This window comes from Ostrinia furnacalis, unplaced genomic scaffold (assembly GCF_004193835.3).
Source record: "Ostrinia furnacalis isolate ACB-3 unplaced genomic scaffold, ASM419383v2 OfSCF1340, whole genome shotgun sequence".
NCBI classification, from domain to species: Eukaryota; Metazoa; Arthropoda; class Insecta; order Lepidoptera; family Crambidae; genus Ostrinia; species Ostrinia furnacalis.
Window position 1 is genome coordinate 15,478 of NW_021131579.1, and position 144,179 is coordinate 159,656.

Here is a 144,179-nt window from a genome sequence, read left to right on the forward strand (position 1 = left end):
ATCTACCTCTAACTGCCGGTACATAATAATACTATTTCCATAGTTGTTATGGCGGAGAATTTAGGTAAGATATTGGTGGTAGCCACCACACCAGAGGGCCTAGTGTGAGTTTACATCAAACGTACAGCGCCTCTAGCGAGAAACGTTCAAAAACTACAATTTTCATACATTTGCTCACTAGTGAGCGCGTTTGATGTAAACTGACACTCAGCCCACAGATAACTTCAAACAAGACCTACCACAAGCCATTTGCTAATCAGAGCTGATCAAAATCCAGTCTGTATAGTCGCAGGTGTTCTGCCTACGTTCTATAAATCCTCGGCACTCCCAGTTTATCTCCAGCCGCGTAAATTGAAACAATGATGTGTCGTTTTCATTCATAAGCCCGGGCCCTGGAGTAACGGTGCGCAGCCGCCGCGCCGCCTGCGCGCGCGCCGAAAAACGCTGCCTCTATCGACACGACAGTGACGGATAAGCCCGCTCTGGTAGGGGTGCCGACAATTAAATCTCATATTCTAAAACCACACTTAAAAATATAGAAATACAGCGATATATCTCCCAGAACCTAGAAGACTAGCCTAGGAATCGTTGAATCCGTATACTTATTTAGACAAATCATAAGCATGAATCTGTCTTTTAGTGTAGGTAGTTTATATTTGAAGACTTAGCCTGAAAATACGCTTAATACTTAACGCAAGCCTTTAGTTTTCAGCTTACATCAAGGAAACTGTTGACAGATTCTGAAATAAGCTATTTCCCGATACGAATCCTGAGGAATATACGTTATAATGACAAAGAAGGATTAAATAAACACTTATCGTGTATTAGTGAGACAATAGTTTTCATATTATCTAGCCCAATGGGTTCATTATGAACTTTAACTTTTCAGTTTTCAGTGAAAATGACGACGAATTTTCTTTAATGATTTAATTACCAATTGAATAGACATTGCTGTATTTCAAAGAAGAATCATTTGCTTTAGTGACTCTGTAAAAGCTCTAGTTTGAAAGAAGATTTTATATTTAAAAGCACTCTAGAATTTCCATTGCAAACCCGTCGGCAAGCCACTAAATAAAATACAGTGTGCACGAGACACATAAAACCTTACCTTTCATGCGTTTCCATTTCAATTCTATCCGAATAAAGTATTTACGAAGCGTCGTATAAAGTCAGTGGCAGCCCTGTTGTAATATACATGGCAGAGACGCCGCCCTGACATGTTTACGGACCAATTATTTGTATGGATTTCGTCCCAGTAATGATTTCTTGCGATCGTCTGATGGATCCGGCGGTTTCCCATAAATTTGTGAATTTTGCCTCCAACAGCGCCCCGCGTTAGATTTATCGGTCACTCCGCAAGATGACGGGTTCATTGTTTCAATTGTTTTTGTGAAAGCTCTTGAGTCATGCATATCCACTGAAATTCTGATTAAATGGGCAAGGTTTGGGTTTAGTGACTTAAGTTTTTCAAATCAGTCTTTCTTTCACCAGCTAATTTTAAGAAGCAAACTAGGTACTTCATTTCTTCTTCTTCTTTAAGATCCTCACTGGTAGAAGGTTAGTCATCAAGCATGGCATTATTAGGAACTAATAGTTTTTAAATGACAAAATAAATGTAAGCATGGGCATCGCTAACGTCTATAAATGCTACGACAAGACATCGAGTCCTCCATACTAGCTCAGCAGTATCTCTATATCGGGAGGGAATAAAATTTCTTTGCAACCAAAGACTACAGAGACATTTCACCATCATCATCATCATCATCATTTCAGCCATAGGACGTCCACTGCTGAACATAGGCCTCCCCCAATGCTTTCCACGTTGATCGATTGGTAGCGGTCTGCATCCAGCGCTTCCCTGCTACCTTTACGATGTCGTCGGTCCACCTTGTAGGTGGACGTCCCACGCTGCGTTTTCCGGTACGCAGAAGGTAGAGACATTTACGAAGTTGTTATTATAATAGTAAAGGCTCAAAAGTAATTTCGTCTTAAAATTATTATCATCATTCCCTAAAGCATCGCAACAAAATTATAACCATCAAAACAATACAAACTTTTTGTCGCAAACAAATGCCCGGGATGGCTAAACCTTCGCTGCGCGCGCGCACATTTCATACGCATCGATCAATCGATCGGCGGTCGTTAGTTCGGCATTCCGCCGACAGGTGGCGTCATTGTCCGCCGTAATTATAATGTAATTAATGTACAGTCTAATTAAACCCATCAGATAAGTCGCATCACGGCTTATTGATGCACCAATTAATGGAATTAAATGCTCCTGCGTCGATTGCGGGCGGTTACTGAAAATATAATTAACTTCGTACTAACTCGCAAGATATTCTGGTGTGAACTAATAGTTCTTTATAGCTTATTACATGAAAAAGGGGGCGATAAATAGTTTTTGATTATAAATAGTCAAGTAAGAAAAAATAAGATGTAGAGTTTCTGTAAAAGCTTAAAAAAATGCGAATGTATTAATAAGCTAAGTGGTTATTTATTTGATTCTATTGATAAAGATCTACCAACAACACATCTTTACACAAACAAGTAATGCATGCAATGATGACAAGACCAAAAAATGTTTGTCTTTACAGGTAAAGTACAGCTAAAAACTTGATGACCGAAAGAACAATACTAAAATATAACCTAAACTGCTTATACAAACCCATTGTACTCGTATTTACCTACCATATGGGTGTGTAATCAAGATTAAATCCTTGCATTTTAAAATAAAATTTAACGCAAGCAATATCGACAAAATAAGTTTTTACAGAATTTTTAATGCCCAAGAACAATGTTGCGAGTTCATTTTAAACTTGTTTTATTTAGAGCATTTATTCAAAAGATGGAAGATAAAATAATCATTTAACAAGCCGATAACGATATTCTTATAATGTGATGTGAACCATAATATTATCATATTAATTTACATTGAAATTAGAATTTTCTAATTCAATGCAAATTTTATTATGGATGGCCAATGAATACTTACTACAGTCGTAGTCAATTGAACGTAGTCTAGTGCTAAGAAAGCTGGAATCTTCGGAGGTCATTGGTTCGATTCCCAGGGTCTCAAAATTTGTGATAAATCACTTGTCAAAAAGAGGACACGAGTAGATGGAGAATAATACTCAGTCATTAAAAATAATGTTACGTAAAACTTTCAAATAATAACATCTAACATACCTAACACTCTGTCTGTTATACGAGGCAAGGTGATATGTAACTACAGAGGCAAGGTGTTGGTACCTAACCAACGATTATAAAGCAAAATTTGGTCGTGGGTTTTTATGACCTAAACCATTAATGCTTCTAATCAAACACCCCATAACTTACAATCCATGCATCTCACAATTTAACTCTACCTTAGAGTTGAACTTTTCAACAAATGTCACCCAATTACTTGCAAGTCGCATCCTCAGATAATTTATTTCCTAACATTATGCATTTGATTTAAATTCCACGGAAAAGAGGCTCATTAGACTAAATAGTGTTCAATAGGTATTGATCAGAGTTTACGCGACGCAGCGAAATTCAAAGGCCCATTAAAGGGCTAACGGTGCCGGTGTGTACAGTCTACAACTGTAAATTTTAAAGCAAAATCGCCTCTATTACGAGTACACAAAGTGCCAGGGAGCTTGCCTTGATGGTCGTGGGTACATGCGCGCGCACCGAGAGCTATAAATTATAAAATGAATATACGAAGCCGTTTACGTCTCGTGCGCATAACAGATCCGCAGGGTTGCCACTCAGTCTATGCAATTCTTTGAGATAGTTTTAATAACTGTAAATTCTTCTTCTTCTGCTGTACATTTTTCTATTTCATTTGGACTCGGCCCGCGTCGTTCAAGGCACCAAGACAACCCGTCTCTAAATAGCTGTAAATAAATAAAATCAATTCTGTACTCAATACTTGTACTTGTGTGTAATAACCACATTTGAATAATCTACAAGGATTTAATCTATACTCCCCACACTAGCCGGACGGAGTATTGCAGGGGAGGCTAAAGGAAAGGACATGATAATGATGATAAAGAGGAAGATGATGAAAAAACGTTTAGTGTTAAATAAACTAGGAATCTACTCAATGCCCCACTTACCTAACGAAATAAATAAGGAAAACGAAGAATAATTTGTCATCTGATGTTTAGTCGCCAAGCATAATCTAAAGCGTTTATTTGCAGTATAGTCTTTTACTATACCTACTTTCTCTTTTCCTTTGAAGCCTACTTTAATCTAAACACAACCAGCCGAAGTGTCAACCCTAAGATGCAGTGCGCGCGCATTTAATCTCACGAATCTCAAGATAAGGGGTGTATTAAATCAAACGATGGGACTTTTTCAAACACTATTCTTATTCATTAAAGCTTTAAATAAAAAGGAAAAAGCCCTCGCGAGTGGGGGGTTGACATAAACCGTCCGGGCAAAAACTGGAAGCGGTGGATTTAACATAGGACAATAAAAACGGAATTGCGCTTCAGATTGAGCGACGCTGTGCATCTTAGGCTTGCCAGCTGTGAGAGTACTCTAGGACATGCCATCATAAGTTTCATGATAATCACACTTTTAATACAATTGTGTTACTAACACTGTAAGCTTAGAGCATTAATAAAATTGCGACACACCCTTTATGAAAAATGTTTTTAGAAGCTGTAACTATCAGCTGACAAAACCATACGTATGTTCATCATCATCAGTCATCATTTCAGCCACAGGAGGTCCACTACTGAACTACTTATTGTTAAGTTAAGTTCACTTATTGAAGATCATAGTGTTTCTTTGTCATATTGAATGATTAACTAGGTACTTAATTTATTCACTCGTTGTCTTGGCTGTCATCTAAGCTCTAAGTGCCACACCTAAGTAGGCATATCAGATGAAAGATGCACATCACGCTGAAAATTATATGAAAGCACTTGCGCCATTCACATCGCGGTTCGAATCCGTGGTTCTAAAAGACTAAAGAATAGAAATATATAAATAGATAGCTACCTAACTAACTCAAAAAGACTTCAACAAATCCCATAAAGCAAGGACGCGGAGCGACCCTAGCACGATGAAACTGACGTGCGGGTGACCATCTGTGCACATCTTAATTACAATACATGTAAAAACAGCCTACTATCTTGGGGTCCTCCAACAGCCAACAAGATACAAATATTCCAGTTTTTACTGGATATTTTATATGTAGAAAATTACTGTTGTTTTCTTATTAATTCCTATTGATATTGTTTACACTACATTGGCATTTAAGAATTCAATATTATCCCACAATATAATCATCAACATAATTCTTACCCACAAACAAATGATATGATTGCGATCAGCAAGTAATTGACATTTGTGAAATTTCAATAAAACTCACATTAGCTCAAATTGCAAAGCATTCGTTATACATTTTTTGCGAGATAATCGTTAGTTTAGCATTTTTATTAGCACATTGTGTTTTGTCCCCGAACTATAAGGTAATTTCCATTAATGTAATTTTATTATGATGCGAAAATTATTTAAAAACATGCGCACGATGTTCCTTCTGGCTTTTATTCATTAATACACTAGTTGTTCCACCTGGTATATCGAATCATATCAATACATCACTAGTCTTAATAAATATGGACACTCTGAAGCTAAAAACTCCCTTTTCTTGGAAATGCACCATTCAGCAAATGATATTTATTTTTATAGATAAACCACTGCATAAGTTTCACCGCGACCTTTTAATATTTAATTGCATCGATTTCGCCTCCATATTCGATAATTTCCTCATGCCACTCGACAAAAATCGATACTTGAAGAACAAACCGCAATAAAATCGAGTCGAACAATCGCCGAGCACGGCGCGGTCAAAGCGTTCTGCTGTGCAAAAACTACCATAATTATTTCACTCAAACAGTAATTTCGTGTCATTGTTCTTAAGAAATACCAATTATATACAATTACTTGTATATGACATTGTGTTGTGCCATTCCGTGGATCGATAGTGGATCGATGCCATTTGGGCTGGCGCGCGGGACGGGACAAAAAGCGGGACAATCGGGTCGTGGTTATGCAAGAACGCGCGTTATGACGCGAGGTGTGAACAATGTGCTGCTCTGGTCGGGACACCGCGACCCTGAAAAAATAGCAGACGAATCACGTAAGGCAAACGCCACTAAAACCTCTGTCATACATTCGGCCTGACCATAGTGATAGAAATTAGCGACATTTTTAATGGTCTAATAACGTTCGTGACGCGGCATTTATGGCAGACTTGTTGCCATGATTAAGTTCCGTCTCGTTATCTCGTAAATCTTATAAATAGGGCATTTCTCGCTGAAAATTAATTATCTAAACTAATGCATCTCCACCTCTCACTTTCAGCTTTCTTGCCTTTCTTCAATCTATCTTGAGTTAATGCAGTAAGTAAAATAATGTGATTCTAAAGATGTAAAGCTCAATCGCAACGTCGTTACGTAATACCACCTTATAAGAATTTGCTTTCAACGCAGAATAAATGTCATCTGTTGAATTAACATTAAGTTAGGTTTTTGACTGTTTTTATTTATCAAATCTTTGACTGCATTTCATTGTTTTCGTGAAGTTACGTGGATATAGTTTTTTCTTGACCACAAGTCATTAGTTTACCGCCATTTGTCATTGCTGAGCAAAAATCCCCCACACCAACTCTACAACAGTCAGTGGCGAAAGGCGCTGACAATAACGAATTACTTAAGGTGTTTTTTCACAAAAATCTTGTTGACTTTGAACTTTTGATTTGAATAAAAACTTAGAAATGTAATTCGTAAATTGTTTTACTCATGATTTGATTCGATAATATCCAAATGGATAGGCATTGAAGTGCTGAATCTAGAGGTTGCAAGACTTGCAAGTTCTACTGCCCTCGACCTCTGGACTAGGGATGTTATGGACTTATGGATATGTAGTTTCGGTTATGGATACGGTTACGGATATTAGAATAATATTATACCGGTTTCGGTTACGGTTACGGATATCTATAATATCCCTGCTCTGGACTAAGTATCTTGAACTCACACTAACCAGCATTAGGTCCTGCCTCCCAGGATCAAATAATTTGTGAAAATTTTAATTCTGAAATCGCTTCACTCATGTCAACTGCACGTACTCTAAACAATTCGCTCCGTAAAGCGATCCTGAAATTAAATCTGTCACGAAAATTTCTAGGGGGGGCTGGAAAGATTTGTGGGAAAATTAGTCATTTTTATACCCCAAATTACTAGATTTTTCTAATAATAAAGGAAGACAGTCTTCAGTTAACATTAAAAAACTACCTATTATTATTTGAATCCATCAAACCAATCACAAATGAAAAACGTCACATTATTAAAGCGTCACCGATGACCACTAACAGCGTGCGACAAAATAGAGAGTAAAATTTAATCACCATGCCAACACCATAGAGGGTGGTGATGATGATGCAAAAACTCGGGATTTATCACCACAACCATGTGATGTGCCCGGACGACTGGCGGACACGGCGATTACGAATTTAATTATTGTTTGAAAACATAATATCTGTACGCAGTTTCTTGTTCTTGAAACAGCTTGTTTTACTGGTATAAATTTTAATTATGAAAATTCAAATAGATAATACTACATACATTTCAATATTCAAAGTAAATAAATCTATCTAGCTTCTGCATGGATATTGTTCTGTCATAGATTAATTTTTATCTACATAAGTACAGATTTTTTCATCAAAAGCGTAAATCACTCGTGATCGATCTCAAATTCTCTCGGATTTGAATTTTCATTGGCCTAATTACTAGGTAAAGCCTTAAAAAAGTAATCACGCGGTGACTCTATATTTGAAAATCTTGGCAAATATAGGTATTCTTTTATGGAGATAGCTTAATTCGTTTATTTTCCTTTTCCTTTCCTATTAATTTAAGTAACTTAAGTAATTCTTTTTTTACATATTTGCTTCTTTCTCCCAAGCTGGTAGAGCTGTGACTTTTGTGTGTTTTAAAGAATTCTTTCTCCGCCACTTCCTTAGAGTTCGTACCTACGTCCGATGGCGACTCGTAAATAACTCAGCTGCCACCCAGCAAAGTGGTGTAAGTGAGAAAATGATAAATATTTTAATTGAACCCTCGCTTCTTGCGCTTTTGCACATAACACCTTTTACGGGAACGACGATACGTCTTTCCATCGAAGATTTTAAAAAATGTTGCTTTTTTTCATATAACATTGAAACGTTAGTACATAGTTCTGTTGAATTCTGTTGAGCTGGCATTTGAAGAATTTAATGTGTTTATGTTGTACCTATCCTGCTGTGTATGCATGCTTCATGGTTAGCCAGCATTTGATCTGAGTAAATGAATAGACTCCTAGCAATTTTTAATGCTAAACCACCCCGTGATGCGTCTCAATCTCAAGACAAATCTCAAAACAAAGCTCAAGACTTGAAAATTTTAAACATAAATTGAGGTTTTTCACAAAATCTATGACTGAGATTGAATCTCAAGATTTGAGCATCGTTTCGTAAAATGGACCTAAGATTCAAACCCGTAACCACATCTGCAGGCCGCCACCAACTGGCCATTGTGGAAATCATTGGGGGAGGCCTATGTTCAGCAGTGGACGTCCTATGACTGAAATGATGATGATGATGATGAACCACATCTGGCATGGTAAGCGAACTGCCAAGTCACCAGGCAAAATAATTACAACATTGACTTGAGCTCAATACTTAATTCCAACATCTTTACACCCTTATTCGGTCATAAGAGCACATTTATTTAGCTGTTATTAATAAAGATGTAATAGTTCGGTGACAGTTTGACAGACTGACAGTCGCTTGATAAACAATCGACAGCACATCCAACTATTCTTGTTGCACAATCGTACTTATTCCCTACTACATAAGGTGCTAGAGTTTACCTCGATGCGCAGTTGTCTGACAGCTCGGTGCGCCCGCGCAACACAATAGAAACGCCATGAACCACTTCAATTAACTCACACTGTGACTCTTCAGGAGGGTAGGGCTGTCAAAAAATATTAAATGTACCTACCTATGATTTAAATGTATGACCTTATGAGCTGAAAGACGTAGTGTGGGCAGGCCTCTCACTAGGTGGACTGATGATCTGGTGAAGTTCAGAAGTATCTGGATGCGGGTCAGAAGTATCAGGGCCGGTCATTGTGGAAATCCTCAGACCAGCAGTGGACGTCATTTGATTGAAACGAATGAACTATACCCTACATACTTTGGGGTTCTTTTTTTATCAAGAAATACGATGATTTTATAGTGAAAATTTTTAGTTAATGTTTTTCAAAACTTTTTTGCTCTACCAAGACTAAAAGATAAACAACTGGAAAGTGTGGAGATGAAACGGCACAACAAAGTAGCATTACTATACTGTAGTATATATATATATGAACTGTTTACTGATGACCTTACACGACTGTAGTGGAAATTATTTGAAGAGCAAGTTACTGAACCAATTACGGACACAAGTATTTTAAGAATGATTAATTTCGTTTCCAGTCCATTCCGGTGTCCAAAAATTTGATACAAAAATTATTCACCCGTTCAGCCAAGACCACATAGCAAGAAGTGAATGAAAGAGCCCACAAAAAGGCACTCGCAATGCGATAATTATTGTTATAATATAATAATCTGGTATGGACAGCCCTGCGCGCATAGCGGGGTTTTTACACCGCGCGCGAATTCGCCGCATACATTGTCTTAGTATGGACAAAATAAGTGAGCCCGAACTACTCGTAAGAAGCCGTCTCTCCACTTGTCTCTTAAGCCTTTGATCTATACCTTTCACAGACGAAATTCAACTCTAACATCTGAAGTTAAACCTGAAAATCCAACGATTGTTTCTGGTGAGGTTTTCAGGGGTGAGGATAAAGGAAAATTGACTTAAAATTGTAGATGTTAAGGTAAGTTTTTGATTGGGAAGATGTCGCCTTTTGACAACATGTGGACTCCATAAAAACTGTGTGATGATGGAGCAGTAAGCAGAAACTTATTAAGCGGCTTTGACGAAGATGCGAATTGTCGATCGTTTTCTTATTGTGCCCATTTTATTTATAGTATTTTCGTCTGGATCTCGGATTTGGACGATTTACGGAATTTGCTCGATGGCGGAATTTTTTATCGATTCGCGGAGATCATCCGAAAGGTTTCGTTTTTAGGAGCCACAAGTTTAAGACTTCTGTAGGCCTAAGATGCGCGCAGCGATAAGCGGTTATCACGCCATTCTATCGATTTTGCCTATACATTTTGACGTCGATAAAAGTTATCACGGCGCGCATCTTAGGCCTACAGGTTACATTAAAGCATAAATGCTCTGGACAATAATTTTACATTAAACTATTTCTTTTACTACATTTTTTTCTTACCTTTATGAGTTGTTGTCCGTACTTATCTCATGGTAAAAATAGTTTTTAGCAGCTCTGAAATTTGTCTAAATCCAATAAGTTCAATACAGACATCTCATTACGTTAACAACGCAAATTGTGTAGGTTTGAAAGCCCATAAATTATGTCGATTCATCTCACACCAAAATCAGTCTTAACTCTTATCTAATGAATAACTCTTATCTAATAAATCTTATCTTATCTTCGTCGGCCGTTTGGTGTAGTGGTTCAGAACGGACTACTATGCCGAGAGGTCCCGGGTTCGATTCCCGGCCGGGCAGAAATTGAAATGATGAATTTTAATTTCTGTGACGGGTCTGGGTGTGACTATGTATAATATTTATGTATTTAAAAAAAAAGTATATAAGTAGTATATCCGTTAAGCTAGCACCCATAACACAAGCATTAAGTTGCTTACTTTGGGGCTAGCTGGCGCTGTGTGAAATTGTCCAAAGATTTATTATTTATTATTATAATGGCTTTTTATTTTTCTTCCTGCTACAATGCTTTGCTTTACTCTTCTATTCGCCATTTTTCTATAACCATTTGTTATTTGTAAAAAATCGAATTGATTTAATAACTCGGCTCTTTATGAAAATAAGACTAATCACACATGTTTCTCATACAAGCAATATTAATGCCAGAAGTCCGTCTCAGAGAAGACACCGGCAGCAGTGGAGAGGATTAGCGATGATTTACGATGTCCACTCGGACTGCGATGTACCATTACTTCCCTTATGGCATTATGTGGGCCACTAAACTAGCGGGGTGAAACACTGCCCCGGATCTAGAGGGCGAAAAATCTAGAGGGCGAAAAATCCACAGGCGTGCGCCCCGGCAGATACAAGTGCCAAAAAATTCTAAAATTTTAATGTGTTAATTGTTTAATTGTTTCTTAGGTCACGCGGACAAATTAATAGAATAAATTATAACAATTAAAGCTTATTTTTACTCATAGAATGGGAAGTACATACGTTACCTTTTAAGTTACACAATTTATTTATTTATTTATTAAGGTACAGCAACAGATTGCAAATCATGGCTTAAAAATAAAGTACATTGAACAAAGATTAACAATTAATTTGCACTCCGATTGATTATTAGGAAAAGCTTCCATACATTCCTTACGTAGGTACAATACCAACTTCTAGTAACCAACTCACTAGCATTTTGCCAATATTTGGCGAGGATGAAATCTAAGATACATTAAAATATTTTTAATGTATGTCCATAATGCAACACTGTCTAAATGCTGAATATTCTAAGCCAAGGCAACAAAAAGCTGTACAAAAGTTGTAGTGATAGAAACTAACAGACCACAAAAGCTCAAAGATACACTACCAAAGGTTCGGCCAAACCAACGCGGGCTGCACGCGTTGATCTGGTTAAATCTTAACTCAGTTTTCCTGGCCCCACCGCGGCTACGCACAAATGTCGCAGCGCAATCGGATCGCACTTAGCCGTCGCTTTTTTAATAATACCCGCAAAAAGCGGTGACCGCAGAAACAATTGTTGTGTTGTCCACCACAATGTTGCCTCTCCCACTTTTTGGGGAAATCGCAACTGCTTTTTTCGACAAAAAGTCATTAATCTTTTTTTTTGTCATAAGAGTTGCAAAAAGTATTGGGTCTTTTTATGAAACAAATTAACTTTTTTATTGAGAATTTACTTGTTACAAATATTTTATTGATTTTTGTACAAGAAACTTTAATAAAGCTTATAAAAAGTAACGATAACGAATAAGTAGGTAATAAGCTCGAACTTAAAATACCTTTACTTTAAATGCAGGAATAAAATACATAGTGATTAGTTTTCATAAAATACTTTGGGCAACAAACCACTCAATTGAAATAAATTTTAAATAAAGTTAATCACAAGGCTGGCTGAAAAAAAACTTTCGTACCTACTTTGGCGATTCTTTTTATATAAAATAAAAACATTATGATTATTAAACTGTTTTTTAATGTTCTGATGATTTTAATAAGGACTGATTAAAGTGTTCTTTAATGTTATCGTTTGATGAATTTAATAATCTAAAATCGCCTCGAACATCTAAATTGCATTTTTTATACCAATTTCCTCTATCTAGGTTACAGCTTCGTTCCCATGCGGGTCACGTGCTCAGGTGGGGTGGCAGGGGTAGGGGGTAAGGGGCAGGGGGTGGGGGGTTGTTTTTTATTTCATTACCACCCCCGGTGATAGTGCGCGGTAATGTTTAAATGATGCGCTTAAAAATGCTTTGAAGTTCGCACTTTAGTGGAGTGGATGAGGTTCGTTAGATCTAAAGATTGTAAAGTTAACTACAAATATGTTTTTGATTCGTTTTTAAAACAGGTCTTGGGGAACTTTCTTGGAAAACCTTAAAATGTTCGTAATAATTTACAAGATCTATTATAAGGCTTTAATAAACCTATTCTATTTTATTAATTATGTAAAATAGGTAACTGTAGTGTTTTACACGGTATTTTTTGATTTACAACCTTTAATTATCTAATTTAGTGACGAAGCGAAATTCTGTAATAAATGTACAGTCAAGGTAATCACTGTGATATCGCACTTTAGTTGAAATAGGAGTGATTTTCAACAAAAATGGATATGGTTAGTCTAAATTTCTGTACGATTGTACTTATTCTTCTACAACAAAAAAACAATGTTTCTTTAACAATGTTTTTCATAATTTCAATTCAGCAACTGTTACATTTTTCACCAGTCACGTGGCGTGGCATCACCAGTCTCCATCACTCGCCGCCGGTCACGTCGCGGGATCGATGCCGGCGCGTGCCAGCAGCCGGTTTGTCTGAAACGGAATTATTAGTATTGCTGTAACTATCGTTGATGTAACAAATCAATAAATAAATATGTCATGCCTTCTGACCTTAAGCCGCCAAAGTGGCAAAGGCATCACCATCCTCCGCCAGGGTGCCCGGTCATGTCGCGGGATCGATGCCAGCGCGTGCCAGCAGCCGGTTTGTCGCTGAAACCACAACTGAAACGGAATCATTCTCACCCTAACGATTTGCTAAATACGTAGTTACGTTAATACTTAATTTTAAATTTTATTTCTGCTTAGAATCCTACAAGTCGGTTAAATTGAGTAGGATAAAAAATGTTAACAAAAATCACTTTAGTTAGACACCAAATTATTCTACATTAGAACGTTAGAAAGGTTAGCTACATTCGTTCGTTCATTTGTTTAAGCCAAATGACGTCCACTGCTGGACAAAGGCCTCCTCCAAGGTTTTCCACAATGAACGGTCCTGCGCTGCCCGCATCCAGGCTCCTCTCGCGACCTTCACCAGATCGTCGGTCCACTAATAGGAGGCTTACGGTATTAAATATTTACTGAGTAAGTAAAACGCCTTTTTACAGTTACTTACCTATGTAAAAAAGTCGGTCCTTCGTTAGCTCAGTGAAAAAATCCCCTTATCCCTGTCAATTTACGATCAGCTGTTACATTTTGTAATGAGTCATTACAAAATGTAACAGCTGATCGTAAATTCATTACTAATGACCACCCGAAATGTTGTTCAGATTTGCAGGTTTTTTACATGCTATAGTATTTTTTTGTGTGAAGTGTGAAGAAAGCTTGAAAGTTACTCACACTTTGAAGGGTTTTCAACTCGGAAGTACCTATGCTTGAAATCACTATTAAACTTAAGTTTTTGCCAATTCATCTCTTAGTCTGAGTTGCACCATCTTACTTTAACTGTAACAAACGTCAAGTCTGTCAAACACCGTACAAAAACACCGATTAACGTTAAAGTTACGGTTAATGTTAGGTGGCGCAACAGCCTAAGATTAACTCCGACTATTAAAACATGTTTTATTTAGCTCTAGCTCCACATGGAACCTTTATAGTAGTCAATTAAATGAACGTATTTCGAAGTTCTTTAGACGAACGTATTTCGAATTTTCGAAGTTCTCCTTTCCTCTTCGCGAGACGGCTTCCGCCACTCATCGTGCATGTCACGTCCCCGGATCGATGCCCGTGCGTGCCAGGCTCGTTCCAAGCTGTTGCAGAAATATTTGCTTCCCGACAGTTGATTTGAAGGTTTTCATCTCCAGGTTTACTGAAATGATAGTCTAATTTAACTTTACTTATTGATAGTAAACTATAGTTTCAGGACGTTTCAGTACCTCTAGTACGAAAAACTTTCGAGTTCGTTTCGTTTGCGTATTCAAAGTGTCATCGAAAAATTTTGTATGAAATATTAAACAGCGCCCCCTATATTATAGCCGCCCTAGGGGGCCTTGTTTAATTTTTCATACAAAATTTTTCGATGACACTTTGAATACGCAACGAAACGAACTCGAAAGTTTTTCGTACTAGAGGTACAGGTTGTTAGCAGTAAAGCCCCATCGACTAGCGACTTTCCTTGGCTTCACACGCATGAAAGCTCGCGAAAGTGATGATTTTTCAGATTAACGCCCGTATTCTCAATTATTAATATGAGGTCTCACAGTGCGCGTGGACGCACAGGGTGACACACGAACCAATCACTTAGCTCTATTCAACGCTGTGCGTTCGATTTGCTGCTTCACTTAAGCAAGCATCGTTTGTGAATACGGGCGTTAGTAACAAAGTTATAATCATACTTATTTTATTAGATAACTTTGCCAAAAGCTTTATAATCTTATTAGTGAAAACAAAATCCGCAGTAAAACTTCATATATTATCCCATTAAGTATCTGGAGAAATTTTATCATTGATAGACCTTAAGGTAATTATCTAATTAGTTAGACTAAGTTATCAAAATTCTTACCTCAGCTCATCTTGAATTAATTCACCTACTTTACTTAGTATGCCTAACTTATTTAAATACAGACAGCTGCAAAGAAAACTGATTAAAACCTTCCCAGTTCCCTCAAACCTAAAGGTGCCTATAGCAAGGTAGGTCCATAAAATATAAGCCGGCGGTGCCGAAGCTCGTCGCCGTGCCGGTCACGTGCCGCCGCCGGATCGATGCGGCGCGTGCGGCGGGCCGGGTTATTGCCGGCGGCGAGCGCTCGTTTATTTAGAGAATTTTCTGCTTGGAAGATACATGGTTGGTGTCAATTTTTGAGGCAGCATGTGCATCTGATAAAGACTTGTAAGGTAGAGACTTAATTAAACGCACAGTTTGACCTCCGGAGCGTACCTATCTTATAGCACAAGCTTAGTGCAACTTTTTCAGCCACTACGTTGATAGAATTTCATATCATCGCCAGGTCTTTTGATCTCTGTGATAAGACTACGTTTTAATGTAAATCAATATGAGAAAGTGATAAAAAAATGTTATTTTAGTGATGTCACCTGAAAAAGGTATTTTCTATACGTTTGTCGCTATTTAGAGCCAATAGAACTTCGAAAGTGATTTGGTACATTTTTCTAAATTCTAAAAATCGAAGATGACACGCTACCAGAGCCCAGACACGCCCTGTTCAACAATGATGAGTTATTATCATGAACATATGCCGAGCACTTTAAAACTTTTAAATACTACCTATAGTCCCTTTATAGTCCCCCAAAAATATCCGCAAGTTTGGCTCGTCACGTCCGGCCGCGCCGGTCACGTCGCCGGATCGATGCCGGCCCGGTTTATTGCCGTCTAAATATCGTATAAACACTATAAACCGGCATCTTCAGAGTTAATGGCCGACCTACGTGGACCAACAATAGTTTTAGCAAGGTAAACTTTGGGATAGTACAGTAATTTCTAAGTTACCTACACCTTATAAACTTTTTTTATTGATTGTATAATTTTCAGTATAAAAATAACTGTAGATTGAATATTGAATAAAACCACCACGCTTGATAGCCTTATAAGATTACACTTTCTAAGACTGGGCGGGCGGATTTTACCTATAGGGCGGGTCTCACATTTATAATTTAAAGAAAGTCATTTAATTGTATTGTAATGTAATTACTGCATATCCTACAACATCTGTAAGCTTTTTGCACCAAAAACTTTATAATGAGTTCTCTCTCATAAAGCTTCGTAGAGTTCTTAACCTCGGAAGCGAGGAGGCATAGGTACCCTTTAAAAACTTACATTTCCTCCGATTCCGGACTTTGGCAATTTTTCAAACCATTAAGGCTAAAGCACATTATTTAGATTAACTTACCTTAAATGTTCGCAAGAAACATTAAATTTTTAGTCTGCGCACAAAATTGCCAAAATCTGTGACAAAGCTTCGTTCACTTTAGAGCGTACTTTACCAAGTACGAGTCTTAACTAATAGCTACTATTCGTTTATTATCATTCTCTAATTACAACTTCAGTCAATTTTCAGGCCGAATCCAGTTTTCGTCAGTCACCGGGGCGGGTATACATGACGGTATTCGAGTCACGCACGCGTACGTGCCCGCGCCAGTATTGCCCGATCCTACTCGCACTAGGCTGCTACCCTACGCCTGCTTATTTTCACGCGGCAAGGTGGGCTGAAATGTAAAATGAAAATGAGTTTCAGAAGGTTTTATGATTTTATCTACTGTTATTGGATTTCTGAACATTGTTTTTGATTATCACTTATTTTTCAGCCAATTTCATTAAAATTTAGGTCATATATCCAGCAATTAATTTCATTCAATTCACCGTGATAATTTTGGGACATCCTGTATAAAGGTAGAGCTACATTCTACTTGCTCTCTTTGACCTTTGTCTATGAACCTTTTTACTCAGTCTCTCCTGCAGTATAAAGCATGCCAATAATTTAATCCAGATCTCAAGTTTCCCAGACAGTGCTCGCCTCGCACAATGCATACGGGAACAGATAATGGACTGAAAACCCCCATAGAGCGCGTGCAAGTATTTTTATGGGGCATGGGAATGTCCCCGGACTATGGGAAGTGCAGCCCCTGACGTAATCATGATTTAATGCCTTGTTTATGGAGTAATTAAATAAGTCATATCGATAACCGTGCCGTGTCATCTTTAGATAAATGGGATTAATATTTTAAATTATTTAAGAGTACCTATTTGAATGATTTACGAGTAGGTAGTTCTTTGAATGTTTTGAAGAAGTTAAATATTGAGGCAGACATCGGCTATCCATTACCAACTACAAATTAGTTGCACTTGACTAATTTTATGAACATAATTATTTTTTCTGTAAAACCAATTTTAATACTACTAAAACTTGAAAGAATTTGAATATCACATAAATTTTGAAATTTAAAACCTCATAAATAAACCTACATCCTACTAATATTATAAATGCGAAAGTTTGGATGTCTGGATGTCTGTTACTCTTTCACGCAAAAACTACTGAACGGATATTAACCCAGAATAACATTATAGGCTATAAATTATGACGATATGTGACAAACTAAATTTAATCGTCTAGAATTCTAGGTAACCAAATGCTCGTGTCGTAGGAACTCCTGCGAATACTCTACTCCAAAAAAACCTTTAAACTCATCATTTGCAATTACAGAAGTTAATATAAACACCCCAATAGGGAAACAACGGGGTTCATTTACAAGCAGATTGTCAGTTGCCGGCAGTAAACCGCGAAACGCAGCGATGGCCGGTTGGGAATTAGCAGTAAAAACTTTTTTACAATCGACAGGGGCGAAGGTAAATCTAGTGATGGACTTTATATTATTAGAGGAGTCTGTGGGAAGCAAAAAACGCTTTCTGCGAGTAGAATTAAAATACAATCACCCCTGGAAAATAAATGCAATGTTGTCGCATCAATGCAATGATACGACTGTAATTACTATTGATAGCAATTCGTAAATACATCTTCAAACTTCATTTATCAGAATTCATGACTATCACTGCCATCTGTTGGAAACATCCAAAATCACCACTTTTCCTGCACCCTTTTCAGTCCCGGAAAACTCAAGAAATGTGAAAATCTGACTTACCATAAACACAGTCAGTCGTTGTTACATGAAGGCTGTAAAATCTCTTACTTTCTGCTGAATAAATGAAAACCTTGATAGTTTTCATGAATTCGTACCTACACAAAAACGTTTTCAGCTGTTTCCTAATAAAAATAAGTGTCTCATTTATTATTTTTTATAATCGTTAATGCCGACTACTTCTATTATAGTTGTACCTACGTCTGTCTGTACTTGAATTATGTAAAAAACCAAACCTAATAATTATCCCTAGTGGTTTGTGATTTGCATGCCATCTTTGGAGGGAAATTTTAAGCACATTTTCCCGCGCCCAACTGCTTTTGGGATAAGCGAACCAGACGGCTTGCAAACATTTTTGTGGATTGAAGAATTACTTTTAATTTAGTTATTTTAGCCACCTCCACCTATAAAACAAATAAAATTAATATTTTCAGTTAGGTAATTCAAACTTAGTTAAGTTTTCAGGCCTGAGAGTTTTTATACAGAAGTTGCCTTGTGGTTAATTTTGTCAACTACCCGTTAAACCTTCTATTTTTAGCACTGATCCTTACTAAATATTTATATGGCACCTGGAAATCGCAATCGGAAGATTGGCGATACATCAGCCCAGCGCCATAGATCGCCATAATAGCGCCATGCCTCGTGTTGAATCTTTTATGTAGATGTGCAAACGTACTCGAGCGACTACGAATGGACGGATTCTAGTAATTTTGTACTTGGCAATAAGTTGCTGCTAGTTTACGAGCTGTGGCGGGATTTAGTGCCCTTTTAGGAAGAACTTGGACGCGAAATAGAGGCCACTTGTTGTCTTTTTGTTAGTAAAAAAAGTGTTGTTAGGTACCTAAACAGGAGCGTAGCCAGGTGTCGTTAATAATAATTATTATGATGGTGAGGTGACATTCATGAAGTTTAACTTAACACATTTTATGGTTTCTAGTAAAATTATTTAGCTTAAACTTTATTTCTATCTTTACCCTACATAATATGAACACTTAGGCCCAGAACAGACGGTGAAACGCAACTGCAACGAAACTGCAACTGCTAGTTACTTTTGAGTTGCATCTAAGTTTCTGCCATAGCGTCCGTTGAGAGACCACACATGACGCGACCAGTTTGAAACTTTCAGTTTCAGTTTCATTCATCAGAATCATCAGAAAGTTGCAGTTTCGTTGCAGTTGCGTTTCAGCGTCTGTTCTGGGCCTTAGGTAGCGAAATATTTCAAACTAAATATAAACTAGACCATTTTTCAAGTCTACAAAATTTATGTGCGCGCAATTGAATTTCACAGTTGATTTGAGCGGGCGTTTGAAAAATACTTCCGATTTTCAAATGCGGAAGGACGCATCTATCAAATAGTGGCGGGAAAACATAGACCATCGCCACGGTTAAGGCTCGGAGCACACTGAAAACACTTGAATTAAATCTCTCTTTGTAAAAATTGTATTATTGGATCATATGCATCTAGATGCATGTCATACTAGTATGACACTAAATTATGCTCATAAACCCACCATCAGAAGTTATTTCCCTCTATTCTACTAATCGTAACAAAATAGAAAGACAGAAAGGACATCAATCTTTATTACAGGCGATAACAAAAAAGTTATTCAAAAATAAAGTTTACAGTTTCATTGGACTGTTCGATAAAGAACGGCGAGCTTACAGCCGAAAATCCTTTTTTCCAAGCCAGTATCTTTAATTGGCATAATGAAAAACTTTATTTGTATCCCTAATTTTCTCTCAGTGTGTGCACGCACCCTAAGGCTTAGGGTCGCCGGTGTCAAACATATAGTTATTTATGGGCACCATTCACAAATTGCATTCGTGGCCAAACTGATATATTGGAATGTTTTATATGTAAATGCGGCCATAAGACGAATGGCTGCCCCAGAAACTGATATCAAATGATTTAGATCGACGGTGGGATTCTATTAGACGCAATATATTTGGTAACCCTTGGTCATACCAGCCTCTAAATGCAATTATTGGACATACATAATATTTATGACAATTCAATGGGTTAAATTCCTAGGTAGATTTTACATTTGCATAGTGGTTCTCTAAAAAAATAAGATTCCGTGATTCAGGGCTCATCAACCACGATCCTACAGAGGCTCTGATAGGTTCTATATTAGATAGAACTATATCAAACGAATGTTATAAGATAGGTATCCATATATGGATAGACCTAGAGTATCTACGCTTGGAAGATGGCTTGAACCTCAATCTCCTTAAAAAGCTGGATACCTAATTGTCTAAGTTTATTAACCTACTTCATCAGCTGTTGTCAGACACGCATTAGTACAATCCTCCTCCCGGAAAATTCAAAGACATTTTGAACAATTCCTACTGCACACTGCCCTGAATCTAAAGCGCACCTCTGCATACGATTCCGGCTTTGTAGTGAATGTTGATATAACTGAATTATATTGAGTAAATAATCCTTAAACCGCATTCCTATTGTCAAACCGTGAATAACGGTCCCAAGTTGTCCCGGTCCCCACGACGCGACCTCCGATGATTTATGCCCCGCCGACCGCGCTCGTGACTGGTCTACTACGAGAACAATATTAATGTAAACTATGACAATTGATTAACGTTGCGAAATAGATCATACGTCAGAATAATGAGAAATAAAATTTACTACAGGTAATAGCGTTTATTGATATAATTATAGCGCTCTGCCATTGCCGTTAGCCTCTCACTGCCGACTAAGTAGGTACTGGACATGAACCGACTCAGCTAAGACACCACAGAGCACGTCCTGTAGCCAAGACAATTTAAGTATATCCTGTAGTAGAAAATTAATGAAAATTGAGTCCGCTACTTAACGCTATTAGATAGTCTACAACCTACTGTGTAAACCTAGCTTTAAATTTTTATTAACGGCAATCAACATAGACTTTAAAATTATTGCTCTTACTATCTAACTAGGCGTCGTCTACATGCCCTTTGAGTTCCAGCAGACTTTCGACCGGTGTTATATCGCGTGCTTGGAATATTTACATTTTTTGTCACGTGCTTCTGGGTGCCGCTTTGACGTAACCACGCCGATGTTGCTAGATGTGAAATATAGTACTGCTGTAGTAATTTCTTTCAAATATAGGCGTACCTACAAACTTATTTACTTAGGAAGCAATAAACTTCGAGTACCTACATATTGAAATTATTACTTAATCATTTGAACCACTTAGATTCGGAATAAAGAGGAACATCAAATTACACCCATTACAAACATTGATTTTGTTATTGTCTTTTGTATTTTTGCATCGGGTTTTGTACTTACTTAGTTTTTAACTCTGGACTTCAGTTCAGATCTTTCTAGCAGCTATTGAAACGAGCTTTAAGCAATTTGAGCTCTAAACATGCGCTAATGTTTGAAAAGTAGAAAATTATTAGGAGTAACAGTATAGCAACATCGACTTCGACACTTCAAGAAGTCTTTACGCAAGCGCGATTAAGAGTCAACAATCTGTCTCACTCCCGGTTTGATAAAACAGCTGTTTTACTTACTCCGAGATAATCTCAAGTGTTTGATTTTGTTTGTAAATAGCCCGCAAACATGGACTTTAACGAGAAAGTTGTGTTAATAACTGGCGCAAGTTCAGGCATTGGAGCAGCTACAGCGATTCATTTGTCAAAACAATCTGCGAAACTAGCACTGGTTGGTCGCAAAGAAAAAAACTTGAAGAGGATCGCTTTATATTGCGAAAAAAATAAAGGCCTCAGCCCTTTGTGTATCATTGCTGACGTCACAGAAGATGCAGATACAGAGAGAATAGTAAAAGAAGCAGTGGAACATTACGGAAGGATCGACGTGCTTATAAACAATGCTGGTGTAATCGGGATGGGTGGTATCAAGAACTCCAGCATGGAAATCTACGATAAGGTCATGACGACGAACATGAGATCTGTGTATCACTTGACGATGTTGGCTGTCCCACATTTAATTGAAAGCAAAGGTTGTATTGTGAACACTTCTTGCATCGCCGGCATGAAGCCGACGGTTATGGCGCTGGCTTATAATTTGTCGAAGGCAGCCCTGGATCATTTCACCAAATGCGTTGCTTTGGAATTGGCTCCTGACGGCGTCAGAGTCAATTCTGTCAACCCAGGGTTCGTGAAGACCAACCTGTTAAAGGATACAGGGTTAACTGAAGACCAGTTGGAAATGTTCGTGAAGAATGTCGTGGGACACACTCCTTTGAAGAAGCCGGTCGAAGGCGATGAGGTGGCGGCGCTGATCGCCTATCTTGCGAGCGAGAAAGCTAAAAGCACTACAGGCTGTAACTATGTTATAGATGGCGGTAGTTTATTGCGCTAAATAAAACGGTTACAATACCTAAATCCTGGTACGTGAGCACGTAGAATCCCGTCCAATGACCCCAAGCTACCATTACTACATTGGACGGGATTCTACGTGCTCACGTACCAGGCTTTAGAATATGAAATGTGTAAACTTTGTTTAGATTTAGAGAAAAATGTATTTTGAAAGTATTAGTATTTGTCTGCTACTTAAATAAGAATGTCTTTTAAGAAAATGTTATTGGATTTTTAGTTAAAAATGTACAAAACTACTTAAAATGTTTATAGTGTAGGAGATTGGTTTAAAAAAATCTAGTCATAATGAACACATCATGTTGATTACTAAAGTTAAGAATAAAGATATATTTATTAATTTAAATTATTTTTTTTACAATGAAATGCACAAGGCTTTATTGTTTTGATCCAAATCGCCATAAAATAATCTCTCATTGTTGAACAAAATTATTTTAATGAGGTCATCAAGGTAACACAAATACGTAAAACTACGACAGTATTTTTAAGAAATGACCTTTAAAATCCTAAACTATTAACCCTTTGACCGTCAAACAAGAAAATCGTTACCATATTTACCCACTTACAGTAAACAAAACAAAAACAGATATGCAATGAATCCAGATTAAAATCTTTCTAAACCCGAATCGGAAAGATAGCAAGCTAGATAAAAACATTCCAAGCTTGCACATACATGGCAATATCTACAGTGGCTATCTTCATCCTTTTTTGCCGTGCGCAAATGAAATCCTATTCAACAAGCCGCAAAACCTGTGCGATTTTCTCGTCAATCCGATCTCAGATTGAGTGCGTACACTCAAATGTCACGTGCCATTGCCAACTTGACGGCTAGGCTTTATTTTGTGGCTAGGCTGAAAGATGAGACTGTATATTTTTGCTGAAAACTCGCCCCTACTACAACTACTTAAGACTGCAGTTTAGCTTGATATCTCACCGTGTGTAAAAATACGCTGCATAATAATCATAATAAAGACTGGGTTCAAAACAACGCACTTGAATGGTAAACAATATTTAATTGATTGCTGAAGGACAGTAACTTATGTTGTTCAATAGTCCCAAAGTCATGAGTATTTTTCCGCACATTCTGTTCTTCTGAATCTAACTTATTAGGTGACCTTAGTCGCATAGGAATGACATAGTAGGAAGGTAACATTCATTATAGAAAAAATATAGGTGGAAATAACAAACTAATATATTCAGTAAAACAGATGTAGAGGCTGTGAATCACTGTGAAAAATAGAACCAAATAATACAACTTAATTTTTCTGAAGACTTTTCTAAACTAAAAATAAAAGGCTGGAGTTCAAATAACATTGAGAAGATGATGATAACACATTATTTCAAGTCGGTAATTTTTTGTCGGAAAATTTAACTTGGTCGCAATTACGCCGGTTCCTTTATAGGGGATGTAGCTCAGTGGTAGAGCGTTCGCTTTGCATGTGAAAGGCCCCGGGTTCGATCCCCGGCATCTCCAATTTTTATACTCCTTAGTAGACGACTTTTATGTTATGGAGTTCTACAAATACTGTACAAACTCTACGAATTTCTATTTTTATAACTAGGTATAAATGTAACTGTGTGTGCTTTAGTGACTGTTATAATTTATTTAAGATATTAGCTGTCACGCTTATAAGCCGCTATTCATGCTATTGAATGTTTCTTTGTGTTCCATTATTAATGACAAGCCTACCTATTTATTAATAAATTTCCGTCTTATCAATAACCTAAATGGAATCAAGACAAGTCAAAGAATCAGATAATAAAAACAAAATATAAGTTTTTCCCTTTTTAATAATTCCTTAGGATCAGGTCAAAACTATCCAGGTGATACACTCTGCAGTGTGTTGGAACAATTATTTAAATGCATACACAAATGGACTTCAATACAAGAATTATCGTGACTTTTCTTTGGAGATCACTTTTACTAGTTAAATATTAGCGTCTTTTAGATCCCAGTTAAACAACAAACTACAAAACATGTCACATCCAGCTATGAAAATACAAAGATCAAAATTGAAACAGCTGTTACTAAAACAACTTTATCATAATAAAATAATTAAAAAATATATCTACAGCCTACAGGGATACCATTACATTCAATCATAAACTAAAACATGACATGTCAAACAATTTATTTATTTACGATTACAAATAATTTACTTTTCAAATTATAATAGGTACAATAATAAATTATTTAAAATCATATTAATCAATGTACCGAAAGACAGGAAACAAATATCATAATTTGTAATTCTTATAGAGGAATGACAATCGAAATACGTTAAAGTCGATACGTTTATTGAATTAAAATATTTACATCGAATTTTAATCGATTCCTGAACACGATTCTGAAGTTTACGATGATCACTCGCTTATTCACAAACTGTTACTCTAGCAACACTAGGTATACGATGAACACATTGTAAAATTCCAAAAATCTAAATTATTTTTTAACATTTCCTTTTAGAATCTCAAGATTTATCGTAATCTAGGGAAACTGGAGTCAAAAACATTGGTTTGTTACAACCCGCTATATGAAGGTGAAGCTAATTAAATTAATTATACATAATTCATATGTATACAATACATACACATTAAAGATTTATTTAAATGAAATGAGAAGAGAGAATCCCCCGATACATAATGTACTAATATTATATTTTGTACAGGAGATCAAAATGAGTTGTCCTTACAATCCGTGTAACGGCAAGGTTTGTTCTACAATAAGGTTACAATATTTAGTACATCATATCAGTCAATAGTAATTTAAAAGCTTTGAACAAGTTCCTTCTGAAAAAGTGACCTAATACTATGAAGGTAGTTTGGATTACTAATGTTTGGCCAAAAAACGTTTCCCAAATTATCACATCGCAAACAACGTTTCGCAAATTTTCATTTGGCAAATTCTCATTTGGCAAAACAACTTATTGCAAACTTTTAATTCGCAAATGTCGTTTTTGGCATATTATTGTTTAGCAAATTATTGTTTGGCAAAGTATGTTTTGCCAAATGTTTCATTTGGCAAAAATATTTCACGATAAACTATTTACAAAATAATTTGATAGGTGCATAGAATGGAATACAAATTAGCTTGTGGTTATTATTTTGTTTAGTGGGTAGTTAATATGAAATTTGTTCTAAATTAATTTTCATATTTCACTCTTTTTATTGAAATTTCCAAATGATTCATTAACAATAGAGGTGATTCTAGCGCTCGGCGGCCGCTGCCGCGGCACGCTCACTTCGCTCGCTTCGCTCGCTCCGTTCGCTCGCCTTCGCGCGTTAAGGGTCACTGTTCTAACCTAACCTAACCTAGTATTTTGGGCAATACCTACTTTCTGCAACCATACTATTTTCTGCAATCTCTTTGTTTTACATACAATTCTTGTGAAAACCATGATCATGTGCCATAAGCTTTGATTTGTGGGTAACAGTGGGTAAGTATGTAAAAGTGTCAATTTGACCAAACAAATTATTTGGGATATAATGTTTGGCAAAATAAAACATTTGCTATATAAACATTTGCCAAGTAAAATTTTGCCAAATGATAATTTGACCAAATGAATTAGTTGCGAAAAGTACAGTTGCTAAAAGTTCATTTGGGAAATGAAACTTTGGCGATAAGTTGTTTGCGAAGTGAAATTTGGCGAAAAGTAATTTGGCCAAACGGAAGGATACCAGGTAGTTTATTTGTTAGTTTTTTGCAACGATTTAGAGCATACTGCCAGTCAAATGGACGTTATAAATTTTAAACACCTGATAAACGATCTCATTGAGACTACCTCAAAGGCGAACGATACATCGCCTTTATATTTATTTCTAGGCAGCATTTAGCAGGTTTAATACATTGCAATTCAATATACATTATGTCTAATACTCAATATAACGTTTCAGTAATGTGTCGATGAATTACATTTCGCAACAGTCGACTAATGTTAAAATTGGGGGCGTTTGGCGAAAAATAGCGCTAGCAAGTAAAATAGCGTCCTTTTAACGGTAAGTGCTGTCAGTGTCAGAAAAATTTATGGGAAACGTCACTTTGCTAGCAAATTCTAACAATGCTAATTATCGGCTGAACGCAGCCTTTGTCAATTGACTGGAAGTTTACCCTAGATGAAATAGGATTAGGTCAGTTCTTCAGGTCAAATGTACTCATTTTTGATATTTACACATTAACCGCCAACATGTTTTGTAGACAAACTTACAACCACAAATTATACGAAGAGAAAATGTGTTACTTAAAGTAGACTGGAATTTTTACTTTTTATTTATAAAGTAAAGCGACGATTTTTTTGTATTAGGTACTTATTGTAGCCTAGTAAGTTAAAATTCGGTTTATAAAGATAATCTTAACATGCTGACGATTGAAAACGGTATGTTTGCTTATTGTCGCCAGTCAGAAAAATGCTCAAATGTTTAGCCGCTTAATAGCAACATGGCAGAACTCAAAAGTAATTATGTGATTCTGACTCGACTTCAATCTGCAAAAGAACTACACTAAAACATTGACTGAAAAATACAATTAACTGCGCAGAAGTTATAACTAAAGTCTATTTAATAAAATAGTTAAGGCTACAACAATTTCATAGAAATATATCTTAAACGGTATAATCACATTGAACACCGAAACCAGATTCCATAATGGTACAGTACCTAATAAAATTTTATATTTTTCAATTTTTTTCATACAGTTTACATCATAATTATTATCCTTGCTTGTAGAAGTGAAATTTGAGCAGCGGGGTTACTCCAATACGCGACTGAAAAATTATCGATTTGAATTGATTTGAATGAACTGAAAAGTAAAGTCTTTATATCAGAGTAGCCCCAAGGAATGTCGAGAGCGATGACAGTACAACACTTCGATTTGGCCGCCCAACACGTCACTGTGAATTTACATTACACTAGAGTCGATTCACTTTGAATTTGGGCGTCGCTGTCGCTGACGCTACGCGCGGGGTTCGATCGCGGGCGGCGGCGGCGGGCGGGGCAGCGCGTCGCCGCACAGGCGGGGAGCGGGCGCGGGCGCGGTAGCGGGAGCGGGCGCGGGAGCGGGCGCGGCGCACTCGCGCTCCAGCGAGCCCGCAGAAGGGACCGAGGGCACGGAGGCGCGCTCCGAGGCGGCCGGCGACGGCGCATCCACATCATTCTGCAACGATCCAACGCGCTCAGCTGAGGCGCCGCCCGCTACAACACAGGCCGGGCCGGGACGGGAGGGGGAAGGGAGGGGCGCACCGTTACTCACGAGCCGAGGACACCGTCGCGTCGCAACGGACGCTTTCTGTCTCGCTTACACGCGATACAACTGACTATTAACTGTCTGTTTCCTTCTCACTCTTAAACACAAGAATGTTTTTTTTTTATTAATGGCAACCAAACCTCTCTGGGAGGTTTCTTTCTGCCAATTTCGAGTGAAAATTGACATAGTTATCAATAGAACGTGGGTGTTTCAGTTCTATTGATTTTTTATGGATTCCGTGGAGTTAAGTTAAGTACATATACAGTCGTGGTCAACTAATTAGGGACGTTATATGACTAAAACACAAGACCGTCTCTCCAGTCCCAAAAAAAAATCTTCACGAGGTTTTGTAGCTTGTGCCTATTGATAACAAGTAATTTAGCTAGTATTCTAAATATTTAAAGGCCAGAAAAGAAACTAGCTAGTTGCGATCAATATTTTTCAAATAAATAAATCATTGCCACCTACACATTTATTGACCTAGGGATGGACAACTAATTAGGGACACGTAACACTTTCACTGTGAATGTAAATAAATTGGAAATTATTTAAGTGTTTATTACATAAAAAGTTTTCATTAATAAATATAGAATACAAAACAAAATCATCAAACGTATTTTTAGAACCAATATGGTTGCTTTTGTTGGTTATAACCATTTGACATCGGCGCGGCATGGATGCAATCAAATCATTACAGGTTTCTAAAGAAATATTATTCCAAATACCATTAAATGGTACGAAATGCTGATTTTTAGTGCCAGTACGTTGAGCTGCAACTTTTTCCTTCGTTTCATACCATAAGCTCTATAGGGCTTAAGTCTGAGTTGTTTTCGGGCCAATCTAGTACCGTCACTGACTGTTGCGCTAGGAATTATTAAACAGAGTACGCGGTATGTTTTGGGTCGTTATCGTGTTGAAATGTTCATGAGACTGGTAAGACTTCTTCAGCATACGATAGCATCGTTTTCTCCAATATTTATTTGTATTGGAATTGCTCAAGTTTAACTTCAGTTCTTTTTATAGGTTACACTCTATGTCCAGAAAAACAGTCCCAGATTTTTATTTTGCCGCCTGTATGTTTCACCTGCTTCTTCGTTTACTTTGGTATCATTTCGGACTTTACAGGTCGTCGCACGTATTGTCTGTCATCGGATGAAATAAGATTTATCTTGATTTCATCAGAAAACAGCACATTTATCCATTGAGCAAAAGCCTAATGTCCATACTTTCTTGCAAACGCCAATCTTGCTTCTTTGTGTTCCATCTTCAGTAGTGGAACTTTTCGAGGAACTCTTCCTACAAGCTTTGCCTCCACCAGTCGCCTTCCGACGGTCCTCGCAGATACTCCAGCAGTCGGTTCTGGTCCAAAAATCTCGCTCTTGATCAGAACGAAACCCTTAAAGGGGTCTCTCTTTGCGAGAGTGACCATTCTGCGATCCATCTTGTGGGGTTGTTTTTATTGGCCTCTTCCTTCTAGGCATACTTTCTGTGGTTTCATGATTTTGAAATAAGCCACTGCATCGTAGATTCATGTTTTTGGAACATTTCAGATGATCTGCAATTTACCGGTATAGCCATCCACACTGATAAAGATTGATTATAACTTAGCGCAATAATTTGATGGGTTTTTAACTCGCAAGATAAGAATATCGCTTTTCAAATTGACGCCGAAATTACAAATGAACAGAATAAAAGTTATTACTTTTTATTTTTTTTATTTAGAAGGAAAAACTTAACCGTCCCTAATTAGGTGGCCAGACCGTCCGTACCATAATTACCAATTCATGTGATTTGATTAAGATTTTTTATTAAGTTAGTAAGTTTTTTTGTTGACATTGTATTCTGTTAAATAGAGTACTTGATAGTTAATATGTTTACAAAGTAACAGCCAGTAATGTTGAATGAAGCTCACAATAATAGAATATGAACACTTAGTATTGCTTAGTATTCTATCTGTCCCTAATTAGTTGACCACGACTGTAAGTAAGCAGGTTTCAAGACCCCACCGGGTCCAAAGCGGGTTGTTCATACGACAACCCACTCGACACTCGATGCGCGCTCAAATTCGAAGTATTTCGATGTTTTTTATAATTTATCACTTCACTGCACTTTAGAACACAAAATAACACCAAATTTGTACACTAAAGTCCATTAAATAATAAATTGAAACCATTAAAACAGATCGACCATGCTTCCCGTTCCACTAGGTACCCTCCACGGAATCCACAAGAATGTTAACATCCCGGTCTTTACTTGACAGACGTCAATACACACGGAAAAATATGCAACTTCATTATAATATAAACGATCTCTCAATATACCCGTCGAGACAGATAGCGGGACGTTGCGAGGCGACACGTTCGGGCTAAATGTTCTGTGCTGATGATAGTACGGATGATGTGTTTCGAAAACTATGAAAACAAAATTTCAACGAGTAAAATTATATTTGAACTAAGTTTTAATGACAAAACAAAACAAGATGTACTACTAAAACTAAATTTAGATGATATTAGATTAGAGTTTAGTTGCAGAAGCGTTTTCGCCAAATGAGACACATAAAGCTCAGATCGATTGTTACGAAAGCAAAAATGATGATGGTTGATACTATGACAATATAAAATAAAACTTAAATGAACGGTGCAATATCAAATGTTTCAATCCGCTTACGTATGGCCACGGATTTCACATGTCAAACTACCATAGAGAAAACATTTTCCTTTTTAGTCTATGCTCCCATGAAAACTAGTTCTGTAATCTATGGTGAGCGTTCTAATGACTGTCAGCACATCGCGAGTTTTACTGGTGCAATAGGTAAGCTCATTTAGTGATGAGTAACTGATATTGCATGCAAAAGGTCACTGAAAATGGTTTGTAAAATAATCTTTGTGCATCATGCTTCTTTCACAACTAAAATATGAATTAATTTACTTTAAAAACATAATATAGCATGCATTCTTAAAATTGTACTAGTTTCCAACACTGGATTCACTTTATCATGTCTGTGCTCATAACTTATTCTTAAATAAGCTACCATTTAGTAGCTCTTAACAAATATTTGACTAGCTACAGTGCAATGAGTATTTTTCAATAACACATTTAAAATACATAAATAAAACCCGTAAAAAAACACTTTGGCTTGTAGAGATTCGACTAAAATCGCTTGGCTTCTGATTTGTCGAACATCATCTCTGACATTTCATGACTTGAAATGAGACTACATTTAGAGAGCAAGCTAAGACCGTTATCACAGCAATTGCAACGGTATTATGATTAAATTAAGATTTATTACTGTTTGTCATATAAAAATCGTTTGCCCTTCATACCTTCCCGATATGGTGTGACTATTAACCATAAGTGTCACGTTATTTAATAACAAATGACGGTATAAAAAAGCTATAAAGGACCATTCAGCAGCGAAATATCTAACTCAAATAAAACTAAATTAGCATTTTTCTAACTAACATTAATAGGAACCTGAGATATTAAAAGCTAACACTTCTATTATATGCTAGCATAAAAGCATAAGAATACTGGTATTGTGAAATGAAGGCAAATGTTTGAAGCAGTGTGGGAGTCAAATGCGGCTTTAGTAAGCTGTAAGTATATCATAAATATAACAAGATATAAGAAAGAAATACATAATATAAATATATGTATAACTAAATAAATACGCAATTAAATTGAATTTGTAAACTATTTACAATTCTTACTGCCTTGTACCTACTATCTATTTTACGCTGATGACTATTCGTGAATACAATATACTTTATTGGGTTATCTACCTAACAAAAGCGATGACTTACAATATAAATATTCAAATAGCTATGTATTACATAATATAATCAAAATACGCATTATTATCTGTATCTAGACTAGTATAAGGTGTAAATTTCTACAGCGAATACCTTTGGTACCATTATCACATTATATTTACCTGCCACAATGTTGTTAGCACCTAAATAATAAAATTGGTATATGATTAATATCTATTTCAATAGATACAATTGACTACAAAATTTACCTATTACCATAAACACTAAACATGAATAAAGTTCAAAAAAGCCTAGACGCTAAACGTACAATAACAATTTTCCTATAAACATTGGTAAAAAATTCAAAAATAGCTTTTTTACGCACAAAGGATCTATGTAAAAATTGGCCTCATGCTTTATTTACATTGGAGTCGACGTCATACGCATTTAAAACTCTATGATCCTCCAACCGGTTACAATACAAAACCACATTACGACATACACATCGAGAAAACATTTTAACAGAACAGTTTCAATTCTATGACCTCTAATTTTGTCGGTAATCTTCAATATTTTCTAAGTAACATTTCTAGCTCTAGCACATAGCACAATAGTCTAGCCGGTTCGGGATGCTATGTCCGTAGTCTATGGTTCTATGGGTCATAGACAACTGCTAATGCAACGTCCGGTAGCCACAAGGGTCCCGCCTACGTCCGAGTTGACTTACTGTGAGCGACTTGCTTACAACCCAAGTAGGCGCGCCTCAGCGCACTAGTCACTTTGCCCTGACAATCAGCCACAATCCAACATTTTAGTAACAAAAATTTATGTAAAGAGAATGCAATAGTAAATGTTTCTAACTGATATAAATGTAAAAAACGTTCGTGACATCTTTAGAAATTCGAAATCGATTGATTCACAGGACTTTCCCAGAGTATTTCGCTTTTGATTTGATAGACTATTTTGAAAACATTTAAATAATGTAATTATTACTTACATCTGTTTACTTTAGGATATAGATTCTCAGTTTTTCTTTTAAAGAAATGGATATCTTTTGTCAACAAGTATGACGTCACATGCAAGTATCTGGCATTGTTTACTATTTAACTCACGATTTTGACGTCATATTAAGTCATAAGATTGGAAATGTTTTTCACATAGAAATACAACTTTAAACTACCTGTCGAATAGTTTATTGTAATCCTGTAAGTTGTATACTTCTACCTGATATCATGGGTTTGATTGAGCTCACCATCTATCTAACCAAATTGTTATTTCATGAAGTACATTTACAAACTGGGAATGACCGTGACTTCAAAGCTTAACTTATTCGATAAATGTTCAAAACTGCATTATATCCGACGAAAAGAAAACAATGATTAAATTAGAATAGAAAAAAACATGCTGGATTAACGAAAAAGGTTCTCACCACGCTAACTCCAGACTTGCCCTGCAATTCACAACACCGTTTCATTCCGATTCCTATTATTTTTATCCTATAAAACCCTACTTAAAATGGCAGTGATAATATCAATTCCTATCATATAAACTCTTATTACATAAATAAACTTGAATCAAAATATACATAATGACAAAACATATAAATATAATAAGAAGGGATAGGTACATACATAATAACCACGTTTGTTTGCGACCTTCGAACCTTTATAATAATTTTGAACTTCAGTTTTTCAAGGAACATCTTAAATGATTTTGCTTTGCCCATGAAAATTTGTTTAAAATATAATTGGTTTTGTTCATCCACTCATACGGTGTAACGGGTGTTATCAGTGGGTAATAATAACCTAAGTGAATAAATTAGCTACCCAGCTTTAATTATTTTGAAAAACTAAACCAAAACTCTGAATATTGTTCAATGAGTTTAGGCTATATTCTTCCCTTTTGCCTCTGGTAAACTATACACAAATTATGGTTAAGCTGCAGTGGAGTCCAAGATGATGAAAAGGGTTTATCTACATATCTGATGCTTACATACTCCACAATGGGCGTCAAAGCTGCAGAATCACACAAATCCCTACATAATGTGTAAATCCACAATATCCGATGGGCAAAGCTTAAAAATTTGGGCAAAGCTAAAAATCCTGTTCGCTCACAACCGGCGAACGCGAGCATTCGCCCGCGAGCGTTCGTTCGAAGGTCGCGAACAAGCGTTCACCAGCGGGCCGCGGCGAGCGCGAGAGCCAGCAAAGCGAGTAGCGCGTGCAGCCAGCGCCGTGGCGCGGTTACCTTCAGGGGCACCGGCGGGACCTCCAAGTGGTAGCCGATCTCGCACAGGTTGCGGAGCAGCTCTAGGCCTGGAAAGCAGAACAAATAAAATTAAAAAACAAATAAAACCCTCATTCAAAACCCGTTTAAAAGCTACGATGCCATAGACAGACCCTCCCTTTTTGCGTCGGGGGTTAAAAAGGAACATACAGGGTGGAAACGATAAGTGATCTCACTCGATTATTTCTAAACTATACAAGATATCAATAAACTAGTTACTGATCCTGAAAGTGCTTCATGAGCTCTATTAATCCGGTCCAACATGGCAAAAATCGGAACCAGCGATTCGGTATTGACGGTGGCGCCCCACTGTCAATGTCATGGATAGGACAGTTCAGTATTTTGGAACTTTACACATAAAAACTTTTGACACATAATGACAAAACTGCCAATTAAAACCAATGGGTGCAGATACAGAGTAAAGACCAGTGTAAAAAGCATGTATGCTGAACTTATTGAATATAAACATTTAAAAAACGTACGTAACGTGTAACAAAATGCTAACGATAAAAGTTTCTTGATACTTGAAGGAATCCTGAAAATCGTACATCTATTATGAATTTTAAAAAAAATTGTACAGGGTGTTACTTTGCATTCTTGCCATATTTACAGAGGTAACTATATTACTGATACTGAACACAAATCCGTTAAAAAATAATGCCCGAAAATTTTGATTTTTAATTTTGAATATTTTATTTTATCGACAATCTGTTAAACACATCACTAACTATCGTAACGCATGCACATCACTTGTTAGCGATGGCGATGGAGACTTTTTTACTTTTTATTGTATTTTTAAATATCTATTGCAATCTATTGTCTTTAAAATGTCTTTTTGACACTTGTAAAAAACTGAGAAATCCATCAATCACAAAATATCATGTTATAAATAATACAAAAANATCCTCGGACCTTACACCAATGGACTATTATTTTTGGAGTGACTTGAAACGACTTGGTATGCGCAGAAGAGATAAAAAGTGTAAACGTGTTACGTGAAAGGATTGTTTCAGCGAAACTGTGAGACAAAACGTTTATGTGTTGCGAAAACTAAATCGAAATACCCACGTTTCGTCGTGCTAGACTGTGCCTTCATCAGAACGGAGGACACTTTGAACACTTGCTTCGCAGTACGTCAACTTTGTAAGTAGGAACTCATAAATAAATGATTAATTGTGAATAAGGTGATTTCATTTCATACTTAATTTATTAATTTGTAAAAATAGGGAACAATGTTATAAATTAATTAAAAGCCTAATAATTATTACGTATTTTTGACGGTCCTAAGCCCGTAAAGTAGAATCTGAGAGTAGAAAGGAAAATCTAAAATCAACTGAAGAGTATTTTAAAATAATTATTATGACTGGATAAAAAGGCTGGTACCCAGAGCCATAAAACATCACAGATTAATAAGAACTAGGCCACGCCCACTAGGTTTATTCCACTTGCACCTGTAGAAAGTGCGACACAAAATTGGTTTATTCCAATTTGTACTGCAAAACCAAATTTACTAAAAACTCAGTGTACTTTATTTATGGGAGTCCCTTGTTTATCTTAAATAATAGGTATTGGTCCCTACTTTTATCTCTGTGAATATGGCAAGAATGCAAAGTAACACGGTGTATATGATGTAAACAACCAAAATATAAGTTACATAAAACAGATATGTAAAACATAATAAAAAAAACATAAATGGAAAAAAAAAAAAAAGCAAAAATTTGGAGATGCCGGGGATCGAACCCGGGGCCTTTCACATGCAAAGCGAACGCTCTACCACTGAGCTACATCCCCGATGACGGAGTCGGCGAAAAACGTGAGCATTTTAAGAAGCTATTCAATAAAAGGTATTTTGCATGATATTTTTACACATTTTTATGTATTTGATGCACAGTAGATGCTCAAAGAAAATATACAGCAGTTCCAGCTACCCATTTCCATTTTTTCTCTCGCCCTTATCAAACGGCTATTCTTTGCGATAGAACGAGACGACATGACCGGAAATGAGTACGGATTTCTGTGCACAAGATTTTAAAGGCTCATCAGTCTGACCTATTTTCGTGTCCAAGCGTGCATACTGATCAGAGGCGTCCTGTGCGATGCATGTAGGCCATATTAATGGTTTGATTGAATTTCACAATAATTAAATGCTACCTACCTGGATTCTGTCAATGTGTGAACTAGTTGGAAGTATTTATGTATTTATAAATGTAAACTTATGGGTGTCGTTCTTCGAACTCCTCCTATATTCTTCTGATTAATTTCGTTAATGACAGTGACAGTTTTACTTTCCCCCGGGACAAACTTGACCTTCTCTGGTTGGCGGTCAAGCTGGAGATCCTGGCTACACACAATTTGCAGAGGTCGGAACGAGAGGTGGGAATTTCTTGTGTGGGCTCCTCAGTCTCGCCCGGGTCACAGTGACTCACCCGGCGTGCGGTTGGCGGCGTAGCGCGCCTCCCAGGCGTCGAACAGGCGGTTGTATAGTCTGGTCCGTGAGCACGTAGAATTTTGTCCAATGACCCCAATCTACCCATCCTTATCGCCCGCACGTAATTATGTTGCTGACGCGCTTGCACACTCATTGCGGGCGCGCGTCGCACAGTCGCGACGGAAATATAATTACGCGCGAGCGATAAGGATGGGTAGCTAGGGGTCATTGGACGGGATTCTACGTTCTCACGGACCAGGCTTTACACACGAGTTGCAGAGGTGGGAATCTTTCTGTGACAGTGACTCACCCGGCGTGCGGTTGGCGGCGTAGCGCGCCTCCCAGGCGTCGAACAGGCGGTTGTAGTAGCGCGGCCCGGCCAGGGACAGCAGGGCTTGTGGTGCAAGCTAAGGGGCCGCGTCTCGCCCGGGGCACAGCGACTCACCCGGCGTGCGGTTGGCGGCGTAGCGCGCCTCCCAGGCGTCGAACAGGCGGTTGTAGTAGCGCGGGCCGGCCAGGGACAGCAGGGCTTGTGGTGCAAGCTAAGGGGCCGCGTCTCGCCCGGGGCAGTGACTCACCCGGCGTGCGGTTGGCGGCGTAGCGCGCCTCCCAGACGTCGAACAGGCGGTTGTATAGTCTGGTCCGTGAGCACGTAGAATTTTGTCCAATGATCCCAAGCTACCCATCCTTATCGCTCGCGCGTAATTATGTTGCTATCGCGCTCGCACTCACTGTGGGCACCCATCGCACAGTCGCGACGGCAATGTAATTACGCGCGAGCGATAAGGATGGGTAGCTTGGGGTCATTGGACAGGATTCTACGTGCTCACGGACCAGGCTTTACACACGAGTTGCAGAGGTGGGAATCTTTCTGTGACAGTGTCTCACCGGGCGTGCGGTTGGCGGCGTAGCGCGCCTCCCAGGCGTCGAACAGGCGGTTGTAGTAGCGCGGGCCGGCCAGGAACAGCAGGTATTTGTGCGTGTCGTGCGTCGGAAACACCCGCTCCATGTCGCCGGCCTGCGTAAGCTCGTCTTCGGCCTGGATGAGGTGCCGCACGTCGTCCGGCGTCAGCGTCGACAGGATGTCGCGAAGATACTACGAAGTAATTTATAGTTCAGATGATGCCACTTCAAGTTAAGCAATGTGTGGTTGGAGTAAGAGCGATTTTGCAAAACATTAGACACATCCAACAATAATTCGAAACGACTTCTCGGTGTGCAATCTGTATTTTATCATAATTAAATGAAAAAAAAAACACATTAGTACACAACTTACCATATCTCTTTCCTCCATGTTTGTATAAATAATATGTTTATCTCTTTCTTCTTTTGACAGGTACACAGTGTATAATCTGCTATCGTAAGGCAACCCCGCCTGGAAAAGTATATTGTAATTGAACATACATCATACATTTACCGCTACTGCACATGTTTTATCACTAATGAACTTAGCATTATAAAATAGACGTAAACTGACCCAATATGGCATGCTAACATTAGGCCTCCCCAACAAAAGACAATGCCGGAAATAGGCATCTTTTTTGACGCCACCTTCCATACAAAATCTGGCATTGCCAATTGACCAGGGCGTCCCTCACCCTTGCCAAAGTTGGGGAGGCCTTTCCCTCCATTTTCCTCTGCTAAATTAGAGTGGGTCGTGCTCCTTCACTTTATGACCTGACGATGATAAAATATAAAGATTCTTGGACAACTTTTGACTTACCAGCTTGTGTGGCTTCTCCTTGGAGAGCATCTCCAAGTTGGTCTTGATGGGTACCTGGAACTGCGCGATGTTGAGCACCGTGGACACCAGAGGACCCTTCACGTGGATGTCCAGCGGCGACGCGCTGTGCAGACTTGGTGAGATGTTCACCTGCAAACAGATTGCAAAACTGTGAGCCAAGAGACCCCGCAGAGTACAGACGTTTTATCAACCGATATTATACGAGCCGGCACTCATTTAAGGAGACGGTCAAGATAGGTGTTGTCAACAAACCACATTCAGATACTGGCTAGCTGAGCGTTGTTTTCATCTGTCGTAATAATATCACAGTGACGCCTACTGGTGACCGTATAAGGTAGCGTCGGTCTATAGCCGTAATGGCTAGAATGCTAGATAAAGTATAAGGACTATTTATTATTATCTAGCATTCTAGCCATTACGGCTAGAATGCTAGATAATAATAAATAGTCGCTACCTTAGGACGCTACCTTATTTACGGTCACCAGTAGGCAACTTTCATACTTAATGCAATGAGTCAAGATAAAGTCCGGTCGCCGAGTAGATAGAATTTCGTACAATGACCTCAAGTTCTTATCGCTCACGCGTAATTATATTACCGTCGCGCTCGCACACTCACTGTGCGAAGGGCGGCCGCAGTGAGTGTGCGGTGCGAGCATTCGAATTCTATCTGCTCGGTGACCGGACTTTAGAGAGAAAAATATGTCTGAATGAAGATTGTAGGCTCTTGGTCAAAGTTTTACCCAGTAGCATTAAGTCCGCTATCCACTAACCTCCAACAGCCAAGGCTTGAGATCCTCGTCTAACAGCACGTCAATGCCAAACAGCTCATAGCAGTTGTACCGCGACGTGACGTTGGCTTTGGTCAGGGAACTGATGCTAGCCTCGCCGGAGATTATGGTCTTGATGACCAGGTCCTTCATGGAGTCCCATAGCGCGTCTGTGTCGACGTTCTTCTCAGTCTTTAGGTAGTGGAACAGGGTTTGTAACGTCCTGGAAATGTATAAGTAATGTTAATTATGTACATGCTCATTGCTATCTTAGTTTTTTGTTTAGGTTGGATAAAATGCCAAAGAAGAAGTATATTAGATACAGCAAATTATGTATAGAAATGAAATAGACCAAATATTATTCATATAAAAAACTCTTTCAGTATTTTAAAACTGCAAAAATCATCACATAAACAATGTGAGCCCTAGCCCAGGGCTAATGCTCTGGGACTGTTTTATTTTATTTTGAATACATGCCTTGTTTGTACCACTAAACATAAAGATATTATGATTATGATCTTCTTTAGTTACTTAGACCCTGAACAGACGGTGAAACGCAACTGCAACGAAACTGCAACTGCTAGTTACTTTTGAGGTGCATCTAAGTTTCTGTCATAGCGTCCGTTGAGAGACCACACATGACGCGACGAGTTTGGAACTTTCAGTTTCAGTTTCATTCATCAGATCATCACAAAGTTGCAGTATCGTTGCAGTTGCGTTTCACCGTCTGTTCTGGGCCTTAGGCAATCATGTTCAAATTCAAATTATTTATTGCAAGTCACATGGGTAATATTATGATGACATTATTGAAATCCAACATTTTCAATAGTCCAAAGCTTAAACGGCTTAGCTTTTAACACTCCTACCCTGAGCTTATTTAAAAGAAAACAATTAGAAATAAACAAAGCAATATCTCACCACTTATGGCCCTCGCAAGCCGCGAAGTCTTCATTTGGCGTGTAGTTTTTCGACAGTCTATTAATTGAGTAGTTTGTCAAGTGCATATACCGGTCGTTGAGTGACGTCAGCTCGTCGTTGTACTTAACTGCAAAAGAACAATAATCCTTTGTTACGTGATAATGAACGTTACATTAATTTGATAAGATACCGTGGGAAGCTAATATTTACAAGATATTATGTAAATCTGTAACTGAAGAGATTAAATTCTTGTGTAAAGCTGTAATTTTTCAAGATAGATAAGTTTAATCCGTGCTTATGTTAATTTAGTGATAAACGCCGTGATAGCTACGACTAATTCATCGCGTTCAGCCTTCTTTCGCATTAGTATATGCACGGTTACGATTGCTAGAAATGTCGAGATGCTTTCACGCCAAGGTCTCAGCCATGACTACGATCGTCAGCGAATCGAAGGTGGGTTACTCGCCGTTGATATTTATCCGCTCCAGTCCAGAAGCTAGAAGACATTTTCCAGGGCGGTGGTGAACAGTTTCGGAGATATGACGTCTCCCTGTCTTACCCCTCGCTGCGACTGGATAGGTTTCGAGTCCCGATCCTGAAAGCGGACCGACATAGTGGCGTTTTTGTACTACTTTGGCACCGTTGGAGAGACTGTAGCACTTCCCAGGTCTCCATCGAATCGAAGGCTGATACGTTACCTGAAGCGAATCTGGCCAGTCCGTCCTTGTAGAGGTAGATCCGGAGCGGACGAACGAGGTAATGGTCATTGATAGCTATTATCCTGCTTTCGCCTCCGAGATTTATTTTACCATGTAGTACCCCTGTACGACAAGCCAATCCGCACACAATATTCAGCGCAGTAGTAGTAAAAAACAAAAGAGCGGGCAACCCCACCCCTACCACGCTGTGGGCTCGGTGTCCGAGCGGTCTCATTCCTTTGTGCGCACGCGCAACGACCGCACGCAGTATAAGAAAAATGCTTAAGTGACGTCACCAGGACGTTTTTACCGACAAAAAACGTAATTATTTTAAGTTGTGCAGTGTAGTGACGAGAATTAGACCCAACACAAGGTTGGTTGTAACAACTATTTTGTGCAAGTGCTCGTACATTTTTATTATAAGCGTTGTGACACGACGCGTAACTTTGACCCATTTTTAGCTCCAAGTTAACGCGCGATGTTAACCAGTAGCCATTTTTTATTGAATGATCAAACGAACTTACCAAGTGAAGTTCGATCTAAATTATCCTGTTTTCGCCGAAGAGATTTAAGGTCCCTCCCAACCCGAAGATTTCTATATCTTCTTCCCTGGAGGTAAACGTCAATGTCATCTCTTCTCTAAATATAATGAGACCGCTCGGACACCGAGCCCACAGCGTGGTAGGGGTGGGTTTGCCCGCTCTTTTGTTTTTTACTACTACTGCGTTGAATATTGTGTGCGGATTGGCTTGTCGTACAGGGGTACTACATGGTAAAATAAATCTCTTCGGCGAAAACAGGATAATTTAGATCGAACTTCACTTGGTAAGTTCGTTTGATCATTTAATAGTTGATGAAACACGTTCCTTAGGTTACCTGAAGCGAATCTGGCCAGCCCGTCCTTGTACAGGTAGACCCGCAGCGGGTGCACGGAGGTGACGAGCACATACAGTCGCATGTCGAACTTGTTCCCGTTGATGAGGTACGGCTTGGCCACGTAGCGTTGCACCACCACCGGCCGCTTCTTGGGTATTTGCGTCCAGCGGGAAACCACTTTGATGCCTGTACCGCGCGCGGACGCCGGCTGAAAAAGAACATAAGATATTTGTTGAATGATGGAAAATATGCTGAGACAGAAAAAGTATAAGCTAGTTTCACCCGGAATCATCATCAAAGGAACTATTTTACTTCTTGCCGAAAAACAATTACTTTTAAAACTTATTATTAAACAACAATTACGTAAAACGATTGGTGATATAGGTTAGGCGGACTTAGAACTTCTTAGCCATTACACTAAAACCAAATCGAGCAGTAAATTTTGCCGCAATCGAACAAAGGTCACCAACAGAGTTTGAGACAGGAGACCTCTCTAACTAGATCACAGATGATGACAATAAAATTTATTTGTAAACATTCTGGTAGTTTTTTTTACATTTTTATTTGTAATTCATATACCGGGCGATTAAAGCTACTTTTTTCTGTAATAAATAAACTATTGAATGCAAATTACATTGAATGAAACACTTACCGGCTTGATGATCCACTTCTCATTGTTAGCAGCGTACTTTTCCCAGTCGTGCTTGAGCAGCCTCAGATCATGCGGCAGGACATACGTCTTCGGCATGATACCAAACTCGTTAACACCAAACTTGATGGCCAGCTTCTGAAGGTTTCTCCAGAGGCGGTCCTTGCGGCCTATTTGGAAAGTCCCGGGGAAGTGGTTCATCTTCTGACCGTCTTTTATGGCCCGGAACATGAGAGACTTCATGTGCTTGCCCCATATGCCTATCCATTCCACTGTCTCTGTAAAGAGGAAAAGATATCATAGGTAAACTTTTACTTATTTACCTCAATATCAGTTCGTCGGCAGTGAATGAATCAAAATGGAGTCTATAACTCTGTCTTAAAATTATCAATGAAGTAGGTAATGGCAGGCCTGTTCATCTCCGCGCGTTTACATCGAAAACAAAACACTCACGATGGCCCACCTACAGGATACTATTCGACAAGGCCTCACATACGAGCGAACATTGACTCACGCACGCGTATTCTTGTGTATGATAGAAAAAAATAAAGAAAATGGTGTACTAAATACTGTGCAGTATTTAACTGCCTAAATAATAATAAAAACACAGAATGTCATGTACTTTTTTAAGTTGCCTCAAGACACTGAGAGGTAAATAATTAGTTAATATTATTCATGATAATTCATGCTAAATCATGTATTTCCTCCGCCATTTTCCGCAGTTTGGCACCTCACGTCACATCATTTTACCGAAGTCAGCCCTATAGCTTCGGCGCAGTGCCGATCACTGACGTTTGTCAACAAAATGGTGCTTGACTCTTGAGACAGGCTAAATTACACCATATTGTTAATGACATTGAGCACACATTTTTTTAAATACCTTCGCGAAGTAAAACTTCTGTATGTAGTACATATTATTATTCTGTGGTAATGGTGTCATAATCTCGGTTACAACTATGTATGTATTAAACAAGTTTATCATCCACGAGCATTTGTTTTGGCCCATCCGGCTCGAAGGACCAAGAAAATCATGAACAGTTCAACGAAAAAAGAATAGAGACTCAAAGCGGTACAGAATATATAAAAAAATCAACCAACCTTCTTGCGGACACTCCGCCGTATCACATTCGCTCTTCACCAGTCTAAAGCCAGAGTTGGTGAGTGTTTTCTTAACAACTATCGGAGTGATCGTGGTCAGTTTCCACTTGAGGTGCTTCTGTATGGGCACTGGTATCTTGAGAGGTACCGTGTCCTCGTGGCCGACGAATTTCAGGTACGGAGGCACGCGGGGAAAGAGGGACGGTCGGAGGCAGCTGCTGATTGCGTCTGGTAGACTGAGGGGAGATTCTGCAAAGAATATTAAGGTTATGAAGAGAACATATTGGTGTGATGGGCGAAGCTACACTAAGGAAAGAAAATTGCGCATTACAAACCTGACCATAGGCAACCGTCAGCCTATCAACTGTAGATAATAATTAAAGCCTATGAAATAACTAGGCACTTGAAATGTAACAGTCAGACGACTTCAGTCAATGTTTTAAAAGTGTTACGAAAAATATAAAATCGTCTAGTGAATAAGGCTTTACATTAAATTATATCGAAGTATCTCCGTCTAATCTACCATGATAGTAAAAAAATATAACTTTATAACTAACACAAGCTACAGAATATACATATACAAAATACTAGTGGATGAATATACTTTGATGATAATCGTTTAGCAGGTATGAGAATAAAAATGAGGATATTAAAAACAACATCAAGATTCAAGACTTCAAAAAGTAAACTTAAATGCACCCGGATCTAAGAAATACTCGTACAATTCATTCTTTCTTCGATTTTTATGATAAAGTTCAAAATATCGATAACAATCTTTGAAGTTCATGACCGAAACCATGAAATTCAAATAGCATGGTGGTTAACCCTCATAATATCAATTAATTCATTCAAAATAATGCTAAGAGGTACCCGGTTGCGTTTTACTAAGGGAGGTATCAAATAATTCATGAGACTTTTGCGCGATAAGTATCCGACCTGTGGTTATTACAAAATTGATTTTTAAGCAAATATTTTTAGAACAAAGGCAGACAAACTTTATTATAGTTAGACTCAACTGTCCTCTAACTCGCACATTATACTGTAAAAGCGTGGTAATTACTTTTGTTCTAATCTAGTTTTTGGCTCTATTTCTACTGATAAAAAATTATAATTTTGCACGAACTTCTATCACTGGCGTTTATTAGGCCGGATACTCATCGGACAGGATAATGGGTACAAATTACAAAAGTACGAAGTTAGTAACATTAACCTTTGCGTGTCGGCAGGGCTTTAAACGGATTTGTCGTGTGTAATGCCGTTATGAACAGTTGTTCCTTGTTTATCTTCTCTGTAAACAATAATCAAAGTTTACATGGCAGTTTGTTTGACAATTTGTCGCACGCAGGGAGCATTATAAGTGATTTTTGATGGCGGCTGTGGATCTCGATTATTGATTTTATAGTTATGGAAATCGAATAAAAAAGAAAGGACGATAAAAAAGGCTAATCCGTAAATATGCGTAAACTTTTTGAGTGGAACAGTCATCGCTTTATTACAAAACGTATTTTGGAAACATTTCTAGCAGAATAGTCATCGCTTTGACAAAACGTGTTACCAGTAACTGTCAAATTGTCAATGCTTAAATAAATCACTCGATAAATATTTTTTGAGTGAGTCCACTTGTAATATCTGGACGTTTGCAGTGATTTTATCAATGGCTTAACATGTGTAGATACGGCGAAAAATGTGTTTTTATTAAGTTTATAATGTTAACAGCTGATCTTATTGGTAGATAAGTACGCCATCGATCATCATGTATCAGTACGCAAACATAAGCGGTTCATGTAAAAGTAGGCTATGTAATGATGTCAGATTTAAATGACAGTCAAAATTGCATGACATGTTTTTGACTCGTTTCGTTTTCGTTTCGTTTCAGCCAAATGACGTCCACTGCTGGACAAAGGTTTTTGACTATTCATACCTAATCAACAAATGGATATGTTTCTGTTAGTCTTGTTTCCTTAATTTTGTAAAATTAATCAATATTTTACATTTGGTAAGTGTGGTAATAAAAAAAACATCTGACTCAGTAAGCCGTCAACTGCTCTGACCGCTGAGCTTTTGTTTTCCAATCAAATAGGTCTTTTTTTTTATGCATAACAAGGCAGGTATTTGACCATATTCACTCTCGCCTTGAAAAGGCCCGGATTATAGTTTTCGGGAAAGACAGCAGCAGGCAACGAATTCCAGTCCCTAGCTGTTCGCATTATAAAAGAGTCATCGAAATGCTTAGTGAGAGCTGGTGGAATGTCAACAATATAGGGATGGTACGCTAACCTGCGTCTGGTTCCCCGATGATGGAAGGGGGCTCAGATTTTTATGCTCTGTCACGTCATACTATGTAATTGTCACCCCTCCCGTGAAACAGGGCGATGTGGAAATCTTTGGGGAGACCTATTTTCAGTAGTGGACGTCCTGTGGCTGAAATGATGATGATAATGATAATGACCCCTCCTATTCCGTTCCCATACCTCAGGCACTCAGTTAAGCGGTTATACCTATAGTCGCGTTTAGTTTCCAAATGCCACCTGAGAATTGTGTTTCGAGCATATTTTTCCAACTCACCTTTAGAAGGCACCTTCTTGGGCGAGACGACGGTCCCGTTCAGTTTGGTGGACAATTTGTTTATGGAATTAGGGTCGGGGTGGTCTTCCCTCTTGAAGGTCCGCTCTACCCTGTCTATGATGTCGGCGGGCACTGTATCCGTGTCCATCTGCCACGCGGAGTCAGTCGTGTCTGGGGACGGTGATCTGCTGTGAGCACTGAAAAAAAAAATTAAATTAACCTTTAGTTAGTATATTTATTTTAAACACATAACACGCTACAATTTTTAAAAAAGATTCCAAAAATACGTTGCTTAGATCGCTTTTTGTTTATATTGAACCTTACTTCATTTCGAAAAACCAAAATTAACCAGGTTAATTGTGAAGAAGATATGAATCAAGGTTGCCTTGATTCTAAAGCGCTATGACGCTTCTTAGCCAAATCCTTTATTTGTCTGGTGTGGTGGCAACAACAACCAACCTAATGGGTATGAGAATTTGTCATTATATCCGATAGCCAGAGACATAGTTAGCCAGAGCACAGAATAATAATAAGTACTACGTACAGAAGTTTTACTTCGCGGAGGTATTTGAAAAAATGTATGCTCAATGTCATTAACAATATGGTGTAATTTAGCCTGTCTCAAGAGTCAAGCACCATTTTGTTGACAAACGTCAGTGATCGGCACTGCGCCGAAGCTATAGGGCTGACTTCGGTAATATGATGTGACGTGAGGTGCCAAACTGCGGAAAATGGCGGAGGAAATACATGATTTAGCATGAATTATCATGAATAATATTAACTACTTATATACCTCTCAGTGTCTTGAGGCAACTTAAAAAAGTAGGTACGTTCTGTGTTTTTATTATTATTTAGGCAGTTAAATACTGCACAGTATTTAGTACACCATTTTCTTTATTTTCTTTCATCATATACAAGAATACGCGTGCGTGAGTCAATGTTCGCTCGTATGTGAGGCCTTGTCGAATAGTATCCTGTAGGTGGGCCATCGTGCGTGTTTTGTTTTCGATGTAAACTCGCGGAGATGAACAGGCCTGGCCAGAGCCAGAGACACAGTTAGCTCTATCCCGAAATTTCGAATCAACTGCTTTATAAAATGTTATAAGGACAGAAGCATATACCCAGTTCTATTTAAATTATCACAAGAAGTACCGCGCATTATCACTTACTTGCATTTATTGGCATTTATGCAACACATTTCTAAAAGAAAGTACATAATCCACCAATAAGAACTCGTAAGCTAATTTTTTCTAGGTCTAGATGGATAATTTGTAAATATTATTGCAGAAGTGGAATCTCACCTTTATAATAATCATGTATCTCATAATATACACAAACAGTAAAGATAACAGAATCTTTATGCATTATTTAAGAAATATTTAAATAATTAAGTAACAGGCTTTATAATTTGTAGTGTCATTGTAGAATATTAATTGACGTAAGTAGTAAATGTATTTGACATCACAAGAACTATCTATTACGACACAGGAGAATAGTAAGTGTTAGTACCATTTATTTATTTAACAATGATTGTCTGATAAAATCGATTCATTAGATCAACATTAAAATTTAATGTAACTTTTCCTATATGTAACGACACATTGTAACTAATTAATTAATTATGTGTCATGCATGATGATGATTCATAATATTTACTTTCAAAACATGCATGTCTCGTATTTTCCATTATCCTTCACTCTAATCACAATAAGTAAAATTTTCGCACAATATTATGATTCCATTTATTTTGCGATTTTCTTTTGTCTTGTAGGGTCATGTTGCCTGTTCGCGTCTAAACGACGGACCAGTGTTTAAAAAAAGATTTGTAAAAGCGACAGTAGTAGTGTATGATAATAAGTAGTGTCTTATGTGAAATAAATACAGGGTGTCCCAAAAATAGCAGAGCACGACTACCCGAATCACACCCATGTATATTCCGCAATTTTTGATGGTTTTCGAGTCATAATTTTTTTAAAAGAAGTTTTAAAGAGAAAAAAAATCGTAATATAACTCGAAAACTATTAATTCTTCTTCTTGTCGTTTCAACAACAAATCTACAGTCGGCCCAAAACTGCGTTACAAGAGTGGCGTTGTCAGCAGCATTCATTAAATCCTCCTGCGGGCACTCAGGCCAACTATCAATTAATATCGCGGAACATACATGTGGGTGATTCGGGTAGCTGGTGATACTCTCTACCTCTGGGCTTCAGTTTGACATTATTTTTGGGAGTGACACATTTTTTTATTTCTCTCTCTTTCTCTTTTCTACTCACTCGTCAGCTTCCCCATCCACCGCGCTGCACTCGGTCTTGCTGCTCGACTTCATCTTGGCGACCTTGATCTTGGACTTGGCCTTCTTTTTGACGCTCTTGCCTTTCTTTCCCACGATGGCGGTCACCGAGCTCACGGGGAGCGCGGGGCTCACCGCTGGGCACGTGGGCGTGGGCGTGTCTTGGCGGGGCTGTGGGCAAGAGTTACTTTTGTTAAAAAAAAATATGCGTGACAAGGCAGGTATTTGACCGCTATTTGGGATGGATTTTCAAAACATGTGAATGGGAGATTGTTTATGGGAGTCACACTTATTTACTTAGAAACTATTTCACGATTAAAACATATTTACCAGACTGTGCCAGTAGGCCTAAGATGCGCGCCGTGTTAATTTTTATCGACGTCAAAATGTATGGGCAAAATAGATAAAATGGCGTGACAACCGCTTATCGCGGCGCGCATCTTAGGCCTACGGGAGGATTATGTTTTTGAAGATAGATTTTTGTACAAAGCAAACATACTTTTTTTTGCTTTTTTACTTTATAAATAAAGTAAACATTTTTAAGTCTTAGGGGAAATCCTCAAAGCCGATATACGGTTCCGTCTTTTGTCTTTACGAGACAAAAATGGAAAGATTTTATAGAATAGCTTTTTCGAAATTTTCTTTCCAAAGACCCATAATTTGGACTTCCACAGACAAGTAACTAAAACAGAAAACGTTCCAGCTGTCCTCAAATGATGCACTTTCCAACGAACAGCATTTCAATATTATTTATACATAAATTTGTTTACAGTTATTATTCAGTGCCTATTTTTGTTTCTTCATAGATATGAGTTAGCTCATCCGGTATGAGCTGTCTCATCAGTGTGACAAATGAACAACTTACTTTCACAATAATTAACAAACAAAAACGATTTTTATAAACAATATTAAATTTTTACATTAATTATTACACAGCAATATTTTTTAATATCTCCTAATTATGTAGGTATATTATTTAAGTTATCTTTTTGTATCATTAGTTCAATTAATTTAGTTGAAATATGAAGAATTGTAACGTAAGCACAATTACAGTAGAATAGCACACGTAAATCCACCAAAGCAAACTCGCCTTAGTGATTTATAAGATATCTGATAGATAGTTAAAGAGTTGTTTTTTATATGCATAACAAGGCAGGTATTTGACCACAATCGCACCTGATGTTAAGTGGGATGCAGTCTAGGATGGTACATATCTGCCCTGTAAGTGCCTATTCACTCTCGCCTTGAAAAGGCCCGGATTATAGTTTTCGGGAAAGACAGCAGCAGTTTAGTTTCTTTATCAAGCCAAAATAGTAATAAGTGTTTTTTTTATCATTTGGTGGCAAATCTTTCGTTATACTTTTTCTGTAGAGTGATCGTTCGATAGTTGGATCGAAAGTGCAATCAATCATACGTCAGCACCAAAGGTCAACTCTTGAACCGTGTGACTAAGATACAGACCGAAAGATGGCCTAGTATTTAATATCTGTCACCATTCGCGTTCTAATCTCATAGTTCTATGTATAGTCGAGATTATAATAAGTCGACCGCGCCGTATTACTTCGGGTAATCTATTCGGATTAGGTTATACGAACAACGGCACGTGGTGACGTGGCTCACAGATGCTTCTGCACCCGTAACCCTGGTATAAATGTGTATTTTCGTTGCATTTACTGAAACATTTATTCTATTCTAAATCTCCAGCGCCCACGCTCATTGAATAGCCGTGGACAAACTCCGAAAACAATACAGTTTGCTCCAAGTTGAGCTTTATTATCACCACATAAAGTATAGAAAGCTGACGTTTATAGCTGATAAACAGTTTCAAATTAATTATGTATTTGAAAACGGATGGCAGCAACGGACACTGAATAAATTGAAATTTATAAGTTTTCGTCTCGAAGAATAAAGGTAGTTTTCAAGCATGCCTAAAGTGAAGGGTCAGTGATTCTATGAAGCAAAGATCTTTGGACACTCAGCTCACATACCTACATTATTTTAAAAATAGTTGTGAGTACTCCAATCCCCGGTTTACCGTCTTACTGGAATTACTCCGCGAACAGATTTTGGCAGCTGTCGCTGCAAATTGTTCCTCACATTCTTGCTGTTTCTTTGCACCTCAGACACATGAACACTCGAGTGCTTTCAAATATAACCGCACAAAGATGTCAAGGCTATACCAACAGGGGTCAACTTTCCAACTGGAACACCTATTTATTGAACCGAACCGCGTTAATTATTCACTTGCTTTCGCGCAGAATTGGACCAGAACGTCTTGGTGCTTCTTGAAATATAATAGCAACAGATACTTTAATATGCACTAAAATCGATAGGAGATCGATGTCGGGCGGTAGAAACAGTGATAATGCATCGTATTGACATTTTGTACAGTTTGGCAAGGTGCCCGGAGCGTTGAATTGAAGACACAATAAAATCTAAGGAGCACCGAATTAAACAGACAATAAAACAAGGTTGGACGAGATGCGACCAGTAGCAGGCAGCCGACGCCGCCTACTTAGTTTCAGGTTCATCTCGGCTGAACGCGCGAAACCGAAAAGTAGGAACAGTTAATTAACTTGGATTGGATTGTCATTACCTCAATAGCAGGAAATCACAAGAACACTTTCTAAATATGTAGAAACAATTGATTTCTAGGAAATATTTTGCGCACTTTTCATCCCTAATCATGCCTCAAGATTGAGACGATGTCAGAAGATAACAGAAATAAGGAAACTTTTACCCATCGACAGATATTGAGTTTTCAGTGCCATTAAAGTTCGAATCTTTTTAGTATTTTAGACTCAGAACTTTGATACCCAGTAGAAGTGAACTAAAGAAGAACTAACTACTAAAGACACTAGACAAGGGGTTTTTAAATTGCAGACATAGAATCTTCCATGGAACGCATTTTTATACCAAGGTATACATACTGTTAAACATTATAAATCAACGGAAACGACAAATAATAGTGTACAAAACGATGCTCACACAAAAACTATCATAACATTATCAAGGCCTGCTCACAATATAAATACATAATTTATGAAAACTTACACATCGACAGATCTTCCACAGAACTCTTTTCAACTTGCGCATATTGAGCATAAACACTTCCGAATCACTCACTGGCACATTTCGCCACTCATTGCCACTTGCACAACTCTTTTGGTAGGGTCGCGTCATCGTAGACCAAACACACCGTCATACCATGAGTTTATACCATCAATCGTAAGTCTTAAAAATAACTCCAGTATTCCATAGCAGTCTGAATATACGCGACGCGGGTGTTCTACCGTCCAGCGCGCAGTATGAAGCTGTACAAACGAGCTATAAGCACATAAAAGGATTTGAACTTCTTTATCAGCTACAGTTCAATGCCAGATACTGGTCACTGGCATAATATAAGACACGCGACCAGAAATTTTAAATCCAATTGCCTAGGTGGCTTTGTAATTGAGATGCGACTTAACGCTAGAAAATTTTAATAACGCGACCAAGAATATCCAATGAAGACCGCGCCACACACTGAACGTCTCACTACACTGGTCTAAATTAAAAAAACCGTATGAACGAGTAATATTTTAATCGCCCTTAAATTTGATAAGCAGTGATTACAGTTGCGAAACTTGAATATTATTCGCGCTGTAGTCTACGCGTCTTCGTCGACTATCAGATTTTATCGACACCAACAATACGGATACGATGTACGCAATATTAGAAGCTACTGACTGATTAAAAACATACGAGGGCTCTTCTATCTCCTTATCTTAGGCAAATATTATAAAAAGGTACCCACAACCACATGTTTGCGAAAGGTAATCTTGGAACTATAGTATACTTGCATGTATATTAGTTAAGAAAATGCTTTTGTTCGTAATCTTTCGTTTTATAAAACATAAACATTGCAGATATAATAAAAAAACATTGAATGATATTAGGGCGCTTACACACTTTCGCGCCGAAATCAGCCACAAGCAGCCGCTATAAAATGCAACCGCAAGCATATTAACAAGCCGCTAAACGCAGCCACCAGATGCAATCCCTATTACGCAGTTAGCGACATAGCAACAATAGAGTATAAATTTTAACCAATAAGTGGGGCATGGACCAAAAAGGTGTTCCTCACCCTTCTGAATTAGAAAGTTACATAATGCTTTGTCTGGAAAAGATAGCTTCCTAGCGATAAGACCGCCTAAATGCAGTTTTGTTCAATATGAATATCTGTTTCATTTGTCAGTTTTGGGTTGTGCAATCTATGTACAAACTACCTTATCTTTTAGGGTTTTTGAATTTTAATTCGTTTTCGTATGTGGTAAACTTTATATTGGCAAAATATCAGAATTAATTTGACAAAATTACGACTGAAAAAAGTTCACTCACCATTTCAACTACAGGAGAATCTCCAACGGTGTCATTATTGATAGCTGTGGTCCTCAAAATGTGTATGTTGTGAACTTCATCCTTATTCGTCACTATGACCTGATCCTTGCAAGTGCATCGTTGACTTTTGGAATAGTTTGATGAGCTCTTGGTCGGTGTGTTGCTGAGTGAAGCAATTGCCGTACCGTACGAGTAGCCAGTGCCGGAGTTGTCTTTAGCTCTTTTCATACTGCTTGATAGATATGACAAACGACTGGAACAAAGTTTAATGTTATTAGCTTAAAAATGTTACAAGTGCATAATAATTTAGAAACAACAATAGCTTTTAATTTTATGTATTACATAGTAATTTAATAAAATAAATAAGACTTTGATCTTGTTTTTAATAGGATACATCTAACAATGTTCAGGGCGCATTTTGCGCCTTATCGGCTGATAATTTTTAAATAAACACAAGTCATAACAAAATCTGATCTAATCTGTTTAAAATTTTAAACAGAACTTGGATTTAAAAGAATATTATTCTGAAATTATTATTATCTCACATGACTCAAGCATGGTATAACCTTAAAGCTTACTTGTCATATCCAGGTATTGGTGATCCAATGTGGAAATTGCAGTAAAGATTGTCAGATTCACTCGCTGCCCTCTGCCTTCTACGGCCTTCGTTCAGCTTGCATTCCTGATACGACCTATTTTTGGGTTTCTTGAGTATGCTCTGTGGAGGTGACTTTGGTAGCGGGTTGTTGAGTATTGATTTCAGAGGTTGTTTGGCCACTTGTACTTCCATCATTTCTTGATCAACTTTTTCTAATAATTCTTCTACTTTTGGTAGCCTGTCGTCGACTTTAGTGTTTGATAATGTTGTAACGAGTAAAGGTCTAGTGGGGCTTGTTCTGTGGAATTTTGATCTTCCTGGCTGGTATCTACAGAATTAACATTAAAAAATATGAATTATATTATTTTTGTCAATTACTTATGTTTTTATTTTCATATTCAAAATAAACCCATAGCCAACACGATTTACATAATCAACACACATTTCATTCATATGATTGTAGTTCAAGAGACACATGGGAAATAGAATTCAAGTTCATTGCCAATTGCCATGTTATGAAATCAAAACAAACAAAGGACTCTAAAATAATTAAAAAAAAACCGTTTGAAGAGGAGTCTTGACAGATATTTCATAGCAAAACAATGTCGATAAGACTTGCTAAATTATCATAACAACCATATGGGAAATGAGGTTATATTTTGGTTCTACTGACCCATGGTGTCTGTGCGGTTCGTGAGCCATGATGTAGTCGCCGTTGACGGCCGCGGGCAGCGAGCACTCGTGCTGGAAGCGCTCGTACGGGGTCTCGGCGCTGTTCAGTGTGAAGTGGCTCTTGTTCGGCAACGCGCGGTAGCGAGGGTAACCGTCCGCCGAGCGGTGCGCCTCGCGACTAACATCCTCGTACGGACTCCGGTCCACGCCTTCGCTGCGGCACCTCCGCCGCAACACGCGGGCTGGCGCGCGACCCGACCCTGACCACTCCAACACTGACCCCAAAGGATCGCAAACGTCGAACCCGGCTTCGTAACTTGGGCACGCTCGCCTGCTATCCATATCCGACGCGCCTATTCGTGACGCATCTTCGAATGTCCACATCGATCGCACAACACCAATTTCACTATTGCACTGCTAATTTTACAGGTAAAAACCACTGAAACATGAACTCTAACGGCGTCGACGAGGCCAGAGGCGACAGATGACAGATGGCTTTACGACAGCCACACAACGTGCCAGGTCTCCCGCCAAAATTGAAAGAAAACTGGGTTCTTTTTATAAATAAATAGGCATCAAACCTACATCGAGAACTTAGGTCAACCTCGTATTCGGATAGTAGGAGTAATTTATCAAAACTCCAAAGAACACGATGAGGCAGGTTTAGGTATCTTGCTTGTAATGGCGATTGATAGGATCTCAATGAAAAATGTATTTTGATGTCCTAAAAGATTTTTAAAAGAATTATTCAACATCACTAATTCTGTTTACAACTGGTATTGTTATAATATTGTACAACAGAGAAAAGAAATACCACAAAATTAATAAAATACGTAAATCACTCGGTGGAGTATATTTTTACTTCCTACTTTTTACATTTTATGTTATGATATGACAATTTTCAAAAATGCTCTGCGAATTTGTTGTTTCTTTCTATCATCCTTGGGTGGATACACAAGTTAGAGCGAGAAAACAAATTAGTTCTATTTTTTTCCGCCGGCAACGTAACTTAGTAGAATTATAATACTAGCATTCATTGAAGATTTAATGGGGGCGTTTGGCGGAAAATAGCGCTAGCTACCGCTAGTAAATAAATGGCATCCTTTTAGCGGTAAGTGCGGTCAATGTCAAAAACATTTATGGGAAAACCGGTAAAAAACGTCATTTTTTAAATTTAGCAAACTTGTCCTCGCCAAAAACATACTTACTAAAGTTTCGGCGGTTGCCATTTTGCTAACAATTTCTAACAAGCGGTATTTTCCGCCAAACTCAGCTGTTGTAAAATATTACTACCACAGATAATTTTACTACCAACAGCACATGAGTAAAGAAACGGAACACTGTCCCTGTCTCATCTGTGCACTGAGCACTCGACCATTCTGGGGTGGGCTTTCTAAACCATTCTGAGATGAGCACTACACCATTCTGTCTGATGTGGGCACTAGACCATTCTAAGGTGGGCACTAGACCATTCTGAGGTAGGCTCTAGACCAGTGATGGCCAAGGTGGTTATCAAATTTCAGTTACGAACGTGGACTAAAGGAAGAGATCGACCGCGGAACGTGGTACTTATTTGCTGCTAAAATGTTTTATTTCACTCTTCTAAACTCTACCTTGCAGTCGACCGCAAGAAATATGTAGACCTCACAGGTCAAAAGTTTGGCCACCCCTGCTCTAGACCAGTATTTGAATTCGATATTTGAAATAGAAATAAAAAATGTGTAATGTGTATTTATGTATATATTTTGTATAAATATATATTATAATATTTTATGTATTATATTGTGTACATTTTTGTAGCTTTTTAGCACCGCCTACTAAATATCTCTGTTTTGCTCAAGGTCAGCTGGTAGAGAATGACGTATGGCATTAAGCTCGCCTTTTTGTACAGAACATTGTTGTGTGTGCAATAAAGTCTTTAAATAAATAAATAAATAAATAAATGTGTTGTGTTCTGTAGTTTTTAGCATACAAATTGAGTATGGGGTCCAAAAGGAAAAACTGTGGATTTATTCTGAAAAATAAAAATCTAAGGCTGAGTTGCACCATCTAATTTTAACTGTAACTATAACCACCGACGATAATCGCCCTTTTTTGTAGTCTGACAGATTTTTGACGTTTGTTAAAGTTAAAGTAAGATTGTGCAACCCAGCCTAAGTGATGGAATGTATTGTAAAATAAAACACAGTTTAGAGAATCAGTATTCTTTTTTACACATCAGTAACCTAGAACTTACAGACGTTATTATTCTTAAAATATAATACGAATCTGACTCTTTTACTAAGCTATATTATTTTTAATAAAAACTTCTATTTGTTGAGAATATTATAAACTGCTTCCCCGATTTATAAAATGAATAATGCTACTATAACAAAAAAGTGCGCCTTCCACTAAAAACCTGGAATTTCTTCGCTTACATTCTAGCCTATGTATTATTAACCCATTATAGACTAGCGGTCCCATATGGTACCACTTTTATGTGTGTTTTAATTTGGCTCTATACATTAACACGTGAAAAGATGCAGTGCTCTGATTGATGCAAATCGTAGCCAATAGATATGGTCTATGCTTCTAGGAATAAAAATTTACAGTTATTCTTTTCAGTTGTGTGTAATTAATGATTGAAGTGAGCGCATCAAAATTTTCTCTTAAAAATTGACGCGCCATTCAAGTAAGTGATCATATTTTTTTGTGTGATAGTGAAATACTGATTTTGTTACAATCTTGTATTCTCCATAAGTGCTCTTATTGTGAAATGGTGTAAAATTACGTCGATAAATAATAATAATGGGAAATATTGTATGTCAAAATTACTGGTACCGTACGGTACCGCTAGCCGCTTACCGTGTCTTTTTAATTATTTTATTATTTTTAGTTTTTACTGTATTTATTGGGAAGTATGTGATATATTCAATGGTATATAAGGTATGCAGGAAGATAAAGTAAAATAGTTTCCTATACTTTACAAAACCATGGGTTTTTATTTATTTTAGATGTAACTTATACGAAACATTGGCAGTTTTGGAGGACGATGAAGGTCCCAAAACGAAGCAGATATTTATAGAACGAACTTGAGATAATTGCAACTCTCGAACAATATTAGAGTATAGGAAATGTTACATGGAGCTAAGAGCAGTGTGCAATGCCAAGCTCCATTCCAAATTTTTGAATATTCAAAGATAAAAATGAATATTCCTTACCCAATATACAGTTTTTTACATTTAATATCACTTCTGTTATTTGCTTGTATATTAATACATATAATAATAATAATAAAATATATAATTAACCCTATTTTTATAAAGCCCATGATAAAGTTATGTTTTAACAGACTGACACGGTAAGAGGCTAGCGGTACCATATGGTACCAGCATTTTTTTTCTAGATTACAGGTCGGATCATTTTTTTAATGCTTGTATAGCATTATGTAGACCATAATTATGAACATATTTCAAAAAAACAAAAATCTGACACTTTAAGAAAACTCAGTCTATAATGGGTTAATATTTAAGTATTACACGAGTGTAATATTATACATTATAATCCTTTCGAGCTGGCACTGAGGAAAGTTATGTCACAAACATCCTTCAATGACAAAATATGTACTATGCATTATGAAAAATAAAAAATTCTATATGCGTGCAAGTCGCTTGGCGTATATACAATCTGATCGAAAATAATGTAGCAAACTGCTAATTTGAAACAATTTAAATAAATTCATTATATTTCTCTAAATATGCCGATAAAATTTGACATAGCATGATAAATTAGATAAAACATCAGTTTTCTTAAATGAAAGTACTAGAACCATATAAACTGTACATACATAAACGGTCCCGCACAGAAATCTTAGTCTAAAACATTGCAACATTATAAAAAAAGACATCTATTATAGACTATGTATTAAAATTAGGTAATGTTCGACCGTCCGTACGCAGACCGATATACAAAGTAGAAAAAATATACACTGTTACCATCTTTACAACAATAAGGTGACTGCGGTATGCGTTTACTGGTAAAGGACCGCAGGCCGGCGGGCGCTGCTGCCAGTAACTCAACTTCGGCGGAAAATATATTATTATTGTGATCTTGCGTCGAATTGTTGCGCTGTCTTCAATACCAAATGGCGGTCAAGTGGAATCTGAAAGGAAAATAGGGTGTCAGTATCTGCAAACACTTTATAATGACTCCCATCTCCGCTACGCAAAGCTCAGATCTCTCTGCTGCACATCATCTCTCCGCTTTGGAAGATCGCAAACTTACTGTTGGTATAATTTGTCACTTTTATTTCAACATAGTTGTGGTATAATTTTCCATGTATGCTCCCGCAAACGACTGACGCCTGGCTTATAATGTCAAAAGGTGCGTCTACACCGGGCGCATGACTCGGGAGTCACGTTTGACATCCTGCTCACTCAAGAGCAGGATGGATAAGGGATGACGTCGATGTCGAGCGTGCCTAGCGAGATATAAGTTATACTTTTAGCCGTTAGTAGGACGTCCACGCACAAGGTGGATCGACGACCTCATAAAGGTAGCAGCTACCAACAACAACCGGTCATGGTCATTATGGAAATCACTGGGGGAGGCCTATGATCAGCAGTTGACGTCCTGTGTAGTGTTGAAAATGACTTAAGCGGATGAATTTGACTGACCGTCATTTACGGTCAAATTGGTCAAAAACCGGTCCTATGGCTGAAATGAAAATGATGTAGGTACCTTAGCTGGTGAGCAGCGCGATGTTGATCTCCTTGACCATCTTGACGTGGTGCAGCATCTTGGCGAGCGCGGTGCAGCTAAAAGTAGCACACGTGTTGCGCAACCTCAATGTAACAGAGCCCTACACCAGCGTACTGACTCACCTTAGCTGGTGAGCAGCGCGATGTTGATCTCCTTGACCATCTTGACGTGGTGCAGCAGGTAGCACACGTGTTGCGCAACCTCAATGTAACAGAGCCCTACACCAGCGTACTGACTCACCTTAGCTGGTGAGCAGCGCGATGTTGATCTCCTTGACCATCTTGGCGAGTTCGGACAGCTGAGCGAGGCCTATGTTCAGCAGTGGACGTCTTATGGCTGAAATGATGATGAAGATGATGATATACCTTAGCTGGTGAGCAGCGCGATGTTGATCTCCTTGACCATCTTGACGCGGTACAGCATCTTGGCGAGCGCAGTGCGGCTGCAGGTAGCACACGTGTTGCGCAACCTCAATGTAACAGCGTCCTACACCAGCGTACTAACTCACCTTAGCTGGTGAGCAGCGCGATGTTGATCTCCTTGACCATCTTGGCGAGTTCGGACAGCTGAGCGAGGCCTATGTTCAGCAGTGACGTCCTATGGTTGAAATGATGATGATGATGATGATGATGATGATATACCTTAGCTGGTGAGCAGCGTGATGTTGATCTCCTTGACCATCTTGACGCGGTACAGTTACAGTTGCGCAACCTCACTGTAACAGAGTCCTACACCAGCTTAGGCGGTTATCACACTGCGCCGCGCTCCGCCGCGGAGCGCGTGATTTTCATAAAAAAAAACACGCGCGCGGACGCGTTGTCAGTGTGAAGTGCCGCTCGTGTTTTCTATACAAGCTGAGGTACTTGTATACAATGATTAAATCTGTCGCCCCGCGCTCCGTGGCGGAGCGCGGCGCAGTGTGATAACCGCCTTACTGATATACCTTAGCTGGTGAGCAGCGCGATGTTGATCTTCTTGACCATCTTGACGCGGTACAGCATATTGCGAACGCGGGCGGCTGCAGGTAGCACACGTGTTGCGCAACCTCAATGTAACAGAGCCCTACACCAGCGTACTGACTCACCTTAGCTGGTGAGCAGCGCGATGTTAATCTCCTTGACCATCTTGGCGAGTTCGGACAGCTGAGCGAGGCCTATGTTCAGCAGTGGACGTCTTATGGCTGAAATGATGATGATGATGATGATATACCTTAGCTGGTGAGCAGCGTGATGTTGATCTCCTTGACCATCTTGACGCGGTACAGTTACAGTTGCGCAACCTCAATGTAACAGAGTCCTACACCAGCTTAGGCGGTTATCACACTGCGCCGCGCTCCGCCGCGGAGCGCGGACGCGTTGTCAGTGTGAAGTGCCGCGCGTGTTTTCTATACAAGCTGAGGTACTTGTATACAATGATTAAATCTGTCGCCCCGCGCTTCGCGGCGGAGCGCGGCGCAGTGTGATAACCGCCTTACTGATATACCTTAGCTGGTGAGCAGCGCGATGTTGATCTCCTTGACCATCTTGACGCGGTACAGCATATTGCGAACGCGGGCGGCTGCAGGTAGCACACGTGTTGCGCAACCTCTATGTAACAGAGCCCTACACCAGCGTACTGACTCACCTTAGCTGGTGAGCAGCGCGATGTTGATCTCCTTGACCATCTTGACGTGGTGCAGCAGGTAGCACACGTGTTGCGCAACCTCTATATAACAGAGCCCGTTCGGACAGCTGAGCGAGGCCTATGTTCAGCAGTGGACGTCTTATGGCTGAAATGATGATGAAGATGATGATATACCTTAGCTGGTGAGCAGCGCGATGTTGATCTCCTTGACCATCTTGACGCGGTGCAGCATCTTGGCGAGCGCGGTGCGGCTGAGCGGCTGCGTGGAGTACCACACGGGCGAGTCGGGCACGCACGAGCGCTCCGGTTGTAGGTAGAACACGTCGTTGCGCGTGCGCACTGACTCTGGACTGTTAAAAAAATACATGTTTAAAATACAGGTTCACTAGCGTGAGGATTGTGCGACATTTGTGCTGCTGATAAATAATTTCGTACGGCAGAAGCGGGCGCTAAATTTTGTTTTTATGTAAGACAAGGCAGGTATTTGACCGCAATCGCTGATGTTAAGTGAGATTCAGTCTAGGATGCCCTGTAAGTGCCTATTTAGTCTCGCCTTGAAAAGGCCCGGATTATAGTGTTCGGGACAGCAGCAGGCAGCGAATTCCATTTAGTCGGCGCCGAGCGTGAGTGTTGCAAACGCACTTGATTGTAGACATCGCAATGAACGCGTTCGATACCGAACCAGACAAAGATATTGAAATCCAATCGCGTCCTGCATCGTGGAAAATCTGTATTACACATTGTGTGCGCTAGATGGCGTCATCTGGCCACAATGATTACACCAAACAAAAGAGAAACGGACGTGGTTTACATACCATTTTGAAATGTAAAATTCATATAATTTAACTGGACATCTTAGGGGATTCTCTTCATTTTCTTGCTGCTCATAAACTTTCTTTTTTCTTGAGTTTGCTTCTGCAAATAAAACATAACAAGTCAGTCAGAATGAGCACATACAAGTCACCAAACCCATACAAAAAAATAAAAATATTTTAAGATATGCATAAAAAGATCCAAATCCATTGATGACGAATATGACAGCTTGCAGCGTTGCCATTTCTTTTTGGATTTTGATAGATAAATTCGTCGATGTTTTATTGGTTTCTACAAGAACTACTCAAGGTCAAGTCCTCTGACCGAGTTTGACAAAATAATACATTTTGGACTATACACCTTTTTGATAGGGTATACTTTAAAATATACGTACCTAGCGCCGACTGCGGCGGGTAGAACCTTAACAGTACATTTCTAGAGCCGGGCACCTTCGTCTGGCCCGGCTGGTTGGGGTTCCTCTTCCAATGCTTCATTATGTGCGAGAAGGATAGCTGCATGTGTTCTTCTACTGTCTGTTGAAAGAGAAACAGTTTAGTGGCTACGTCTAAAAGATTGGCGAGACATTGATAGTTGAGCAATTGGGGTGGCAACTTTGTTACTTGATTCACTAAATTAATTTAATACTATTGAATTTGAATCTGATCGTGAATATCCACCAAATTAAATGTTTGTTTGTCTTAACATTTTTGGTAACCCAGAAAAAAAGTGGTTTAGTTCAAAAAGTAACATACAACCGAATCGCCACCCGTGAGTTCTAAATTGGATGAGCAATAGGCTATTTGATAACAATTATGTATGGATTACTGTCCGAATAGGTTAGAAAAAATGATACGAAATCTGCCAGTAGCGACATGCTATCGATTCTCATGAACGAGTATGATGGCATATTGATCTTTCCTACTAAACATAGAATTTATTCACTTGTTTTCAATAACCAATTTATAAATTCCCTCATTTACTTTATAAGTACCTTTTAATGGGGTTTACAAACACCCCTCACAATCAAAGTTTTTAGAAATCTGTCAAATAACCTATTACAGGGTTGTAGCTGCCTCAGCGATGGGGAATTTAACCTTGGAACCTTGGGTCAATGCTGTTTGGGCCTACAGAGCTCTCAGTCCTGACTCATCACTTTATGGGACTCAATACAAAAGCGGAGTGCACTTATTAAAGCAAGCATATACATACTATTTGAGTCCCAGTGTTGCCTGCCAGGCGGAATGGATACTGCCAATCGAAGCAAATATAAAACTGAACTGATTATTGGGAAATTGTTTCAAGTCTCAAAATATCGGTCGATATTTACCACTAAATTCTGTTTTTTTTAGAAGTATATTAGGGCTGTCAAAGAGTGGTTAATAGATATTGATGGACCTCTGATACATATAAGGGTGTTTCTCTGCTATTTGGAAAATCGTCCATACAAGACTGTCCCGAACAAATTTTATTAAATGTTGAGAAATTTTGTGAACGAAATTCAGGGCAATAGTAATTTAAATACATATCTAAAAAAAGCCCACACATTTTCCCCTTAGTTTTTTAGTTATTGGCGATTTTTCGCAAAATTGCGACAGGGGACTGTTGCAACCACCCAGGGGAATGTATTATGGACAAAAACAATTAATATTTTTCTTTGAGTAAACAAACTCTTTATTTTTCTTTGCCATTATAAAAATATGCAAGTTTTTGTAACAAAAAATATTATTATTAAAACAAATATTACTAATTTATAATGACTTTTCTTAAGCCTAATAACAGTAGCATTAAACTTAACGAACAATTAAGTTTTAAGACTTAAATTGTATGACACTAAAGTCAGTCTTTATAATAATCAAAAATGTAGTATCCTGCCTTTTAAAACAGAACCAAAAAAATACAAAAAGTAATAAACAAAAAACATTATTACTGCTAATTTTTGTTTTTTGACCCCGTTTCTGGTGAACGTAATATTGAAACGCTATTCTTGTAATTTCGTGTTGGGTCAGATGATCTTAAAGGCGCCTGATGATCTTCTGCGAAATCTTCTGAATCATCATCATCATCCTTCCGAAATTATTTGTTCATTATCATCATCATCATTTCAGCCATAGGACGTCCACTGCTGAACATAGGCTTCCCTCAAAGACTTCCATGTTGATCGATTCGTAGCGGCCTGCGTCCAGCGCCTTCCTACTACCTTTATAATGTCGTCGGTCCACCTTGTGTACCGTAAAACGCAGCGTGCGTGGTTCACCAGATGACGCAGTAGTAGCATTAAACAAAATAGCGGCTGCCCACTAGCTACACAACTGAACAACCTTAACACCTATTGCGTTCCGTTTCGCGATCTAAGTGCTTTGCGCCAAAACTAAATATGACTTTAAACCGGTTTTAAAATTTTAACAGGGGAATGTTTTAATAATTTGAGGACAGCATTCTCAGAAGGATATTTTGATTAAAATTATATTGTAAACATTGTTTGTGATGTATTAAGATGCTAACTGTTATTGTTAATGTATTTGGATATTTTTTATTCAAATATCAACAGCAATATAATAAACATTTGTAACAATATGTGTAATTCTGGAAAAGGGACGTACCAGGGGACTGTGATTTGAGACGTTTGAGGTTATTTATTCGAATATTCCATGATTAAATTACTAAATATGCTATGTCATGCTAAGAATACCTAATTCTATGTCGGTATTGATACAAAAACCTGAGAAATTTTAAGGTTTACTACATAAATTTAGCTTGGGACAGCGATTTTCCATTTAGTGGAGAAATGCCCATAAAATAACTGGTTAAAGATATGCGCTATAAACTCATTTTCGTTCTGCAAAACAAGCAGAAGGATATTACCTATCTAGGTGGATAATATTAATGATTTGTCAGGGGTTTCAATTTTATAGACCACCAACGTGATGCAATAAATAGTTACGATCGATTAATTGATTTAAAGCTTAATTTAGACTTGATGCACAGCCTATAATAGAATGACACGGACGATCGGGGTAGGGGCTCATGACTCACCACTAAGTTAAAGTGTTTCGTGTTGAAGAACATTAGCGTCGATAGCAGCACGTGCGGCGAATGCGCTCCTAATTGCTTGCTTTCCCATAAGTGCTCCTCTTCTACTCGCGTGACTATGTATTCTGTAAAACACATGGCACAATCGTTTATAAAAAACTCTATAAACATAATGACTAGATTTACTAAATTATTTACTTTGAACTTCAGTCTTTAAATGCCGAGAAATTAGATACAATAGAAAATCTATCGTTTGGGGCTCACCAGTGATCCCCACGGCGTTTAAGTGTTTATTTATTATTAGAAACCAACAGCGATACATAGAAAATATTAGTTTTAAGATTTGAGACTGATAGATAGCCAATAACAGGTTTCCCTCATTACAAAGTGTCAAGGAAGTTTTAATTTTACCATCGCTGTTGTATATTGTGTGTTCTAAAAGGTCTATGTCTGTATTAAAAAACAACTGTGAAGATAGATAATGAAAATGTATGATACAAATACTTACGTGAATCGTTATATAAAACTGAGAACTTTCTTGCTACTTCGTCCAAACAATCCGTAAACTTTTCGTAATATGGATCCGTAAATATGTTGTCTATCCTACCATTTTCAAAGAGATATTGTTGAATTCCTGTAAGAAAAATAATCACGTCAGAATAAAATTGGTACCTGCTTGAGTTATAATAGAACTAGATTTGCCCAGCTTCCTCGCAAAAAGCGGGCGTTAGGCTGGCTTTAGAATCGCACTGACCGCTCGCTGATCGTCGGCGCTGACAAATCAAAATGTATGTAATTAAAGGGAACGTTCCTGAGTGACGCTGATCGCTCGGTGCCGGCGCTTCATACATTTCGGCTGTCAGCACTGACGGTCAGCGTGGGTCAGCGTCAGCGTGATTCTAAAACCAGCCTAATAAATTAGTTCGATGCGTTTATCTGTTCTGCCATAGCTCTAACCGGTGAATTGATTTGGATTCAGTTTTTTGAAAGCAAGTATTTATATTCTTTAGGAAACTCACCTAATACCAAGTAATAAATAGTGTCGGGCGCGTACTCGCTTCCGTTAGGCTTGCGCACCTCCTTGACAAACAGGCAGAGCGAGTAATTTAACTCGTCTGCCGTGAGCTGAAGGATCTCCGATTTGAAAGGTTTCCGTCGAATCGAGCTCTTTTCTATTTCAGCGTTTTTAGTCATCACCCACTGCTTCCACGCGTTGACGCCGAATGTGTACTGTGGGAGATGATTTGTGAATAAGTTACTGTTTGCGTGTTGTTGGATTAATTTAGATTTGGTATGCTCAAGATATTTTGATCGAATGAAGAGCGGATAAGGCCGCCGATCAAAGCCAGTGTGACATAAACGTGCATAAGGCATAACTAAGCAGTAGTGGGCAGGTTCCTACGGTAGCTGTATAGCTATCTCGATACACGATACACGATACTCGATACACCATACGGTGTAATTTCTCTAATGAGGGCTATCGTGTGGCGAAGATAGTGGCGCCAACTGGTAAGCGCTGAAGCGGTAAGAGGACTATCGCATTTTCAGTCACCATGATGGCGCCACTGTAGAGTAGGGTCATATCAATCGCCAGTGGTGCCAACTGTTAAGTGTAGTGGTATAAAAACGATAGCCCTCATTTGGAAGTAGGGTTTCTGCTCGAGCTTTCTCGAACTCGAGAAAACTCGAGAAATTTGGCTTCATTCGAGACGAGAAAAAAATTACCGGAGCTCGAGAATTCTCGAGTTTCGATTTTGAAGCTTTAATATTCTTGAAAGCCTATTTTCTTAGACAAAAGTAAGTTTTTAATTATTTAATAGGTTAACGTTGCGTTTAGACTGGCCTAGTCTTTGCTTTTTTTAACTAATTTGATTTGCAAGTAATGATCTTAACCGAAACTAATAATGTTCACCTACGAGTATGCTATATTTTATTATGTTTGTATAACTGACTGATTTAAAGACTGAAAATGTTTTGTTAACTATCTGTTAGTTTAGGTACTCGTAAATACGTTTATTCAAGTCGTTATCTTTAAGTTTAAAAATGTATTAAAAAGTTTTTTTTTTGTTTGTAAATGTAGGTTTATTATCGTAATTTTTCAATTAATTTGGACTTGTGTTCTTTGGAAAATAAGTGATTCAATTGGAGCTCCAGATATTTATGGTTATTAATCCTTAAAGTACACGCGACTTTATGACTTTTGTTCCTTTAGTTAATTACTAAGTTATAATTATCCTACTAATATTATAAATGCGAAAGTTTGTGTGGATGTCTGGATATTTGTTACTCTTTCACGCAAAAACTACTGAACGGATTTTGTTGAAACTTTACAGTTTTATTGATTATAACCCAGACACATTATAACATTAATAAAAACCAGTGTTTTTATTAAATTTCAACCGATTTCAACAGTTTTAATTAAAAGACTCGAGACCCGAGAAAACTCGAGACTTTGGCCTCGAGAATTCCCGAAACTCGAGAAAAAAAATAAGTCGAGAAATCAGAAACCCTATTTGGAAGACTCGCTCGGGACATCTCTCCGCCTTCTAAGGGCGTTATGCCACAATGCGTGGAATTACTTCTGCCTTGGAAAGGATGATGAACTCCACTGCGCCACACTTAGCTCCCTAAGAATTCATTACTCAGCTTTCTGACTCCCCTGGGTCACACACATCGCGATAACTCTCGATGTGTATAAACAAGACGTATTCGCGTATACTTCGGTTTTTTGTAGTCACAAGACTTCGCTCCGCTTATGTCCAAATGTTATTTTTAAGACGTATTCGCGTATACTTCGGTTTTTTGTAGTCACAAGACTTCGCTCCGCTTAAGTCCAAATGTTTTTTTTTTATGTCCAGAAGCAAACGAGCAGACGGATCACCTGATGGTAAGTGATTACCGTCGTCCATAGACACCCGCAGTCCCAGGGGCGTTACAGGTGCGTTGCCGGCCTTTAAGGTGAAGATACGCTCTCTTCTTGAAAGCTTGCAGGTCCGTCGGTATCCGTCCGGAAACACCGCAGACGACAGTTCATTTCGCAGTTTGGTTGTACGCGGCAGGAAGTTTCTAGGGAAAAGTACTGTTGTGGACTGCCAACAATGTTATCGCGATTTGTTACCCAGGGGTCAGAACAGTGAAGACACTTGCCTTGAGACACATATTAGCGTCGGGCTTCTCCGATAATTCCGACAAGTTTAACCGCCTTATTTATTTATTTATTTATTTATTGTTGAAGATTTACCAACAACATATCAATTTACATGCATCGTTACATTATTAGCTAGAATCCAAAAGATATGCCTTTACAGGTAAATACAGCATTCAAAGAAAATAAGCTTGCCGACAGAAAAAAAAGAACAGATTTTAACCAATTAATCTAGGTAGTTACACATAAAGAAAAAAAAAAAACAATTCCTAACAAAACAATCCAAATAGTTAAATTAATAATAACTCAGCCTTTTTGGTGATTCGAAAACGAGAGCGACACGACGGCAGAATCCAAATTTTGCAACTAACTTTATTTGACAGTTCAACCGAATGTTGCTATACAAAAAATATTAAATAATGCTACGACTATGGTTTCACATTTATGTCAAAAGTGAACATTGGTATTGAGGTGACACTGACCTTGAGACACATATTAGCGTCGGGCTTCTCAGCGGGCTCGCGCGGCGGGTCAGGCGGCGGCGGCGCGGGCTCGGCGCGGCGGCGCTTGGACGAGCGCGCGGGCCGCGCGGGCGCGGGCGGCGGCGGCCTCTTGCGAGCGGCGCCCGCGCAGCCCGAGCGGAGCGCCGCTACCGCGCGTTGCTGCTCTAGTACCATCATGTGGTGGTGGTGCATGCTCTCGCCTTCCAGACCTGTGGTTAAAATCATACTTAATCACACACACACATACTTAGACACAAAAACTAAAAGCTAATGCCTGTAGCATTTTAGAACTGTTAGGTAACACATGATATAGTCTGGTCCGTGAGCACGTAGAATTTTGTCCAATGACCCCAAGCTACCCATCCTTATTGCTCGCGCGTAATTATGTTGCTATCGCGCTCGCACACTCACTGCGGGCGCCCGTCGCACGGTCGCGACAGCAATATAATTACGCGCGAGCGATAAGGATGGGTAGCTAGGGGTCATTGGACAAAATTCTACGTGCTCACGGACCGGGCTTTAATATGTAACAGCACTTACCAGGCATGCCGGGATGCGAGCTGGGCGTGATGGTGTTGGCCGTCATGGCGGACTCCAGGTCGACGGGCTGCTCCTCGTACTCGGTGGCCATCTTCAGGGCCATCTGCAGCATGTCCTCGCCGAACGCGTTGTTGCCGTCCATGCCCGCTACTGGGCTGAAGGTTTCCTCGGCTGCGGGGAAAATTATACATGAATACATGTAAACACTAATCAATCGACATAAGATGGATTTACAACGAACGATACACCGTAAAAAACTCAGTAAGACTCATTTATTTCAGTAAGTAGGCTTTAAAAAAGCACTTTTACACGTCCCAGTATTAACCCTACCACTGCTTCAGGACAATAAATGGGCCAGTGCTGAGAAGAAGCAGCGCAAGAAACTCAGACACTATTGTCAGCGTGCTTTGATCGCCCAAGGCAGTCAACTGGACGATCCAATTTTGATCTTTTGCGTGTGATGGTAGCACGGTGGACCGGCTGGTGTTAACCCAGCTATTACAAAAATAAGACCCGGTATTTTCAGGGCTAGAAGTATGTAATTCCCTAAGAAAAATTATGTTTGAAATTATTATTTAACGGCGTCAACTACCCACCCGATAATGAATACGAAAACACGTTTTTTATCCTTGTCAAACTCAAACTAATTTAAAGTTTTGCTTTCACTTCAACGTTTTTAGTAGCTGTCGTACAGCTAGGCGATGGACGGTGTGGTTAGTTGAGGTTAGAGGCTAGACCTAAATATATCAAATATTATAGTTTCTGCAATACAAGAAAAAGTTACTTTTAGTGGCAGAACCTTCTGAAAATTAAGACAAGGGACTTACCGTTATCGTCGTCCGTGTCCGAATCACTTTGATCCTTCTTCTTGTCTCCAGCCACCATCTCAGCCATCATCAGCAGCTCAGCCTCGAACGGATCCGTCGGCATCTTATCGTGGATCTTGTTGATCTCCTTCATGATGCCTTTAGCGGAGTTCCGCGTGGTCGGAATAAACACCGGCGTTGGAATTGGAATGGGGATCGGAACGGGAACGGGGAACGGAAGCGACCACATCGCGCAAGGCACGGGGACGTATATAGGAACTGGCACCGGGATCAGAACTCGCCGTTCTAGGCTGGGGTCCGTTTGACACTCTTTTGTGCACGGATGCGGCCGGCAGGAGATGCCTTTGGATACCATCATCGGTTTCGACATGGTTCCTTTGTTCGCCACTTCTTTAGGGGGGAGCGTTTTGACGATGACGTGGTTGTAGACTTTGGGGGGTGGAGGTGGCGGGGGGGTTGGGGGTTTGGGAGGGGGAGGCGGGGTTTTGGGGGCAGCGGGGGGCTCCGGTTCGGGCGGGGGCTGGGCCACGGCGAGGCGCTTGGACTTGCCGCGGGTAACGGAGGGCATTAGAGGCGGCGGCGCGGCGAGAGATTGGACATTTGAGATCACTGGCATACCGCCACTTGCTCGCTGTTGACCTTTTGTTGCTAGGGGAGGAAACAAATTGCATATTTAGTAAAGATTCGTTAGATTCACAATACTGAATTAAAAACACCTTGTTATTTGACAGAAGTGTATGCGACAGTTATATGTATAAAACAATCTACAGAAATCTTCTCTCCAGTAGATTCTTAACAAACGACGGATAGGCATGATGGATGTTTTTACGATTACAGTTCCTGACAAATCTAGTAATATTAAATCCACTTTTTGAACTATAACAAATACACGTTTTGACGTAGTGGTAAAAAATCAAAATACGTTAGATATGGTCAAACAGGTGGTCAAATGATCACTGTAAATGTGAGCTATAAAGTACACTCACCATTAGTCTTATTGTTAGCGGGAGCGGTGTAGGTGCGGCGCGGGACTCCCGTAGGCACCGCCTTTTGCTGGTCGATGGATTCGCCGGGCATCAACGGCGGCGTGTGCTTTGAGTATTGACCCTGAAAGATGGTAACAAACTATAGTAATTAATAAGTACTACCATATAGCACTTATGTATCTTCTTACGAACTCTCTTAGTAACATAATATGTTATGGTCCATTGTGTATACAGAGGGATAACGAAACTATGGAACAGATAGCTTCAACTATTGGAACGCTGCCACGAAATTCCGATCGACCAGCAGATCAAGCGCCGCAAGTGGAACTGGATTGGCCACACTCTCCGAAGGGACCCCGATCACATCCCCAAGCAGGCTCTGGATTGGAACCCCCAAGGAAAACGCAAACGTGGTCGCCCCAAGCAAACTTGGCGGCGCACTGTGGCAGACGAGGCGAAGAAGATCGGCAAGACTTGGAGTGAGATCAAACACATAGCTCAAGACCGAACGCGATGGAGGACTGTTGTGGACGCCCTCTGCCCCATCTAGGGGACATAGGACCATAAGTCAAGTAAGTCAAATGGAGGATTTGGTACGCTCCCCACGCTGGTCATATGGGTTTGGGATACATTTAAACAGTCAAGCCTGGTAACAAAGTGCAAACTAATTCGCAGCTGTGCTAGCAGCATACACATCAACTGGAATAGGTGGCCAGAAGATTTTAAAATTACAAGAAGAAATAATCAAATGTTGGCCTTTGACTGAGATAGCTTGAGTTTACGATCTTTGCCCATCAGTGGGTCACACAGTATAAGTATAAAAAATATAGTTTAAAAATACCTGGAAGCCCATGACACACTGGTACGTGCAGAAATTCCGCACCGTCGCGTCCGACATCGTCAAGTGGTATTGCGCGAGAGCAGTCCGCTTGCACATGTCGCACTTAGTTCTGAAAATAAAGGTTTTTATTCATTGACCGTCTTTTCAATCGCCAATCAATGACAAGTTTCTAAAACCATCATAGGTCTGACACAATGGTCTATGTCTATTCCACATTGATCACCTGGATTTGATCACATAGTTCTTATCCATGAGTTATCAAAGGACACCAAAGTGTCGCCTGGAGTCCATTTTGATCACTTGGGTAATCATATCCAGGTGATCAAAGTGGAATAGACTGACATAATATTTTACAAATGCAGTTCAAAAGACACTAAGAAATACAGAAATCATAATTTTCCATAAGGTGTAAGCTTAGGCCAGGACAAGATAAAAAAACTTCAGAAAATCGATGTTAGTCTTACCTTTTCGAGGAGACTGCATTGACGGAAACCTGATACAGGTTGAGACAATTCAGCGAGCACATCATCACAGGCTGCGCATTGGCCTGTTGTTTCCTGATCATGTCGAAGTTGTATTTCTTTACTTTACACCAGTTGCATGGGACTATGTGCCTGGAGTTGCTGATGTAGACGTTCATACAAGACTTGGAGCAGAAACAGTTGGGAGTGTTGTTGTCGTATATCGTGAAACATTTGTTGGCTTTGCGCTCGAAGTACTTTTTGCACCATCTGCATTGATCTGAAATGGTAACATAGGTTTAATCCTTCTTGTATCATCTAGGTCAAATAACTAGTGTCCCAACTTCATCATGCCCTCAGCATGTGACTACAAAATTTATTTTACTAAGTGTATAAAATTGCATTGTGCATATGTTACTAGTGCAACGAACCCGGAACTTTCGTCGAGATAGTCTCAACTCTATTTACCTTAGAAGAGGTAACTATTATCAGGTTCCATGACTGGCAAAATAATAATAAACGGTATAACTATAAACTTCAGAATGAACAATGAAATGATTCTTACCTGGGAATATATTATTGACGAATTTAAAAGCTGCAAAACATGGATCGGAACATAACCGCTGATTGACTTGCTCACTCACTTCCACCTCGATCGACGTCGCCTTCTCTATCGAACAGACCGCGCACTTCGCCCAAATCGGCTGCGGAATCGGATTTTTGCTCATCTGATCAAACTTCTCCATACAAGTCTGCGAGCAAAAGTCTTTGAACTGTCCCTTGTCGCCCACCGGCGCCAAGAACCCTTGCAGACCCGCCGAAATATCCCTCTGGCAGTAGCAGCATATCTTCAACCCTTTCTTGAACTCTTCCAAACAGCCCGAGTTACAAAACTGCCGTATATCGTATCCGAACCTAACACAGTACTTCCCTAAACTTGTATGCTGAACCGGGTTTTTGCAGTTAGCGCATCTAGACCCAATTTTATTCTGGTACTGGCCAAGGCAAACTTCGTCGCAGAAATCCATGGTCTCCCACGTCAAGAGTTTCTCTTCGCTGGTGAGCAGCATGACACATTGAGTGCACTTTCGCGTGAAGCTGCGTTCTCTCTCGTCGCGCGCGGCTTGCACCATCGCCGGGGTTTTCGCTTGAATTTTATATGCTTCATCCAAATATTTATCTGTTGCGTTACTTATAACTTTCAATTTGAGCAGTGGCGGGTTAGTTGGCGCTGCCGGGGTTGCTCTCCTGCAACTCCTCTTCCTCTTTATCACGTACCTTCCGCTTTCGCTCAAATTGAGTTGTTTTATGCAGCCATGATCACATATTAAACTAAACTCTCCATACCTCGTCATGCAATAATTACAATTCTTTGTTTCCTTACAAACTAAGCACTCTCCCTCCTTGGGCGCAGTTTCTTCCACGATGATCTTTCTCCTTTTGAAAATATACTTATCCTTCTCATCTGCCATCATGCCGTGTAAGCACTGTAGAGAACAGTAATTCGTGTCTTCTCCATCAAAATTATAGTAGAAATAACAAGTTTTCTTTTCTTCACACTCGGAACATGTCAAGAATCTTGGTAATATTTCTTCGATGAGATATTTTTTAGTCGTCACAGTGTATTGAAGTGGGTTATTTTCCACGAATTTGCTAGTACAGGTTGCAGTGCACAAGTATCTGTAATCCCCATCTTTAGTTGTAAACCGAAAATAGCAATTGAGGTCCAAGTAACACTGCTCACATTTGCTTGGATATGGATTCACTTCTTGAATCACATTTGTTGTTACAGCCACTTCTGTTTCGACTATTTCCTCATGCTCGTTTTCAATTTCATTTTCATTATCTTTGTCTGAAAAAATTAAATCATGTATAAAATGATTAGATAGATCATGTTGTATAAATGCTATGCTAAAAGAGTGCTGTAAAAGATCCATCACAATATTCGTGTTGTGTCCGCTTACGAAAACAGCTACGACGCGTTGTTGTGGCAGTGAAGGCCAATGACAAGTCGCGCGACCCATGACAGTACCCGCGACCTGTCATTGGCCTATGATCGCGCCTGCAATAGCGATCTGTGGGTCTAGACAAAGTGCAAATTATAATCGCAAACTGGTCGAAAAGTGGTCGAAAAGCCCCTTTTTTGTATGGAGTTTTGACGGATTCGATTTTCGATTCGATCAAAAAGTGCGTTTTGTCTAGGGGGGCTGCACGCGTTGGTGTGGTTGAAGCTTGAAGAAAAGCAATGATGTGTTCTGAATTTGAACACTGGTGCAACCATATTACTGGTACTGTGATTGTAACTTGACTGCAAGATTTTCTTACCAGCGCCATTTTCCTGGGAAGGATCCTCGGTGGCGGTGGATGCGTCTTCCGTGTGGCTCTCGTTGACGCCGTCTTCTTTGCTCGCCGAGTCTCCATCCATCGCTTCATTCTCCTCTTTGGGGACGGTCGCTTCTACTGCTAAAGCGGCGGCTAAAAAGAAACATATCTATTACTTGAAAATATTGGGTATCTTTTGAAATCCTCACTAAAATTATTTTGCCTACAAAAAAAAGGAAACATAAATACGCATTCACACTGAGATCCGTTTTACAAGTCCGTATGAACGAGCCCACACACCTGACCTGACTGTATTGCCGATTCAGTAAATTACAGTCATGTATAAAGGTTGTTGTGTGCACACTAAGTTGTAGTAGCTATAGTCTGGTCTGCGAGCACGTAGAATTTTGTCCAATGACCCCAAGCTACCCATCCTTATCGCTCGCGCGTAATTATGTTGCTGTCGCGCTCGCATACTCACTGCGGGCACCCGTCGCACAGTTGCGCGCGTACGCGCGAGCGATAAGGACGGGTAGCTGGTGGTCATCATTGGACAAAATTCTACGTGCTCGCAGACCAGGCTTTAAGTTATTTAAAAAATACTGGTTGGGCTAAAAACAAAACAGTGATACAGCAGTAACTTTACATACAAACTTCATTGGGCATTCGTACCTTCTTCAGCCTGTTTACGTTTCTCAGCCAGTACTTTCTCGGCTTCAGCCTTATCAGCCTCAGAGATCTCCCGCTCAGTGTCCGGCAGCAGGCACACCTCTTCATCTGCTCCGGGCTCATCGATCAGCTCCGGTTGCTCTTCTAAAACAATACAACAGTCAAGCTGGTAGCAGGTAAATCAAAAATAACCTGGAAGCAAATCCAAGAAATTGAAATCTGTGGATTTTTTAAATAGGTTTCACATAAATAATATAAGTTGTGAGAGATTGGCATGTATTACAAGCACTTTCTCTTTCTTGATTTAGCACATAGTGGATACAAAACTAAAAAAATAATTCCCTACTACTGAGGTTCCGTAGACAAATGGCTAAAAACGAAACCCTTAAGGATTTTTATTACTATGTGTAATGATTATTTTATACTGGATGAATCAATTCATTCTATAAAAAATATTTTATATATATTTTTATTTTTAAGTTAATAACATGATATTGAACTGAACAGGTTAATAATTAAAATAAGTCCCTGTTAAAATACCTGTGTTTGTAGTGTCTTCATCCTCCACTTCACCGTCAACTTGGTCTGTGTTATGATCATCATCATCATCGTCAATTGCGTTAATTGTCTCTGCTTGTGACGTTGTTGGTGTTGCTGTGTCCGATACGGATGCATCGGTTTTGTCTTTCAATAGAGCGTCAAATGGATCTAGGGCCTGGAAGAAGGTAATCACATTATTGCTAAAATTTTTAAATGTTATTTCTTTAAAAATATTCAGCTTTCAGCTTCATGTTACATAGTTCAATTTGTGTTTTACTTACTTTAGGTAAGAGAAAGGGATAATCACACTATACATAGATTAATGGCTGTGTTACATTTATCATTCAAAAACTTTAGCTTAACACATTAAAGTTTAATAGAAAATAAATATGTTGTGTATAAATCAAGATATAATTCAAGTTCTGCACTATGTGTACTGAATAATATTTAAAATCTAATTTTCTACCTGTGAATGATCCTCCTGCGGTTCATCCATTGAAATATTAGGAGCAGTTTCGAACTCCGGCTTCCCAACTTCATCGTCTCTCTTTTCTTCCTTCTCCGTTTCTTCATCACCACCGTCTGCTTTCTCAGCTTGTTCTTGTGTGTCTACACTCTCCGAGTCTTGACTTGCATCCTGACTATTATCTTCATCTTTTAATTTGTCTCCTAAATTACTTTCAGATTCATCTTGTTGTGTTTCGTCTTGATTCACATCTGTAATTTATAGTTTTGAAGTACAATGAACACAAAACATTTTTATTTGTAAAGATGAACTTATTACGCTGATTTATGCTTATTTATTTATTTATTTATTTATTTATATTAGGGAAACAAACAATTTTCATATACAGACAAATAATCACACAAAAAATAGGACAGAAATCAGCAAAGTTTCCACAGTTAAAATTAATACAGATTGCAGACTAAAAATTAATTGAATAGTAATAAATTATACATTAATTTCTAAATGTCAAATAAATACAATGTCAATTTTATAAAATTTTATAAATTTTATGAGATACTACAAATATTAGTTCGATCAGCTTATAGTTTTCAGAACCCTATGCTATTTTAATATCTTACAGTTTTGTCAGCAAGTATCTCTGCTAGCTAGGTCTATTCTACACTGATAGTTTCTCTTTTATATTGAGACCCAAGAATTTATTATAACAAAAAATATGAATGAGAAAATACAGCGAGGAAATGCAGCCAGCATCTTTGCCTCGCGGACACACTTTTATTTTTGAGGAATAAAAAGTATATTTTTTGTTTGTTTAGAGTTAAGTTTGTGTTAGTTGTAAAAATATCTGTTTATTGTAGATAAAAGATCTTCTACTAAGGTTATTCTCTAAATATTTACATACAAAAGTCAGTACAAATATGAATTACTAGCTTTCCGCCCGCGGCTTCGCCCGCGTGGAATTTTATCTGTCACAGAAAAACTTTATCGCGCGCGTCCCTGTTTCAAAAACCGGGATAAAAACTATCCTATGTTCTTTCCCGGGACTCAAACTATCTCTATGCCAAATTTCATCAAAATCGGTTGCGAGGTTTAAGCGGGAAAGCGTAACAGACTTGTTGAGTTGGGATTTCTACCATAAGAACAATTAATCTCAATATCAAATAAAAACAGAAATAAAATTTACCATCTTTGTTAGTATCCTGGGTGTCTGTCTCCATAGATGCTGTTTCATCTTCATTAGTCTTTTCACTCTCCTCCTTCTCACAGTCATTTTCAGTATCTGTAACACTCATATCATCCACATGGTTTTGAAGTTCACTCACACTTTCTTTAGGCTCAGATTCACTATTTTCCACATCATCACTGTCAGGTTTGTCACAGGAAACATTATCACTAGGTTCTGGTGCTGGCTCCAGAGAATCTTGAGACTCAACGGGCTCCGTGTCATCAGATTTCACCACGTCTGACCCGTCCCCCGAACCTTGACTGGTCTCCTCACCAGGAGTTTCGGGAACAGATTCTTTTTCATCCATTATTTAAGTTTATACCACACATACACGATCTCCTACGTTAATAAACATCTGAAAGAACACGCACAAGGTTAAAATACAGGCTCTGTTTACGCCAACGTAGTAAACCCGGCGGAATAGTTTTTAGGTTATAATATTGCTAGTGGGACCCACTACTTTTCAATTAGAATGTTTTATGCAATAAATCTGATTCCGTTTACGTGAGATGTCTAATTTATGTTGAGATAATTGATAATTAGCATACAGGCTTTGAGAAAGCACACGATTGCAACAATTTATAATGACGCCAAAGTCGTAAGCATAGGTCCCGCGCTAATTCCAGTTCTAAGTCTACAAGTTTGTCAAGCGATAAGTATACAATAAAATCACTGGATACCGTGTTAACGAACAAACTGGGCGTGATTAACAGTTTATATAAAACAATTAAACAATTAATTGAAGAAATAATGAAGAAGGGAAGTTCCTTTGTAAGCAGCTCAAAATGCTCAGCCGAATACGAGCTGTCATTTCATATATTCGTAACATAACAGTTTGAGTAAATTTAGCGTAAGTTACATTATGTATGATAATAGATTCATTGGATATTTATCGTTTCCCTACTTACTTATTGAAATAAGTTTCACAAATCACTGAAAGCACAACAAACGGCAACCATTTTGGATCAACCAACCTCTGGCAATTTGTTGCGGAAGTCCGTAGTAATCAATATAACCAAATATTATTAATAAAGAATTTTCACTACAGTAATTATATTTTTGTTTCGTTAGTTATAACTAAAATGAGATTTTTATAATTTAGAAAATATGTTAACGTTTAATAAAAAAGTATTAATTAAAATAGAATAAAAAAGTACTTGATGCGGCTACAATTTTTTTTCGTTATGTTGGCACTAGGTGACGCTTTCATTTTTAGTGATGTATGTGACGAGATAAATCGGTTTCAATCGGTAATCGGTCAGATTTCGTTTCACCTACCCGACATGCAAATTAAGTTTTCAGTGTTAATTTTTTTGCTCTCGCTCTCATCAAATGGTGATTCTTTGCGATAGAACGGGGCATGACCAGCAATGGGCAGTTAACACTGTTGCTGATAGTATATAAGCGATGAGATATTGTTACTTTAAAAATACGGTAAAAGACGTCAGCGCAGAAAACACACAGATACTACTGTCCACCGTGTCTCATTAAACACTTGATATTGGCGAAACCAGAGACCCGATTACGGTAACTTTTAACGTCAACAATCCAGACACGCTTCTCGATTCTGCGATACGATTGGTCAAAACAGCTGACGTACGCTGTTGAACGACCAATCGTATCGCAGAATCGAGAAGCGTGTCTGGATTGTTGACGTTAAAAGTTACCGTAATCGGGGTCCTGGGCCCCGAATACGCTAAAAATTTTCATGTTCAACATGCCCGGACGTCAGCTGTTTTGACAAACCCGTATCGCAGAATCTTAGAAATCGAAGAAGCGCGTCTGTATTGGAAACGTTAAAAATTAGCGTAATCGGGGCACAGTGTCTGTGTTTTAAATACGCATCACTGAAGTTATTAAATAGAATAATAATAATAAATCTTTGCTTGTGTTTAACAGTGTTTATGGCCTCAACTCCCGATGTGCGACCTAATATTTTACTTATAATAAGTACGCTCTACGCTTATATTTGTCAAATTCTTACAATCTGAAACTGAACTCAATTTACTCCCGCTTCCCATAATTAATCATGTTGTTGTTGTTTCAGCCAAATGACGTCCACTGCTGGACAAATTAATCATGATCATGGGTCAATTTCAATCCACATTAGGATTGATTGATGGGGAGCGAAAGGTTAAGAATAATGTTGTACCCATTTAGTACATAAGATACCGGTAAATGATACCATATCTTTTATAGCAATAAAATGGAATCAGCTCATTAATTATTATCAGTTAACTTAATAATTTTTTAGTCTGGCATTAGCGAATTTCTCAGGATGGCTTATAAATATGATTTTTTCTTTGTATTAAAATTTAATTATTAAAATTTATTGCAATGAACGCATTATGTTTTCATAGTAAGTTTGTTTCCAATTACGTTTTGTCTGATTGAGGTAGTGTTGATTGGTTGTTTATTCGCGACTCTACATTGATTGGTCTTTTCTACGTCCCATTGCCGATCTACCAATGAATGACGGCCTAAGTTGTAATCGAATGTGTCAAATCTCCACAATAATTATGGCGGGTTCGTGTTTTTTCAAGCTCAAATATGAAATGAGTAGTAATGTGCGCTGCTCGGGCGGCGACATTGACAGCGATTTGTCGAATATTCTCATGCGCCATTTTGTGAAGGCAATGGAATTTTGTGTTAAGTAATCACTCTGCGAAAAACACATTTGTGTATGTCCAACTTCGCGGTAAGTGCCCTCTTCGAGGAAATGATATTCGGATTATTTGCGTTTCGTATGTGATAGCAAAGGTGCGACCGCGTTTATCGATGACTCGTTGGTGTTTTGTTTTATTTTTGCCTGCGAATAAGTGGTAGTTTGCCTTGGAAAAGGTTATTTTCTGTTTGCGTGATTGAGTATCATTAGAGATCATTTTCTTTTAGACTCGTCCACAATGAATGAGAAGGCTGTTGTGGGTAAAACGGTGCTCAAACGTCATGAGGTGGCTCGGCCAGTGCACATGCAACGGCTGGAGGCAGCCCTGGATGTGGTCCCGTTTGTGAGCCAGGTAGAAAGGATCCTGAACTCTGATGACGATTCCGACAGCGAAGATGACCCTGAGTTTAGGTATATTACCAGTGAGATGTCCAAAGGAGACCGCCTGGTGCATGGTGTAGTGACCACTAAGCAAGGTCAGTATGTTGTTTTGAGTTTTCTTATCAGCCTGATTAAGTGCACTTTGTAAACCAGCTGCAATCACTGTTTTTATTTGAATGTACATGGTTTTATGTCAGAAACTAGTATAATTTTCAAGCCTTTTGCTTTGATTTCTTATCATAACAACACAGGTGTTTAAAACTTACCTAAATAATAAGTTGACTGATTGAAACCATCTTTTTTTCTGTTTACAAGACCTATGGCTATTTATTTAAAACTAGCTTTCCGCCCACGGCTTCGCCCGCGTGGAATTTTGTCTGTCACAGAAAAACTTTATCGCGCGCATCCCTGTTTCAAAAACCGGGATAAAAACTATCCTATGTTCTTTCCCGGGACTCTAACTATCTCTATGCCAAATTTCATCAAAATCGGTTGCGAGGTTTAAGCGGGAAAGCGTAACAGACAGACAGACAGACAGAGTTACTTTCGCATTTATAATATTCGTTGGGATTAGTTGGGATTCACAAATTTTATTCATTCATAGGGTAAACCGTATAGCTATTGCCCACTTAAAGATTTCAAACACATTGAGATGAAAAATTAAAGAAAGTATTTTAATTATCGACCATTTATGACTTTTTTCTTATAACTCAATAAACTGTTAAACAGAATATTAACAGTTCTTAGTTAAAACTTAAGTAACTTAGAAAATATTGAAATAAATTTAAAATCGCCCAAAAAGTACAGTCATTGCCCATTACTTACACTAATTGCCCACATCAAAGCACAGTAATTGCCCAGTATCTTAAAACAAAATAATCAATTTTAAAATGACAAAATAGGCTTTAACCTCGTAAGCCCGGATGTGCCTCAGAAGGAACTGAAACTTTGTAGTCAGTAACGCCGAGACATTTTCGGAGGTGATTTCGAAGTATCGCCGGATGTGCCTTCAGAGGAACTAAAACTTTAGCGATAAATTTAAGTTAAAAAATTCGCGCCTATCGAAAAAAAAGAGTGATAGTCTATGGCTTAAAGTATTCAAAATCAGGTATCCGAACTTATTAATATAAAAAAAACAAAATGTCACTGTCAAATTATCATTTTTCTTTGACAAGGTGGTTCGTCCGAGAAGCCGTGATGTACGATTAATTTTTTTTCTTCACGTAAACGTAGTTTAATTGCAATACTGACCAGTATAATTTAAGTTAAAATACTGCTAAACAAGCAAAAAAATTATTTTTCCCAATTTGAAGTAGTTTTGTTAGATTTTCTTTCGTTTGAAAATAATAGTTCTTTGCAAGGAACATTCGGTCTTGATGGTGAAAGTTTTATTTTTGTATATTTTTTCTATTGAGATGGGATTGAGTATTGGACTATTAAAATTATGATATGATTGAGAAAATTTACCATGAGAACGTTCTGATTTTTAGTTTAGTAAATATTATAATTAACATGAATATTCACTTTACTTCTTATACATTTTAACCTATCATTAGTGTATGTTATAAAACCGATAGTACTTTTAAAAGTACTAATTATGAAACATTAAATAAAATTAAAACCGTTGTACCTTTTCAGTTACATTTATTAATATAATTATTGTATCTTTATGTAGTATTAATTTATTAAGAAGGTTATATTTATGTTTCACTTTAAAGTATAAAATACAATTTATTTACTTTTCCTATTTAAAGTTTGTAATACCGAATGTTCTTTTAAGAGAAATCATTTTTTTATTATTTTTCACCTAAAATAAGCTCTATGCACTATTATATAGGGCCCCTGAAAATATGAATGCAAAATAAAATCTCTAACATAGAAATTTTTTTACTCGAAGTGCTCGGCGTTTACTACTTCAAAATATTCGTTCTTCTGAAAGCACATTCGGCGATACTTAGAAGTCGACAAAATTTACTCTTCGGTCTTACGAGGTTAAATAAACAAAACAAAACATTAAACTTAAATTCTAGTAGTACAGTCTTCAAAATTTCAAAATAAATTGCGTTTGGCCTTATTAATATAAATATTGTCAAATATTTCTTGAGCTGATGTTGATGAGTCAGAATCGGTAGAGACAGAATCATCTACTTCAAAACATAGATGACGCAAAAATTTGAATTTTATATGTAAATTTTATATGTATNACATACATCATATAACATTTGTAATGTATTTTTGTAGAACGTCAGAGTGACCGTCTCCGCTTATATAACTTGGCGTCTGTGGGGGAGGAGAGAGAGTGGATACGAGATGTCTTACTGTCATCTGGGCCTGACACAAGCAGTGATGATGAGGAGACACCTGAAGGGAAAGAGCTAAGGCTACAGAGAATACTAAAAGAAAGGAGATTCCAAAATAAATATGCCAGGAAATACTATAAAGACCCTGGGGTAAGTGATATAAACTTCTAATAAGAGTAAGATATCATAATCTACCATCATAATAAATAAATACAGTATACAACATAATAAAGAAAGACATACATTGATTCCAAATTAAATTAAGTTACAAATTATTGGTACAATTGTTATAGATGATGATGATTGTCTGATTTTTTTTGCACTCCATTTATTTACTGGTTTCTTTACTCTAAAAGTTTGTTTCCTTTGAAAATTAATTTTTTAAATCATAACAAGTCCATGGATATCATTTTGGAAATAAGATGAAATAAATCTAATTAGATTCCAAACTTCTAGAACTCCCGCTACATGTACTACGGAGCTGGTATCATGTCAACCATCGACCGATACCCAGAGCGGAGGATGAGTAGGTCCGTGCCGCCTCCTCCGGCCACGAGGGGGCGGCGCGGGCGCCCGTCTGAGCGCGGGTCCACCAGAGGCATGGCCAAGTCTAGGAGAGGCCGAGCTAGGGAGACGCGGCCCTGTACTGATGTTGGTGACAATATGGTAAACTACACTCGCGAGCAAAAGTATGGAATCACTTACATGAAGTTGTTTCCACGCGAACTTGTGTACTAACGAATTTGTCACGAACAAAAAAAGTGGCACCATTTTAAAGATTAAACTTTAATCTTTAAATTGATACCAAATTCATTTAAATCACACCAGTATTTAAAAAGATATCCCGGCTGATGTGAAGAAGTAACGAAAAAGACATCTATGAACTGTTTGATACGTCGCGAGTTGCGGCCTATTTACCCCTTATAAAAGCACGCGTTTTCGGATTTTTGCTTTCACACGTTGATTCATACACATCTCCGCTTCTTTTGACACTTTACCTGGGATTCTACACCTTCAGAAGCAGCACAAATCGTTGCACTATTGCAAGAAGGGCTCAGCCAGCGAGCTGTCGCACGTCAGCGCCACATAAGCCAGTCCTGGGTTTCGAAAGTTTTAAGACGCTTTCGGGAGACTGGTGACTTTATCCCGAGACCAAGTTCTGAACAGCGCCGGCGCACATCGCAGAGGGAAGACCGTTTTTTCATGTCAACCTCTCTATGAAATCGTCATTTGACTGGAATCGACGTCCAGTAAGAGCTCAGAAATGTTCGTAGGATAGCTGTTAGCGAGTAGACAGTTTGTCTAAGACATAAGCAATAGAATTTAACTCCAAAAAGGCCTGCCACAGGCTCGAAACTGACGGCAGGTCACCGATAAGCACGCTTTCAATTTGCTCGTACACATCTCGATGTTAAGTCGAGCAAGCCACCCCCATAAGCCACTGTTTCAGCGAACCAGCACTGCACAAATCGCTCCTCAGGCCGCCTATAAACCCGACCTCTTCGACTGCTGCCCTGCAAACACAGTTTGCATTCATCGGAGAACAGAACTCGCCTCCATTACTCGCCTTCCCATCGAGATGTGTACGAGCAAATTGAAAGGGTCCTTATCGGTGACCTGCCGTCAGTTTCGAGCCTGTGGCAGGCCTTTTTGGAGTCAAATTCTATTGCTTATATCTTAGACGAACTGACCACTCGCTAACAGCTATCTTACGAACATTTCTGAGCTCTTGATGGACATCGATTCCAGTCAAATGACGATTTCATAGAGAGGTTGACATGAAAAAACGGTCTTCCCTCTGCGATGTGCGCCGGCGCTGTTCAGAACTTGGTCTCGGGATAAAGCCACTAGTCTCCCGAAAGCGTCTTGAAACTTTCGAAACCCAGGACTGGCTTATGTGGCGCTGACGTGCGACAGCCCGCTGGCTGAGCCTTTCTTGCAATAGTGCAACGATTTGTGCTGCTTCTGAAGGTGTAGAATCCCAGGTAAAGTGTCAAAAGAAGCGGAGATGTGTATGAATCAACGTGTGAAAGCAAAAATCTAAAAACGCGTGCTTTTATAGGGGCTAAATAGGCCGCAACTCGCAACGTATCAAACAGTTCATACATGTCTTTTTCGTTACTTCTTCACATCAGCCGGGATATCTTTTTAAATACTGGTATGATTTAAATGACTTTGGTATCAATTTAAAGATAAAAGTTTAATCTTTAAAATGGTGCCACTTTTTTTGTTACTAACAAATTCGTTAGTACACAAGTTCGCGTGGAAACAACTTCATGTAAGTGATTCCATAGTTTTGCTCGCGAGTGTATGTTTTTACAGTTAAAAACAATACCAAAAGTGGATTTCTTACATGTCCAAGTTCTTATGGTGGGTCCACACTGGGCGAACGGGCTCGTGCGGCATGCTGGTCATCCTGCTCACCCTGCTCTTGAGTGAGCAGGATGTCGAGTTTGCCGCGCGAGCCCGTTCGCCCAGTGTGGACGCACCATTAGAATGTCTTAGATTCTTCTTTGTAAATTGCTCAAAGCACACACTATTTGTGGATACCTCTATATTAATTGTAGATTATAAAGGAAGTAGTTATTTGATTGCTTCAAAAATATGTTTCCTGATCAGATCATAGGAATCACAGAAAGAGTAATGTTGCAGCTTACACATACTTTACAACTTGTACCCTTAATTTTGTAAAGAATACACCAAATATATCAATTCCCTTGTAGAGTTTATTGTAATTGAAGAATAGAAATATTTGTTATATTTGAACTGGATACCTACTACTAATATGAAATTATTTTTTAGCCTGATGGAGTAGACTGGGAAGATCAGTTACGAAATATCAAACAGGAAACTGATGCAGAAGAATATAATGTACCAATTGACAAACCTGGAGTTAGGTAAGAATAACTTTAAAATGATTGCTTATATTATACCTTAGTGTAGAAACACTGTATAAATATTTGTAAATATTTGAAGTTATAAAATTTGTTTCTATGTCATCCTTAAAAATGGCCTTATCTTCAAGGCTTAGCCTAATGATATTTCATAATTTAAATGACAATGCCTAGATTATGACATAGGCAGTAAATGACCACTTAATACACTAAGCATGCATTTCAAAGCCTTAAATTTTTCATTGTACAGAGGCCGCAAAAAACTATCGACACTAAAGAGTCCAGAAGCCCTAACTGCGCGGCGCCGACGGCACTGGCTGTTATTAGTAAAGAAAGAGCTGGGCAAAGTGCAAAGGGCGCGCACGGCTACGCACAGGGAAGTCTTACTGCAGAGGAAACGACTGGCCACACTGTGCTGCAAGCACTGGAGACACGTCGCCATGCAGGTAGCGTAAGTGTGTGATTAATATAGAAATAGAAAAACTTTGTTTGACACGAATATCATGTAAAAAATCTTAAAAAAAATAATACTGAGTCAGAGTTTGATGAACTGTCTGAGTATCCTACACACATATTATGGACTTGCAACCAAAGGTACATTTACTAAAGCCTGGTCCGTGAGCACGTAGAATGTTGTCCAATGACCCCAAGCTACCTGTGCCATGTTGGGAGACCGTATGAATGAGGCATCGCCGCCTGCAGTGAGTGTGCGAGCGCGACAGCAACATTGGACAACAACTTGGGGTCATTGGACAAAATTCTACGTGCTCACGGACCAGGCTTTAGATACTTGTGCAGTTCAGTGTTAATGTTATTCATCTTTATTTCTTAGACAATCCACTTAACTTCTATTGGCTCGAATTTTAGGCTTGATTTGTGCTTCATTTTTTCAAATAAGTCAAAATCATTTCACTGCTAATTTGTCATGTATAGGTACTTGTTTTCACAGTTTTAATCTATTTTTGTACCACTCTGTTTCTAAATTGTATTAATGTGCCTACACTACCTACCCTACACAAATAGTTTCTCTGTATTTCTATGTGTTCTATGTCTGAAGTATTTGAACAGAGGCGACTAATTATAAGAAAACATAGTCAAATTAACAATCTGCATTTTCGACTTAAAACACACATCCTTCCTTAACCCTCCAAGTTAGTAAAACTTAGCTATAAAGTGTTTCTTGTCCACAGTCTCAAAAGAACATGAAAGAGACAGTATGGCGGTGCAAGCGCCTCAGCCGCGAGATGCAAGCGTACTGGCGCCGCTACGACCGCGCCGAGAGGGAGACCCGTCGCCGCATGGAGAAGGAGGCCGAGGAGCAGAGGAAGGTAGTATTAAACTCAATTAATATTGAAAGAGAGAGAGTGAGAAAAAGAGAGAGGGACAAAGAGAGAGATAGGGTGTGTGTGTGTGTGTGTGTGTGTGTGTGTGAGAGAGAGAGAGAGAGATAGGGAGTGAAAGAGATGGGAGAAAATTAGGGAGTGAGAGAGAGAGAGTGAGGGAAGAGAGAGAAGGGAGCTAGAAAGACAGGAAGAGTAAGAGTAAGATAGGGATGAAAGAGAGAGCGGGAATCAAAGAGAGGGACTGTGAGAGAGGTAAATTAGGAGAGACGTCCACGTGACTTTATCAAGGTTGCGGGAAAAGGCGCTGTCGCAGAGGGTCGTCATTTATTTTTTACTAGCTTTCCGCCCGCGGCTTCGCCCGCATGAAGTTTTGTCTGTCACAGAAAAACTTTATCGCGCGCGTCCCTATTTCAAAAACCGGGATAAAAACTATCCTATGTCCTTTCCCGGGACTCACTATCTATGCCAAATTTCATCAAAATCGGTTCAGTGGTTTTGGCGTGAAAGAGAGACAGACAGACAGAGTTACTTTCGCATTTATAATATTAGTATAGACATAGTCTCAAAAGAACATGAAAGAGACAGTATGGCGGTGCAAGCGCCTCAGCCGCGAGATGCAAGCGTACTGGCGCCGCTACGACCGCGCCGAGAGGGAGACCCGTCGCCGCATGGAGAAGGAGGCCGAGGAGCAGAGGAAGGTAAAGCCCGGTCTCGGAGCACGTAGAATTTTGTCCAATGACCCCAAGCTACCCATCCTTATCGCTCGCGCGTAGTTATATTGCTGCCCGCAGTGAGTGTGCGAACGCGACCAGACTATAGTATCAATCTCAATAAATACTGAGAAAGTGGAAAAAGAGAGATAGGGAGTGTAAGAGAGCGAGATAGGGAGTGCGAGAGAGCGAGATAGGGACTGTGAGAGAGCGGGATAGGCAGTGTGAGAGAGCGAGATAGGGAGTAAGAGATAGAGAGAGACGGAGTAAGAGAGGGGGGGAGGAGTGTGAGAGATAGAGAAAGAAAGTGAGATAGGAAGTGAAAGAGAGAGCGATATAGGGAGTGTGAGAGAGAGAGCGAGATAGGGAGTGTGTGTGTGAGAGAGAGAGATAGATAGGGAGTAGGAGAGAGAATAGGATAGGGAGTGAGAGAAAAAGAGAGGGACTATGAGAGAGAGTGAGAGAGGTAAATTAGGTGAGACGTCCACGTGACTTTATCAAAATTGCGGGAAGGGGCTGTCGCAGAGGGGTCGTCATGATGATGTAAATGACACTTGTCTAATAAATGGGTTAAGATTGTCTTAATACAGTCTACAAACATATTTATTTAACTCCAATCTTTGTTCCCAGATGGACGTAGAACTGATGGAGGCGAAGCGGCAACGTCGCAAGCTCAACTTCCTGATTACGCAGACGGAGTTATATGCTCACTTTATGCAACGCAAGCTGAGTTCAGCGGAGGACGGTGACAGCGGCGCCGATCGTATCTTGCGGCAGTTGGATGAAGATCGTGACCCAAGGCTGGCGGGCATCGACCACTATGACAGGTTAGCGGTTAGCGGAGCGGTAACGTCGCACACTTTCTGCCCACAGGCGGAGTGGCTAGCGGAGCGGCAACGTCGTACCATTGCTAAAGCCTGGTCCGTGAGCATGTAGAATCCCGTCCAATGACCCCAAGCTACCCATCCCTATCGCTCGCGCGTAATTATATTGCTGTCGCGACTGTGCGACGGGCGCCCGCAGTGAGTGTGCGAGCGCGACAGCAACATAATTACGCGCGAGCGATAGGGATGGGTAGCTTGGGGCCATTGGACGGGATTCTATGTGCTCACGGACCAGGCTTTAGCTACAGGGGTAGATCGCATCCTGCGGCAGTTACGGCCGAATACTGAAACACTACTCAAATCTGTCACTCAGCTGACGGGCTCCTAAATTTAAGTATCCTTCAATTTTAAATTGTATTCTCAAACGCCACTCAACGGATTTGAAGCCGTGATCAGCTAAGCAGCTCTCAAATGTTTACATAATGGCAACATTTACCAAAAAAAGTATGTTTTCATTTACACAAATGATAACTTTACGTTTTTTATCCATTACACGCAGCATCGTTTGGTTATGTATTGTCTTTTATGGAAATATTACTCAATCAACTTAACATACAACAGTTTATTTTTAGTTTCTATTATACATAAATCTCGTTTTATCATATAAAAAAATTAATGCTTGCATTTTTATTTAATTAAAAAAATAATTTTAAAGGTGATACTTTTTATTGTTGAAATCTATTAAGTGGCGATCGTGGACCGAAACGTAACCACAATTGACATTTATCATTGTTGACAGAGCATCAAATTGACAAATCAACAACTCTTGGAAATGCTACTATGCGATGTCCCCATATTATTCCTCAGAAGTAATCATGTTTATGTAAAGCGATTTCATAGCAGCTATTTTGGTTGTTACTTTGTGCACTATACGATGCACAGTTGGCTGTTCGATGTGGAAGATATCACCTAGTACACGTTCATAACTTCCCGTTGCGTAGAACAGTAGGGTTATAATAAGTATTTGGTCCACTGGTTGTATGGCGTTTGGTGCGGGGTTTCAAAGAGCTTCCAAATTATGAATCCAGACACAACACCGTTTCTTTAGAGATGCGGAACCTCGCTCGGAATTGCATGTCATTATAATAATATTTTTCAATAGCGTTCAGCATTATTGCGTTCCTGCGATTAGATCTAGGTATTTCCTCGAGCCTCGAAAGAAATGATAACGATGACACACATTATTTACCACTATTTAGGTCGATTTAGGTATAAGAATAGGATTTAAGATACCGCGCAAGCACTCTCAAATTTAACAGCTGCTTAAGACGATTTGACAGTTGTTTGAGTAATGCTTAGCGTTGAATGGCGTTTCAGTATGCGAAAATTCATTTAAGTGGCGTTTGAGTGCAACTTAATTTGAGAGGTGCTTAAAAATTGAGAACTGCTCAGATATTGTTTTGAGTATGCGAAATGTAAGTTTAGGAGCTGCTTAACTATTTGAGAAGCCGTCAAATATTTAAATGGCGTTTCAGTATTCGGCCGTTAGATGGGGACCGCGACCTGCGCCTGGCGGGCATCGACCACTATGACAGGTAAAGCGGCTAGCGGAGCGGCAACGTCGCACACTTGCTGACCAAAAAGGCGTAGTAGCTAGTAGAGGGGCAATGTCGCACCAGTTGCTGATCACAGGCGGAGCGGACGCTTACTTCATGGTTTTGATATTTTTTGAACTGAGCTTTAGGATATTTTTTCAAAGTCAAAGCATTCAGTATTTAGACCCTTTCCAGTAGGCCTTAGATGCGCCCCGCGATAAGCGGTTATCATCTTTAGACTGCGTTTCCACCAGAGATGTGCGAGGATGCGTAGCGAGTCAATGTGTTTGTAATGAACCAATATTCAGTACCCGTCAATAAATATTGCACATCGACCTTTGGAAAGAGACAATCGGCTCGTAGAGCGTTATCTCTGTCGCACACTACCTATACGATTGACAAAACATTATTCAATGAAAATATTGTCCGAACCCCTTATATTTCTCTTCGACAAATACTTTAACACATTGTGAACCACTTTTCTTTCACGACTATAAAAAGTTTTTAGCAAAATTCACAAAATCTTTAATAAAGTTTGTTTACACTTTGACAAAACGTCATTGTCAGTCATTGTTCAAGTGCGACAGTGATAACGCTCTACGAAACCGAAATTAGCCGATTGTCTCTTTCTAAAGGTCGATGTGCAATATTTATCGCCGGGTATTGTAATCGCTTCATTTACCGAGGCGAGACAAATGAATCTGGTGGACACGCAGCCTTACCTGCCTTTATCACTGGAATCAATTGTCATTTCTTTCTCCAGCGACGCGATGAAAGCGCGCGCGTCGCGCAACGCACGCGAGGCCTTCCACGCGGAACGCGCGCGCACGCAGCTATTCGACGCGGCGGCGGGCGCGGGCGAGCCAGAGCGCGCGCCCGGCGACCACGACCAGCCCGCCATCTTCCGCGGCACGCTCAAGGGCTACCAGCTGAAGGGCATGAACTGGCTCGCCAACCTCTACGACCAGGTAGGAACATGTTCCACGCCTCAGCCTCGAATTTAGCGGGCAGCGGGGCGGCGGCGGTAGCGGCGCGGGAGCGGCAGGATCTTATGCGTAAAATCAAATAGACCGGTTCTCGAAAACTGCGCCGCGGGAGCGGGCAACGAGCGGGCAGCGCACTCCTTCTTTTGCCCACAATAAATCGAGCGTTAGGAATAAATTTGAATCGAAATAAAATTGTCGCCGTTGTTCAGACATTTCGCTTGCGAATAAAAACAAATATCTCGACAACACAACCCCGAACACAACACTTCGCCGCTAAAGCGCCGCACGAGCTGCCCGCTTGTTTCGAGAACGGGTCTGCGTTGCCCGCCCCGCTCCCGCGCCGCCGCCGCTCCCGCCCCGCTGCCCGCTAAATTCGAGGCTGAGGCGCGGGCGAGCCGGAGCGCGCGCCCGGCGACCACGACCAGCCCGCCATCTTCCGCGGCACGCTCAAGGGCTACCAGCTGAAGGGCATGAACTGGCTCGCCAACCTCTACGACCAGGTAGGAATTAAATAGGTGATTGCTATAGTAATTGGCCTATACATAGTTATTTATTGGCATATTTGATTGTTAATAAGTAAGAGACAAAAATACTAATACTACATTGGATTGCGTATTGCTCAGAAAAAATATTTGTCTCTTTTCCTCTCTTAATAACTTCCATTAGGCTTGTTTTTTTTTTCATTTTAGGCAAGTTGGCCTATAACTATGTATTGGCTAATTACTATAGCGATCACCCTAATTCTGTAAGGAAACTGTTGCTGACTGACTCAGCCAAAGCACAGCTGAAACACTGAACCGAATAAATAATATGACGCGAGGCATCCGAACAGGGATTTTCTGAAATTCATCCTTGAAGAAGAATCCATTTATTGAAGACGGATGCGCTCTCTTTTGCACCACCGTTTTTCAAGGTTGGTTGTCAGCTTTCAGCCATGTTAAATATTCGATATTCTTAGAGTTGTTTCGCACTACGTCCGATTCGAAGCCGTGACAATACGGTCCAGAGCAGTCATGATCGTAGGCACTGGATCCAATTTCCGTAATCCGATTTCACGCAGTGGTATTTAACCGGTGGTCCCTGGAGGCACTCCAAGTGGTCCACGAAGACATCGTAATAAACAAGTGGCGTGACGTGATGAGTCGAGTCAACACAACGCAAACGGCGCACAGTGGGCGAGAAATCGACCTCCCCTTTCATAGGATTTTGAAAAAAATATAAGTGGTCCTTGACAACACAGAAATTTGGTAAAATGGTCCCTCGTTACTTAAAGGTTAGGAACCACTGGTCTAGTGTTTACTGGATCCTTTTTTTACGGATTCGGATCGATGAAAGTATGAAATCGCTCTTAATGTTATTAACACACTAAAAAGTACAGTAATATTCAACACATTTATCTTTATTGTAGGGCATCAGCGGCATCCTAGCCGACGAGATGGGCCTCGGCAAGACAGTTCAATGCATCGCGTTCCTGTGCCACGTGGCGGAGCGCCTGGGCGTGTGGGGCCCCTTCCTGGTGGTGTCGCCCGCCTCCACGCTGCACAACTGGCAGCAGGAGATGGAGCGCTTCGTGCCCGACTTTAAAGTGGTGAGTAACTTTATGAGTAACTCTGTGAAGATGATTGTGAACATGTTTGTGAAAAAATATAACTGGCAGCAGGAGATGGAGTGCTTTGTGCGCGACTTCAAAGTGGTGGGTAACTTTGGTAACATGTTTGTGAACATATTTGTGGATACGTACAACTAGCAGCAGGAGATAAGCGCTTCGTGCCCGATTTAAAAATGGTGAGAATATTTGTGAAGATGTTTGCGCAAATAATTGTGGAAATATACAACTGGCAGCAGAAGATGGAGCGCTTCGTGCCCGACTTCAAAGTGGTGGGTAGCTTTGTGAATATGTTTGCGCAAATATTTGTCAACATATTTGTACAAATGTTCGTAGAAGTAAACGCACAACTGACAGTGCTTCGTAACCGACTTCAAAGTGGTGAGTGACTTTGTGAAGAAGTTTTCGCAAACATTTGGCAACATGTTTGTGGAAATGCACCACTAGTAAGTGTAACACACGAGATGGGCTTTGTAAGACAGTGCAGTGCATCGCGTTCCTGTGCCACGTGGCGGAGCGGCTGGGCGTGTGGGGCCCCTTCCTGGTGGTGTCGCCCGCCTCCACGCTGCACAACTGGCAGCAGGAGATGGAGCGCTTCGTGCCCGACTTCAAAGTGGTGGGTATATTTGTGAACATGTTTGTGGAAATATACAATTGGCAGCAGGAGATGGAGCGCTTCGTGCTCGACTTCAAAGTGGTGGGTAACTTTGTGAACATATTTGTGGATATATACAAATGGCAGCAGGAGATGGAGCGCTTCGTGCCCGACTTCAAAGTGGTGGGTAACTTTGTGAACATGTTTGTGGAAATATACAATTGGCAGCAGGAGATGGAGCGCTTCGTGCTCGACTTCAAAGTGATGGTTACTTTGTGAAGATGTTTGTGAACATGTTTGTTGATTTATACAACTGGCAGCAGGAGATGGAGCGCTTCGTGCCCGACTTCAAAGTGGTGAGTAACTTTGTGAAGATGTTTGTGAACATATTTCTCAATATGTTTGTGGAGATATACAACTGGTAGGAGAAGATGGAGCGCTTCGTGCCCGACTTCAAAGTGGTGGTTACTTTGTGAAGATGTTTGTGAATATGTTTGTGGATACATACAACTAGCAGCAGGAGATAAGCGCTTCGTGCCCGACTTCAAAGTGGTGGGTAACTTTGTGAACATGTTTGTGAACATATTTGTGGATATACAGGGTGTTAGGTAAATGGGTATATGAGCCGACACTAGCCCATGTTAACATGGGCATATAAATGGTATGGTGAAGTCAGAAAATTGATATCTTCATTTTAATTATTTTAATTTTCATATAAATCGAATTTTATAAAATTTATTTTGTATGAAAATTAAAAAATTAAAATGATGATATCAAATTTCTGACTTCACCATANTGGTGAAGTCAGAAAATTGATATCTTCATTTTAATTATTTTAATTTTCATATAAATCGAATTTTATAAAATTTATTTTGTATGAAAATTAAAAAATTAAAATGATGATATCAAATTTCTGACTTCACCATACCATTTATATGCCCATGTTAACATGGGCTAGTGTCGGCTCATATACCCATTTACCTAACACCCTGTATACAAGTGGAAGGAGAAGATGGATGGATTTGTGAACATATTTGTCAACATGTTTGTGGAAATATACAACTGGCATCAAGAGATGGAGTGCTTCGTGCCCGACTTCAAGGTGGTGGGTAACTTTGTGAAGATGTTTGTGAACATGTTTGTGGATATGTACAACTGACAGCGGGAGATGGAGCGCTTCGTGCCCGACTTCAAAGTGGTGGTTACTTTGTGAAGATGTTTGTGAACATGTTTGTGGATTTATACAACTGGCAGCAGGAGATGGAGCGCTTCGTGCCCGACTTCAAAGTGGTGGTTACTTTGTGAAGATGTTTGTGAACATGTTTGTGGAAATATACAACTGGCAGCAGGAGATGGCGCGCTTCGTGCCCGACTTCAAAGTGGTGAGTAACTTTGTAAAGATATTTGCGCAAATATTTGTCAATATGTATGTGGAAATATACAACTGGCAGCAGGATATGGAACGCTTCGTGTCTGACTTGCAAGATATTTGTACAAATGTTTGTGGAAAAACGCACAACTGACAGTGCTTCCTGCCCGACTTCAAAGCGGTGAGTGCGACTGTGACACATGAGATGGACCTCGGCAAGACAGTGCAGTGCTAGTGTAATGTATGACAGGTGCATTAATGAGTACAATAAACCGCTGAGGGACTATAGAACAACTATTGATGTCTGGAGGAAATTCTCTTCGATCCCAAGACGATTAAAATTTTACGACCTCTTTTGTTACAATCTGTTTTATGTTAAATCCATTTATCTTCTCTACCTACCAGGTACCCTACTGGGGCAGCCCGAGCGAGCGTAAGATTCTCCGCCAATTCTGGGAGCGCAAAGACTTGCACACTCGCCAAGCCGCCTTCCACGTCGTAGTGACGTCATACCAGATCGTCGTATCAGATCTAAAGTATCTGAACCGTGTGTCGTGGCAGTATATGATCCTGGATGAGGCGCAGGCTATAAAAAGCTCGGCCAGTATGAGGTGGAAGCTGCTGCTTGGTTTTAGCTGCAGGAATAGACTGTTGCTATCGGGTGAGTAACCTTCCTAATTATCGTCTTTCCATCATAGGCCTACAGTAGGCTTAAAATGCGTGGCACGATAAACTCTTATCGATTTTTTCATGCCACGTTATAATTTACTAGCTTTCCGCCCGCGGCTTCGCGCGCGTGGTCTACATTATCTACATATTTTACGGAACCCTATTTTTTTCCAAAATAAAATATAGCCTATGTTACTCGTGGATAATGTAGCTTTAGAATGGTGAAAGAATTTTTAAAAACGGTCCAGTAGTTTTTGAGCCTATTCATTACAACCAAACAAACACAAAGTTTTCCTCTTTATCATATTAGTGTAGATATGTTGTTGGTATTTATTTTGCTACTTAATACTGCTTTGGTTCTATGTATTTTGGGTTATTCGGCTTTGGATTCCAATGAAAACAGTATGTTGCAGTTTTGGCAATTCTAGCGTAATTAACTTCACGCATTTATTACAGGCACACCCATCCAAAACAGCATGGCGGAGTTGTGGGCACTCCTCCACTTTATAATGCCGACGCTGTTCGATTCGCATGAGGAATTCAACGAATGGTTCTCGAAAGACATCGAAAGTCACGCTGAGAATAAGAGCACTATTGATGAGAGTGAGTCGAAAGTTTAATTGAACACAATTTAGGTTTTATGATTTAGGATTAACGATACACAATACCACAAGGTGAACTGACGACCTCATTATGGAAATCATTGAGGGAGGCCTTAGTTCAGCAGTGGACGTCTTATGGCTGAAATTGTAATGATACATTCGTTAGCGATACATGCGTCTTTGTATTGACGATACTTCGAAGGTTCGACGAAACAAGTCAATGCAAGTTCCGTCTTTTTCCAAATTCTACGTTTTTTCCCAATACTCGTAAATTAGACTCAACTGACTGTTAGTTTCTGGACTTCAATTTCAAAGATAAATAAGATTTATTTTTTATATTATGTCTGTAAGTTTAACATGGTGTTTGTCATTTTCATTAGGAATTAAAATGATTATTAATTAGTTGAATGTACTTCACAGAGCACTTGTCACGGCTACACATGATCCTAAAACCGTTCATGTTACGGAGAATAAAGAAAGACGTGGAAAACGAGCTTTCAGACAAAATTGAGATTATGGTACATTGCCCCTTAACTATAAGGCAAAAACTTTTGTACATAGGTAAGAAATAAATAAATAACCATTGTGTAATACTGTTTTAAGTATTTGAGTCACGTTTATGAGTAATAAAAACTTTATTTCAGCTTTAAAAAAGAAAATTAAGATAGAGGAATTATTACATTACTCGGTTGGTGCTGAATCTGGTCACAACGTAGATAAAAACTTTACATCGAATTTAATGAATTTAGTCATGCAGTTTCGTAAGGTAAGGTTTTGTGAACTATACCTAAATTCTTTAGAAATGTTGTCTCTGACACATCAGTGTTGTAACCTGTAAGTCATAGACAATAATCGGTAAATTTAATCGATTTTATTTCAATTATTCAATCATTTTTATTACTGATTGCATTTAAATAGATTTAAATAGGGTCTTAATCAACAATGTATTTTTTCTTCATTGAATGTACTACTAATTGTTTAATGCACTGCTTTATAAAGCATTATAAATTCTTACTATAGGTACGTAAGTACTACAATAATTTCAATCCGTGATTAACGAGAGGTTTTGTCGCCTCACTAGGGCACAGATTAAAAATGTTTTAATGTCGGCCATATTTGTTTACATATAGGGAAATTTCTAAAGAATCCGACTTTACGTCTTTACTTACTCTATAGATAGATGATGATATTGATTGTTCTGCGGTAGTGGAGTATATTTTTGTTACTTCAAACGTCAGGAAGACTAGCGCCCGTATTCACAAACGGTGCTTGCTTGTTGAACTGAGCTCTGTGATTGATTCGTGTGTCACCCTGTGCGTCCACGCGCACTGTGAGACCATAGTAATCTTTGTGAATACGGGCGTAGATGTTTCAGATAAGAATTGTGACGTCACATGTCACCCCTCCACTACTGCAGAAACCCCAATAAAGCACTACACCTGTAGTAACAATTTAATCAGCTATTTTCTTGGTAACCCCAGGTATGCAACCATCCAGAGCTTTTCGAAAGGCGCGACGTAAAGTCTCCCTTTGCGATGCACATAGACGACTACCACATACCAAAACTAGTCGCCGAAGACGGCGTCCTAATACGTTCCATTCCATCGAAGCGACATCTACTCTACAACATTCTGTCGGTGTTGATACCAGAACACGTGCATAGGAACGCAAATGACTGCGAATTAGAAGAAAGCCAAGATGGGAATGTGAAGTGCTTCGCGTTTACGAGGTTTATGGATCTGTCGCCGATGGAGATTTATAGGGTTATGCTGTGCGGGTGGTTGTATGCGTAAGTTAATACTTGTTTTTATTGAAAATAATTCCATTGCTATAATTTGACATAAATTCAAAATAAAAAAATTATATGGTTTAGTCCAAAATTTTGGAAATAAGATATTTGTATGGTAAAGTCACATGAACTCTCAGAGATGTCAAAATAATTTCACATTGATTTCAATGATTCATACAATTACAAAATCTGTCAAGATTTCGTAGTTGCTTTATAATATTCTACAATATTTTTCTTAGATTTATTTTTGTTTGCAAGATTGCATATTTCTATTGTCGCGGCCTAAACATGCTACTACCCTACGTAATTTCATGGTTTATACATTTCCAGAATGCAACACATAGAATATAGTTTAGAAAAATACGAAAGGATACGCCACAGACAAAACTGGTGGGACCGTTCGAAGCCGTCCGAGCACATCAAAGTGGAAGAGACAGAGATAGACGATATGCCAAACTACTACGACCAAGTGAGATGCAAAGACAGTCTGCTGATTTGCCCTGACGGCGATGTGTTGGGGAAGAGGAAAGAAGACAGTTTGCTGTGGAAAGAAATGCTGTTTACGGATCCTTTGTGGGTGCCAGGTATGTCTGATGTTGCAAGAACAATAGGGATGTTTTCTGGGTAAAAAAGCTAGAGTTTTATTTAGGCCGTCAGTTAACTTATCAAAAAATACTCGACACGTATTTTTCACTTTTTCAAACTAATGAAAATTTAAAGAGGTAAACCGCGCCAAAGTTCTAAAGAAGATGCCCGTGACGTCAATGAGTGCTTTACAACTATTTATTTGTTTGATTAACAATCCCAACTAATATTATAAATGCGAAAGTAACTCTGTCTGTCTGTCTGTCTGTCTGTCTGTCTGTCTGTTACGCTTTCCCGCTTAAACCTCGCAACCGATTTTGATGAAATTTGGCATAGAGATAGTTTGAGTCCCGGGAAAGAACATAGGATAGTTTTTATCCCGGTTTTTGAAACAGGGACGCGCGCGATAAAGTTTTTCTGTGACAGACAAAATTCCACGCGGGCGAAGCCGCGGGCGGAAAGCTAGTTAAAAATATATGTGTCCAATATTTTTTGATATTAAAATTGACAGACTAAAAAATTTTTTTAGGAAACTAGCCTATTAGCTCAATCCCAACTTAATATTATAAATGCGAAAGTAACTCTCTCTGTCTGTCTGTCTGTCTGTCTGTTACGCTTTCCCGCTTAAACCTCGCAACCGATTTTGATGAAATTTGGCATAGAGATAGTTTGAGTCCCGGGAAAGAACATAGGATAGTTTTTATCCCGGTTTTTGAAACAGGGACGCGCGCGATAAAGTTTTTCTGTGACAGACAAAATTCCACGCGGGCGAAGCCGCGGGCGGAAAGCTAGTGATCTCATAAATAAAACTTTGTTTACCATAAACTGGTTTGGTTACAAGCATTCTATTTGGCTTTATTGATATCAATATCTTGTATTCTTATTTGCCAGGAGGTCCATTCTACACGCACACAGACCACACGATCCACTACATGCCAGAGACAATAGAACATCGAGCTATGCGCTTGCGCTGCAACGCTGAGAAGGAAGGACAGGTAAACTATTTATTACTAATTTGGCTTCTTGGGACTTCAGAAGTTACACGGCTAAAACCTAGGCTAGGCTGTTAACACTGGTAGACAGTACATGTTATTAAGAACTACTTCTCAAATGACACTAATTATTCATAAACATTGTCTTTGGGCATAATGTCAATGTAAAACGAGTAAGAGACGTCTATAGGCGTTCTGTCGTATCATTCTTTACTACCTGAACGCCCGTGGACGTTACTGTTCATCAATGTGTTAAGTAAGTAGTCTGTAGTATGAACTATCGAGTTGGCTCACATAAATATATTTAAATAGTGGTTTTTTTTTTTCTGTATGATAAACAGTTTATAGTTATAGTTTGTTTTTAGTTTCTATTTTGTTTTGTCAGAACAAAAGCTAATTATTTATGGGTATTTTCCTTAGCCGGAAATGTTGAGTGAGATAAAGACCGAAGAGGGTGGTGTGATATCAGTGCAGACTGAGGAGCAGCCATTCCCACACATTGAGCGGCCGCCGGTGGTCTACCGGGATATGCCTACCCCGCTGCCTTCGTTCCTGTACACGGCTCAACAGAAGGTAAGTGTAATAGCTGTATTGTAAGGCCAATTACCCAATATGGAGACGGAAGATTACCTGTTTATAAAGTGGCAACTATATTTTTTCTGTTCAAGTTATCATTGTCAACAACATCAGGCACCACTCACCAGTCTCTCACAACGATATGGGTACACTGGTCCAGTATTGTAATAGACCTAAATTAATTAAGACGCATGTACTGTTGTGGAGAGATAAATAAACAAGTTATTTATTTATTTACAATATTATCCCGTTTCAAACCGTGATTAAGATCTGAGCTGACATTGAGCTCCTACATGTTGAAATGTCCCAAAAGCTCCAATAAAATAAGCTTACGGGTACTAACTGAAAAGTCTTCTTAATTTTCAATTCTATTGTTTAGTGCTCTCGAAAATGTAATTTAATCGAATCATTATTCGTTTCATGTTTATGTCAATTACATGCCGTCCCTGTCCCGCCAGGTATCAGCTCACACGCGCGTCCCGTTCGCGGTGTCCCGCAGCTTCGCGTACCACGTAACGCGGCACCAGCACGCCGAGTGCCGCGAGGGCTGCGAGGCCGCCGACCGCCTAGTGGCCGCCGCCCGCCCGCCCGCCGGCTGGGCGTCCCTACAAGTGCCGGGTAAGTAACGCTTCCTTGTCCCGCCAGATGTCCCGCATCCCATTCGCAGTGTCCCGCCGCCCGCCCGCCCGCCGGCTGGGCGTCTACAAGTGCCGGGTAAGTAACGCTTCCCTGTCCCGCCAGATGTCCGCGTCCCATTCGCAGTGTCCTGCAGCGAGGCCGCTACCGGCTGGGCGTCTCTACAAGTGCCGGGTAAGTGAACGCTTCTGTGTCCCGCCAGACGTCCCGCGTCCCATTCGCAGTGACCTGCAGCGAGGCCGCCCGCCGGCTGGGCGTCTCTACAAGTGCCGGGTAAGTAGACGATTCTGTGTACGTTCCTAGGAGCGTCCCATTCGTGGTCCGAGCCCGCCGACCGTTTAGTAACAGCCGCCCGCCCGCCTATCGGCTGGGCGTCTCTACAAGTGCCGGGTAAGTAACGCTTCTACGTCCCTGTCCCGCCAGGTATCAGCTCACACACGCGTCCCGTTCGCGGTGTCCCGTAGCTTCGCGTACCACGTGACGCGGCACCAACACGCCGAGTGCCGCGAGGGCTGCGAGGCCGCCGACCGCCTAGTGGCCGCCGCCCGCCCGCCCACCGGCTGGGCGTCTCTACAAGTGCCGGGTAAGTAGACGATTCTGTGTACGTTCCTAGGAGCGTCCCATTCGTGGTGTCCTGTAGCGAGCCCGCCGATCGTTTAGTAATAGCCGCCCGGCCGCCTATCGACTGAGCGTCTTTACAAGTGCCGGGTAAGTAGCGCTTCTGTGTGCGTCCCGTCTCGCCAGGTATCAGTTCACACACGCGTCCCGTTCGCGGTGTCCCGCAGCTTCGCGTACCACGTGACGCGGCATCAACACGCCGAGTGCCGCGAGGGCTGCGAGGCCGCCGACCGCCTAGTGGCCGCCGCCCGCCCGCCCGCCGGCTGGGCGTCCCTACAAGTGCCGGGTAAGTAAATGCTTCTGTGTACATCCCTGTCCCGCCACGCTCACACTCGCGTCCCATTCGCGATGTCCCGGTGGGCGTCTCTAAAAATGCCGGGTAAACTCCTAATTTTTTTCTATTTTTAATGCAGATCAAGACAGGTTTTGAGTTGTCGTTTCAACCAGAAAAACGCCTTCCCTAAGGATGACTACAAGACCCGGTCTTGCGCAGATGATTTCAAATTACTCATGTAATTATTTTGGTTATCCTACTATGGTTACCTACGGGCAGTTCTAAGTTATTCTGGTACTTAATTTAACATTATAATTCACTTTCCTGAGACTAAATAATCAACTAATATGATTTTGTTTTAGATAAGAACCAGCTGGTAAGCGACGCCGGAAAACTGACGGTTCTAGACTCATTACTGAAAAGACTGAAGGAACGAGGCCATAGAGTGCTGATCTACAGCCAAATGACGAAGATGATCGACTTATTAGAGGTACGTATGTAATACTATAGATCAGTGTTTTTCAACCTTTTTCTTGCCACGCCCCTCCTAGTATGAACAAATATTTTGCTTCCCCCCAACCGTTCACATTTTTTTTCATGCATTTTATGTTACAAAGATGTAGAGGCCGAATACTTAAATCCATACAACATTTATTTTATGCATTTGCATTATTAGATTTCGGATAAATCTTTCTTCAAAATTTTACTGTTTTTTTTAAGTAGTTTTTACGACTTCTCGCGACCCCTCCTATAGAGGATTCGCGACCCCCTGGGGGGTCATCAGTGATGACCCCCCAGGGTCACATCACAGGTTGAAAAACACTGCTATAGATAATAGAGCTATGAAATTTAATTAAAGTCCAGTCTTGAAAGTAAATGTTTTTTCAGGAATACATGTGGCACAGAAAACACAAATACATGCGGTTAGACGGTTCCAGTAAGATATCAGCGCGTCGAGACATGGTTGCCGATTTTCAGGTAAGGAAACTCTTTGATTTTGCCCATTACACTATTTTATATTTTTTAAAACAAGGAAGAAAATAAAGTTCAATTTTCTATGTAGGCAAGAGCTGACATCTTCGTGTTTCTACTGTCCACACGAGCTGGTGGTCTGGGTATCAATCTCACCGCTGCGGACACTGTAAGTGAACCACTTAATTTCATTCTACTAATATTTTACAATCAATAATATTAACGTATCAAGCGGCAGTCTGATTTTATACTTGTTTTAGACTGGCTTTAACTAAATTGTTTATGTGTTTTCTTTGAACCACAATAGGGAAGCTATTGGCCTGCATCTCATCTGATAAAAAGTGAAGATCAGGCTGTAGTTTGAAGAAAGTTTCATCCGCAATCCTCAAATCAGAGAAACTGGCTATCTTACTTCTAACTGCCGAAACAACAATGTTGTTAACATTGTAGCTAAGAAGACAGACTTTAGTATTATGTATTTAGTTTTGAAACCCTTTCGCAGGTGATATTCTACGACTCAGATTGGAACCCCACAGTGGATCAACAAGCCATGGACCGCGCGCATCGTTTAGGCCAGACGAAGCAAGTCACGGTGTACCGTCTAATCTGCAAGGGCACCATCGAGGAACGCATTATGCAGCGCGCACGGGAGAAAAGCGAGGTATGATCGTACGACACCAATACACCATGGACCTAGTTATGCAAAAAAAAAAATAGATTATTGAAACAGTTTTGTCTTCGTTAAACTTTGTAGCGCTGGTTTAGAATTTTGGAAAATCTTTTCTAGCTTTCTTTCTAGAGAGCCATGTGTGACCTTTTTTAGCCCTAGAAATCTGTACGGAATCTCACTCATAAAGACACAGAACCGCGGCGAAAAAGCGAATTCTTTTTTTGATTCTTTTTATTTTATTTAGAAGCCATAATTGAGAATGTTACTAGGTATGCAAAATCACTTGAAACCTATGTTACAGTTAAGCTTTTACATTTACAAATACATTAGTTTTTATTTCATTCAAAAATACCCAGTAGTTATGATTTTATAGGCATTCAAAGTTCGCTTAAATATTGAGTCCCGCCGACGGTCACGTGACCCCGTGTGACGTACATTCACAGCGTCCGCTCACTAGAAAACGGATATAAACATACTTAAATATTTTTTTTTTGTAAATACAAACTTATTATACATATTAACACCCAGACCCATCACAGAAATTAAAATTGAACCAAACCCAAACTTGATGCGATTGTGTCGTTTTATTGCGAATTACCTTCCAGCTCCATCATTAGACCCCGATTACTATATAGAATTAAAATACTCATCAATACAAAACGAACGAGCCCAAACTCGATGCATTTAAGTCGTTTTATTATAGAGTTCCTATGGCCACCTTCCAGCTCCATCATCAGATCAGCTCCATGTCATCATAATATTGCATGGTCATCCAAATCACATGTGTTTGCGAAATTTCAGCTTAATCGGTTGCCTGGAAGTGGGTCTTAATTCAGTTTGCAAGATTCCACCCATACAAATATGAGCCAGTCGTTGTAATATGACGTCACGCGCATAAAATGGCGGGCCGGCCGCCGCCCGCACTTTTAAAATTCAATATCTTGGAAACTAATTAACGTATCGAAATAATTCTTTCACGTGTATTTTTAATTTTTAACAGAGAATACAGAAAGCTAAAAAACAAAATTAGTGAACATTCTTCATTCTCATCTTACAAATAGCTACTATTGATGGGCAAAACTCCTAAAATGAGGAGGGGTTTGCTTTTACTATGGGTTTGCTCTACAATAAGGGTGCAGATGGGTGTACACTGCTGTGGATAATAAAATTGACTGTTTCTTCAACAGATCCAAAGAATGGTCATAAGTGGCGGCAACTTCAAACCAGACACGTTGAAACCCAAAGAAGTTGTGTCTCTTCTTTTAGATGACGAAGAAATTGAACTGAAATGCAAGTATACATTTAGGCGTATTAAATACAGTAGGTTCTTGTTGAGTCTATGTTCAAATTTAAACTATGGTTTTCCTTTGCAGACCGACAAAAGTCAGAAGAAAAGAAAATAATGGAAGAAAGGGAAAGAAAACGAAAATTAGGTATTCTGCCACCGGTAAGTTGTTTTCCTTTTGTTTCAATGATATTGGTAATTTAATTATTGGAACAGGGCCTCTCCAACTGTGCATCTTAAGAAATAGCAAATTCCCAGGGCGTCACGGTAAAAAAGTTTGTTAAGTCCTGCACTAGAACTGATTATAACATTTACATTATCGGCTAAGCAGATCCAAGAATGTAGATTGCATCACTATCTATCCAAAACGTACAAGGGATGTACACCGTGTTCTCTATTGCATGAAAATGGTCTCAGATGTAATTTAGTATATTGGAACGAGCCCTTCTAAAAGCCTTACCGCATATCTGAACATTTTATTTCTGCAGCAGCCAGCCGTGATAGAACCGAAGCGAACGCGGGACTCGGCGTCGGAGCCAGGCAGCCCGCTGCAGGTTGACGACGACGGCGACCAGTTGGTGGTTGACGCGCCGCCGCTGCCCGCAGTGCCGATGAGTGAGTATCGATATAATTTACATCGATATCTAATCGATACATTTATCCATCATGTAGGAGTAATTCCGTCGGGCAGGAGTCAAATCCTCCATTTGCCTCTTGTAAATTATGTTGTGTTCCTGCAGTTGATGATGTTAGGATTCATTAGGACGCCCCTTAGCTTGGTGGACGAGTGATTTCAAACTATGTCTGGCAGTGGATAAAAAAAGCGAGAGATCATGCTTTCCTGGCTGCGGTGATATTATAATGATTAAAAAATGTATCACATTTCGTGATAATTGACTCACGAACTAAAGTACTACTACATTTATGTAGAGTTGATTATTTGAAGCGACAAACTATAGCATCATGGATATGAGTATAAAAGGGTTCCATAATTATACATTCAATAGATGAATGTATCTTTTTTAAAATGTTGTTTGTTTCTTACTAAAGCCTGGTCCGTGAGCACGTAGAATTTTGTCCAATCACCCCAAGCTACCCATCGTTATCGCTCGCGCGTAATTATATTGCTGTCGCGACTGTGCGACTGGCACCCGCAGTGAGTGTGCGAGCGCGACAGCAACATAATTACGCGCGAGCGATAAGGATGCGTAGCTTGGGGTCATTGGACAAAATTCTACGTGTTCACGGACCAGGCTTTACATGTTTTTTGAATGACTTGTAGATCAATTAGGATAGGTTAAATTGTGTTACACTGTCGATAACATTGTTATCTCCTCCCAGCGTACTCCCCGCCAGTACGTTCATCAGCGTGGGGCGTGTCGCGGGCGTCCCGCAGCGCGCGGCGCGGGCGGCCGCGCGGCTCGCGGCACGCGCTCCAACGCCGCCCCGACCCCAAGCCGCAGCCCGCAGACACTGCCATTGCTATCGCAGCTGGTGAGTGAACACCTCGGATATGTCCTTAGGGATTACAGCAGCAGGTAGTCCCAAACTAAGCAACATTTAGGACGTTCTACGCACCGTCTTACAACGTTTTTGGACGTTTGAGAACGGGAGTCACCACCGCCCCGCCGCAGCCTGCACCCGCTGACATCACCATCGCTATCGCCGCTGGTGAGTGACCTTTGCTCCTTTCAAAGCACCATCTAGTACCAAACTAATGGGACCACGACGGATATGAAAATGCGGATATCGGTTTTTTGAGAGAGCTGGTTAGGAAAAGCGTTTAAAGGAACAGACTGGGAGGAGCAGCCGCATTCCGCGCCCGTTAAGATTGCCATTGCTATCGCTGCTGGTAAATGAGCACTTCTCATTTATCCTTATGCCGGCTGTACCCTTATCCAGCGCCGCCCGAATATGTCGCGCGAGAGCCCTATATACGAACACGGGAGCGATAACGAGACATCTCGAGAGGCAGCGAGAGCTCCTCGGCACACTCTCGCATTCGGCTTATCTCGTGGGCTCTCTGCGAGAAAAAAGAAACAGACAGGAGCCTTGCCATCGCAGCTGGTGAGTGACCTTCTCCCAGTATACTCCCCGCCGGTGCGGTCGTCGGCGTGGGGCGTGTCGCGGGCGTCCCGCAGCGCGCGGCGCGGGCGGCCGCGCGGCTCGCGGCACGCGCTCCAACGCCGCCCCGACCCCAAGCCGCAGCCCGCCGACACCGCCATTGCTATTGCAGCTGGTGAGTCAGCACCTTGGATATGTCCTTAAGAATTGCAGTAGCAGCAAGTCCCAAACTAAGCAAAAAAATGTTCTAAAAGAACACTGAGAAGGGACGCCGCCGCAGCCCGCGCCCGCTTCACCGCCTTTGCCATCGCGACTGGTGAGTGAGCACCTCGAATATATCCTTAGGGATTACAGCAGCAGCAGTAGCAGCAGCTAGTCCCAAACTAAGCACTTTTTGTACTATGGGACCACGACGGATATGAAAATATGGAGATAAGTTTTTCTGAGGGAGCTGGGTAAGAAAACCACTGACAGAAGCCGCCGTCACAGCCTGCGCCCGCTGACACCGCCATTGCCATCGCAGCTGGTGAGTGACCTTTGTTCCTTTCGCAACATAAATATCCTTAGGATGGCTGCCAGCAGTAAATGAAATACCACCAGAAGTTTTTTTTGAGTGAGCTGGGTAGGAAGTATCTTAAAGGAACGAACTGAGAAGAGACGCCGCCGCAGCCTGCGCCCGCTGACACTGCCATAGCCATCGCAGCTGGCGAGTGACCTTTGTTCCTTTCGCTACATAAATATCCTTTTGATGGCTGCCAGCAGTAAATGAAGCGCCATCTAGTACCAAAGTAGTAAGTTTTTTTGAGAGAGCTGGGCAGAAAAAGTGTTCCAAAGGAACGAGACTGACAGGAGTCGCCGTCGCATCCCGTGCCCGCTAAGTGCTATTCGTCGTTGAAGTGACAATACCTCCTGTAGAATCCTCCGTGAGCTCTCGCCTAGCCTCCATATGCGAACACGGGAGCGAGAGCGAGTGAGCGATAACGAGACATCCTAAAAGGTAGCGAGAACTCCCCTGGATACTCTCGCACTAGGCCTGTCTCGGGAGCCGTGGGTGAAAAAAAAGAAACAGATAGGAACCTCACCATCGCAGCTGGTGAGTGACCTTCTCCCAGCGTACTCCCCGCCGGTGCGTTCGCCGGCGTGGGGCGTGTCGCGGGCGTCCCGCAGCGCGCGGCGCGGGCGGCCGCGCGGCTCGCGGCACGCGCTCCAACGCCGCCCCGACCCCAAGCCACAGCCCGCAGACACCGCCATTGCTATTGCAGCTGGTGAGTGAACACCTCGGATATGTCCTTAGGGATTACAGCGGCAGAAGATACAGCGCCATCTAGTCCCAAACTAACTAAGCAACATTTGATCCAACGTTTTTGGACATTTGAGAACGGGAGATGCCGCCCCGAACCGCCGCCGCAGCCCGCAGACACTGCCATTGCTATAGCAGCTGGTGAGTGAACACCTCTCATTTGTCCTTAGGGATTATTACAGTAGCTAGTCCCAAACTAATGGGACCACGACAGATATGAGAATACGGAGATCAGATTTTTGAGAAAGCACTCTCAAAAAACCCAGCTGGGTAGGAAAAGCGTTCTAAAAGGAATGAGACTAACAGGAGCCGCCGCCGTATCCCGCGCCCGCTGACACCGCCATTGCCATCGCAGCTGGTGAGTGGTCTTTGCTCCTTTTGCTATATACATATCCCTAGGATGGCAGCCAGCATTATATGAAACACCATCTACATTCTAGTACCAAAGTACTTATTTTTTTTAAGAGTGAGCTGGGTAAGGTAAAGGAATCACGTGGGCATTGTAAACACTAGTCCATCTTATGTAGTCGTAATAGTGCGATGTGTTTTTAATTATATTTTTCATTCACCAGGAGCCGCTCTACTAGAGTCAGACGCGCCCCTAGAGACAATAGAAGCAGGCGGGGCGCCTCGCGGGGAGTTGCGCGGGCGCCGCGGGCCCGGCCGGCCGCGATTACGCGCCTCGGCCCCGCGCGCTGCCCCGCGCCGTCCGCGAAGGCCCCGCGAGCCTCTACTGGTACCACTGGCGCCGCCGCCGTAGACAAAGAAGACTATAGCGTGTCCCACGAAGAGTTGAGCAAGGTTGGCGTTCTCATTATTGTTACAACCGTCTACGATTGAGCCACTAGAGGCACTTTAGCGAGCCACGAAGACTGCTGCAGCTGTCTGACTATATTGAGTTACTAGCAGCAGGCGGGGCGCCTCGCGTCGTCCGCGAAGGCCCCGCGAGCCTCTACTGGTACCACTCGCGCCGCCGCCGTAAACAATGACTAGTGCAGGTTGCACCAACCTGTCTCACTGTTGCAACTGTCTAACTTTCTAGCGAGCCACGAAGACTATGCTGCAAGTTGGTGTTCTCATTGGCAACTGTCTGACCATTGAGTTCCTAGAGTAGGGCGGGGCGTCGCGCGGGGAGTTGCGCCTGTGCGCCTCGGCCCCGCGCGCTGCCCCGCGCCGTCCGCGAAGGCCCCGCGAGCCTCTACTGGTACCACTGGCGCCACCGCCGTAGACAATGAAGACTATAGTGCAGGTTGGTGTTCTCATTTTTGTAACTATTGAGTCACTAGAGGCGCCCCAGCGAGGCACGAAGACTGCTGCAGTTATCACAGTAGTAGGTGTTTGAAGTAAGCCATCTATTGAGTAACTAGAGTTGGGGCTTCGCTCAGAGAGTTGCGCATGCGCCGCCGTCCTAGACTACTCTGCAGATTGGTGTTCTCACTGCTGCAACTGGGTGACGATTGAGTCAATATACTTTGTCCAAAATAGGATGGCAATGGATGGAGATTCAGATTCAACTTATCCCACCGCGTCCATCGTCGATCTAGTCGCTGACAGCTGTGAAACGCATTTTGTAGATATTTTTGAACAACTTCTGGGTCTCATTACTCACTTCCATCCACTATTGACGAATGCAGTCTGAACCCGTTACAACGATAATCCTTTCACCCCTCCCGACATTATATTACTGCAATATGTGCTTTAAGGGAAATGATATTAAAATTATATCTTTTTTCCAGATTCCACGCTGCATCAACGGCAACCCAGGCCTGCGCGTCCTACCTCCCACTAGTGCAATTTGTAATTATTGCAATATTTACAACAGTCATGTACAAAGAAACGCTTTTATTTGTAAAGTATTACACGCGAAGTTTCTGAAACTTTGCCTTATTATTTATGTTGCTCATAAACAAATATAAAAACACTTATTATGTAAGATTTGTTATTTGTTCTACTATTTATTTCATTAAATACTTAAATGAATTATCACTTAAAAAGAACATTGAACAAGATGTGGAATAATAACAATCTGAGTTAAAATGTATAAATATTTTGTAAAAATACAATAACTAAGATTTGTAAATTTGTTGCCATTTTTAATGTATTAAAATATCAGCTAAACCAAGATTTGGCTGTTCTTTTTATTTTTGCTCTTACACACTTGTAGTTGAATCTTTTATCTTTCTAAAGAACAACCCACCTTAATTTTGTTCTAAAATTAATGTCTGTCATTTCTGGTTTAGTTGGTACAATGTAAGTAAATCAAGCATTACTTGCAAAAACATTATACCCAAAAATCTGCTATTTGGATTACCATGAATATGAATAACCATTATGTTCAATGCATTGTTAATTATGCAACATGACGTAAACACTGAAATAAATATTATTATGAGAATTTCTGTGTTTATCTTTCTTGACCTTTATTCAAAGTTAAATGTAGTCCATGCTCATATTTTTCCTCAAAAACTTAATGTTATTAAAATCTTCAACTTATGATATGCACACTGAAAATATAATATTTTGTTAACCGGACTTTTGATTGAAAGCTGTCACGGAAAATAAGTAACATAACTTCGTTAGTGGAATACTCCAAAGGTCAAAAGCTCCAAAAGATACGGCAGATAAAGAAACCTGTGTATGAAGGTTTCAGTTAAACGCTAGCAGATTATAGCTACCGTTAATGGAATGTGGGAATGACAATAGTATTGTTTGGGAAGCGTGCGGGTCACGGCTTAAACGGGTCGGCATATCGGCACAGTGGATGTTGGATACAGTAGGAACAAACCCTATTTTTTCACGAAAAGGGTGTGCCGTATTATGAATGGAACTCAAAACTCGATCCAAATTACAGATTTCATGGGCGATTGGCTGAATTACGTTAGCTAAATAAATAAAAATAATTATGTAGATTATACTCACCCTGAGGTGCTGAGGCCAGGACGAGGGCGGCTTTTTCTTTGTAACTAGATATCACATAAGTAGTAACAAGTAATGAGATTGGGACTCTTCGTACCATCAGGCTTGATAACATGCGATTTTGTGCCCAAATATTTTCAAACAACTTAGTACAAGTATTTCATACAATTTCATTAAAAATAATCCAATGTTTCTTGATCTCAATGTCTCATAATATCACTGGTGAATGTCTCTCATTGTCTTCTTTATGAAAGCTATGTATTCTATATATCTATATAAATAAAAATGAATTGATGTTCGTTAGTCTGATTAAAACTCGAGAACGGCTGGACCGATTGAGCTGATTTTGGTTTTAAAATGTTTGTCGTAGTCCAGGGTAGGTCTAAACGGTGAGCAAATACGCGTGCAATATTGTTTTTCTGTGACAGACAAAATTACGTGGGCGAAGCCGCGGGCGGAAAGCTAGGTAATAAAATACTGTTGGAGCGAACATACTGATCCTACCTCAGTTATGCCAGTATCGACTTGTTAAAAAGTAATTTATTCCCGCTCCTTGACGGCGACCGTTACAACTTAATGTGGCGTTTACGTGTTTCGTAACCTTTGTATGGGAAATTAAATTTGTCCTCGTATTTGAAAATGAGCAAAGCAAAGTGGCCCCATCCGTATCAAATGCACTTATGAATCTTGTACCTTTGGTTCTGCCTTGACACACAATACAAATCTAGGTTGAATAAATATGCGATGATGAGACATAATTTTTTTGGTATATTTTTGGAATTAATTTCTAGGAATTTTATATTTCCTTTTCTCCAAGTGGGCTTTAATAAAGCGCTTTTACACGTCCCAGTACCTATTAGATTAGATAGGTAGGTATCTACTTCAATCCTACCACTGCTTCGGGACAATGGGCCAGTTGCAGTGTTGAGAAGAATCAGCACAATAAACTCGGTTAAGTACCATTGTCAGTCTCATTTTTCAAAAGTTTAAAAGTTTCAGTACTGAAATAGAAATGGGATATAGTTACCTTCTTAGGTAAATTATGTTTCTGTTCAAAAAGATATAATTTTCCTTGACAAGTGATTCAGTAGACATACCAACATTCAATCTACGTTAAAAGCTATTTTTCTCGCCGGGATAACTTCAAGCCTTTCCTACGGGACCCTAACAGCTAGTTATGTGACATGTCAGGAGAAGTCTACCACAAATGAGCCGTCACGGCGGGCCGGGTCGCGCTAAACATTATAATTAGGCACGCTGTCGGTAGCCGCTTTGTTCGTATGATCCGTGTTTGGTGAAATTCTCGTTTTTACTGTAGGTACCTTTGTTTACGAATATGAATTAGTATTTTCTGATACAATTTCGCCTACTAACTTTAGTTAAGCTCGATGGATACCCTGAGGATGTGATTAGTAATAGCTCATAAGCGAGCTAATTGCATTTTTGAATTGGTAGGGTCCGGGCGCTAGACCATTCTGACCACCTGGCCCCAACTGTAAGTTTTATACTAAAGTCATAGATTGCCCAAATGAGTTGGGAGTTTACTGCATTTCCTTTAAAGTAATTTAACTTTTTAGGTTGAAAAATGTTACGATTTAAACAATGAAAAACCCTATGGGAAAGCCATTGCAAAGAACGATGTTTACTTTTTATGCCAGTGAAATGGCTAATAGTAGCGAACGATGATTAGGTACTTTTTATGCCAGATGGCTAACAAACGATCTGTAACGTACTGTACGGGCTTTTTATAGCTTTCAAATTCATTTATTTAACAACTTTGTGCTCCGCATTGCTCGTTGTTGTACTGTAAAAGTACTTGTAATAGCAGTATAAAATCGATAAGCATTGCGCCCACGACTAGGGTGACCACCCGTTCGAATAAATTGGTACTTAAATACTTTATTGTACACCACATAAAACTGACAAAGGTAGATGGGTAGTTCTACTCACGGTGGAATTATTTAGGACCATAAAATGAATCTCCAGTTTTTGTTAGTAATCAGTATAAACAGTGACTAAAGACCGAGAATATACTACAACATATCCAATTTTTAACGGGCCAGACAAAATTATGATAAATATTGATTTTATAGCGGTTTTTCTATTTTCGATGGACAGGGAAGTGATAACATATACAGGATAGTGAAAATTTAACTGAAAGATGCATTTGAGTTTATAGTCTTTATTCTAAAAATAATAAAAAATACTTTTTTGTGCATCATAAAGGTCCACTATCAATTGAACATGGAACTCATTTAGGTTGCTTCTTTTTCCGTCACCCGATCTCTTTGACTTTTCCCTACTATTCGTATCTCCTTCTATTATCTTCCTCTTCTTTTCTCGACGCTTTTCTTCGACTGGAAACAATTCGTTAGTATCTATTTTCGGCATCTCCAGCAATCCATCAGGATCATCAATGTTCATTCAGTCCCAGTACACTCGTAAGGTCAACCAAGTCTGATGAATCAAAATACTGGTGTTGCAGGCATTACTGGTCTCAGTTTCAGATTCAGTTTAAGCGTCATCAACATTTGCTTTCATGGAAGAATATTTTAGGATGCCTATTTGGAAGTGTTCGCACACGTTACAGCAAAAACAGCTAAAAGTTTGTATAGAGTCAAGCAAGTCAAAATGGAGTATCCACTTTCAATGGAGTGTATGCATTTGCCTGCACTTAGTGTATTTGTAAAATGCCTTTATATAGCAGTAAGTTTTGCTGGTTAGTCGATATTAACTTTTCCATTTTCTTCGTAAACCCAGGGAAATGATACACAGGGAAGTGAGATTTTTGATGTATTTTGCCAAAATCATGAATTATATAAACTTCATATCAAATTTAATATTATCAGTCAATGGACGCAAGCGAGTTTGACAATATTGTTTCATAATTGCCCTAAAATAATATAAAATACTGTTATAAATACGTAACAGATGAGTGAGAAGTTGTCTGGCCCAGACACGACAGACGATGATAACAGCGTAGCTGCGTCTAACTGACTGACGATTTGGGCGAAATAAACGTTTCACTAGGCGAACTTAACTGCATACTTAAATACATAAGAACGACAACGTGGCTTACCCTTTGTTTTGTTACAGATTTTAACGTGTTTATAGGTGGCAGGGAAGTGATACTTAATTCGTGTCGCCTTTGTTCAGCAATCAAAAAATTATGTAAATAGGGAATTCAAACATAATCCATATAGGTTAAATGAAAGATACACTAATGGTTACTTTCAATACAATGTTATTTTTGACTAATTATATTTTTATATATTTTTTATTGTGATTTACATCATGAATTCTGGAATGTCACCCCACAGGGAAATGAGAATTTTTCCCATTTGAAGCCATTTTTGTCTGGGATGTTTTTATTAAAACGTGTTGAAATTCAGTGACCAAGTACTATGTGAGTTAAACTTTATTAATACCCTAAAACGAAAACTATTAATTGGTAATTTAAGGAGCTGCAAGATGAGCCCCGTAAAATTCCCTGATTTGTAGAACTACCCAGATACCAAAAATAGTACAATGCCATTTAGGCGGTCTTAACGTTAGGCAGCGATTTCGTTAATCCAGTTACTTTATAGGTACAGGATATTTGTTTGAAATAAAAAGGGAGAATTCCGATATGGATAAATAGGATCTTAAAATAATATTAAACTTAAGTAGGTACATACTCTACATTCTTGTAGTGACTAATGCCCGTTTTCACCATCAATCCATAATTTTTAAGTGACCCCTATGGCTATTGGAACTTAACAGGAATTTCGTTTTCATAGGGGTCACTTAAAAATTAGGGATAGATGGTGAAAACGGGCGTAAGCCTTATAAAAGCTTTGTATGCTTTTATATGGTTACCCTACTCACGGTTGTGGTCGTTCGCACAGAACGTTCGCTTTCTCGTGAGTTGTGAATCACCATGAGAACTGTATCTTTCCACAAAGTTGGACGGACGTGGAACAATTTGCCACTCGGTGTATAAAAGTGCTCAAGTCACAAGCTTTGGCGAGTTTGTCCTCTGTATGGCTGAAGTTCAAAAGACATGGGTTAACTGAAAGACTCAAAAATAGATACCTGCTGCCTACGTACTTTTATAAGTACCAACAAGTTTACTGGAGTGCCCACCTAGGCACCTAGAGCACCCGTCCGAATAGTACGTACACGAAAAGCACCTAGTCTAGACTAGTCCACGAACAGCTCCCAGGTTATTTCGATATCTTTTTTCAGGACTTCTTTCAAAGCACCTGGGTGCTGTTCGTGGACTAGACCAGGCGCTGTTCGTGCAGGTGCTATTCAGTCGGGTGATCTCTAAGATAAGAGGGCTACCACAGTAAATTACAATTCAACGCACCTTTCTTGTACACTACCTATACTTTTTGTTCAAAAGGTTTAATTAAGGTAGCAGGGTGCTTCCACTAAACACTTACTTAGCTGTTGATTTCTAGATGCTCGTGACGAAAAAAATCTATGTGTTATTCTTTTTCTGCGATACAAGCTTTCTTGCTTAATGCAGAGACTGCCAGAATAAAATTGTACTTGTGTCATCTTTTTATTATTATTTTTTTTATTTTTTATTTATTTAAACCCAATTAATTAAACCGCAGCTTTTCTTAACTTTGATCACATGCGCCGACGCATATTCGCCGTTTAGTATGCGCGGCGCGCGCGCGGGGGCGCCGGCTAGATGACGCGAACATTTCCTCCTAATTGTACGGATTGACGGTTATTGTTGCTGCCAATGTCAGGAACTGCTACTGATTATGAAAGGGTGAAAGTTTATGAACATTGCTTGATAGAGCAAACATATTTTGCGGATAGAGCCTTACAATAATAACCCTCCTTCTGGCGCAGTCGGGTAAAAAGGGAAGATAGACACGATGTGCTTACGTGTGGTACGATGTGGAAAAAACAATTTATTGCGTATGTCAACCGATGACATCTGTCAAAAATGATGTCGTCAAACTTTCATTTGAGCGTATGCTATGGCTAAGCCTATGCGCAGACCATTGATTTTTCGTCGGCCGATAGTTTAGTCGGACAGTTGATCAGTATGGGCATGTATGGAAGTGCGCACATTACACGGATTTGATTTGGCCGATTCTTCATACAATTTAAAATCGGGCACAACTATCGGCCAACTAAAAACCGGTGGTCTGCACCTAGTCTTAGGGTAGCTCGCAGAAGTTCACAGAATACCTTCTCAGTGTTAGTTAGTTCCATTTCCGAATTGATAATGTGAGCTACGACCTTTAAACGTTACATCAACTCCACTTGTCGATGTTCAGTCGGTATTAATACCTACGAGTAGGTATTAATTAGTCCGGGACTCGCTCTAACGAGGGCTGTGATCAGGCTTCAGTTGGGTAGTGTTGCCACTTGGCAGAAAATTGACTGTATCGACAGAATGTTATATTAAACTATCGATAATACGAAACTAACGCACTAGATAATCTGAATCTCATATTCTGTTGTATTGAAGAAAGCTGAAAAAAGTGAGCGACTTTCTTGTTCCACCTTTTCTCGGCACCATTTCATGTATAGATTATCTCTTGATTTTGGATTGGAATCACGAATAGAGACAACACTTCGACAAACCTTCGTAGTGTAAGGTAGGAAGTCCCGAGTTATAGTCGAACCAGCCGAAGGATAAATTCGTACTTAATGGCTGTACGAAAAAACTAGATCGTATTCCTTAGCCCCATATCGGGGATTTTCCTCTAGCAGTGGACTGAAAACTGTTTTTATTGTCAAATATCGATAATCAAATTATCGATACACGGCAACACTAGCAATGTTCATGGTTTCAGTGAACTGAAAACGGTCAGCGGCTAATGAAGCGCCCCCATTAGCGTCGCTTTTAGATTACGTAACTGATAACAACTCAGCTGGAAGATAATAAGTAGGTTAGGTACCTACTCCAATAATCGTTTGCGGATAGTTGAGAAAATCCACATCGTTGTTTATGTAAGGACTTACACTCTTACATAAGAAAGGACTCGAACTTCAGTTTTGTGGATAGGGATTTGAAGGAGCAATAAGTAAGGTTACCTAATTTGAAATTACAGTAAACTTTAGACCTACATGCAGGTTTAGTACTAGAGTGAAAATACCTAAACTTTATCACTTGATCAATAAAACTTAAACTTTTGAAATCAATAGACATTTTGAAAATCAAAACAACATTGCAAGCTTGGCAAATAAGATTTTCATCTTCACAATTCAGGTTTGGGATGTTTCTATTCCTAAAATTTTTTCATTTTCCGATGGTCTTTGCGGACACATTACAGAAAGACAATTTTAAAGAGACCCATGAGAACTCCCTGAAAAAATCAAACCTATAAATAAATCAAATCAAACGATGCGATTTTCTACCTCTGCTCCTACCTCCATAGATCATTCGACGACAGTTACAAATACTTGTACGTAGTTTTTATCTACATTAATCATCACAAACCGCCCTCGATGACAATGATGTTTAGTTTTTGCGAACGTTCCGACCGCTAAGAGCATTCTTAGGAATTGTTCTATAGGTGATTAGTGAAATTTTAGGGGTGGCTGAGAATTCGAAAGGCATTTCTGCTAGTTAGTAAATCGTGTTAGATGGATGTTTCATTCACACTCGCAGGTCTTGCAACTGCTGTTAATGAGCTATCTATCGTTAGGTTTTCCTACAAGTTTATTACTTCTACTTCTACTCTATCTACTATTATTTAACTATTTTATAAAAACATAACTATCGATCTACTTATTATTTAACTATTTTATAAAAACATAACCCTCCTTCTGACGCAGTTGGGTAAAAAGATATAAGGTAGGTAAGTATGTCCAATATTCCCTAACACTTAACATAGTATCGCGTTAACTCGCTTGCTAGTTTAATTTTTATAATTTTAAAACTAACTAACTTTTGTAAATTAATTTGTAATTAACATTAAATCTTACCCTATGTTGGTATTCTTGGTATACCTATACCTAACTGTAGAGTTTACTTACTACTACGTTCTGGGTAGATGATTATTTTAAATCAGGACCGACAGTGTGCAGGTTTTTCTCTTTTTAAATCTTTTTAGGAAATAGCACATTACACCCTTAAATTGACGTCCAAAATCAGTAGATCCCTCACTTCTTTATTTGCCTTTGCGGTGTCTAATTCTGGTGTGTTAGGAGGAGGTCTTGTAAGAGTGGTGGGTTAAAAGTAGCGCGAAGGCAGGGGCAGGGGTGTAGGAGCAGGATGACGGATGTCTTTACAAGCTGGGAAGCTGTCAGTGATGATTACACCCGGTGGAATTCTCAAACTTTAGCACTACTTCTTTAGTAAAATGATAAATTACTTACTGATCGATCCACTACCAGGAGGCGTAACTTTAAAGCGTTAGAACTTACTTAGTGTTAAGCATGTGAATCGGGATTTTTACACTTCAAACAATGCCCGTGCTGGGGTGGCCCAGAATGGTCTAGTGTTCACCTCAGAAAATCTTAGAGATAGAAAATCCATAATTTTACGATACTAATCGCATCCCCGAGCTATTTCATGTAAGGATCCGCCCTCCCCCCCCCCTGAAAAACAACCCTGGATGCAAATATTGCTTTTGAATTTAAACGACTTTTTATTAAGTCTTCTTCTTTGTTTTTTGTTCTTGGCAATACTCGTCGAGGCCGGCTTGATTTGTGCCATTTTCATGTGAGTGTGGGACGAGTTATGAAGTGGGACCAAGTGGGATGGGACTTGGGCTTGGGATATTAGGTGCGGTTGAGGTCGTTTAAAATACAGGGTGGAAACGATAAGTGATCTCACTCGATTATTTCTAAACTACATAAGATATCCAAAAAATGATTACTGATCCTAAAAGTGCTTCACGAGCTCTATCCAACGGTACCAATAATAGGTTACAAAATTAACTGCATCTATCTGAAAATTCAATGTTTCCAGCCTCCATACATTTAGTAAAACCACATAATATTAAAAACTATACAAGATATCGAAAAACTGGTAACTGATCCTGAAAGTGCTTCACGAGCTCTATTCAACGGTACCAATAATAAGTTATAAAATAAACTGGATCTATCCGAAAATTAAATGTTTCCAGCTTTCATACATTTAGTACGGCCACTGTCATGGCACGCATGTCTTGATAATATTATAGCCAGTAAAGCCTACCCAATGTTTTCCATGAATAATTTTAAACTGGAATGCAATTTACGAGTTAATTTTAAGTGTTTATTATTTAATTTAAAAAAATTAACACTTCCAATATTGTGTGACTGGCATACATTTAGTATGGAGGCTGAAAACATTGAATTTTCGGATAGATCCAGTTAATTCTGTATTCTATTACTGATATCGTTTGAAAGAGCTCGTGAAGCACTTTCAGGATCAGTAATCAGTTTTTCGATATCTTGTATAGTTTAGAATTAACCGCGTGAGATCACTTATCGTTTCCACCCTGTATATAAAATTAAAGTTTAATAGAGTGGTGCTTTTTATTAGGTCTTTATCTCCCAATAGGTAGAGATAGGTTAGAGTTGTGAGGTATTACAGAATTGATAAGTTTACCTGAAGGATTTACATTATTTTAACATTTTGAGAACCACATATTATGAAAGCGATAACATACAGTTCGCGCGAAAGATAAGTGTATCCGCACCCCACCTTTATTTTTTTAAACATTCTTTACACCCCAAATTAAAACGTTACCGATCGCGGTGTGGCAAAAAACGACGTATCCAATGACACCCCACGTGCCGTTAAAAAAAACAAAAATATCCCGCCAAAACGTGTGTTTCATTACGTGACGATTTTGTTATGACTGAAATTATTTATGGTTTATTTTTTGTGTTTGCTTTTTATAAAAATAGAGCGGTATTGCTTGGATGACGTAACACGAGTTTTGGATATTGATATGAGTTTTTTGGTATCTCTTTAAAAGAAATCAAACTTTAAAGCTTGTAATATTTCATAAAAATAAATATTATTTTATAGACCATTGGCATTGCAAAAGTTTGACCTTATTTGTTTGTTTGTTTACGAGTGTGTCATTGGAAATAATATAGATCGACTATTGTAAACCTTCGAATCAAGGCTTTCTGCAACATGTAGCCATGAAAGAAAATATAATAACTTTTTACTCGATTGCGCCAAGAGGTTAATTAATGTACCTAATCTAAGTTTAGGAAAGACTTTTTCAAAGAACAAGTAATGGCTTGTTACTTTTGATTCCACTGCAAATATTCTTGCAATTAAATTGCATTTCAATACCTTCGTGACGGCATTTCAATTAGTAAAACTTAGTTTCTCTGAAGAAGCCAGTTTGTGCAAGCAATCAGAATCTTTACAGGCTTCAACAATTTATTTATTTGTTCTTTAACGGGGACAAGAACATTGGTTCGCGTCCCAGTTCTCTTGGTAATAAACGTGTAAGCTAATATTTGATACACCAAGGTTTTTGATTTTGTATGTTGAGTGTTGGATAGGTTAAGGACGTGTAAGTTATTGTATTACAAAGAATCGTTTTTAATATTTGTTATCTGGACGTGTTGAGGTCGTTGAAAGAGAAGCCATTTAGTTGGGCTGTTTACCTAGTGTATAAAACAAAGTAACTTACCGACTTAGATATAAAACCTAGTGTGTGGTAGGTACACAAAGAAATTATAGAATTCGGTTTTATTGTAAAACGTTTAAAAAAAATGCAAGTGGCATTACATTACTAGGTTAATTAAGCAATTTACTGCCTGAAAGCTCTATTGCTGAAAATCGGAAATATGTATAATTTGAACAACTAGAGTTGCAAAACTATTTCAAGATTTACTTAAGAAAACTATTGCGTCTGTTTGGTGATATTATTGGAATATAGGCTTCTTCAATGAAAATCAGTTCTTGAAATAACAGAAAACTTGTTTTATTTACTTCGTTATACATGACACACGCAAGAAGACGAATTAGAATGAAAAAAAATGGCCGTCAATGTTGCCATAACAAACATAAACCATAAAGTTAAATTTTCTTACTTTTTTATATTCAACACTCCCACTAAAATTTAACTCCTTCAAACTAATATCAAACAAAAATTATTCAACTCTATCTAAAATCTGATCTCTGAGATATGCAAAAGTTTGAGTGGGCAGCGCTTTAGTCAAAATGTCTGCTAATTGACAATTGCTTGGAACATAATTAATTTTAACTAAACCCAGTTCAACTTTTTCCCTTATAAAGTAATACTTAACATCTATATGTTTCGTACGCTTGTGGTAAACAGGGTTATTAATTAATTTGATTGCACTCTGATTATCCACATTTAATGTGATACAGTCATAACTTTCACCCAAATCTGACAATAGCTGCTGCAACCACAATATCTCTTTAGCACACTCACTGGCAGCTACAAACTCAGCCTCTGTAGTGGAAAGAGCAATGGTCTTCTGTTTCTGACTGGACCATGTAATGGGTCCTCCATTCATCATAAACAAATATCCCGTAGTGGANTTGGCAACAAGGAGGGCTGTTTCTTGTTCCTCTTCACCTGCTAAGCTCGCCTCTTCGTCCAATAAACGTGCAGTTAGATTAACAACAGTTTGTTGTTTCGGGTCCAACGACATCCAAGCTTGTCGCAGTGCTCTATATTTGGAGGGCAAAGTTCCCAAAATTTTTGTGATAATTGCCATGTCACTGATGGATTCACCGCTTTCTTTTAGTTGTTTAGCTAAGGTTTCCACTTTTGATATGTGTTGAGCTACACTGTCACCCGGTGACATCTTGTACTGGTAAAATTTCTCATGTATTAACATTTTGCACAGTTCACTCTTTTGTTCATATATGGATTCTAACTTAGACATAATTTCTAATGCAGTTTCGCAATTTTCTATAAGTGTAATCTGTTTGAAGTCCATGGAGGAAGTTATAATGAACATTGCCATGCCATCGCTTTTCATCCACTCTGTACAGTCTCCATGTGGTTTTGGTTTCGAGATATCTATTCCTTTAGCCTTCAAAGCGCACTTTATTTGAAATTTCCATTGGCGAAAGTTGTTTCCATCAAACTTTTCAAAATTCGTTGCCCGCATGGAATCCATTTTGAGGTTATTTTGCCAAAGATTTCTCATACACGATTCTAACTTTTTCTTTGCTTATTTCGTCTGTACTTCTATTTCCAGAATCTCCTGGGCCCATAACCTATTGGAATATAGGCTTCTTCAATGAAAATCAGTTCTTGAAATAACAGAAAACTTGTTTTATTTACTTCGATATACATGACACACGCAAGAAGACGAATTAGAATGAAAAAAAAATGGCCGTCAATGTTGCCATAACAAACATAAACCATAAAGTTAAATTTTCTTACTTTTTTATATTCAACACTCCCACTAAAATTTAACTCCTTCAAACTAATATCAAACAAAAATTATTCAACTCTATCTAAAATCTGATCTCTGAGATATGCAAAAGTTTGANAGATATAACAAACACGTTTTTCGGGTGTAAAGAAAAGCATTTTTTGTGAAAATAACAAATACTTACAACGCAACGGAAATACCCCCCCCCCCCCTCTGTATTTTTATTTCCGTAGAATCTCGGAGAGCGAAAATGTACGCGCTGATCGATTTGTCCGTATTTTTCAACTCCGGCGCAAGTTTGCTATTGACGAGGGTCTAATGAATACGACTCATCTTTTATCGAGTTGTCTTTGGTTTCGTTAATAAGGCTAGTATTATAAATACACCTTTTTTGCTCAATTTGTCTTTAAAATTTTTTAGCAGTCACATTTTTACATCCAAACAACTCTACAGGACCCTTGTGTTTCGAAATGGTCCCATTAAGACGATCGAAATGTATGTAATTTTGTGTCTTCATTTTCAATGTCTTTAGATTTTAAAATGCAGTTATTTATGCCAATATTTTCAAGCTATTCATAAAATAAGTTTCAAAAAAGTTCAAAGTACGCTTGTGTGATCTTCTTTAGTAATGTAAATATAGTTTTTCACTGAAATCGTTGTCAATAAACTAAAAATTTTCCTATCAGACACTGAGTCAATTAAGCCGGACGTTTTCCGACCGCCGCCGAGTTCACTGGCCGGTCCAAAAGCCACTTAGTGGTCGCGTAATTGAAAGTGTCAAGCGCAGCCTGCCGGTGGCGGTGACCACTGACCCACAGCTAGAGGACAACAGAAAGCTCATCTGTTTGTTAATCCATAGCATTAATTAACCAGATCAGAGTAGGTACACTGTGCCATGACGGGATACAATTACAGACAGTAATTTTCAATTCAATATGCATGGTATTTTGTTAACTTTTCAAAATAAGAGTCTTTGTTTTCACGGATGTCGTGTAGGTAAGCTATACTCGTACTTCTTTGTAGTGACCTGTCTGATCTTTCTGAGATGCTGTATAGATTTCCCATTAGCAGCGAACGGCTCAATTGCCTGGCTGTAGTAAATTTAGCCAGATCAATAAAGTGCCGGCTATGGCTACCGGCGGGTGTAGTTAATTTGGGGAATAATTAGACAATTCGATAGGTACTTATCTATAGGAATTATTTGATACACAAATGCATGAGTATTCTTGAACACAATATAATATTTGGTCCGCTACAAACAACTGATCTTATACCTTCTTAGGAACAACTTGTAACCTAAAAAGTATTTTAGGCTGATATGAAATTAAAGGAATTTCGGAGCATATTTATACGTTAGAAAATTTCTAAGTACTATTTAGTAATAGGTACTACCGTACTACTTATAAATAAATAAATAAAAGTTATTTATGGTTTCCCACAACCAAAATTTAAAAGTTACAATTAAAATTAAAACTATAAATTATAAACCAAAATATCATACCTTTTAATTATCTAATTAAGCACGTCCTATACGGGCGTCGGTCTCGGTACAGCACCATTTATAATAGTACAACTTATGTAAAATTTAGTCTAATATCCTGGCGACAAATACGGAAGTAAATCCTCGTCTGCCGCGCCAATCTGTGCGAGTTCATAACGTGACCGAGGTAATGTGGCCATACTGTTTGAGACTGTCTATGATGATGTTTAGAAAGGTTAATTGACATGAATTGAACTTGTTCATAATGTTTCAAACTAAGTATTAAACACACCACTGGACGTTTTAAGTTTTCCGATTCCGATGATGTGCAAGAGCGCGATCTGCGTTTTCCAAATCTGTTATTTATTAGTTTGTACGAAATATTGTAGAGTTCTTCTTCTTCTTCTTCGGTCCACCAAGTGGATCTCCCCACAGAGTTTTCCGGCTTGTGGTTGTCACTCGACAACTTTTTTGTCTGCCTTTGTCCAGCAGTGGGCGTCATTTGGCTGAATCGACACAATTGTAGAGTTTTGAAGCTACAAAAATCATGGTCACCACAGCCCGCTCTGGCCGGAGGTAATAACCGTGATGCACGACCGTTATCACCATTGCATTAATGCGTCCGAATTGCTCGCGATTAATTGCTTGCATTCTAATTAATACTTCGAATATTGGAATGGAACCAGCTGGAATGGGATTCTGTGGAACCACACATACCTATTCATATCTACTAAGTTGATATACCTAGCTAACTGAAATAGTAAATACCTCTGTAATTCTGTTATCTGTTACACATTCATACATCTTACCACTAATTTTCTGAGCATTGAACGTTGAGTAGGGACTTGAACAACAAGAACCAAGAAGGCTGCTTCTTTTTTTAGAAAATGTAATTTTTTGAACAGGATGAAATAGGGAGTGGAAGTAAATTCGGGAAGTGGGTAGTGTGTGGAAAATTCTGCCTATTTATCTATTACTTACTGGTACGTTTGTAACTAAAACACAGATATGCGAACAGCTAGGGACTGGGATTCGTTGCATGCTGCTGTCTTTCTCGAACACTAATCCGGGTCTTTTCAGGGCAGATATGTACCATCCTAGACAGCATCTCATTTAACATCAGGTGCGATTGCGGCCTTGTTCTGCATAAAAAAATCTGAAAGTATTTTAATTTTTCATGAATACGAATGTTTAATGAAATATTGTTTCAGGGCATTGACTTGCATTGCATTCATGAATGTAACCAATCGTTATGAAAGGTTCGGGTCACTCGCAGGAAACTTGCATCCGCTGTGAAAAGAGGCCAATTGCAATTTATTAAAGGCTTACTTATTTATTCATTTGATTTATTATTTCCTAACTACGAAAGAGTCACATCAAGGTCATCACTGTGGTATATTGTGTAGTTGTGAGTGTTAAGTATTTTACAACCAAAAATTAAAGCCTGATACGCTTACAGTCGACAAGGTGGACCGACGACATCGGAAAGGTAGCAGGAAGGCGCTGGACGCAGGCCGCTACCAACCGGGCAACATGGAAAGCATTGGGGGAGGCCTATGTTCAGCAATGGACGTCCAGCAACGAATGGCTGAGATGATGTTGATGATGACGCTTATAGTCGTAAGTTTGTGGAAGAAATCGCCACAAAACTAGTGCGTGTTTGGTCAAGGTCTCTATCATCTCTCTTTAAATCCTACTTTAGGTAATGAAAACTAGTTTCAATTGAGTTTATTTATGTCGGCCGTTTGGTGTAGTGGTTCAGAACGAACTACTATGCCGAGAGGTCCCGGGTTCGATTCCCGGCCGGGCAGAAATTGAAATGATGAATTTTAATTTCTGTGACGGGCCTGGGGTGTTACTATGTATAATATGTATGGTATGTATTTAAAAAAAGTATATAAGTAGTATATCCGATAAGCTAGCACCCATAACAAAAGCATTAAGTTGCTTACTTTGGGGCTAGCTGGCGCTGTGTGGATTTGTCCAAAAGATTTATTTATTTATAGTTAAGTAAACAGTGTTATTGTATACGCTTAGTAAGTTAGTCATAGCTCGCGACAGTACCTAAATAAGTATCAGGAATATAAAGAAAAACAAAAGAAAACTATAAATTGGCTATCAATTCGAATTCATAGACGAAATAACCTAAAAACTCAGGACAAATAAAACCATTATACAAGTCACGAATGGTTTACCTCGGAACAAACACGCTTATTTTTGGCAAATGTAGATATCACGACCCCTGAAATAGTTTTTGGTAACATTTCTACGATTATCGGAGTTCATCGGCCGGTTTATATGTTTGTTTTGTATTTTGTTTTGGATAGAAAATAACAATTTAAGTTTTCAAACTCTGTAGATCATTTGCTATGAAGCCACGGTCACACCGTGAGCTTATACCGATGGTGACTCAATATTTACTCGTAATACTGGTATTTTTTTCCATGGACACATGACGATCTTAGGATTTAACATGCATGCATATAAATGCTTAACATTTAACAGCCTATCTAGTGGTTTTTACTTATCTATTGTAATTTTTGTCTGTAGTAGGTTCCTCTTGTTTTCTTTCTCACGAAAAGTGTGCTCTCTTAGCTGAATGTCCATTGGTTACTTACTTTACTTTATTTTTGTTTTTAGCTTCCTCTATTACGAATGTAGGGGTTCTTCATTCTTTACCCCTGGCTGCCCCTGCTCACGGAACTTACCGTAAGTTTTTCATATTATAAAAACAAAAATGCCTGTCTATTAAACTGGTCTTTAGCCTCATCGTGTGGACACGCCCTAATCGCGTGACTTCAGCGCGCTCGTTGACAGAAACAAATCGCTTTTCGATTATTTGAACAAAAAATAAGAGATTCACTTTGAAAGGGAACATAAATTAGCTTCCACCGTCTTGTGCATGTCTCATTCCAATGGTGGAATCGAAAACTATGAAATTAATGAGTTTATAAGCGACTTTTTGTACAGTACCAAGCTGCTCGAGGGTTTTTCTGCAGCAAATAGTAAAGTATCTTTATAATTTTCCGATTTTAATACAAGTTTAATTAGTCTTATTCACGAATCCATTGCAGTAAATGCAATAGACCGAGTCTGTTTTTCTGTCTGGTATTCGTGACTTATTCATTAATTGGAACTTTTCAAATGTGCGTTAAAAAAAGGGTCTAAATTAATGGTACTAAACAATGTACTAAATAAATGTCAATTTAGCCCTTTTTCTTTTCTGCTCCTAATAGGTATGTTACTCACGCACTATGGAGCGAAATTGCGATTTATGGACATAGCGACTTTTTTCACAATTTCTATTTGAAAAAAATACCTATCGATAGGTTACGTTATTCTGATGAATAAATGCTGCACAAGTTTTTCTCTAAAACCAATAGTTTGACTGGAAAAAAATATTTTCCATTTTCGTTGTATGGAATGAAACATAAAGTGGTCGATTTCGACTAAGCCTTGACAGATTTTGCTTTGAAACTACTTGAGCCTTGTTCTATGGCTTGTTGACTGTAATCCTACGCTATCAGCGCGCATCCAAAGTTGCCCGTTCACAAGTTATGAGGTTCTGAAAAATTAAAAAAAAGTAAGTAAAAGTGACTTTTTTTTGGAATATCTTTAAAGATTTAACAAAAATATAAAGATTTTATACGTTAATAATGTAAATTAACCTTAAATTACTGCTAAAAACACATTTTAATAAACTTAAAAGGAATTAAATCAGCGATTTTTTTTTCACAATTTCTGTTTAAAAAAAATACCTATCGATAGGGTATGTTATTCTGATGAATAAATATTATGAACGTTTTTCTCTAAAACCAATAGTTTGGCTGGAAAAAAATATTTTCCATTTTCGTTGTATGGAATGAAACATAAAGTGGTCGATTTCGACTAAGCCTTGACAGATTTTGCTTTGAAACTACTTGAGCCTTGTTCTATGGCTTGTTGACTATAATCCTGCAAAAACAGCGCGCGCCCAAAGTTGCCCGTTCAGAAGTTATGAGGTTCCAAAAAATGAAAATTAAAGTAAGTAAAAGTATCTTTTTTTGGGTATAAATCTTTAAAGATTCAACTAAAACATGAAAATTATATACTTTAGTAATGTAATTAACCTTTCTCTTGTCGTCTTATCTAAAGAAAAGTCAATTTTACTTACTTTAATTTTCATTTTTCGGAACCTCATAACTTCTGAACGGGCAACTTTGTGCGCGCGCTGTTAGTGTAGGATTATAGTCAACAAGCCATAGAACAAGGCTCAAGTAGTTTCAAAGCAAGATCTGTCAAGGCTTAGTCGAAATCGACCACTTTATGTTTCATTCCATACAACGAAAATGGAAAATATTTTTTTCCAGTCAAACTATTGGTTTTAGAGAAAAACTTGTGCAGCATTTATTCATCAGAATAACGTAACCTATCGATAGGTATTTTTTTCAAATAGAAATTGTGAAAAAAGTCGCTATGTCCATAAATCGCAATTTCGCTCCATAGTGTCACGCCTGTATTGTAATAAATTGGTATAAACACAACCCTATTTACTGTAAGTAAATCGCTCCAAATTTGTCAGTGCGCGGGCGTCACTTTCAAACGCGATGTGCGGCGAAAGCTGCGCGGGCGGGCTCTCATCATAGCTGGCATCAGCTAGCATATTGCAATCAATATTAGAAGGCTTGGAATATACCGAATCATGCCGAATTTTTCAGTAAAAATGGTCCACTACATACATACCTACATAGACTAACTGCAATCCTAAATTAGATAGTCCGTCCTTCGGGCACTGAGTGGTTTTTACATAAGAGGTGCAAAAGTGAGTCCAGCCAAAGATTCTGGGGAAAATGATAGTGGTCCTACTGCATATCTTTATTCCTGGGAATACTTCAGAGAGTTTGTAACAAACAACATGAAGTGGAAAGCAATAGAATATAATTTAGATTGGCAGAGTGCGAGCAAGAGCATAGGATGGAAGTTTAACATTGTATTGCTTGAAACATAATAGAAAGGGATTGAAGGATTTTACTCCGTACTAAAGGTAACATTTTGGTTATCATGGTTGTCGTTAAAGCAATGATTTATGCTAGGAAAAGAGGTCATAAAGAAGTTGATGACTTTCTACGGCTGTGGATGACACCTGGAAAGCAGTCTACTGGTATTGGGGGCATAGCATTGTCTTTAGTCTACTCGCGAATTTCAAACTATTGATTTTCTTAAGGATTTTGGACTAAATAAAATTTTACTTTCTTTCATAAATAAATTACATTTACGTATACTTATATTAACAATAAGCACCACACGTCCCTGATTGTAGCGCGAGTTATTACCTCTTAGACGCTTAGCAATACCTCTATACATTACACAGTAAATCATTGTATTATGAATGAAAGACGAACCAACACTATTAGTTAGGATTAGCAAGATCTTGCGTGAAACGCTAGTTGGGCAACGTGAGCACGCGCCGCCGCGGGGAATTCGCTTGCTCAATGCTCTTGTAAAACAACATTCAGTAGTCTCATTGCCTGGGCCATTTCTATACCTTCAAATTCCTTCTTTCAAGATCCTGAATGATGATTGCCCAAAAGGACATGAAATTGGGACCCCACGAACAAGACGTTCTACATAAAATTAAATGGCGGCGCATGATCGGAAAAAAGCGTAAAGGATAAAGCCAGGCAGAAGAAAAATAGTGTAAGATCCTAAGCATTAAAATCCTACACAGTATGGAATAAAGGGTTCCATTCTGGTCCTCAAAACAACTTTTGTTTGGGAACAATTTCTAAAGCATAATAAAGATAACTTTTTGAGAATTTGAGCACTTGTTTTCTAATCAGCACATTTGATGTGCTATCGACTGCAAAAAGGTCCTTCTGTACATAACTCAGCTGCCAAGTAAATCATGTTACAATTTAGCTTTCGGTATGATGCGAGCAAGATGGGTTTCACCGTTCATTTCACCATATACCTACCCACGGTGAAACACTTGATAGCAAAATTGGTGCAGCTTCAATGTAGATACCTACCTAAGTACTTTTACGAGATCTTTTGTTTCGTCATGGGTAAATAAATGTAGGTATAATTTTCATTGTAAATCACAAAAAAAATCTGTTAATTCGTGAATCGACTGCCAGACTGCTATAAAAATGATAAATCAGACTAAATTTACCAGAGCAAAATAATAAAAGTCCAAAAAATATTTACTCTCTATATTTACCCTTACAATACTTAAAGCCCTACAAACCTAAATAAAATTAAAATAATCACAGTCTATTCCTTAACGAAGAATTCTTCAGTCAGCGGTATGGGGCTGAGCTGGTCATAGGTGTAGGCGTCAAAGAACCGCTGGGTGACGTTCATGGCGTAGTCGATGGCGTAGTCCAGGATCGGACCCCCGAACTCGTTGGCGAATAGCTGGGAGTCCCGGTTGAGCACTTGGAGGAGTTGGGCACCTGGAAATTAAATGTATACTTAGTCTAAATAAATATCCTTAGCCTTTAGAACAGCATCGTCTAGTACAGTGGTCGGCAACCTTTTGGCAGACAGGTTTGGGCGATAGCAAGGAAGGATGTTGCTATGATGGAACAAAAGGAAATGAAAAGGATAATTTATGATTGTATTTATTTTTATTTTATTGCTGCAGTTTTTAAATTGTTAAAATAGTTTTCTATTCTATTAATTTAACAGAACAGAAATCGAAAATCATACCAACCAGCCGCCTCAGCAGCTCCAAAAGTTCAAAGTATGTTTTACTCCTGGCAATTTTTTATACATTGTATGTTGTCAAATGAGTGTATGAGAGTGTTGTATGTAACATGTGTGTTGCACCAAGACCGGCGCTTGCGCAGGTCCACTAGCACGTGTCTAGTTGGCCAACTTCCGCGGCAAGCGATACTATACGTCACGGTACAGCGATGAAAAAGAGACTCCGTTAGCTACGGATTACTAATGTTTGGCCAAAAAACGTTTCCCAAATTATCACATCGCAAACAACGTTTCGCAAATTTTCATTTGGCAAATTCTCATTTGGCAAAACAACTTATTGCAAACTTTTAATTCGCAAATGTCGTTTTTGGCATATTATTGTTTAGCAAATCATTGTTTGGCAAAGTATGTTTTGCCAAATGTTTCATTTGGCAAAAATATTTCACGATAAACTATTTACAAAACAATTTGATTGGTGCATAGAATGGAATACAAATTAGCTTGTGGTTATTATTTTGTTTAGTGGGTAGTTAATATAAAAATTTTTCTAAATAAATTTTCATATTTCATTCTTTTTATCGAAATTTCCAAATGATTCATTAACAATAGAGATGATTCTAGCGCTCGGCGGCCGCTGCCGCGGCACGCTTCGCTCGCCTTCGCGCATTAAGGGTCACTGTTCTAACCTAACCTAACCCACTATTTTCTACAATACCTACTTTTTGCAACCATACTATTTTCTGCAATCTCTCTGTTTTACATAAAATTATTGTGAAAACCATGACCATGTGCCTTATGCTTTGATTTGTGGGTAACGGTGGGTACTCGTAAGTATGTGAAGTGTCAATTTGACCAAGCAAATTATTTGGGATATAATATTTGGCAAAATAAAACATTTGCTATATAAACATTTGCCAAGTAAAATTTGGCCAAATGTTAATTTGACCAAATGAATTAGTTGCGAAAAGTACAGTTGCTAAAAGTTTATTTGGGAAATGAAACTTTGGCGATAAGTTGTTTGCGAAGTGAAATTTGGCGAAAAGTAATTTGGCCAAACGGAAGGATACCTTAGCTACATTAGTATAGTTTTAGATATTTATTTATTTATTTATACTATGACACTTGTTACAGTTTTTTTCATGAACCTTTTTCAAGTATGACGCTGAACGCTGAAACGCTGGCATTGACTTTGATCTATGATGCAAAAATTGCATTATTTTCAAGCCCAAAAAGGCATCAGCATTCCTTTTCATGTTGCAGGACATCATGCAATTATTGGTTAAATTCAGTATGTTCTAGGCTATAATGGCTGTTCTATAATGAGAACTTTTGAGAATTTTTGACTGCATGTGTTCGGATGATAATTTGCGAAAACTTGTTCATAAAACCTTGGACATGACACTTCTCGGAATTGAGCTTATTGTCGTGTACTTAATCTGTTTAATGAGGTTTTAAAATTGTGTGCTAATTGAACAAGAACGTTGTTATTGAATAAGGAAAACTAATATTTAACAATGGCATTAGTTCGGTCGTAACTAGTGCCAGTCGTAGAATAACAGAGCCAATGTCAACCTATTAAGTTCGTTTTGGCTAAGAAAATTAAAAGACAGTTCATCATTTGCGTCGAATTCGCAGCATTTGAAAATTCACACAAGAGGTTTGGGACCATGCTTAGGAAGCACGCAAGGTGCTGGAAAATCTCTTTGGATCATTGTCAGTAGAGTTATTTTGACTTTATGATAGTATGTTTTTATTAATAGATCTAAAACTATTATGTAGGTATCTTCGAAAAAAGGGGAGCTTTCATTATATTCCATTTCAAATAGTGAATTTGATCTAGAGACACACTATTGATGGATCTAGACACACTATCAATTTACTGTACTGTACGGTCACACTAAATCTACTAGATCGTCACATAAAAATGAGGCGTTTTTGTTTATTGAATAAAATAAGGGGGATAGTTTCTATTTTTGTAGCTGGCATAGTTGGTAGGAGGTTGGTATACCATGCAAGAGTATCACTAGAAATGTGAGTATCACTGCTATCGGTACGATAAGCTTCAGCTTTCTTCACACACAGTAAAACTTTGGGAGTAAAATAGACTTACTTATTTCAGGGTTCCCCCGGATGAGGTTGGTCAAGTTCATCTTGAGGTCCGTACCGTAGTCGGCCTTGTACTTGTACGAGTTGACCTTGTAGTGGCCTTCGCCGTTCTTCTTCAGCACCACCTTCTCCACCACGTCTAGGCGGATATGCTGGTTCCCTGTAAAGGAGGATAAAATAATTCCGATGCAATCATCATCATCATTTCAGCCATAGGACGTCCACTGCTGAACATAGGCCTCCCCCAATGATTTTCACAATGGCCGATTGGTAGCGGCGTGCAATCTTCATGAGGTCGTCGGTCCACCTTGTGGGTGGACGTCCTACGAGGTACGAGGCCTCTATTTCAGAACCTTGCTGCTCCATCGGCCGTCAGTACTGCGTACTGCGTACTATGTGCCCATTGCCACTTCAGCTTGCTAATCCGTTAGGCTATGTCAGCGACTTTAGTTCGTTTACGGATCTCCTTATTTCTGATTCAATTTCGGTGCAATACTAATAAATAAATAGTGCAGATAGCAAGATAAATTGTTGTTGCGATTCATGAAGGCGATCAGTGAGCTTTACATGTGTGGTGGCTCACTACTGTTCGTTCTAAAAAAGTTTAGACTATACTATCGTTATAATGCATATACACACACACAAGTAAAGCTCACTCGCCTTCGTGAGTCGCAAGAACTGTTATACTTGATGTCAATATTATTTGTTTTAAATGTACCTACTATACTTATTACCTACTAAACTCGTAATAACATACCTATTACCTACACTATTTAGCACATAAGTGTATTGTTTTTGTTTTTGAGTAGGTACATTAAATCACTTTTCATACAAACATTCAAGTTGTTTTCGTGTTATTTATTCGTAAGAGAAAATAACAAGAAAATGTTTATTTTTAACTGTTTACCTACCTAATTAATTTGTAATTCAAAATATTGTTTTGGTTTTAAAGTTACGTTACCTACAACAAATGACGCCATGCGTATGGCTTGCGTGCCTTTTTGGCGTGTTAGTTTGGATATAGTTTTTCCTATAAAGTAGTTATGGTAAATAATTTATAATCTACACGAAAATATTACTACCGGACACTGTCCAAATAGGTCTTTGAACTAACTCATAAATACGACGATTTTAAAATGTCCTTATATTTATTACATTATTATTTGTCTTATCTGAATTAAACTAATTTGATTTGGAATCATTAAGCTCATAGTAGACTTATCAACTCTGATAGGGGTCAACACCGTATCGCCTTTCGCAAGCTGTCATCGCCTTTGGCGAAGCGGGGCGTTTACGTTACGGTGCGGATAAGTGTGCGTTGCAATATGGAGTTTCATACAAAGAATACTGACCGCCTCGAGTTGATACGGTTACGAGCCCTTTCCGGGTTGATAAATGTGCGACGCGACGTCCTAATTAGGTAGTTGCATTTAAAAACAATCTACAACTTGTAGAAACGTACAAAATATGAAAAGCCAAATGAAACTCACAGATTTTGATCTTGGCCGATCCTTCGGTGTCAAGGTTGAAGAGCAGCAGGCGCCCGCGCAGGCTGTACAGGCCTCGGATGGTAAAGTTGCAGTGCATATCGAAGATGAAAGTGCGCGCCTCGCGGCGGGACCTGCGATAAGGGTAGAGAACCTTTTGAGTCTTAGAGCACTTTCACATTTAGACGATTTAGCAGCGCGAGAAACGCGCGACACACGCGCTGCCGAAAATTTCATACTATGTGACAGCGGATGCATGCCTTTACATTATAAAAACGCCACTGCCGCGCTGCAGTCGCGCTACTAACGCCCTAATGTGAAAGCGTTCTTAAATTAAGAGTGATGCAGGAATTTTTCTACTTTGCCAGACGGGTTGTTGTCGTCACTTTACGCGATTTAAGGAATGTAAGTAAGTCTGCTTACTTTTCCGAGTACGATGCAGGGGCTTTCGTTAAATTTAGTTCGGCGAGCCCTTCAATAAAAATAAGTAGGTTCCTAAGTTAAAGGAAGCAGACTAGAATGCAGATGTAATCATAGAGATTACACAAAGGCTTTTACACAATACTAATGGGTGAGGAAATGATACTAATGAAGAGGTGAAAAGTCTTGCAACTCCCATTATAAGTGATGTTAATACTAGTTGCAAATTGCACACAAAGAAAATAAACAATGATCATAGGTCCTACTAATGTCAGAGTTACAATGTAGGTAATCATTATGGATACCATGTATGATTTCTTTCCTATATTCACAAAATAAGACATACAAATTAGTAGGTATACCTTATTTGAAAACTCAAGTAAATAGGAGGTTTGGTTTCGTAGCTAAAAAAAGAATAAACTAACTTTTAAATCGTAGAATCGTTTTAAGATTGCAGGAAGGCACTGGATGCAGGCCAGTACCAACAGGCCAATCTTTAAATCTTTCCAAGTTATTTCATGATGTTCTTTCAAGTCTTTACCTCTAGTAGTTTCTAAGAAAATAATTGTCCGACATTTTCAAACTGCAAAAAACAGGCGGTATTTGTCCTGTCCTAGATCTTCAGATAAGTTCATCATAAACGATTTCATAACACATCGTCCTTCTGCATATTCATAAAAGTGCCATAACGATAAGAATCGCGTGCAATCATCAGTATGCGCAGGAGAACAGCTTAGGTCTCTACTGATTGCGCGGCCATGACCGAAAGCGAGTAGTTAGTAGTTAAAATATTTGATTAACCTTATTATAAGTGAGTAAGGTTCAAATTATGGTGGCATTATATTCACCAGAGCCCTATAAAGGCTTAAAGTAGTAATTTCAATCAGGCACGGAGTAGGTATGCTATTTGATTGAAGTAGTCATTTTGATCAGTTGGAAAATTACAGGTCATTAAATTTTAATGACTGAGAATATCAGTGGATACAAGAAAAATTACATCCAATTGATTGATTGATGGTGATTGATGTAGAAATCAATGTATTCTGTCTTCAAGTAAGTAGGTGTAATTAGGTCAAGCTACTACAATGTAAACTTGGGTTTATGAGTGTTTTTTTTATCTTTTATCTTGTCTTTGTTGCAAACTTCTTTTTTTTTTCTTAGTTACCATTTAATAGTATGAGAAACCCTTCGAGAAAGACGGTATTGAATCGTTAATCCTCGAAAAGGAAGATTTAAGAGAAAAGATGAGAAATCAGATGTACCTAAAATAGTACGAACAGAAAGGTAATAAAAATTGCGTTGAATATATCAAAAGGAAGTAACTTAATAAATTAATAAGGATAGTTGTCCTGGACAAGGATGAAAAACCTTAATCTTCTGACCTTGTCAATATTTCTCAAACTAATTTACATTCATGTGCAATTTTGAGTTCGGTGACATTGCTTTGTAGTGCAATTTTGACCAAAATCAGAAGTTTTTATGTTTTAACTTTTGAGTGAAATGGTTCAACCAGAACATAGAATGTCATGGTCAGACACATACTCGTAACTTCGTACCTATATCATGACTTTTTTCTTAAGGGACACGAGGGCCCGTTATTACTTTATACATATAATTTTTCTTGTACGAGTCCAGTTTTATGGATGAAACGATGGAACCTAGAAAAAGTTGAAAGGTGGACCCGTTGTCCTAATAATTAATCATAAAGGAATTCACAACCTCTATCTGTGTAAGTTTTCAAGAAAGAGAGCGGAAAATTTTACATACGAGTAATGTATTGTATGTCTTCAGTAAGAAATAAGTAGGTATACTTATTCGTATTTCAAAATATTTTATCGGTGCCATGTTTTTGCCAAAAGACCGTAACGTAAAGCTACGTAAATCACTAAGGTTGTAAATGAAATCATTCATCTTATGAAGAAAAACTAGATACTTACGACACCTTATCCGGTACGCAGGTGCTCAGTCCCACCAGCTTAGCATTATGGAACTGCATCTTCAGATTTCCTGGCAGCTCGATGCTGATGTTCTTATCAATGAAGAGAGGGTCCAGGGTGGGGATGCCGGCTTCTGGGATGCCCTTCACCACGCCTGGGATGGCGTCCATGGTGGCCTTGGTGAAGCATTCGTCGGTGAGCTCGTAGCAGGGGTGGATGAAGTCAGCTGGAAAGATACAATGGCACTTTATAAGACCAATAAGTAATATGCATAAGTATGATTGGCACAAATAAACCTCAGAGATTTTATGGCCATTAATTTAGAAGAAGAAGGGGAAGAGGAAGAAGAAAAGACGAGTATGAAATGACATGAAATAGTTTATTCAGTACATAGGCCCTTTCCAGGGCACTTATACACGTCCCAAATATAACTTGCCCTACCACCACTTCGGGACAACATGGGCTGGTGCTGAGAAGAAGTGGCGGAAGAAACTCACCTTTGTCAATCTCTTTTTTTTGTAATTTATTTATAGCTTACTTAAAGGACGAATTCGTCAGACTGTCAGACTTTATTAGCGTTCAAAAGTGGCTCAATTCGGCTTTAAGTACACTATTTATAACAATTGAGCTGATGTAAGTACGCGAAGACTGACGAGAATTATTCAGTATTAATTGGCATTTTTATGCTCATACAACAGTTAGCTAGATGTGCAATAGCATTGACCAATTTGCTTAGAAGCAATCTCTAAATGACGCTAAAGTGTTATTACTCAACGCTACGAAGCTTTTTAGCAGAGTCATTGACAGTAATCCAAAAGTATGGGTGATTTGCAATCCATAAAGATTTGCAAGACTTTAGAGAAGGTCTTGGGCAATTAATTAATCCCAGTTAACCCCAAAATAGAGAGCTTGCACTATGACCATAGACAACTTATTGACGTCATCGTCATAATCAGGTAATTTAGTTGCACCTAGGAGCATGACGCTCTAATAATTACCAGAGGTAATGGAGGATTATGAAATATAGAAATCATTGAGGGAGGGCTATGTTCAGCAGCGGAGGTCCTGTGGCTGAAATGATGATTATGATGGATGGAGGATTTGGTCATTTGGCCTACACTTCCCACGCTGGCCATACGGTTGAGGAGGCATAGATATAGAGTACAGACTTAATTTGAATTCCTCATGAGGTGTCTTTTACCCCCACGGGGAATTGAACTCAGTCCGATACGTGACCTGGTAACTACCATATGACGCAGCCGTTGAGGTTGTATCATTTTAAAATCAATTATGAATATTTAATTTTAATATTAGATCATTAGCTTGCTGCATTCCTAATATGTACCAGTACAGTCGCCAGCATATTCAACTATGCATTTTCGTTGCAAATTCGCACCTATTACTACGATCACATACTCGTAAGCTGCCACACAGTGTAGCTTGTTGTCGCATGTACACTCTAGAGTCAGTGTCAAATAGTTCTTACAACCAAAATAGGCAACAAGTTCGCAACACGTCTTTGTTACAATTCGAATAGGTTGTGTTGTCAACTTTTTGGCCACTAGGTGTCACGACTATTTGACTCTGACTGTACCTATTGCAGCAATGACATATATTACTGTTGACCGCAATAGGCCGACAGCCTAATATCAGGTTTTACCTGATTACCTGAGCCTCGATACGATCTTATTTGATTCTGTCATCTGATATTATTACTCAAGTTATTAGTACTAATTGAATATAGATCATGATTATTGATTGCCCTAATTAGGTACTAATTTCAGGCTATTAGTTTCGTAGATCTTGCTAATGACGATAGAAGGTAATAATGTAATAAATTATAATATTAATATTCTAAAGGTAAATAATTATACTTAGGAAGGTAATTTTCATTTGCAATAATAACGAAAATCTCATGGGTAAAACTCGTTTTTTCCAAAAAGATAAATGGAAATCACAGAGTTACAAAAGTGCCGGTGACTTGACTTTGATTGCATTGTCTTTGTTCTACTCGGGATCACTAGGCCAAAAACCTTCCCTAAATATCTTTTTAGTTTACCAATATTTATATTTAATTCCAGAATTTTCTAATATATTTCGAATTTAATATTATTAACCATAACATATTGTTCACTAACGCTACAATCAAAACTAAACTAAAACCGTTAATCTAAAAATTGAGGGTACTTACGCAAAGGCAGCAGTTGGAAGCTGCAGTGAAACATCAGAGAGATGACGAACAGCCTAAGAGGGTAGCTGTCCATTTTGTTACAATATTTATTTGTTTATATTTCACTTAAAAATTCGTATTTCACACTGTCGGGCGCACTATGCAATGCCGGTTTCTCGAATGGCGGCGTCTAACATTAGAGCGTTTAATTTCGAACGGTCATTATGCCTCAAGGATTTAAGCGTCGATTCCACGAGTGTTGGGCAACGTTGCGGCGCAAGCACGAGGTGTGTTGCAGAACGTGTGTGTGTTTACATTAGATACTATAGTGTAGGTGTTCCGTGGTTTTCGCAATGCAGTCGATTTTTGAGGTTTAACTGAGAAATGGAGTTAATTGATGTGTGTAAGATTCGGTCAGTTACAATTTTGTTATCATGCACTAAGCCTAGGCGCAAACCAACGACTTTTAGTTGGCCGATAGTTGGGTTGGGCCCGATTATAAATTGAATGAAGAATCGGCCCATATCAAATCGGTGTAAGGTGTGCTCTTTCATACTTTCCCAACTAATTAATAGCTCGACCCAACTATCGACTGAAAAATAGTCGGTAGTCTGCGGCCAAGCTAAATATTTACGAAAACTAATAAATCAAGCTTTTTGTGTAGCGCTGGACAGTTCTATAGTCTGCTATGTGACGACTCTAGCGTCAGACATGATCAGTCCTAGTCTATCATGCATGAGCCATCATATCTGACGTCAGTCAGCCAGTGCTCAACGAATATGTCGCAGTAAACAGGGAAGTAAGAGGCTGACACCTACAGTGAAGGCTTTTCCCTGCTCTCTACTCTTGACGTCATGGTATGTCTATAGTAGCGTCGCTATGGTGGGTAGGTCTCTGCAGTAAATAGAGAAGTAAAAGGCCGTCTTCTACACCGAAGTCTTTTCCCTCCTCTTTACTTACTCTTGACGTCATGGTATGTACTATAGTAGCGTCGCTAAGTGGCAAAATCTCTTCTTTTGGTTAGAAGAGGATTGACCTTTCCTAAAGCCACTACTATGGAAGAGAAGAGAGACTTGGTACAAATGCCTTGGGGTCTATAATAGACTCTCAGAATAATGGGGCGAACACACTTGATTGTACCAGAGAACAACGCGTAGTTTTCAGCTGTTGATAGACGAAATTGGAAGTTTCACATTAATCCTCTGGTTTTCCTTGTGGTCTGGATACTTGTCACATAGATCCAATCAGCAAGATGTCTTGGAATACCACCTTATTGTTAACAAAGTAAACATCAATTTGTCATTCGCGAAAGCAAATCTATAGTTTAAAGTGTACATAGTGTAACCACTCGACTATGGTTCTTACTAAACCGTCACAAGAACTTGTATTCTGTTTTAAGTGGTTATTGTACGTGTACTTGTGTGAGCACACAACGTTGCCCAATCTTCACCTGGCATAAATTCTTAGTGTAGGACGTGTCTTATTCAGCCATATGCTCATGTGGTCTGTGTGACCCTTAACCTAGATATTGAAAGATTATGCTATTCTATGACGGCATTTAACTACTTCGTTTATTGCAGACAAAACTATATTATGTGCATGTAAAAAAAGTTACTCTGTCTCTTTGTTTGTTGTCAGGTTTTCAGTATTTTTTTCAGGCATAAGCGTCAAACCAATTTTGTATAAGTTTAGGTTTAGCATTAGACAAATGTGACCTAGAAGGAAGATTAAAGGTTAATTTAGTTACAAAAAAATTAAAGGTTATGAAATAGGGAATGAAAGTTTGTTTCACTCACGTTTTTGAAAAAGAAGCCGTAAACAGAGCTATAATTAGTAAGATTTAAAAACTTTATTGAAAACTTACTTTAAATGCCGTGTCATTATCATTTGGGACGTGTATAAATGTCCTGGGCCTATGTACTGAATAAACTATTTCATTTCATTATGATCCCTTAGAAAAATGTCTGGGAACTCTACAATTTTTCTTGGATAAAAATGTTCTAGCATATGACAGTTGTAGATGAAGACAATTACTACCTACTGCTTCTTTGTTAGTCATCAATAAAAAAATAAATAGGGTTAATAGTCCTAAAACCCTTGGTAGTCCTAAAATCATGCCTTCATTTCCCAATTATCTGTAATCTGCATTCCCAAGAACTGCGCAATAAAATATTTCAGGAAAATCAATGCTTGTAAAAACCAACTTTCCCACGATATCCTCGAATAAAGAAGCAATGAAACCTAACGATGTGCGGGCATGTCAATAAAGCTGAACAATGCTGAAAGCCAGTCGCACGGTGGTCGGTGGTCACCCATCGGGAAAGTCGACAAAGAGTCACCATTGGGCCAGTGTCGGCGGATTAGAGGCTTTTGTGGGCGTCCCATTGTTGGGACTTAATGGCCTGACAAATGATACGGCGCACCACATTACACGCATTTTGAATCTGCAAATGAAATGCCTCAATTTGCCATTGTGATTATTGGATGGGAAGATTGGAATGGATTCGGATTCATGGAAAGGTTGTACTTACCGCTTGATTTGTCATCATATAATATTGGTGTACGGTGTATCAAATCAAATCAAGAAAACATGATCATCATTTCAGCAAATTGAAAAATCGAAAGTGTAATTTCAAGATGGAAAAGTCAAACGTTAAGTTATTTGTATTATGTGAAAATTGACTTTCCTTCAAACTCTCCATACAAACGACAATTTCAATTAATTCGTTTTCGTGGGAGTATTAACAAGTTGTTATTTTTTTCATCCGGTAATTTAATTTAATTTCATAAGTTAATATCCCATTTCATATCCTCCATTCATCCTCCATCCATCCTCCATTTCAGGTCCTTTTCAGGCAGTTAAACACGTCTCAAATGCAGTTAGTGCTGAGAAGAACAGCAGTCTACATCATATGGTACTATATAGTACCAAATGAACAAAGTAGGCACTGACTCTAATTTGTTGTGTCTACGTAATGACAAAGAGATGCGTGGGCGCATACAGTCGCCAATTGACCGTGAAAGTACTTTTTCACGCGTGAGTTGTTTAATTATGATTTGGTATGTAATTTCGAGTTAGATACATTTTAATAAGGCTCAAACTAATCAGTCTTTTAATAAGCTTCCCTAGATTTTAATAAGATAATATAATTATGCAAAAATCCTTCCGCGACCTTCACCAGATCGTCGGTCCACCTAGTGGGAGGACTGGTCGCCCTCAGGGCCGTATAACGCCATGCCGAATAACGCCTAATCGATAAAACTGAAAACCTAACCTAACTTACTACTGGCCTTAATCTAACTTACTAAATATTATAATACGGTCTCTACGAACTATGTGCGCTGACCCCTGTCACTTAAGTTTAGCAATTTTACGGGCTTTTTGAGACCAACTGACAGCGCAGGACCGGTCGCTGTCGAAATCCTTGGAGGAGGCCTTTGTCCATCAGTGGACGTCATTTGGCTGAAACGAACGACGCAGACGACGACGTGCATTTTCAGGGCCGAATTCTCATAGAAGGTAAGTCTTGTAAGTGTTTACAAAAACCGTCTCTTGCATCCTGAATACGCCGTGTGAACTGAATCGAAAAATTTAGCAATCCACAATGCAAGTACTTAGGTTTCCATTACAACATATTGCGAGGATATATTTCTTAACAAGGCAAGACTAAGTTTGTAAAAGCTTTGTATCAGATTCCCATGTCATTTATTCAAATACTTCACTCACAAATCACAAAGAGCGTTTCGAGGCATGCAAAATGGTAAAAATGTCATAACTTCATGGCAGGTATTGTTATGTCTTGAAGACGCAATGCAGTCTTTTGCAACGTATGTTATGTACTTTCAACTTTTTTTTTATTATTTTTTGAAATGCAAACTGTAACTAGAGGCAGATTTGTTTCCATTTTGTTTGATGACGAGATTTTCTTTAGTTGAGGAAAAGTATCATGATGACTTCTGAAAAAATCCAATGCGCTTGTGAAAAACGCTTCTGTATTGCTTTTATCAAAAGTGAATCTATAGCAAAAATGACCTAAAATACATGAGGATTTAAAAATATTTGTTTCTTATTTCTGTGGTTCTCTTAGACATTCTCTTACCAGCCAGTTTTATTTTTTGTGTGGAAAATACAGATTTTGTTCTTTTGTTGTTTAATTTGAATCGATTCTGGAAAACAATTGACAGTCGCCTTTATTTTGGGAACTTATTTTTTATTTTAAGATTTTAGTATCGATGTAGATTGTTGACTCAATGACTTCTTTTGTTTATTTTTATTTTATTATTAGTAGGAATATACTTAGGCTGAGTTGCACCACCTAACTTTAACAGTAACTTTAACGATAACCGGTGTTTTTTGTATGGAGTTCTACAGATTTTTGACGTTTGTCAAAGTTAAAGTAAGATGGTGCAACTCAGCCTTAGTCTCTGTGTTGTTCATACTTACCTCAATGTACGTCTTCGAGTCATCTGAATCTTCGAATACCCTTACTTACTTCTCTTTCTCCAATCCTTAATTTAACTTTGTCTGATGCACAACGGGCACACAGTCAGCATTAGTATGCCACACTCGGGCGCACGACTGGATTTACTGTTACGGGCGATCTCCGCGGCAGTGTGGCTGCGTGAGAGTGCCGACAAATTGTTGCTTTATCCAGAATAATAACTAAATTAAATCTAGACTTAAAATCTCGAGTGTTAAATTGGAATAACCGCTGAGAGACAATAAGAGTGATTACTAGCCTGCGTCCACATCTTTCGGTGTGGCTTGGTATGGTTGGTGTTGCTAGATGTCTCGTTTTACTCGTACGTTCTGAATTTGGTGCTTGACTGGGACACGAAATGTCTTGATTTTTCCTTGGTCTGAATAATATAATTCTGACAGGATAAACAACTACAGTCTGTAAGCACAGTAAGCTAGGTAGCAATAGTTTAAGCTACATATATTTACTCACCAATTCCGATTCTGAGAACTAATAAAAGTAATTAAACTCCTGGTTAGTTTTGCCTTTTGTCCTATTTTTTTAATTTTCACACTCTAACGCAGATAGTTAGATCAAAATTCGAGATGCATCTGAGAAAGTGGGTTCAGTCTGGTATTCTATCTGAATATGATTTTAGTAACTAATTGACAGATATCTAAATACATATAGTAAACATCAAAACGATGTCAGTGTGATTCGCATCGCGGCCTGCGCAACAGACGCTCAACTGTTCGCACTTCGCAGGTTGCGCACGCGCTGGTAGGTAGGGCTACCACGAACCTCATCATGATATCGTAGATGGAAAATTTGATGGAGATTTTTTTTGGCCACGCCTGAAATTATCTTCCATTCATCATTACTATCATCGTTTCAGTCTATAGCACCCACTGGTGGTGGGCTGGGAGTTCTGGGGGTAGTCCTGAAAATGTTTTGGTTTGCGATTTGCGACAGCTGTCATCGACATGCGATTAGTCTGCAAATAGAGATAATAATTTGTTTTTATTTTGATTTTGAACACCATTTATAATACATATTATATTTTTAGGGAAATATTATGATCTTACTTGTCACGGAAGAGCGCTGACGTGTAGAGCAAATGCAGATGTCTATTTCTTACTACTATTATGAAAAACAGTCAACTTCAATAAACGACTGAAAGTAATTTCTTTATCAAATACCATACAAATTATATTTTACCTATAATTATTGCAATTTTAGCGAATCCGGCAGCCCTGATGCGCCCGCGCATATTTACGCAACGCGGCGATGAATGGCGACGCGCCCTTTATTGTTTGACTTAGTGCTATTATGGGACTTACTAATGCTACATATTTATCATGAATTCATTAGTAGAGATTACGAAAGTAATTTGAATGATAAATAATATTTGTATGTAGGAGTAAGTATAATGTAGCGCAAGCGAACATAATCTCTATTTAATAAATTATTTAGGATTTCAATGATTTAAATTCACATTTTGTTTAAAAAAAACATTATGTTTATCAAGCATTTATTTAAAAAATATATTTTACGAGGTGACCAGTGGTTCGCAACCTTTAGATCTTATGATTTAGTTCTTACAGGTGTGACTAGATGGCGTTAGTGGTAGCGTTTTTCTTCAATAATTGTTGATCATCAAATTGTAGAGCTTGGTATTTATGTGTTTTCTTTTGAGAAATCTTTTTTATTGACTCTTTAGGACTACAACTACTACAAGGATTACATAATAATGAAAAATCTTTTATATTGGACGTTACAGGATTTTCTAAATAGTAAGTAATGGTAGAGTCATAAAAATCAGAGTGGACCTAAAATTTATGTCACTAATTATTAGAACATCCTAAAACTTCTCCACAAAACACATTTTATTTATTCTAGTCTAGTAAAAATATTACTCGCTAGTTTATTTACACGTATTTATGTGATGATTGGCTCGTTTGATATGTGTTGCCATGTTCAACATATTTTATTATTCCGACCCCATTTCAAGATTGACTTGTTCTAGGAATCAGAAATAGAAGCTACTGCATCGTTAGATGCATGCATGATTCAATTGCAACTTTGTTGAAGTAATTTTGATTGGTTTGCGTAAACGATTTATTAAATTTACACAACGTATCATAACATGATGGAGAAATCGGATTCTGAACTGCTGAGATCCTATTTGAAGTATGTGAAGTTATTAGGTTATACAAACATTTCAAAAGCGTGGCAAATGGCTATCAATGCAATGTTCACTTTTTATATGTATCTAATTCAAAAATTCCAATAACTACAGAATACGTTGGTGTACCTTACAATACTATACTTAAATTAGAAATTGGAGAGATTAGAATTTAATATTCAGAGAAAAAAATAATTGATAAAAATTCTAATGCGATAGGTACCTAATGAGGGCGATTGAAAAATCCGCCAGATGGCAATACGTAGACGGGAGGTCCAAATGCTGCATGATTGGTGGATTTTGACATATCTGTCAATGTCATGTCAAAATCTTACTCATTTTAGCTAAGTAGGTAGGTACTTACTCAACTTTTAATTGACGCAGCCGCGTAACCGCACGCTAAAATTCTGAAACGGCTGCATAAAAATAAATG

At 39.1% G+C, this 144,179-nt stretch overlaps 5 protein-coding genes, 1 long non-coding RNA gene and 2 other non-coding genes across 13 annotated transcripts; 4 read left to right on the top strand and 4 right to left on the bottom strand.

Moving 5' to 3' along the window:
• The first annotated feature begins 21,655 nt into the window (after positions 1-21,655).
• Positions 21,656-22,762, top strand: LOC114352357 (uncharacterized oxidoreductase TM_0325). Its single transcript, XM_028303945.1, has 2 exons — positions 21,656-22,586; positions 22,683-22,762. The coding sequence occupies exon 1, from the start codon at positions 21,804-21,806 to the stop codon at positions 22,563-22,565; it is 762 nt and encodes a 253-aa protein (XP_028159746.1). The 5' UTR covers positions 21,656-21,803; the 3' UTR covers positions 22,566-22,586; positions 22,683-22,762.
• A 1,219-nt stretch (positions 22,763-23,981) lies between these two features.
• TRNAA-UGC (transfer RNA alanine (anticodon UGC)) lies at positions 23,982-24,053 on the top strand. The gene has a single exon. It is a non-coding gene; the product is annotated as a tRNA-Ala (tRNA).
• Positions 24,054-24,338: 285 nt separating this feature from the next.
• On the top strand, positions 24,339-27,006 carry LOC114352358 (uncharacterized). The gene is made up of 2 exons (XR_003655857.1): positions 24,339-25,396; positions 26,261-27,006. It is a non-coding gene; the product is annotated as an uncharacterized LOC114352358 (long non-coding RNA).
• On the bottom strand, positions 26,858-54,260 carry LOC114352356 (tubulin polyglutamylase TTLL4). Of its 2 annotated transcripts, none has more exons than XM_028303943.1 (15): positions 53,541-54,260; positions 52,848-53,195; positions 52,270-52,522; positions 47,873-48,060; positions 45,600-45,796; positions 43,035-43,283; positions 41,940-42,214; positions 41,288-41,495; positions 39,714-39,840; positions 38,799-39,018; positions 38,008-38,157; positions 37,561-37,659; positions 37,173-37,380; positions 33,818-33,885; positions 26,858-27,766 (listed from the first exon to the last, which is right to left on the bottom strand). In XM_028303943.1, the coding sequence occupies exons 1-15, from the start codon at positions 53,921-53,923 to the stop codon at positions 27,479-27,481; spliced, it is 3,261 nt and encodes a 1,086-aa protein (XP_028159744.1). In that variant the 5' UTR covers positions 53,924-54,260; the 3' UTR covers positions 26,858-27,478. The 2 variants fall into 2 exon arrangements, with proteins under 2 accessions (XP_028159744.1, XP_028159745.1); XM_028303944.1 differs by having other exon boundaries at positions 26,858-27,728; positions 53,541-53,923.
• Positions 35,576-35,647, bottom strand: TRNAA-UGC (transfer RNA alanine (anticodon UGC)). The gene has a single exon. It is a non-coding gene; the product is annotated as a tRNA-Ala (tRNA).
• Positions 54,261-55,825: 1,565 nt separating the features above from the next.
• On the bottom strand, positions 55,826-77,349 carry woc (zinc finger protein without children). 5 transcript variants are annotated; one of them, XR_003655855.1, is made up of 21 exons: positions 77,245-77,349; positions 76,229-76,625; positions 75,046-75,296; positions 74,580-74,754; positions 74,043-74,183; positions 73,374-73,523; positions 71,614-72,900; positions 71,052-71,328; positions 70,588-70,696; positions 69,747-69,867; positions 68,761-69,408; positions 67,934-68,104; positions 67,373-67,602; positions 64,765-64,975; positions 64,254-64,379; positions 63,749-63,870; positions 61,110-61,248; positions 60,718-60,817; positions 60,077-60,252; positions 57,044-57,680; positions 55,826-55,978 (listed from the first exon to the last, which is right to left on the bottom strand). XR_003655855.1 is itself a non-coding variant. In XM_028303936.1 (20 exons), exons 2-19 carry the CDS (start codon positions 76,575-76,577, stop codon positions 60,078-60,080), a joined length of 4,782 nt encoding a protein of 1,593 aa, XP_028159737.1. In that variant the 5' UTR covers positions 76,578-76,625; positions 77,179-77,285; the 3' UTR covers positions 57,040-57,680; position 60,077. The 5 variants fall into 5 exon arrangements, 2 of the variants coding, with proteins under 2 accessions (XP_028159737.1, XP_028159738.1); XR_003655854.1 differs by having other exon boundaries at positions 77,179-77,285; XR_003655856.1 differs by lacking the exon at positions 77,245-77,349 and adding an exon at positions 76,951-77,050.
• A 1,427-nt stretch (positions 77,350-78,776) lies between these two features.
• Ino80 (chromatin-remodeling ATPase INO80) lies at positions 78,777-108,965 on the top strand. Its single transcript, XM_028303941.1, has 32 exons — positions 78,777-78,968; positions 79,163-79,411; positions 81,558-81,766; positions 82,073-82,282; positions 84,419-84,513; positions 84,761-84,956; positions 85,701-85,838; positions 87,194-87,390; positions 89,746-89,950; positions 91,377-91,556; positions 93,944-94,199; positions 94,664-94,810; positions 95,230-95,370; positions 95,454-95,575; positions 96,291-96,598; positions 96,929-97,182; positions 98,075-98,178; positions 98,596-98,748; positions 99,210-99,369; positions 99,419-99,561; positions 99,811-99,963; positions 100,132-100,291; positions 100,642-100,769; positions 101,168-101,257; positions 101,343-101,420; positions 101,754-101,912; positions 103,109-103,211; positions 103,295-103,368; positions 103,695-103,821; positions 104,548-104,700; positions 107,143-107,371; positions 108,307-108,965. Exons 2-31 carry the CDS (start codon positions 79,174-79,176, stop codon positions 107,328-107,330), a joined length of 4,869 nt encoding a protein of 1,622 aa, XP_028159742.1. The 5' UTR covers positions 78,777-78,968; positions 79,163-79,173; the 3' UTR covers positions 107,331-107,371; positions 108,307-108,965.
• A 19,505-nt stretch (positions 108,966-128,470) lies between these two features.
• LOC114352354 (uncharacterized) lies at positions 128,471-137,299 on the bottom strand. The gene is made up of 5 exons (XM_028303940.1): positions 137,123-137,299; positions 134,932-135,157; positions 132,578-132,708; positions 131,092-131,247; positions 128,471-128,728 (listed from the first exon to the last, which is right to left on the bottom strand). The coding sequence occupies exons 1-5, from the start codon at positions 137,193-137,195 to the stop codon at positions 128,547-128,549; spliced, it is 768 nt and encodes a 255-aa protein (XP_028159741.1). The 5' UTR covers positions 137,196-137,299; the 3' UTR covers positions 128,471-128,546.
• Positions 137,300-144,179: the final 6,880 nt, after the last annotated feature.

Bases quoted from the DNA above. Each gene is read 5' to 3' on its own strand.
- LOC114352357 (XM_028303945.1), top strand. From the start codon at position 21,804: ATGGACTTTAACGAGAAAGTTGTGTTAATAACTGGCGCAAGTTCAGGC.
- LOC114352356 (XM_028303943.1), bottom strand. From the start codon at position 53,923: ATGTGGACATTCGAAGATGCGTCACGAATAGGCGCGTCGGATATGGAT. The intron at 48,061-52,269 runs GTGAGTGAACTT...TCTTGCCCACAG, and splicing joins ATTCTCCTGTAGTTGAAATG to CCCCGCCAAGACACGCCCAC. The intron at 27,767-33,817 runs GTAACCGCGCCA...CCTGTGTTGTAG, and splicing joins TCCCGCCGGTGCCCCTGAAG to CGGGCGGCGCCTCAGCTGAG.
- woc (XM_028303936.1), bottom strand. From the start codon at position 76,577: ATGGATGAAAAAGAATCTGTTCCCGAAACTCCTGGTGAGGAGACCAGT. The intron at 75,297-76,228 runs GTAAATTTTATT...TATAAATTACAG, and splicing joins CCAGGATACTAACAAAGATG to ATGTGAATCAAGACGAAACA. The intron at 64,976-67,372 runs GTCAGTGTCACC...CATCTCCCACAG, and splicing joins ACGCTAATATGTGTCTCAAG to TACACATTCGGCGTCAACGC.
- Ino80 (XM_028303941.1), top strand. From the start codon at position 79,174: ATGAATGAGAAGGCTGTTGTGGGTAAAACGGTGCTCAAACGTCATGAG. The intron at 101,258-101,342 runs GTAAGGAAACTC...TTTTCTATGTAG, and splicing joins ACATGGTTGCCGATTTTCAG to GCAAGAGCTGACATCTTCGT. The intron at 104,701-107,142 runs GTGAGTGAACAC...TTCATTCACCAG, and splicing joins TGCCATTGCTATCGCAGCTG to GAGCCGCTCTACTAGAGTCA.
- LOC114352354 (XM_028303940.1), bottom strand. From the start codon at position 137,195: ATGGACAGCTACCCTCTTAGGCTGTTCGTCATCTCTCTGATGTTTCAC. The intron at 135,158-137,122 runs GTAAGTACCCTC...GTATCTTTCCAG, and splicing joins CTTCCAACTGCTGCCTTTGC to CTGACTTCATCCACCCCTGC. The intron at 132,709-134,931 runs GTAAGTATCTAG...CCCTTATCGCAG, and splicing joins TGCGTACCGGATAAGGTGTC to GTCCCGCCGCGAGGCGCGCA.